The sequence below is a fragment of the Alosa pseudoharengus genome, unplaced genomic scaffold, assembly GCF_046254945.1.
Source record: "Alosa pseudoharengus isolate Yale_2024_CS ecotype anadromous, Long Island Sound unplaced genomic scaffold, YU_APseudo_1.1 YU_APseudo_1.1_scf_3, whole genome shotgun sequence".
Classification (NCBI taxonomy): Eukaryota; Metazoa; Chordata; class Actinopteri; order Clupeiformes; family Clupeidae; genus Alosa; species Alosa pseudoharengus.
The window spans coordinates 18,218,516-18,362,694 of NW_027468718.1; the positions used below are offsets into that span (position 1 = coordinate 18,218,516).

The 144,179-nt window shown below is 40.0% G+C and overlaps 5 protein-coding genes, 1 long non-coding RNA gene and 1 pseudogene across 18 annotated transcripts; 1 reads left to right on the forward strand and 6 right to left on the reverse strand.

Annotated features, from left to right (window-relative positions):
• Positions 1–12,414: 12,414 nt before the first annotated feature.
• On the reverse strand, positions 12,415–17,893 carry LOC143099652 (SLAM family member 5-like). The gene is made up of 6 exons (XM_076262563.1): positions 17,814–17,893; positions 17,028–17,119; positions 16,290–16,562; positions 14,598–14,834; positions 14,315–14,393; positions 12,415–12,875 (listed from the first exon to the last, which is right to left on the reverse strand). Exons 2-6 carry the CDS (start codon positions 17,074–17,076, stop codon positions 12,776–12,778), a joined length of 738 nt encoding a protein of 245 aa, XP_076118678.1. The 5' UTR covers positions 17,077–17,119; positions 17,814–17,893; the 3' UTR covers positions 12,415–12,775.
• A 4,760-nt stretch (positions 17,894–22,653) lies between these two features.
• Positions 22,654–26,470, reverse strand: LOC143100345 (lymphocyte function-associated antigen 3-like). Of its 2 annotated transcripts, none has more exons than XM_076263422.1 (6): positions 26,239–26,470; positions 25,465–25,531; positions 24,558–24,842; positions 23,973–24,215; positions 23,687–23,788; positions 22,654–23,491 (listed from the first exon to the last, which is right to left on the reverse strand). In XM_076263422.1, the coding sequence occupies exons 2-6, from the start codon at positions 25,517–25,519 to the stop codon at positions 23,346–23,348; spliced, it is 831 nt and encodes a 276-aa protein (XP_076119537.1). In that variant the 5' UTR covers positions 25,520–25,531; positions 26,239–26,470; the 3' UTR covers positions 22,654–23,345. The 2 variants fall into 2 exon arrangements, with proteins under 2 accessions (XP_076119537.1, XP_076119535.1); XM_076263420.1 differs by having other exon boundaries at positions 22,654–23,494.
• Positions 26,471–34,882: 8,412 nt separating this feature from the next.
• On the reverse strand, positions 34,883–41,089 carry LOC143100346 (uncharacterized). Its single transcript, XM_076263423.1, has 10 exons — positions 41,071–41,089; positions 40,357–40,422; positions 39,965–40,031; positions 39,226–39,510; positions 38,650–38,892; positions 38,357–38,473; positions 37,961–38,182; positions 37,248–37,346; positions 36,666–36,753; positions 34,883–35,893 (listed from the first exon to the last, which is right to left on the reverse strand). The coding sequence occupies exons 3-9, from the start codon at positions 40,017–40,019 to the stop codon at positions 36,701–36,703; spliced, it is 1,074 nt and encodes a 357-aa protein (XP_076119538.1). The 5' UTR covers positions 40,020–40,031; positions 40,357–40,422; positions 41,071–41,089; the 3' UTR covers positions 34,883–35,893; positions 36,666–36,700.
• A 3,420-nt stretch (positions 41,090–44,509) lies between these two features.
• On the forward strand, positions 44,510–44,619 carry LOC143101016 (U2 spliceosomal RNA; annotated as a pseudogene).
• Positions 44,620–44,702: 83 nt separating this feature from the next.
• LOC143099653 (uncharacterized) lies at positions 44,703–47,152 on the reverse strand. 2 transcript variants are annotated; one of them, XR_012981710.1, is made up of 4 exons: positions 46,752–47,152; positions 46,573–46,615; positions 46,074–46,160; positions 44,703–45,781 (listed from the first exon to the last, which is right to left on the reverse strand). It is a non-coding gene; the product is annotated as an uncharacterized LOC143099653 (long non-coding RNA). The 2 variants fall into 2 exon arrangements; XR_012981709.1 differs by having other exon boundaries at positions 46,573–47,152.
• Positions 47,153–50,162: 3,010 nt separating this feature from the next.
• Positions 50,163–110,598, reverse strand: LOC143100347 (uncharacterized). Of its 9 annotated transcripts, none has more exons than XM_076263428.1 (17): positions 110,504–110,598; positions 107,331–107,410; positions 106,082–106,178; positions 101,203–101,508; positions 99,167–99,415; positions 98,489–98,569; positions 98,047–98,109; positions 80,122–80,208; positions 79,837–79,923; positions 79,206–79,313; positions 78,496–78,582; positions 77,850–77,957; positions 77,140–77,226; positions 76,534–76,623; positions 58,018–58,104; positions 52,403–52,469; positions 50,163–52,224 (listed from the first exon to the last, which is right to left on the reverse strand). In XM_076263428.1, the coding sequence occupies exons 3-17, from the start codon at positions 106,140–106,142 to the stop codon at positions 52,221–52,223; spliced, it is 1,572 nt and encodes a 523-aa protein (XP_076119543.1). In that variant the 5' UTR covers positions 106,143–106,178; positions 107,331–107,410; positions 110,504–110,598; the 3' UTR covers positions 50,163–52,220. The 9 variants fall into 9 exon arrangements, with proteins under 9 accessions (XP_076119543.1, XP_076119542.1, XP_076119544.1 ...); XM_076263427.1 differs by having other exon boundaries at positions 80,104–80,208; XM_076263429.1 differs by having other exon boundaries at positions 79,233–79,313; positions 80,095–80,208.
• Positions 110,599–118,092: 7,494 nt separating this feature from the next.
• LOC143100348 (CD48 antigen-like) lies at positions 118,093–126,569 on the reverse strand. 3 transcript variants are annotated; one of them, XM_076263434.1, is made up of 10 exons: positions 126,461–126,569; positions 125,533–125,829; positions 124,169–124,405; positions 123,744–123,839; positions 123,072–123,116; positions 122,867–122,914; positions 122,659–122,742; positions 121,707–121,787; positions 121,549–121,607; positions 118,093–120,806 (listed from the first exon to the last, which is right to left on the reverse strand). In XM_076263434.1, exons 1-9 carry the CDS (start codon positions 126,522–126,524, stop codon positions 121,564–121,566), a joined length of 996 nt encoding a protein of 331 aa, XP_076119549.1. In that variant the 5' UTR covers positions 126,525–126,569; the 3' UTR covers positions 118,093–120,806; positions 121,549–121,563. The 3 variants fall into 3 exon arrangements, with proteins under 3 accessions (XP_076119549.1, XP_076119551.1, XP_076119550.1); XM_076263436.1 differs by having other exon boundaries at positions 126,501–126,542; XM_076263435.1 differs by lacking the exons at positions 121,549–121,607; positions 121,707–121,787.
• Between the last annotated feature and the right edge of the window lie 17,610 nt (positions 126,570–144,179).

Below are 144,179 nucleotides of genomic sequence, written 5' to 3' on the forward strand. Positions count from 1 at the left end.
TTCGCAGTCTACCTGCCGAAGTTGCAGCATCGGTGTTACTCCGCTCGCAGTGACTACCGGTTTGCTCGCCTGTCTCAAGCAGAACTTGCTGCCCACTATCTGTTACAGACTTTCATGGTCTAGGTTGCGTGGGAAACTACTGCAGGGAGGTAGTTCTTATCCTGTTGCTTTGTATTAGAGCTGTTTGTAAAGCCCACTCATTCCTGCTGAATGTTGAGATACATGTCACAAACATGTAGGCTATAGCCTACTAGATGAAGGCACTTGTTTAGCTATTTGCCTTACTTGTTTTTAGCTAACAACTTTCGGTCACATTGGCCGTGTTAATAGTTACAGGCTCACGGAGTTCTTGTCTAGAGGCATAGGGTGAACTGAAGTCAGTGTAGGCTAAATATCCCGTGAATCACTTGAACACTTGAACATTGCAAGCGGCCATGTTACATAGACGTGACATTTCTGATAAATCAGGCTTCCAGTCCTTCGTGGTTCTTTGGTAAAGTTTGCTTGGAATTGCGTTAACCAACGTGTTGTCTATCCTAAGTTGTTTGTCACTCAAGTTTGCTTCAGTAGCCAATGTGCCTGTATTCCGTGATTTGCATGGGTCCCAGCTTGTAACTTCTAACACGTTACATCTCTTGCCACTTTGTTTGTTTTAGCAAGCAACTAGCTTCCCTCATTGCAGATGGCTAATGGTTAGCCTACACATGAAGTTGGTACTAGGCTACAAACTGCTGCCGTTTGCCAAGGGTAATTGTATAACGTTAGCTAAAATTACCTAGCCTACTGTTTTGATTTTAGTAGGCTACTGACTAACCTACCCCTGCTAGTCAGTGTGTGTCACCGTGGGCTATGCAGTGGGTTCTAGCTTAGTTTGTAGGCTAATTCTTGCTACATTATTTCAATAATAACTTTAAAGTCTCACTTGCTGTGACGAGTTTCTATCTCATTAAAGATCAGTAGTAGACCTACATAACAAACTCAGCTGCGTTCTACAGCTAACACATCTACATGTTGCTGACGGCTACCACTTTGCCTGTTTAAAGAGTCTTATCTCGGCATTTGATTTGTGATAAGAAAAAGAACAGTTTAATATGCATTAGTATTGAACGCATTGTGCTGCGGTGTTCATGATGCTAACCTTTAATGAACACCAAGCTGAACTGTCATTCGGCCAGATTCTGTGCCGCAACAATCTAGTATCATTCTGATCCAGACATGCACAAATATGGAGTCCCAGTGCGTGTGAGATGCGGAGTTGAGGTCAGTTTTGCCGCTTTTACCCCCACCTCAATGCCGGCTTTGGCCATAAGGCAGCTGATACACAGGAGCTGTTGCTCTGTCGCTCATTGCTAAGAGGGCAAGGAAGGAATTTTTTCTCCTTTAAAGTGTTTGGGAGTTTTTCGCCTTCCTCTGTGTTGAGAGTCCCAGCATATTAAAGCCTTCCCTAGCTTACCATGGGAGCACAGGTACACCAGCGTGTAGCTTTGCTCTGTTACACTCCTAGCTGACCATGGAAGCACCTACACCAGCGTGTAGCTCTGCTGTTCCTTGGAATCCTCTCTAATAATGTGCTGCTCACCACTTTTCTTGCTGTTAGCTACAGTATTTTAATTACATCCTGGTTTCCATAGCACCTCATATTGCTAAATTGGCGCTATTGCTATCCCTGGATTACTCAAACTCAATTATCACAATTCTATGTAATTATATGCACTATCCTGGGGTGTTAGGCCTGTATCATCAAAGCATGTTGTAAGCAACAGCCTACAACTACTAGACTACTATCGTCTCCGTTGTACTTTGTGGCTTAATGTAATTTGCTCATTTTGAATTGCTTGATAGGTGTTGGCTAAAATGAAACATACATTCTTAAACAATTTCAATCAAGGCCAACACTTTCCCGATTTTCTCCTGAAACTTGTCCTCAGTCAGAGTGTTGAGCTCAATCCTTTTTTCTTTCCCTCCTGCTAGCCAATCAGCCAAGCACCTGCGCCGTAGTGTGGAGCTCCGTTCCTCCGGCATCTCTCCCTTTGTCCATGCAACATGCTTTGTCAACCCAGCAAGTTATGGGTGCCCGCATGCAGCCCTCTACCTTGCCTTCCACTACTGCGTTCTCTTTTCTCTATTCCAGCTAATCAAGCCTCTTCTCTTTGCAGACCCAGGGTGCTGTGCAACCTCCTCCCCCTCCCCTGTAGCGACCGCGTCGCTACCTTTTCCCTTTCCCCATCATCTCCCACCGGCGTGAACCGCGTTCGTGCCCGTGTCTCTTCCCCAGCCAGGGACCGCGTCCCTGGTTCTCCCTCACCCCTCTTTCCCTGGATTGGTGCCACCACCCATGGGGTCACCCAGTGTTTCCCATACATTGACTTATTTGTAGCGGCCTACCACAATATCAACATTGACCACCAAACAATGATTTTCCAGGTTGTAATAAATTGTGCTTAAATCTGGTTAGCATCATAACCACACTGTGCTAATTTGATAAACTGTTCCATTCAAGTTAATTCTGCAAACCAACCACCACAATTGGAATTCAATTCTGTGGGAAACACTGGTCACCGCATCCTTCTAACAATGTTTTCCAGATCACACCCAGGTCAATCTTCTCTTTCCGCTCTTCATGTTTGCTCTTTACAAACCCTTTTGCTTCATTTTTTAAGGTGCCTTAGTTGCCCTCATCTTTGGGCTGTATACACGGATCCTGCTGACTCCTGCCTGCACAGTGACTCCTGCACGATCCCCCCAGAGCAATTTGGCTGAGCCATAGACTCTGCCAAGCATGGGTTTCTTAACATCCATTAATCAGTTTTCGCTTCAAGATGGCTCTTCAGGCTCTTCACTTGTACTAATCTACGTGTCAATGCCTAACCTACTCCAGCCTAGCCGCTTGCTCTCATTCTCTAAATTTCTTCTCATGCTCTTGAATGCAAACTGCCTCTATTAAGTGTTTGCTACAGGTTCATATTTACTCTCTAGATTGGCTACCATATTGCTAGGTAGCTCAGTGTTCTCTACAAACTTAATACAGCAAAGTAGAAACCTGTAACACCCATTTATCACCTTTCAGTAACTATCCTTATATTCAGACCATGTGTATGCTATGTAATGTCTAAGATCCCCTTATAGCATATATTTGACATTTTTTGCACATGTAACCCTCATTGGTTGTAAGGGCAACTCGGATATCTACCAACGCATATTGGTATTGGCACAGACCGTTTAGGTTTCATTCAGGCAAATAACGGTCTGCAACTGCAAGCTGTACTCCCCTGGACTGACCCCGAGCTCTGCAACTGCAAGCTGTACTCCCCTGCACTGACCCCGAGCTCTGCAACTGCAAGCTGTACTCCCCTGCACTGACCCCGAGCTCTGCAACTGCTAGCTCATTGCCCTGCATGTCATGTTAAGTGCATGTTACAGTATGTGTGCAAGTGCATGCCTGTTAAGTTAGCTCTCAAGCTTCCCATTACTTCAGGATTGGTACAGCCACCACCGCGGTTGGTGGTCTGACCAATCCGCTAAGCACTCCTTCACCCTGGTTAGGGATCTTGCCAAACAAGTTTGCTGTTTTGCATGTCAACTCATAGATTGGCATTTGCATCATCTTAGACCTCCATCTGCCATAGACGACAGGCGCCCCTGGCTGTCTTAATTCAAGTCGTTCCTCTATCGCATCCCCATTAGATCCCCCATTTGATACAGATGACGGACGCTCCGTCACTTGCTTCTGTTTTCAAATGCAGCTCAAAGCTGTTCTAACGCAAGTCGGAATCCCAGCAGACCGTTACTCAACTTATTCTTTAGGATTGGTGCAGCCACCACTGCGGCAAATCACGGTCTGTCCGATCAAGCCCTCAAAACTCTCGGCCGGTGGTCCTCCGACGCCTATCACTCATGTATCAGATCAAATCTCTGATCTGAGGAAGCGCACCTCGCGCACTCCCATTGAATTTGCTCAGCGTGGTTCTTGCCATAGGGTCCTTCATCTTCAAATGCAATTTTTGGGGTGTATGGTGGAATCCTGCCCGACTCCTGCCTGCGCAGTCGACTCCGGCACGATTCCGCGAAGCCCTTCAGGACCATGGCCAGAGACCTCGCCAAACATGCTTTTCTATTATGCTTTTATGTATTATGCTTTTATGTCTTTATGCAAATTCAGGAATGTGAACTAGTGAAATGGCGTTTTACAAACGGAAGTTCGGGAGGAGCGTGACGGAATTTGCCACGCCTCCTTCAATCAGTCAGGTTATTTATTTCGCAGTCTACCTGCCGAAGTTGCAGCATCGGTGTTACTCCGCTCGCAACCCACCACCTCCCCTTACGCCTCCCGTCTTCCATATTTAAAGAATAAGGGGGTGTATGGCGGAATCCTGCCCGACTCCTGCCTGCGCAGTCGACTCCGGCACGATTCCGCGAAGCCCTTCAGGACCATGGCCAGAGACCTCGCCAAACATGCTTTTCTATTATGCTTTTATGTATTATGCTTTTATGTCTTTATGCAAATTCAGGAATGTGAACTAGTGAATGTTAATTTGTTGTGGGGGATTTCGAGACTGTCCTGATCAAGCCGTCTCGATGTTCAGTCTTTTCACATGTAACAGAGTCTATTATTTAACAATGTATTTTCAGAAGTCTTCTAGTGGCATATGTAATATATTTGCTTGTGGCTCAGGGTCTGTCTTGTCTATTGTGTGTTAATTGATTGTTTAGTGTTTACCTGTCTATGTTAAATGATGCTGGCCGCCAGGTATATGTTCCCCTCTGTCTAGTCTGATGTCAGTCTTGTTTGGTCTATGTAACGTGAGTACTACAGTACGGCCCTTTTTCTCTGCATTTTTCAGTGGACCCTTCTGCTTGGTCGTTCGATCCAAGCCAAACAATAAATTACTGTCCATCCTCGACTACTGCCTCTGCTTCCTTGGCCACACTCACTTTGGTTAATGGTAACTTCCGCTCGGTTCCATTACACTGTGCTGTATCACATTTAATTCTGTCCCTCCTTGATTCTACAGGTGCTGGATACTAGAAATACTAAGTAAAACAAAAGAAAAGATATCCGCACACTGTGTCACCCACCATTAAACTGGGAGCTTTAGACACAGTGTGCGGATATCTTTTCTTTTGTTTTACAGACAAACATCCTTTCATATGTTATATGAAAGGATATATATATATAATTATTTTTGGAATCTGATCCCTTATCATACCTGTTCATTCTTACTCGTCGCTCTACTTATCGTGACTAAATTCAAGATGGCTGCAAACGCTAAACTTCGTGAAGATACTGTCTGTATAAATCGTCTTGTAAGTAAACTACCAGTGCTCTCATTTTTGCTTTTTCATTTTTAACTAGGTGGCGCTATACAGTAGCCTACCCTCCAGAATTATTGGCACCTCTGCTAGTTGACTAAAAACCGGTATAAAAAACAATCTGTTGGTGATTTATTGTAATCTCACAATGACAGAAAATAGGAAAGATCCAACCTTGAAGGGAAGCAAATTTATTTTGAGAAAAAAGAAAATCTAATAAAGAAATAAATATTTTTAACTAAAACACGTTGCTCACAATTATTGGCTAGAAGTATAATGTAATAGTGTTATTTGATGTGATTTTCCGTGATATTTTAGAGAAGGCTGAGCTTCCTCTGTAGTCTTAGAGCAATCGCCTCTGTTGCATTATCGTTTCATTGTCATCCCATTATTTTTGCCATAGAATACATATAATCATGAAATCATTTAAGAATCACTTTCCCTACTAAGAGTTCACAAGAGGTCAAAATAAGATACTGGGCCAGGGCTCGAATTATCTTTTTGTCTTTAAGGGGGTCTCTCTATCTCATAAAAAGTTGGCACACCCCGCGCATAGCCTAACAAGGCGATACAATGAAATAGCCTAGGCACAAGTGGCGCTTTTGCGCAGTAGGTTACAGTATGCGCACGGTAGGCCTAGGCTTTACCTTGACACACGCACACAACAGACATAGATTTTTCATTGAAATTGATTACTTTTAATTAATTTCAACATATTATTGATTGTAATAGTCCATATCTCATTTCAATTTCACAATACAAAGAAATAGACTAAACTATTTAGTCATTCTAAAATTTCACAACGTAACTCATTTAAACCAGACCACCGTCTCAGATAGGCTATCCTCAGTGTCAAACACAATAATGCATGTAGTGTAACTTATACACAGGGGAAAAAGCACTAACTGGCAGAAATGAATAAAGCCAGCCAAACTATGTTCTAGTATTTAGGCTAATGTGTTGAACCGTGGAAAATTAATAGACGAACAATTTTGGAGTTTGCACTGAGATATTGTCGGGTAGCCATTGAATATTCCGACATCAGAGATTGCTTTCCGGAGCTCTGAATGTCAGAGGATAGCTAGATCATCAGACAACACAATCATTGTAGGCTGCATTATGGGCCATAATTTATGGCTTTGTCAATCAACATAGAATAGGTGAAGCGCAAGTTCAACAGCAAACAAGACTTTTCAGCACGTATCAAACCATGTAGGCTAGCCCAATGAACGCCTATGCAAATAGACAAAACACTCACATCAAAGCAGGGTGACTTCTTCAGATTTGTATGCATAGATTTGCGAGTGCTGTCAAACTCGGTTTGCTCATATAGTCTAGTGGTGTGGTGGTGAAATGCTGCGTTCAAGAGCGTAGTGTAGGTCTACGTCTACAAGTCTAGCTATTTTAGAAAAGTGTATAGTGTGTGTATTTCATGAGAAGGTCCATCTTCCATGCATCCACAGCTAGTGTGACAATAAATCCAGTTTTGACAGAAATAGCACCTTTGGTATTGTTCAACAAAGCAGGACAAATCACAAAAATTTGGAAACTCGCCCTGGAATACCAGTTATCGATACCCTTACCAAACCTATCTCCAAATATATTGATTACTTTCTCAAACCATTCTACCTTCACTTCCCGCATACATACAGGACGTAGAGTGGATGTAGAGTCACTTTACACCTCACCTCTGTTTACACTATGGATGTAGTCACTTTACACCTCAATTGTACATGAAGAAGGGTTAGAAGCACTAAAGTATTTTTTGAGGTTGAGACCACAAACAGAACCCCCCCCCCCCGTACATTTTCTCCTATTTAACAAGGTGGACTCTAAATCATAACATCTTCATCTTTCAAGATCGCCTAGTCAGACAAGCAAAAGGGTGTGCAATGGGAGCTTGCTATAGTCCCTCTTATGCAGGGTTATGGGTAAATGGGAACGAGACTTTGTATTTAACACCACCAAACATTGCTTCTGCAATAAGATAATCTATTGTGGCAGGTACATAGATGATGTAATTTTACTGTCGGCCGGATCTGAATCTGAACTTTTGTCTTTCCATGAATATTTTAATAGCACACATGAAAACATCAAATTGTCTCTGAAATTTGACAAACAAAGGATCTGTTTTCTGGATCTGGAAATATCTAAAGATGGGGAGGGTTTTTTTACATTCCCCTAGAAAGCCTACCTACCGTAACACCATTTTACATGCCAAAAGTTTTCATCCTAGATGCCTTAACATACCCTATGGCCAATTCCAGAGGCTTAGAAGAATTTGTGATGAAATTAATGATTTTGATACAAAGGCTACAGAGATGGAAAAAAAATGTTCAGAGAGGTTACAAGATGACAGTCCTCCAAAGTGATAAGAATAAAGCAAGGAATCTAGAACGACAGTCCCTTTTAGAAAGTGGGAGTTCTAGACAAGGCTCTGAAAGGGTTTTTTCCACTAAATTTAGTACAAAAGCACACCACATTAAGAACATTATCGGGAAAAACTGGAGTCTATTAGCCTAGAAATCTAGACGCACCCTAGCGGCAGCCAGAGCTAGTCTAGCAACTCTCCGTTGGCTTGTGAGCTCGAAAAATTAAACTTCTATCAGGCCAATCAAATCGTGTATAGAGTCGTTAGGCAGGCTTAACATAATGATTGATGGCAGAGTTGCAAGGTTTGGCTTGAATTCCCTGCTACTTGAAAACAAATGAGATGGATGTTGCTGTTGGAGAACAGTGTGACACTAGTTAAGCTTTTATTAAGTTGGCAAAAGTTTGAACTAGCCAACTAGCTCCACTGGTGGGAAACGCATGGGACTCATAGCGCTGTCCTATTGCGTGCAGAGGGAATTTGAAAGACAACTGATTATCCCGCCCCTCGGACTGAGCACTGCGAACGGTGAGTGCCCAGACCCTACATTTTAATGTGGGTCTGGCTCGTCAGGCTAGGAGTCTATTACAATGCAATGTTGTTTTGAGAAATGTTTTTTTGGAACCCCCAATATTTAGCTTTAAACATTCACCTATTTTGAGTGATAAACTTGTTCAGAGCTACTGTACTTGCCAGCACCTTCAAAAGAAATACTTGACTGTCTGTTAGACCCTGTGGAAGTTTCAAATATGGTCAATGTACTGTAATCACTGCCATAATGTGGTCAATTGCAAAAAATTTCAGCATACACATGGAGACAAAACATATTAAATAAATCATTTTATGAACTGTAAAACGTATTTTGTTATTTACAAGTTAGAATGTCCTTTATGCAATGTGTTTTACGTTGGAAGGACTAAACGCTGACTACAGGATAGAGTCTCAGAACATAAGTATGCCATAAAAACCAAAAATGACAATTACCCAATGGCTCGTCATTTTAAGGACAAACATAATAGTGTCCCTTCAATCCTAAGGGCAATTGGCATTGATCACATACAATCTATACACAAACTATATGGGGAGGCAATAGATTAAAACAACTGAATCAACGAGAGAGTTTTTGGATTTTCATGTCATCCTCATTGTGTGACAGACAGTGAAGCTCACCTAGCAGGAGTGATGCACTAGGCATGCTTACCAATCAGAAGTGGCCCAACGTTTATTCCATGACATGAATATCAAAATAATAGATGTGACGAGATTAACCATTTGGACAGAGTTGCAAGCTGCACAATAAAAATTGTAACCTTTACGATTAGTTAACTGCATTAGTTCAAATTGTGATTTTGATTTAAAAATCAAGTACAGGGTATCTGCACATTTTCCAAGTGCAAATTTAAAGACTTTTAAGACCTTTTCAAGACATCTAAATGGAAAAATTAAGACTATACCACGGCAAAAAGATACATACAACAACTTAAAACTGTTTTATGCAATAGTTTTTTTTTTCCTACTAATTTTAACCCCCACCCCATTTTGGATGTCTACAGAAGTTACCACATATATTTTGGCGAAAGAAAAATAATTGTGTGTGAATTACCTTCAAAGCTATAAATGCCCAATTTTAGGGTCTGGGCTGCTTGCTTTTGAAGCTGGCTGTACATATCTGGTTGTGCTTACTGGCTGAGGCTGACTGTTCTTCACCTGTGTCTGTAGTAGCCTAGGCTACTTGCCAAAGACATGTGCACTGGACTGGATTCCCTTCAATATTTTTTTCAAAGTTAGACTAAGCTATTTAAATATTTTAATAGGCCTACTTTATATCATGTACTATGTGCATCAATTGTCCCATATGCAGCACAGCAAATTAAAGTTAATCCACGACTTTACATTTTGCATACCTATGCATACCTATATCTAAACCAACCAAAGCTTGACTGAAACATTGTAAAACCATTGACTTGTTTTAAATTAATTAAGAGACAGGTCCTCCTCAGATCCTGCTGGTTTCATCTCAAGCACGCACGTATTATGAACGCACGTTTTTTTTTTTTTTTTTTATGTAGCCAGTCGCCGACATAAAAAAAAATGCAGCTATATTTCACAACTTTTGCGAAGTAGGCCTACTGGGAAAGGCTGGCAAGCAAGCTGTTGACAGATATTACAGGTATTATAACTTAGACAGATATTTTCTTCCCTAGGCTAGGCCAGCCACACACGCTGGAAAGATGCAAACAGATCAACTTAACATATTTCCTCCTGATTGCGAAAACGTTTGTTTTCTTTTTCTGTCAGTCCGTGGTTCCTTCTTTCGCAGCAAATTATCAGACGAGTGACAGAATCACTGCGCATAATTTGACCAGCAGTCTTCACGTCCATAGTTTGTGAAACCATGATGCCCAGCGCAACTCCAAAAAGGATAAATATGCGTCCGGCTTATGGCTGCGCCGGACAGGGCTTTTAAAATCCATAGGCTATGTCCTGCCTAAATTCCAACGTATGGCCCTATCGCTAACTGGCTTACCAACTCTTTCTCCCGCTCATTCTACCTCACGTAGGCTACCTGCATATCTCTCAGGCCACGGCTACACCACGAAAACGTCAGGCATACAGGGTTGCCAACTCTCACGCATCTGGCGTGACACTCACGCTTTCAGCACCAATCTCACGCTCTCACGCACGCTCAAGAAATGTCACGCCAAATCCATAATTTTTTTTTGCAATCCGTTCATTTTTTGTTGATGACTAGACTAGACCACAGCATTGTTTCTAAATGACAGGATACGAGTTTAAGGCATAGATATGTCTAGACCAACAGCAGGTAGGTCTAATATCCGCCTACAACGTTCTCAGCGCAGTTTTCTCTGATTGTTGATTCGCTGACCAGGCTATTTTAATCCGGTCCGCGGCACCTTCACGGAACATGCTGCTTTAGACATGAGGCAGACCAACATAAATTGTGGCCGCCCATTCTTATAGGAACTACTCGCGAAGTAGCCTCACAGACATCACATGAAATAACTTTTTCTCATCTTTTATAAGGTGCTATAGCCGCTATTTGCTGCGATAAACGGTTCGCGAGAAAAATAAATTAACTTTCAAGAAATAATCATATTAGGCTACTATAGCTCTGCGCTCATTTCAATTCCTATAGGAGGAATATCTCACAAACTTTTCGTTCCACACATGACAAACCGTAAACATAAACAGCAGACCTTACCGAACACAAAGGTGTAATGCAATCCCCTGTACAATAAGCCGTTCCAGAGTAATCCGGTTTTGAAATGGTAGCAAATTTCTATATGGTCTCCAATTTTGGGCTTTAAGTGTCTTAAAACTGAGCTGTGCTTAAATACCTACATATGTGTAAATATTAAAATCAGAGGATATATAGCTCATGGCTAAGAGTTTGTGGATGTAGTAGCCATAATGATTTGTTTTCACAAAATGCTAAGCATGCATGTATTTAAGTGTCTTAAAAAGTGTGCTTATATTGGTCAATGCATAATTTCATAACAGGCCAAATAGAAAATAAATGTTAAATGTTAAATATACTGTAGCCTAAACATAATATTAAAATCAGATGATGTAGGATAGTATAGAGTTAGATAAAGTTGGATGGCTCCAGAACTCACACCAGTGGATTGGGTCTTAAAGGAGCCACACGACTTTTATGACACTATAGCTGTTCTGTTGACCTTTAGATTTTTTGCTACTGGGCATGAAGGGCAGGCCAATTATGAGTTCTGTCCAACATTGATGGTAGGTTTAGAAGAAAAGTCACCACATTTTAATCATATTGCAATACCAATAACCGTGATCATTTTGGTCATGATTTTTCATCAAATGTTCATACTGTATCTCTAGTGGCTGGTAGACTTTGGAATCCACCAGCCACAATGGTAGGTGGAAAAAAATATTTTAGGCTATTTGCATCCCTGATACATACGTACACTCATACACACATTCATAAGTCTCAATCTGTCAATTTCTTTCCACAAAACTCGCCAGAAGTCATAATTTAAGGGGTTATTTTTCATTTTTTTTCTACTAAGCTACTACCTTTTTCAGGTGGGCAGGGGGGCCCTTTTCATGTCTGTGCCCAGGGGCCCAGTGGCTCATAATCCTTCCATGCCACAGGGTTAAAACACTGGTCTTGTTTTCAAGTGCAATCAATAATTGTACATTTTGAAGAAACTTAAATCATGGATTATACTGTACATAGCAAAAAAGTCTGGGGACAGACATTTTTAAAATTAGGTTTAGGGAAAAATTTAACGCACACGCACTATGACTTCACAAAATCTCACTCCAGCCAAACACCCAAAGTTGGCAACCCTGGGCATATTTGTACATATTATTACCGTTTTCACACCTTTAACCACACCCGTGAAAACATCTTCACTCTGTAACCACTACACTTCCTCCCGTTGCCTTATAGTCACTTATACAATTGCGTTTTAAATACACGAAAAACCGGATAGAGACATTTCACTCGCTCTTGCACTTGCTGGCGGTCCCATACGCAAATTTAATACCTCCCTTTCAAAAATTCAAGACATCCCATACAATTTAAGACTTTTTTAGGCCTTAAAAACCGAAAGTTGTATTTAAGACTTTTTAAGACTTTTTAAGGATCCGCGGGAACCCTGCAGGTAATCGTGCAGCCCTAGTTGCTCCCAAGGCCCCTCTTAAGGAGGCCAGGAAAACAGTCGGACAGTGTCCTGAACCATTCACTCACTTAGCCCCTGAGGCTCATTGATATGAGCCCACGACACAGTGGAGAGCACCGTCCTGTCAGGAGCCACAGTCTCTAAATCATCAGGGCTGGACACAATAGCAGGGTAGGGGACTCCTGATGGCACTGAGGACCCTCAGTGTTGAGTCTCCAAGCTGTTAACAGAGAGTCCCTGATGTCAGCTGAAGATGCTAAAGATCCCCAACGTGTGAGCACGGCCTTGTTGGCCAGCGGCTTCACTCCTCCAACACACCCGGGCTCTCAGGCCACTGCTGTTGGGGAGCTGCAATGGTGACCTTTCTGGCCGATGACCACCCAGGCAGAGACGCTCTTGGCTGGTGTAGCCGTCCCAGTTAGACAGGAACGGTGGAGACCTGTTTGGTCACAGGAAAGAAGTGTAGACCCATCCAGCTGTGGCCAACTCCATCAATCGGTTTCCGCCTGACACAGCACCTTTAGCATACAAAACATATGACATCACTACGTCTTGCCCAAAATACTCTATTCCTATTTTCCAGAATGATATAAAAGAGTTTGCAATGCTACTGTAATACATTTACAGGTTGGGTAGTAACGGATTACATGTAATCTGGATTACGTAATCAGATTACAAAAATCAAGTAACTATAATCAGCCCAGATTACAATAAAAAATGATTACAGTTACATTGTTGGGGATTAACTGATTAAATTTATCATGCAAACAATGCAACTTTTTTATTATAGCCTAGCTATCTTTTAATTTGACAAGCTTTGGGCTTGCCGATTTGACCAGTAGAAAAAATGTGGGCGGGGGAAGTGGTTGAGCACTGCTCTCCCATGCCCACATCCACGGCTGAAGTGCCGTTGGTGTGTGCTTCACCTCACTGTGTGCTCATTGTGTGCTTCACTAATTCACGGATTGGGAGACCAAATTTCCCTCACGGGATCAAAAGAGTATCTATACTTACGTACTAACTTATTTACTATTGGGACAGGTCTCTTGGCACATTGCCTGATCTTTTCCTCCTAATCTTAATGTAGCCTCTTGTTTTAGTGTTACCGTTTACTTTGAGAAAGTCACCAGGTCCCCCTGGTTGAAAAACATCCCAAAGGAATAATTTTCTCACCCCCACAATTGAAATGGACATGGTGTCATTCAATCTCAGGCCATGTCCCTGGGTCAAAAAAATCCAGCGAAAGCTAAATGCATTGTCCAGGTGTGCCCTTAAAGGTTAAGCTGAGTTGTGCATGTTTGGAGAATAGTGATCCATGATCACATCCATGATGACTAAGTGATCAATTTTGGGATGGGGTGAAAATTTCAACCACCAAAACACCACCCCCAAAGTGGAGAATAGCTATAGAAATGTATAAGTTTTGGGTGTTTTTCAGACAATGGGACCTGGTGACCTCAAAGTAAATGGTAACACTAAAACAAGGGGCTACATTAAGATTTTTGGAGGAAAAGATCAGTTAATTCACACAGGAATGCTTTACTCAGAGCAAAGAGATTTCTTAGATGTAATGAAATAATAAAGAGAAAAATAGAATGAGAATTCTTTCATCAATTCAGTGGTGGTGTCTTTTTCTTAAGGGACATATTTATTGAAGCAATCTAAAAGTAATCCTAAAGTAATCAGATTACGTTACATGTTTTTGGTAATCACACTGTTTACGTTACTGATTACAAAAATTGCCATGTAATTTGTAGTCAGTAATGGATTACATTTTAAAGTAATCTGACCCAACCCTGTACATTTATAAACATATTTGAATTTACCTGATGAAGGTGTAAGACCGAAACGTTGTATTTGCTAAATAAATAATTGCTTGCAAAATGGCCAGTGTGCGGGATTCTTTCTAAGCTCCTAAACATATCTGTTGCAATGAGCAAAACAGTAGTAAACATACCTCCAAATTAGTAGTGAGCTCACTAGTGTGAGGAGGGCCAATGTTACCCAAACCATAAAATGTTTTCTGCCAATGGATTCTGAAAATAAATAATATCATTAAGTAAACACCTCTGTCTTTTACATATTGTGATGACATGTGCTGCTCTGTCAGGGTTATTTTAGAATATGTTGACACCACCATTTCAGTACTGGAGTGTGGCAGGCTTTAGATTTCCCCCATGATATTCTAGAACATCATACAAGGGCATTCTCGAAAACTCAGACATAGTCTCTTCACTAACCTAACATCTCTCTCACGGAGATGCTGTTGGTCTTCCAGCTCACTGGATTACTGGAGTTGCAGGTGTAGATCACATTCAGATGTTCACTCCTCTCCACAACCCAAACTGGACCAGACTCCTTTCCACCTTTGTTATCTGTCCAGCTGACCTCAGTGTTTTCATTATCCGCCCCTGTACAGTTTAGGGTGCAGCTAGTGGAGTTGCAGTGTGGAATAATAATGGGCTTCTGGACAAGATCTGCAAAAATGTAAAACTCATGTAATGTTTGCCTAGACTCACTTACAGTGAACTTCTAATATTAAAGCAACACAATACAAGAGTTGCTACTTATTCATTGTCATCCATTTTCAACATCTTTAGGCTATTGTCATTTTTCAGTGTTGGAACACAGCTCTAAAGGTATAGCCAGTCCGTCAAAGTGGCCACTAGGTGGCATTACTTGCACAGTATAAGTTAGATCAGGGGTGGGCAACTAATTTCCCCAAGGGGCCACATGACAAACTGGGACTGTTGAGGAGGGCCGGACCCAAAATACCGAACTCAAGTCTGAACTCAATTCTGTTCAATTCTATTCTGTTCTTGTATAACATTAAGTAAATCATATGGTTTTGTTTAGGCTACTAGTCGTAAGAACAGATGAAAATGTGAGGGAGACAAAGGAAAAACAGCAATATTTAATCTATGTCCAGTATTTAATCCTCATTCTCGAAAATGATTTTTTGACATTGACATTTTTTCCAGTTTTCAAAGACTGATATAAAAAAAGTACTACAATAATTAGGCTAGGTCATGAAAATGTGAAGAAGTCAGTACAACCGATAGGCCTGTGCCACCATTTCATCAACACTCAGCAATATCATTAAATCATTACCATCATTAAATTAACTCTATGCAGAATTAGACTACGAAAATAGTAGGTTATTAGTTAATCAACATGCACAAAGAAAACTATTTTAAAAATGTAGGCTATGTTTTTGCTTTAACTTTATGCACATAACTGTGATTGGTCAACTCGCTCTGTGTGTTGAGCCGGCTGCTTCAAGCAACCTGTGGGTAGTAGCATCATACTAGTTCGCTAACATAAGCTTTGCAAATAAACTCAGACATATTTTGGTTACAATTATGGGGTTATCCGATTGTAAAGTGTCTATCTGCCAGTAACTTTTTGAAATGAACACTTCGTATCGCCAACGAGCAGCGACATAGAGACACAAAACTTTGAAAGGTTTACGCCGACGTAAAGGCAACTGCATTGTGTCGACGCAGAAGCATAAATTCTATTCACCAGCACATCAGTGAGGGTGTTTACGTCGTAGGCTATGCATCCACGCACAAATGTATGGGCGTACAAATAGCAGTCGCTTTCAAAATAAAAACAACGATATTGATTTGCATGCATTATCTCTATGCTAGGCTCTTGACTTGTTCTTTCACGGACCTTGCGCGGGCCGGTCAGGGAAAGCCCACGGGCCGGATGTGGCCCGCGGGCCGTATGTTGCCCATGTATGAGTTAGATAGTGCAATACTAGGTATACTAGGTATTCCAGGCACACAGTAACAATGACAGACATCATTGTCACCACTACTAAGTCAGTGGAACATCAACATGAGTTTGAAGTCATCTCTAGGTTAAAGAAATTGTGTTGCTTTAAAAACAAACAAACAAACAAACAACTCACAAATCTTACTCACCAAAAACAACAACCTGGTAGACAAGTGCTGTGTCAAGGCCGTCTGCATTAAACTTGTATGAGCCCGTAGCATTCAGCTGAAGGTCTGATATGGTTAGAGAAAATGTTTTATCGTCCAGCACCATGTTGTCATGAAGGCACGCTGGTGGCTCCCCTTGATACAAATGAGCAATGACTGTGTTGTTGTGTATCCACTGAACATTGTCTAAATGTACGTTTGGTTTGTCTACAGGCAGAGTGATGGATTGTCCTCTCCCTCCATGCACATCAGCATCTGTAGAACAGGATTAGAGTAAAGTTAACTGCAGGTCTAACAACCACATGGACTGCTCTGTGTCTCAATAACACAGGAGATCACAATGGAAATCAACTTAACATGAGATAAACATGTTGATGTTCATGTTGATCAATTCTAGGACCAATATGCAAACAAAAGTAATAGTAAAACACCACATCAAAGATAACAACCCGAAGTAGCCAAGAGCCACAGTCCAGATATGAGTAACTGGGTGATAAGAGATGTTGTAAGAAATGCTGTATCTCCTTCCACACTCTAGTGTTACACTGACATGTTTTCTACCTTGTGCTCATCTTTCCAATAACATGCCAACACACACACACATTACACACACACACATACACACACAGGCGATAAAAGGGGTAAGGGAGTGGGGGATGAAAATGTGAAAGGAAGATGGAGAAAGGGAGGGAGGGATGACTGAGGAGGAGTGGGTCTTACTTCCAGTGCTGATGAGTCTAGTCAAGACCAACAGGAACAGGATGGTCATCTTGGGTGTGTCTCTGCTCGATCTATCACAGCTGGGACAGCACCTGCATGACCACACAGACAGGAGAAGTTGGCAACTGTAAACATCACTAATTTCTCCGCTCTCTCGCTCTCTCTCTCTCTCTCTCTCACCATAATCTCATGTAACACTTCAGAATAAATGCTAAAAAAAAATTGACAGAGTTGGGACACACACACACACAGAGCTATACAAACAATGGACTGATATGAACTCTCTCACACTGATGTGAGCTACACTTTCAGATAGGCTACTGTAATCACCCACATCCTCCTTTCCCCGCAAGACCTCTTCCCTCACCAGTGTGATTGCAAAATGACGCAGCTGTTCTGCGTGATGAGAGAGAGAGAGAGAGAGAGAGAATCCTTCAACAGCAATGCCATCTTCACCACACATTCATCTTTTGCACAGTTATACAGAATTTTCACCGGGGCAAGAACACACAAATACGTACACATAGACTTGAAATGGTTGTATGTGCAAATAAAATCACACACATAAATGGAAAAAAAGTTTACCCCCCTACACACACACACACACACACACACACACACAAACACAATAAAAACAATGGACTGATATGACCTCTATTCACACAGATGTGAGTTGCACTATCAGATAATCAAAGGAAAGCCCTACCAGAAGGAAGTCATTGAATTTAAACAAGAACTTTTCACACAGACATTGTCAACCAGTAACTCTACATCTCAGACACTTACAGATTTGATGTAGACCTACTGCGGAATGAGGAATGGAAGGTGTGATGCTGTCACCGGCCTGTGTGATCTTCCGTGCATGTGTTACTGTCTCTGTGGTCGGCTCAGCCAAGAGTGTGCTGATTGTGCTGTGTGTGTCCCTCCTCATGCATCAGGCCTCAAAGACACTCCACCCCCTCCTCTCTCCTTCTCATTCAAACACCCATTCAACATGAATCCTGTCTGAACCAGCTTTTTGGTCTTGTTTCCTGTCCACCCCCCCCCCCCCCCCTCATGTCTGTGAGGTTATCACTAAATTGTATCTTTCTGAGCTTGTCATGTACAATGCTTTATGTGCATGTCACAACCCCCCCAACCACACACACACACACCCACATGATCTTGTATCTTACAGTACTAGCACAGGAAGCGTTGTGTGCGAGATCTATATGAACAATTGCTAGACCTTTAAGCTTCTTTTAGGCTACATTCAAGCTACATTTTCTAAGTAGCTAAGTAGCAGCTGACCGCACCCCCAGGATCTCGTGTCTTACCAGCACAGGAAGCGATTTGGAACCACAAGGGTAATAACCTTCCTGGCCGTTCTGAATTCAGATGAACATGGTACATGGGACGTGATACAGGTCTTTGCAATAGATTTAGAGTTTTGAGAATGTTCCCGTGTTCCCATAGATCTTTTCCTGCCTTGTTCAGATGTAGCCATCTTTGTTCACCCCCTCATGCTCCTCTCCCTCCACCTCCCACTCTCCCTCTCTCTCCCTCCACCTCCCGCTCTCCCTCCACCTCCCACTCTCCCTCTCTCTCTCCTTCCACCTCACTCTCCCTCTCTCTCTCCCTCCACCTCCCACTCTCCCACCCTCCACCTCCCTCTCTCCCTCCACCTCCCACCCTCCCTCTCTCTCCCTCCACCTCCCTCCTCCTTTCTCTCCCTCCACCTTCCTCTCTCCCTCTCTCTCTCCCTCCACCTCCCACTCCCTCCACCTCCCACTCTCCCTCCACCTCCCTCTCTCTCTCCCTCCACCTTCCTCCTTTCTCTTCCTCTCACTCTGTCCCACAACTTACAAATCTCAACTCTCAGAGGAACACAACTCAACTCACGACAGGTGGACCACAAAGCAAAGACAAACCTCCATTCCATCCATTACATGAGCTCCCTCCAACCAGACTACACTGCACTGGTAGGCAAATGAGAGGCAGTGCTACCCTATCATACCCCCTGCCAGGACCAAGCGCCTCCAGCAGTCCTTCCTACACACTGCAGTCATACTCTACATTGATAGAGAAGCCATAACAGTCTGACCTTCACCATCTCTATAAGCTTGAAATGTGAATTATAATGAATTTATAAACCTTGGTTAATAGATAAATTAAAACATTCTATCAAAATCCCAGAGGTGCTTAAACAGCAGTCGAGGGCCAGCGTAGCCATGAGTAGGCTACACCAGCTCACACCTCTGATACCATTTCCTTTTGATATAGCCTACTCCAAATGTAAAGACCTACACACTAAGAATAAACCACATACATGGAATGGATTTAGAGAAAAGGAATCTCAGAAGCAAGTACCAAACATTTGGCTTAACACGGTCGGTTAAAAACCACAGACATACGTGCTGAGCTAAAAGAGGAAGTTTGGTCTGGTAAACCACCCTCACCATAGGCCTACTCGTATACTCGTACAACGGTTTGTAAATTACAGCCATTTCAGTTCAGAATGCTACAGTCATTGAACGGTATACAGTCATTAAAGCTGAGTAAGTCACACTGTGTACTCTTCACATGAATGTAATAACACCATGATTTACCATGCAACAGGGCAGAATATGCAGAGTTGAGAAAATCACATGGATGTTCCACTTGATTTCTCACAAAAGGCACTTGTCCAGGTGTCCATCATAGCCAGTCAAGGCATACCTAGTTGGACTAAACCAATGGGTTACTCGGGGGGGGGGGGGGGGGGGGGGGGGGAGTCGCATTTGATTAGGGACCGTTCGTTATTTATAAACGGGGTCACCGGAGGGATTTTGAGTGCTTCAATCAAAAGTTGCATGACCCTCCCCTGCTTGTAAGAAAATTTTCAACAACCCTCCATCAGTTTTTCCAAAAATGACATGACCCTCCCCGAGCAATCGTCGATACTAGCGCTATGGAGCGCTATGAAAACACATCGACTTATGCAATTCTTCTAAACTCACCCTCTGCTTTCTGATCTTACACATCACACTTCACCAAGATGGTGGCCATTTCTGTAGATTTACTCACTAACATTGTTGTGGAAACACAATAAGCATGGGAACTAAATGCACACTTCCTGCAACTGCATTAGCCTACTTGAAATAATTTACTCCTCTAGTAAGTATTCACATGAAATAAAACAATAAAACATTGAGACCATTCAACAAAGCACACTGGGTAATAACAAATTCAACACATGAACTTGTTGCTATGGACTCGTCTCTAGGCTTCCTCAGTCATTGTAAAGCTGCCGAAGCTGAACATTATCCAAAACTCAATTTCTCAGACGAGCGTCAATTTGGGAGCTTGCTACACTCCTTCCTTCTCAAATGACTTGAAAAGACCGTTTGCACAATTTCACAAATAATCACAGGGACCGAAAAATACCTAACAAGCCAACTTTTTCCGGGTTTAGGCCTATCATTTTAACTTTTCCCCGCTGTCTTGCCGTTTTAATATTTTCCCGTAGAATATCCCATATTACTGTAATACTCTCATAACATTAGTCCTGCATTCTGGCCTGTCTCTGTGTTGTCCTGTTGTTACCCCTTGCCCTTCCAGAGAAACAGATGTATTCAAATCATCGTTTTGCTTGCTTGAATGCGAACTCAGAGTGATGTTAACCTACAGTAGGCCTATTTAAGTTAACGACGTGGTTGTTGTGAGAGCACGATTCATTGGCGCTTGCAGTGTTCGGCCGTAGGCTATGTCTACGTGCGCACCTGCCAGGCTAAGAGCCAAAGAAATCCCCCTGTATTAGTGGTGGGCGATACTGCAAAATTTGGTATCGATTCGATACCAAATACATATAGGGTCCGTATTGCCGATACCGATACCAATACGATACTTTTTTCACTACTTTTTTCACTAAATACTTTTGTGTAGGGGAGAGCAGGATGTCATTATTTCTGAGGTGAATGAATGATCAATTCTTTAGGCAATATGTTTTTATTAATGTATTGAAGTGCACAGAATTATTAGTTATTAAGCACTGTAGAATAAATGCAAACCAAATTGTACAGCCTTTTTAACAAATAAATAAATAACGAATAACAAAAATCTCTCCCTTTTTTCTGGTTTTAATTTAGCCTAAATATAGCAGGTCACATGAACAAAAAATACTATGTTTAGATAACACGTTTCAATGGGCTGCATATATTATTTGAACGTCTGATCTATACTAGGCCTACAACAAAATGTGTGTGATTGCTCAACAACATTCATGTTTATTTTCTAGTTTATCAATATATGCGGTAATGATGGACATGCTTGACTAGATGGAAGCAATCAGGAGTGCATGATAGCCTATATGCAAGCATATGGACGAGCCAGTTGTTATCTTAGACAACAGCTCAAAGGTTTTTGCCATGCTAGACAATGGACATTATATTAGCACACCGTTAGGCTGTAGTAGGCCTCTACTACATCTATCTAATGTTAGAGGGGGCGCGCAGGATAAGTGAATACAGCCCAGGTCTAAATGTAAGAATTAAAGTTCGTCAGGTTGCTCTTAGCTTCGCGATGTCTTATTCTTGAGCAATCACACTAACTGAAGACAGGATATGACATGCTAACATAATATTAGCCTACTCTTACAAGCTACCTGGGTATTCTCTGCCTCTCTGAAATGACTCTCCCAACGAACTCTGTCTCTGTGCCGGGGGTCTGGAAGTGGATGGATTTTCCTCCTCATTTCTTCGTTTTTGTAGCTCAGCATTTTCCTTGACATGTGTTTTTAAGTGTTTGTATAGGTTGTAGTGTTGCCACAGTATCGAATGCTCTTTTTACACGTATCTCAAGTTGCAAAATAGCTCCACACAAAACGTATTTTCCTCTCGGCCATCCTGATCTCTCATTCAGCCTCACTGCTCCTCTGCGCGTTGTGTCAGTGAGTCACGTGACGACACAACAACGAATCACAGCAGAGCAGCAGGAGGGGGAGGAGGAGCAAAGTGGGCAAGATGTGAAAGCAGCGTTCGCTCATTTTCCGTATTTTGCGTGAGAAACCCGGGAAATCTCCCTTATTTTCATTGTTCAATATTGACAGAGCTATGGAACGAAAGAGAACGTTATATGGCGACAGAAATCAACAATCAAACAAGCCACTTTGATTTTTTCCTGTTTTCATTAATACAAAAGATGGGTGACCCCCCCCCCTCCTGGACAAAAAAAGTTAGGTGACCCTCGCCTCAACAAAGAATAAAAAGACATGACCCTCCCCTATTTTCCTCCGGTGACCCCGTTTATAAATAACGAACGGTCCCTTATGTTTATGTTTATAGCAGATGCTATTGTCCAAAATAACATACATTATATTTTAACCAAGGGCCAAAATATACAATTTGGCTTGGTTATCCAATGGCTGCTATGGCAAGGCTACAACCAACAGAGAGCTGCGGCATGAGAGGGCACAGCATTCAGCACACGTTGTGGTGGTCTGTGTCCAGCCAATGTGGATTGCTGTGGAGTACTGCCTCATGTCATTAATTAGGCTTGGCTATCCATCGGCTGCAGTGGGAAGGTTACAACCACTGCTCACCACTGGTAAATACTGCATAAGGTTTATAATCTTCAAACACTTTGTAAGTAATAAATCCACTGACCAATGTTAGAATTAGATATCGATGGATAGATTTAATCTTTCAATCAAATACTGGAAGGATAAAAGAAAACCATGTCAAAATAAAAGAATATACAATAAAATGATACTGGATAACTTACAAGTGTGCACATTTAAACAATCTTACATTTTAAATATGTATATAAACTAGCACTCTTTAAGAAATACCACCTCATGTGTCACACAAACATATATTCTAAATCATTCTTCATTAATGTGATGACAGCAGCATTTGCAGCATGTAACTACTGACCCTTCGTCACAAAGAGTTTGGGCATCGTTGCATTATCGTTTCATTGTCATCCCATTATATTTGCCCTAGAATACACACAATCATGAAATCATTTAATAATCACTCTCCCTATTAAGAGTTTACAAGAGGTAAAAGGCACAAATCTAGCTATTTTTAAAAGTGTATAATGTGTGTATTTCATGAGAAGGTCTTTCATGCATCCACAGCTAGTGTGACAATAAATTCAGTTCTGACAGAAATAGCACCTTTGGTATTGTTCAACAACAAGGACAGCAGGACAAATCACAGGATACCATCTCTTTGTGGCTGCTCGGATGTCACACCACTGTTTGGAATACAGTACTTCAAAAACGTGGGTCAAGACCTTGATACTTAACAGTACCGGTACTTAAATACTGGATAATGACCCTCAATGGATCTGGCTCTTTTATAGCATTGCATTCAATTGAATTCCTTGTTGTTGCAGTGCCTGTTGTTGTAATGGCCTGTTTTCATCCTCTCCATTCGCTTCATCTGCTGATCCTGGCTCTTCTACACCAGGCACTTGTCCACCCAGCTCTTCTCCATCCGGCACTTCTGGATTTAAAACTCCATGTTATTTCAGGTTTGCATGAAACAGTTAACAACTTAACTGAATGCATCGTTCAAATTTGTTGGAATTCTCACTGATAACTACTGTCACATAATTGACAGAGGAAAGTTTACTCATTTATTAACTTCTTTCTACCATCAGTGTTTGAACGGACACGGACACCATATCATGCATACTTCTCTTTTTGATGTACACTGCAATTCCAATAGCTGCAGCTATGAGGACAGCCCCACCCACAATAGGTCCCAGGATAATGTACAGGTTAGCATCTGTACTTTCTGCAAAGTAAACGATCAACATGTTCTCAATATTATCAACATTTAACACATGTTACTCCCTTGACACCCCTCCCTTGAAGATGTAACATTGAGTTTATCTTTTCAAGAGCAGGGAATCATTGTTCTAGAGATTTTACTTTTGAAAACATAAAAATACATGACGCTTGTTGTTGAGTGATCTGACCTGGAGGGAACAGCTCTCTCTCTTTGATGCTGCTTGTTTTCCAGCTCACTGGATTGCTGAAGTTGCAGGTGTAGACCCTGTCGAGTCCCTCAGTCTTCTCCACCTTCAGCACAGATCCTCTCTCGTTTCTCCCTTGGTTATCAGTCCAGCTGTACTCAGTGTGATCAATACCTGCTCCTTGACAGGTCAAGTTGCAGCTCCTCAGGTCACAGTTTGGGCTGATGTTTGGCCCAGAAACAGATTCTGAGGAGGCATACGAACGACACTTCATGTAAAGGCTATTCATCTGGTTTGAGTTTCTATTCACACCAGTCACAATTACACAGATTTATTTTCACAGATAACATTTTACTTTACATACTGATGACAATACATACTGTATAACACCTGTTTAACTATTCAAATTCATTATCATTATCTATTTACATCATATGCTTATACAGTTTGCCTATCAATACCCAAGCATTTTAAAGTGTGACAACTGAGTTATTGTAAGTCGAAAAATACAGGATCCTTGCGATGGATGAAATGTTCAGATTCACACAGACATTTCAATAAACCAAAAAAAGAAATAAAAACTCTTACCTAGTACAATCAGTTGAAAAGACTTGGCTGTTTCTATACCATTGATCTGAAGTGCATATTGACCATTACATGTAGGCTGCAGGTCAGAGAGGGTCAGAGCCCATGTGTCCATGTTGAGTTCAGTCTTATCTAATGTAGGATAATATGTTGGCGTCATGTCTCCCTTATCCCAATCTGCAACTTTGTCTTTGTTGCGTGTCCACACGACTGACTCAACAAGCACATTTGGGACCTGTCCAATGAGTTCAACAGAACCACTCCTTAAAGTGTATTTTTGGATGACATCTAAAAGGATGAATATTAAAACAGCATCAGGGTTTAGAGCAATAGTGAGCTGCTAAGAGGGTGAGGGAGAGGGAGGTGACTGTAGACCCTTTCGATTTGTTCCTAGAGGTTCCAGTTGAAGCATCCAAAACCGATGCAGATACTTTGAAACTAAAATGAATCAGACTTCATTGTAATGCTCTACAAAATTTTGACTTTTTGTTTTAATTTTTTAGCTAAGTTACCATTAGCTCAATGTTGTTTTCTGTGCCAGCGGAAATGCCTTAAGAGTGCATGTTTGTGCGCTATGCAGTTGAAAGGGTCTATATTTCACATGGACTACAGTTTAATAAGTAGGGAAGAGTTAACATGTTTTAAAACCTGTCACAATTTGTCACAAAACACTGGCCACATCTCTTCCCCTATTCATGTCCTTATCCCTGTCCCTGCTGATCTGCCTGCCATACCAATAAGAAAATCCACACAATCTATTCTTATTTTGCATTTGGGGTGGGATCTCTTCTAAAACCACTGAGGTATGCAAAAGCTTTGCCACTTTGAACTGCATTTGGGGTGGGCAAATCATTTCATGTGGTCAGTTGTCAGTAATATGTTTCTAAACAGTAAAACACTAAGAACTCACCTGAGTGGGTGACGGACAGTAACTGAAGCAGCAGTACGGACAGAATAAAACTCATTTCCCGATATACCTGCCAGGTCACACAAGGTTAGTTATGTAATGATTCCTAATTGTATCTTTTTCCCTCTCATTAAAGGGACACCAGGCAACATTTTCGTGTTAATTAATCATCTTCGTAAGTCGATATATGGTTAAATGACACATTACACAAGAATATCCCGCTTGCAAGTTCAGTGTATTGTACCCGCCGACCTTCTCAGACATCGTGAGAAGCAGGATCATTTTACATCCTGCATCCCCAGCACAGAGGCAGGCTAACAAAATGCGAGTGACGTGTGTATAATGACTGAGCCGGCGAAGAAGCAGCGAAAACCCTTGATAAGGTGCAAAGAAAAGGAAAAGAGCTTCAGACCGAGGGAGGGCTCGCACACGTATCGACATGTACAGACGCTAGGGGGAGTTTCGTTAAAAGCATCAGGCTTGCCTGGTGTCCCTTTAAATTTAGTTCCTGCTTATGTATTTCGAAACAATCTGAGAATGCATTACTGAAAATGACAGAAATCATATGTACTGTTGTTAATGCGTATGTAAGGGATAATAGACAACACAGAATTCGGATAGCAAAAGTTAATAAACGTTGGAGGAGGTAGCCTAATGCGGCCACGGCGCAAAGCTGAGTGGCCTTTACGCCTCAAAGTGCATTAACTTAACGACCCGAATGTCGTGAAGTCTGTTATCGCGCACATTGAAAATTACAAACTATACTCATTCACCTACCTGAGAAGGATAACACTGATGGAAATGAGAGGCTGTGTGCAAAGGCTTTCATTTGATTAGGAATCTCCTGAGTTGTCGGTAGAGAGTAGACATGTCAGTGCCAACATACAATCCATTGATTATTCTACAGGAATATAGAATATAGAAATTGTGATGTTTCTTAAAAGTCCATATGTCGTGTCGTAGCAAATGGGAAAGTAAAAGAGTATGGAGTTGGTTTGAATAAAAAATGTAGTCTAACCAGTCTGTGAGGAATGCTAAGAGGGAGTGTCTGTTATTAGTGTAAACTATATTTGTGTAAACCACACTCTTTAACTGTGTAATCTGGTATTGTTGAAGAAAACTATATCTATGGTTTGTGTGTCTATTATGTTTTTTATGAGTATGTTTTATTATATTTTTTGTGTGTTTTTAAAACAATAACTAGTTACAGACAGTTAAGTGTTTCAGAGAGCTTCATCTTGCAATGGTATCGAACTCCCTGCTTACCAAGTTTCTGTACATTTCCTGTAGGAACAATATCAAAGTGGCACTATAAGAATAGAATGAAGCTACAGAATGAAAATAGTGGAACAAATGTGCACTAATAAATGATAGCTTCAGCGAAAGTTCTACTAGGAAGACTCGTAGTGTAGCTTTACTCCTCCCATGCTTGGAGCCAATCATAGCTTTGCCTACTTTTCGGGAAAGCCCTGCAATCTGATCATTCACTCATTCAATCAGCGCTAGCCTAAAGGAATTCAGTGGGCTCTTTAAATATGTTCCACCTAACACAGCTTTTGCTTCTCAGTACGCCGACTTTGACGTCCCCTCCACCTCCCCTCCAGCCACCTCTGCCAGCAGTCCACGTCCATCGGGCACGGTCCCACATCATCTTCCTTCAGCCACCGCCACCAGTTGGTCCCCGTCTCGTCGTGGGGGGGTAAGCTCCCCGCCCCTGCCTTCATCCATCGGCAGGAGACGAGATCCGCTCATCACTGGACGGATCCGAGACGGGGCCTACGCCAAAGACTGTTACCTATTCAGGACTCTATCATGCTTGTATCCAAGCCGTTCCTTTACTAATTAAATTGTCAACTGATTCTATTCTGTCTACTGAGTCTTTCTGGTAGAAGTATGTATCTCCTGACATAAACAGAAAGAACTGGGTGGGTGATGATTGGATGGGGAGTGTATAGGGGTGGACACAGATGAAATGCGGAGTGGAAAAAGGAATACCCAGGATTATTTTCATATTGAGAGTGTCGACCAGTGTAGGCAGTTCTTCCTGTTTATAGCAGTGTTGGGAGAGCTTTGGTCTCCAATCTTGGCGAAAATGAAATGAATGAAGAATTCACAGAAAGATATTGAGATGGAGATTAAATGCCATTTGATGTGAAGAAGAAACCACACAAATCTACTAACGGTTAACAAGATTTGAACCAAAGATGCTCCGCTCTAGAATCTTTGGTCTGTAAGCCTGAACACCAATTAGGAGAAAGGTATGTCGTAACAGAGGCGGTTCCATGTTGGTGTAGCCGAGGAAAACCAACTGCACAAACTGACTTTGGCTCAGACTCCCGCGGGATTTTAAAGTCATGTGATATGGTGACACGGTGGTAAGTTCCTCTCCGGCTGTCAGAAGTCAGACAGGATTTCTAACCAGTATGCACTGCGTCCATCCCAGTATGCATTGTGTTCAACCCAGCATGCATCACATCAAGTCAGATGTGCAGATCTGCATCAAGTAGAACAAGCCTGTTAGCTCTGGCGAAACTACCGTCGGTAGCACAGTGCATCATGCATCAAGTATTCGTGACAGGATGTTGACCAACATTCCAGGCTAGACCAAGAGTGGGACAGCCCAATAAACACACAGCAGAACTGAATGCTCACAGTGAGTCTAGCAGCACTCCATTAGAGATCTCTTATCAGCTATGTTATCACTCTCTCTCTGTCTCTCTCTCTCCTTCTCTCTCTCCCTTCAAACCTCCATCTGATGATGATACTGGTTTTAATCTGATGGTTAAAAGCAAAACTGTCCAAAAGTTGTGTGTGAAGTTCATATAGATAAAAGGGAAGAGGTAAAACAAAGGTGAAGACAACACAAAGTAGGCCTAGCCTGTGATTCCATCAGAAACTGTATTTGGAAAGGAGTTCAGCAGATCACAGGGCGTTGGACTGGGGGAAAAGTGGGACTGATTACTAGGGCCCCAATGGAGGAGAGGGCCCTTTAAAAGGAATATATTTTTATTTTACCTGAATATTTTCATTTCCAAATGAAATGTCAAAATGAATGTCAGCCTAAATATAAAGTTTGACTGACTGAATTTTGTATACAGAAAATAGCTAAGACTGTCTAAGCAGGGGTGTCAAACATAAGGCCCAGGGGCCAGATCAGGCCCACCAGCAGGTTTCCTACGGCCCCCCAGATGTTTTTTGGTAAGAAGGGAAAACGAGAAAAAAAGATATTCACATAAGCAATAAGCAATATCTTTATGAATTGAATTGAATTGAATTGATTAAACCTAGCACTACAAACCATCCTCAGGAAGGAAGAACCGGAAAAACTAACATGGAAGTATTGCATTTCAAGAGAGAAAGAGCAGTAGCGTATATGACAGTAGTACATTATTTGTACTTGATTGCATAGTTCGAATTACAGGGGGTACTGGGGGGTACCCAAAGAGACAGAAATATCAGTTTGGGGGGGTCAGATAATTTTTCTGATATTGTGAAAAAATATCATTACAGTTACAATACAAGTCAACTCCTATTTTCACTGTAGGAACATTTTAATGTAAAGCGATTTCAGAAACCCCTATTGTGGACCGTCCCATTTTTAACCACCGTGGCGCTATAAGCAACTGAGCAAGTGTCAACATTGAATGACAAAACGCTAGGTAAATTCCTCCAGTAGGCTAAATTCGGTTTGCTGCTGACGTGCATGGGTAAATGTAAGTTGCTAACTGACGTCTAGCTTGTTGAAAATGTGTTATTATACAACCTTCATTTATAAACGTGTTTGTTCTTTCATAGCTCATGCCACCTCTTCATACATTGAATTACTGGCTACTTACCTGCTACTTACTTACCCACTGAGGCTAGTAAAGTGGACCTTGGTTAGTTACCTTGGTTAGGACCTTGGCAAGGTAATTCTCTATTGAAATAAACCGTTACATTGTGGTGAGGTAAAATTGTCATTTCCAAGGAGATGAACTCCATAGCCTAGGTGTCCATTCTCATTATATCTTGAATAAATTATTGTGCCCTTTTGAAATTAGTTTGGCACAGATCCTGTGTTTTTATATTACCGGTATGCTCAAGAGGGTCTGATGTAGCTAAGCCTACATAATATCAGTGAGGACCTGTGGAAACATAAAATACCCCAAGTAGCCTAGGCTAAATGTATTTGAATTTGTTTTTAATTGGTTGGTATTGTTTTTACATTCTATTATTTATTTCATGTTTTTAGTTCAATAAATGTAGTTTCATCTGAGAACCCTGATACTATCTTAATGAAACTATTTTATTTTATTCAAAGAGACACTAAGAGGAAAAGGAAAGGGCACACAGACATCAGGGACTTCTTTGGTGCTAAAAGAGTAAGCAGGAAATATTAACACTAAGATCTACAAACAATTACATTAAAAGTGTAGGTGCAGTTAGGTTTTATATACTGTTCATATGTGTTAAGGAAAGGGGTACCCAGCAGACAGTAGAGGCACAGGATAAAAGCCGTGAGCAGGCCGCAGGGAGACGACACGGTGAGGGCAGAGTTGATCAAAACAGTTCTTTTTTGGATACACAGTATAAGAACGATGAGATATGCTGTAGCCTACTGATTATCAGTTTGTCACATGCCCTTGTATGTGTGTTGCACAACACATGTTGCACTTGGCGATCACGGTGGGGATTGATATGGTAATGGACCATGATGGTCAGAAGAAGTGAAGGAGCAGTACCCCCCAATTATGGTGGGGTAATTCACACTCTGCTTGATTGCTCATAAGTGATATCATCAAATAACACTCTGATACCCATGCAGAAAAATGATAAGGACCATGACAATGACGGCCCCCCATGAGGTCTCATTGCAACAAATCTAGCCCACTCCCTAATATGAGTTTGACACCCCTGGTCTAAGGTCACTCTCACTCTCCCTTGCTAAAACCCAAAATGGTTTAGTCTGCCTGCACAACGATTCATAAGGAATCTTATTTTGTGTGAATGTACTTGAGCATCGCTAGTAGTGGGCTGCTAATTGTTGTGCTGCTGGTGCAATGTCTTCTCTGCAAATTCTCCCAGAAAATCAAGTTGGGTTACAAAAAAACAAAGGCAAAAACAGGAAAATGAAAGAGATCAAAATGATAGAAAACAACTGCTAATAAACTTCTTTCTAAAAGTGAGCACAAACGTTAAAAAAGGAAATCCCATGGTGTTAAACTGCTTGAATATCTCCGCAATCATTAGTGCTAAAAACAAACTGAGACAACCCATTGAAAGAGCGGAAAATACACTTTCCTAGGTTACACATGTAGTCTAATCTGAGGTAGCCTATCTTTCAGAAAGACTTGGCGCCAGCTTGATTCATGTCCTATTAGTCGGGGAGCCAAAGTCTCAAAAATGGGTTGAACCTGACATGGTCTGCCATACTTATTATTTATGCTTTTTCTATTAACTTTGACCCTACGAACCAATAATTGGAGGGTCTGATCTGCCGGAAATATAAGAAATATAATACAGCAATAAATAATACAAGAAATATACTGCAAAACGACTTACTGTATTTTCCGGACTATAAATTACACTTTTTTTCATAGTTTGGCTGGTCCTGAGACTCAGGTGCAACATGTATATATTTATATATATGTTTTTTTCCTCTTCATGACACATTTTTTGACTGGTGCGACTTATACTCCGGTGCGACTTATAGTCCGGAAAATACGGTACATTATTTTATTGCCTATTACAACTTACTTACGTGTCCCTGTCTTCAAGCACAAGTTCAACCCTTGAATATCTGTTGGGGTCCCCAGTGTAGAGACGTGCAAGGCCACACTTCACATTGGCTCTTGCACAGGAGCATCCTCGGGCACACATGCATTTTTTTGCAGCGGCAGTATTTGCTATGTTTAAGTTCAGAAGGTTTTGCCTCTTTCAGCATCATGGTTGCCACCAATTTGCCATTGACAAGATTTCTCCCAAAATCAGTGGCAGCTGGGTAGGTTGGCTGAACCATGTGTGCCCACTTACACACAGCCAACTGATGCAGGGCTTGGCGAAGGTGTAATAGGAAGGCATCTTCAGTTGGTGGAAGGCAACGCATGTCTCCTTTGATGCTCACAAAGAGATGGGGAACCATAATGTACCATAATACAATGGATACTGGGCCAAATTATATGTCAGAACATCATGATATTAGACAGTATCTCCCAAGCTGGTAAGATGATCTTCATCAAACTTATTATACTTACTCATTATAAGAGGTTGATGAACTGATCAAAGGTCAAGGTCACATGAGGTCATACTCGAAATATAGTGTTGGCATGATATCTCCCAACCAGATTGAAGGATCTTCATGAAACCTAATGCATTTAATAAAGCCTACATGTACAGAGTGGGTACTAAAGACCATGGAGCAAAGGTAAAGGTCAAATTCGTACAAAGTTATATGAGGCTATAGCAGGCAGAGTCAAATCAATTGACGCATTACGTTGTTCGTGGCATTAGTGTTTACACAACGTTTGCAAAGTTTTCTCAAGACAAGAGAATTATTAAAGAAAACTTTATTTTCTGTATAGCAAGATTATTATCAATCTCAATAGGTTTAGCCTTTTACTCCAAGGCCCTCTTTTAAACCAGGGGAAATGAAAACAATTCCATGTCTATGAGCCAGAGGCCCATTTTGGTCCAATTGCTGCCAACTGAGGGCTCCAAACTTTATTATTATTTTCTGATGACGATATGTGTCTATAACACAAAAATGCTTAATGGATATCAGTGGGACTGACAGCTGAAGCTTAAGAGGGCACTAGGTAGATACATACACTAGGTAGATCGCCATACATCCAATTGACCTATACCCAATGTACTACGCATGGACAGCAAAGTCATGAGGAGGGCGGGAAATGTCAAAACCCATGTTAGTTCACATTTGAGGGTATATGCTTTCAGACAATATATGGTTTAGGTGGTTGAATCAGTTCTCCCTAAATGGCACAGCCCAAAACATACTGTACATCCAATTTACCTATACCCAATGTATTATACATGAGGAGAATTGGACATGTCATGGTAGATCACATCCTGCGGGTATAAGCTTTCAGAAAATATATGGTTTATATGGTTGAATCTGTTTTACCTTCATGGTACAGACCTAAAATATATTAGGTGTACACTTTTTCACCTAAATCCATAAAATCCCATTAATTTCGGTGGGGAATTTATGTAAGATGCAATAGAAATCTTCAGCTGTCATCTTCAGACTACATGGTTTTGAATTAAAATGAGAACTTCTGGGTAAGTCCCAGGTTTAAAAGTAATAGTTTTTTATTTTAAAGGACATTTGTAGGAGTTATTAAGTGTCACAATTACAAGCTGCATCTGTTACATAAATAAAAAACTTAAAACAGCAACAGTGTACTTCAGTAACATAAGTTTATTCTCTAATGAGTACTCTCTAAATGGACTTGTTGATTGTCAGCCATAACCTTTTATGACAGGAAACGAATTAGACCATAACCTTTGACCTTGAGTACCTATCAGTTCATTTAGACTTTATAATGAATAACTGTGTTAAGTTTAATGAAGATCCATCGATTGGCTTTGGAGATACCAAACACTGTACATTTGTGTGACCCCATGCGACCTTGATCTTTCACCCAAAGACCTTGTGTACCCAATCAGTTCATTGATCCCTTATAGTGAGTAAGTATACAGGTTTGATGTGGATCTTTCCACCGGCATTGGAGATATTGGGTGATATCCAGATGTGCTAGCATAAGATTTTGGACAGTAATCATCGGTCCATAAAATGATGATTCAAATGATACCAAATACTTTCACTCTTTTTACTGCAACCACTACAGCCCATTTGTGCTGCAGAAATTGTACTGAGTATGCAATGTGAGAAAACATTCTGGTATCTGCCTCCTCATGTTTCTCACAGTAAAGTTGGTTGGTTGTTCCAAACTCATTCAAATTACTTAGATCGTGTGTGTGTGTGTGTGTGTGTGTGTATGTATGTGTGTAAGTGTGCCATGATGCTAAATATCCAGCGTGTTTTTCAGAATTTTGAGAGTAGTCTAAAATTCTACTGAAGTTCTGAGCCTCTTTTAATTTTTCTGTGGAACGAGTATACTGTTTGGTGAAAAGAATGGTATGCTGACTGATGTAATAGCTTGGGGGAATAGTTGATTGCCAATGAAGTAAAGATGAAAATATTGGAAAAAAGTGAACGCCTTATTTTTTTTTGCATTAAATTGAGCCAAAATCATGTAGAAATGTACCCTGGAAATCTAGAGTTCTCGCGAGAGCACAATGGAACTGATGAAGACAGCGCTGCAACGTTGGAGGACAGTACACATTTTTCGTAGTGTTATCCGATTGCGTCGAAGTCCGAAATCATTCAGAGTAAACATGGTCTAGTGTTATCCAATTGCGTGCAGTGAGATTTTTAAATGCATGCTTGTTGCCGCCCCTCGAGTTGGGCTATTACATTGTTCTTTTCCAGACCCTTAATCTTTCTAGATTATCAGGGTCTGGATTTTCCAGGCTAGTAGAAATGTGTTTTAACAGTTATTTTGTCATTGGATGTTGTCGCCACATGTGTTCTGTGCATCTGGAATGCATTTATTGACAGCTTACCCAACCCACTGAGGACTTGAGAAAATTTCATTTTCCAAAATGTTCTATCAAAAAATGAATGGTATATACACTAAAATGGCCACAATGTTTTACCGCAATGTTTCCGGCAGAGCAGACCCTCCAATTATTGGTCCTTAGGGTCAAAGTTAGCAGAAAAAACAAAAATAACAGAGAGTGGCAGAGCATATTTCTGCTACACAGGCAAATGGGGTGAAACATTGGATGTTGGGTAGCCTACAGCACATGTTCTGTCTCTAGCCACTGTACACTGCTGTGGAATACTGCCTCATGTTATTAAAGGTGCAGTTAGCGATGGCGCAGGAAGTCGCATTTGTTGATGTTTAAATTCATTAGGAGATGCTTTTGTCAACAACATACAATACATTATATTTTAATCAAGGACCCAACAAAACACAGTAGAGATGTGCCTCACCCCTCATTTCCATATTCCCAGAGAAATTCCACATAGGGGTTTGTTTTTGTTTCAGGGGACAGGCTGTCCCCACTTTCTTTGTATCCAGTTTTCGGAGCCTGGGATGGCTACAGAGACCTTTTTTTTAACGATGTATTCACGGATTGGGCAGCTAGCGGATCATGAAGAGATAATTGCTGTCTGTGTCCAGCCAATGTGCATTGCTGTGGAGTACTGCCTCTGCCTCATGTTAGGCTTGGTTATCCATCAGCTGTGGTGGGAAGGCTACAACCACTGCTCACCACTGGTAAATACTGTATAAGGTTTAAGGTTTATAATCTTCAAACACTTTGCAAGTAATAAATCCAATGACCAATGTTGGAATTAGATATAGATGGATAGATTTAATCTTTCAATCAAATACTGGAAGGATAAAAGAAAACCATGTCAAAATAAAAGAATATACAATAATAATAATAACTTACAAGTGTACACATTTAAAAAATCTTACATTTTAAATATATGAACTAGCACACTTTAAGAAATAAAGCCCCCAGGTGTCACACAAATGTATATTCTAAATCATTCTTCATTAATGTGATGACAGCAGCATTTGCAGCATGTAACTGACCCTTCATACAATACTGATACTGTTAAGGCCCTGCTGGTCATTCCTAGTATCACACTTTTTCTAATGCCTGTTGGGGCTCTGCCCCTTTTGTCTGTGCTGCCTTGTTATCAATCTGCAGATCATGGTGTGCCCATTGGTGCTGGGAGTAATGGGTGGTCCTATAAGAAGACCTCATGGGTAATGGACGCCCTCTGACCCTCTTGCGCTCTTGCCTGGTTTCTGGTCACTCCGTGGCTGCTCCGCTGGGGAGAGCCTCAGCCCATTGCTCCTCACACGTGACGTCACACTGACGTTGCGTTTTACACTTTTGTTTGCATTTGCAGCATGTAATACTGACCCTTCCTCACAAAGACTTTGTGCATTTGTTGCATTGTTGTTTCATTGCACATAATCTTGAAATCATTTAAGAGTCACTCTCCCTAGTAAGAGTTTACAAGAGGTCATACTGGGCACAAATCTAGCTATTTTAGAAAAGTGTATAGTGTGTGAATTTCATGAGAAGGTCCATCTTTCATGCATCCACAGCTAGCGTGACAATAAATCCAGTTCTGGACAGAAATAGCACCTTTGGTATTGTTACAAAGCAGGACAAATCACAGGACAACATCCCTTTGCTTGTATGTCACACCACTGTTTGAAATACAGTACTTTGAAAACGTGGGTCAAGTCTTTGATACTTAACAGTACCGGTACTTAAATATTGGGTAATGACCCTCGATGGATCTGGCTCTTTTATAGCATTGCATTCACCTCACATACAGCATCTGAAAAGGTAGATGAAGAAGGCTTGTCATGAAGAACTACATGCAAACTACAACAAAGTCATGAGATATTGTTCACCATTGAATATGGATCAGATTGCATATAATACTGTAATTATTCAACTGAAATACTATTGGTAATGCTGTGCTAGTAAGTGGGGCAAGTAGTGCTTAAGAAAGGAGCTTTTTTGAATGCATGTATGTCCGATATATTCTTTATTAATAATAGAGGTCTAAAATGCATTTCACTGTTTGCTTCATCTAAGTCTCTGACTGTTATTTTGCACCTTTGCTATATTAGTGACAATTTTATCATTACACAGATTTAACTTTTTTGTCTGTACTCACCGAGGATATACTATGTGGGCTTACTGCATATTTCAGTCAATGTATTCTCTTTAGGATAACAGTCAACACTTAAGGTGGCATTCTCACTGACACAAAAATGTGAGTATTCCAAAGTACTGTGTTAAAAACATACAACGTGGAAACTGATGTTTTATAATACATTATATTTAGTTATACAGCTAGCTCCCTGACATAGCTAAGGCAAGCAGCTACAACCTATTATTATATAAAATATATAAAACATAGAAAATGTAACTATTTTTAACTTTGAGCGGCTTGTGTTTTTAGAAGCTCACCCCAAGATATTCCAGCTGGGAAACAATTGAAATTGAGGGCCAAAGTAACCAGACATGCAAGGGTGAATTATATTGAAACAATATACTCCCTTAATACATTTAAAAAAAAAAAAGAATATTATGATGTTCACCTCCATCATTTCCCTGTGGTGGTAGCACTACATTTTCATATACAGTCCTCTTCATCTGCTGATCCTGGCTCTGGTCCACCCTGAGCATCTGACAAGATACATTACACGTAAATACACTACTGCATGTTATAATGTTAATATGTAGATGTGAGAAAAAAAAAGAAAAATAAACAACAACATGGAATGATTACAATTAATCAAAGAAAGACTGCACGTAATCGAGCCTAGAAATCTAGACGCACCCTAGCGGCAGCAAATGTAATATGCAGCAAGGGTAGTAGTGAAACTTCTATCAGGCAGCAGTCTTTGAATCGCGACTCGAGTTAAGCTTTTTTTAAATTGGCAAAAGTTTGATCAACTAGCCAATTAGCTTCGCTGGTGAGAAAATGCATGGGACTCATGAGTTGTAGCGCTATCCTATTACGTGCAGAGAAAATTTGAAAGACAACCGTTTATCCCGCCCCTCGGATTGAGCACTGCCAATGGTAAATTCCCAGACCCTACATCTTTACGTGCAGCTCGTCAGGCTGCACGTAATCCTGATATTGAATCAATAGACTGGCATGATGAGCAAGTAATGACCTTCTCCATTAGGTCTATTTCCCTCAGGTGCTGACAGGAGCTTCTGGGTTTCATGTTGTTTGTCTTCTCCATCTCCTTCTCTATCCTGCTGAGGGTGATCTGACAAAGATGTATCAAACAAGAATTATTAAGCATGGCCAATGCTACTAGATAGATAATACATTATTGCATTAACATGAATAACAAAACAGCAATATCCATAACATTAATGCATTATGTTGCATACATCAGGGGTTTTAAACCTTTTCTGCTTTAAGGCCCACTTATTCATACTTTTAACAGGCCGGGAGCCATTAAAAAAGATCCTGAATTTGGGCTAAATTTTGTGTAGCTAAAGTCTGCAGATGCCGCTTCAGTTTTTTAAGGCTTATGTTAAACCATATGTAAATCGGATTTTTTTTTTGCAGAACTAGTAGTTTGTGGTAAAACATTAGGCCTATCACTAGCATTGACATTTTTTCACTTCAGGACTTTTCCATTTTTCACTATCTAGCCTAAGACCATTAGCTCATCAAGCTGAGCACCTCAAATTGATAATGTTGTTTAAAATTGGATTGAATAAAGCCTACTACTTTGATAACTGTTGCTTATAAGTTGAACATGGTTACTCTAAAAACATCTAATTTCCATTATAAATTACATTCATATTGTACTGTACTAAAGAAATAGATTCTTTGTATTTCACAAAACGTTATATCATTTATTTTGTTTACTTTTAATTGGTGACATTTGAATTGCTTGTTGTAGTGGCTGTTGTTGTAATGGCTGTTGTTGTAATGGCTGTTGTTGTAGTGGCTGTTGTTGTAATGGCTGTTGTTGTAGTGGCTGTTGTTGTAATGGCTGTTGTTGTAATGGCTGTTGTTGTAGTGGCTGTTGTTGTAATGGCTGTTGTGACAGCTGGGCCCTCCTAGTTTCTTCCTCTCCATTCGCTTCATCTGCATCAAACAGTTAAGAACTTAACTGAATGCATCGTTCAAATGAAATAATTTGTTGGAATTGTCACTGATAAATACTGTCACATAACTGACAGAGGCAACTTTACTCATTTATTCACTTCTTTAACATTCTTTCTAACATCAGTGTTTGAAGGGACACCATATCATGCATACTTCTCTTTTTGTACACTGCAATTCCAGTTGCTGCAGCTATGATTATCAGGACTGCCCCGCCCAAGATAGATCCCACGATAGATCCCAGGATAATGTGCAGGTTAGCATCTGTATTTTCTGCAAAGTAAACGATTACGAAACGATAACAAACCAGGATTATCGACATTTAACACAACCCCTCCCTTGAAGATGTAACATTGAGTTTATCTTTTCAAGAGCAGGGAATCATTGTTCTAGAGATTTTACTTTTGAAAACATAAAAATACATGACGCTTGTTGTTGAGTGATCTGACCTGAAGGGAAGAGCTCTCTCTCTTTGACGCTGCTTGTTTTCCAGCTCACTGGATTGCTGAAGTTGCAGGTGTAGACCCTGTCGAGTCCCTCAGTCTTCTCCACCTTCAGCACAGATCCTCTCTCGTTTCTCCCTCGGTTATCAGTCCAGCTGTACTCAGTGTGATCAATACCTGCTCCTTGACAGGTCAAAGTGCAGCCTTTCAGGTCACAGTCTTGGCCAATATTTGGCCCAGAAACAGATTCTGAGGAGGCATACGAACGACACTTCATTTAAAGGCTATTCATCTGGTTTGAGTTTCTATTCGTGCCAGAGTCACATGGCAACGATACATATAACACCTGTTTAACATTCAAATTCATTATCATAGCAATAGACTATTATTTATCTATTTACTTTATATGCTTATACAGTTTACTTATCAATACCCAAGCATTTTAAATTGTGACAACTGAGTTATTGTAATTCAACAATCCTTGTGTTGTATGAAATGTTCAGTATTTTAAATAGGCATTACAGGTGAATTTTGATTCACACAGAATTTTCAATAAACCAAAAAGGGTATAAAAACTCTTACCTAGTACAATCAGTTGAAAAGACTTGGCTGTTTCTATACCATTGATCTGAAGTGCAAATTGACCATTACATGTAGGCTGCAGGTCAGAGAGGGTCAGAGCCCATGTGTCCATGTTGAGTTCAGTCTTATCTAATGTAGGATAATATGTTGGCGTCATGTCTCCCTTATCCCAATCTGCAACTTTGTCTTTGTTGCGTGTCCACACGACTGACTCAACAAGCACATTTGGGACCTGTCCAATGAGTTCAATAGAACCACTCCTCAAAGTATATTTTTGGATGATATCTAAAAGGATGAATGTTAAAACAGCATCAGGTTTAAAGCAGTAGTGAGCTGCTGAGAATGAGAGGGAGAGGGAGCTGATTGTAGACCCTTTCAATCTGTTCCTATACACTGTAGAGTTTCCAGTTGAAGCGTCCAAAACCGATGCAGATACTTTGAAATTAAAATGAATCAGATTTTTATTAATGTTGACTTTTTATTTTCTATTATTGTTTGTCCACAAGTCACCATTAGCTCAATGTTGTTTTCTGTGCCAGCGGAAATTAGGAGTGCACGTTTGGGTCTATATTTTACATGGACTATGGTTTTAATAAGTATAAGTTTTAAAACCCGGTTGTGTCACAATTTGTCTGGCCCCTCCTATCTCTCCCTATTTATGCCAATCATAAATTCAATTCATTTCATGAGGTCAGTTGTCAGTAATATGTTTTTAAAAAGGAAAACACTAAGAACTCACCTGAGTGGCTCACAGACAGTAACTGAAGCAGCAGTACGGACAGAGTAAAACTCATTTCCCGATATACCTGCCCAGGTCACACAAGGTTAATTACTGTATGTAATCATTCCTATATCTATTTTCCTCTGAGTTCCTGCTTATGTATTCAAAAACAATCTAAGAATGCATTACTGAAATTGACAAAAATAACATGTACTGTTTTTTAATGACTACAGGATAATGGACAACACAAAATTCGGATAGCACAACATTGGAGGAAGTAGGCTAATGTGGCCACACAACATAAAGCTGAGTGGCCTTTATTCCTCAAAGTGCATTAACTTAACCATCCGAACGCTGTGAAGTCTATTATCCCGCATATTGAAAATTACAAACTATACTTATTCACCTACCTGAGAAGGATAACACTGATGGATATGAGAACAGCGTGAAAAGGCTTTCAATTGATTAGGAATCTCCTGAGTTGTCGGTAGAGAGTCAGTGCCAACATAAAATCCATTGATTATTCCACAGGAATATAGAATATAGAAATTATAATGTTTTTTAAAAGTCCATATGTCATTTCGTGTTGTAGCAAATACGACAAGAAAAGAGTAGGCAGTTGGTTTGAATAAAAAAATGTAGTCTAACCGGTCTGTGAGGTATTAGATAAAAGAATGCCAAGAGGGAGTGTTTGTTATTAGTGTAAACCATATTGGTGTAAACCACACTCTTTAACTGTGTGGTATTGTTGAAGAATATGTATATCTGTGGTTTGTGTGTTTATTGTGTTTTTTTGTTAGTATGTTTTATTATATGTTTTTGTGTTTTTAAAACAATAGTTAGTTACAGACTGTTAAGTGTTTCAGTGAGCTGCATGATGCAATGGTAACTCCCTGCTTACCAAGTCTCTGTAAATCTCCTGTAGGCACAATATCAAAGTGGCACTATACGAATAGAATGAAGCTACAGAATGAAAATAGTGGAACAAATGTCCACTAATAAGTATGTATCTCCTGACATAAACATAAATAACTGGGTGGGTGATGATTGCATGAAGAGTGTATAGGGGTGGACACAGATGAAATGCGGAGTGGAAAAATGAATAACCAGAATTGTTTTCATACTGAGAGTGTTGACCAGTGTAGCCAGTTCTTCCTGTTTATAGCAGTGTTGGTTGCCAAAGTGAGAGAGGGAGAAAGAGAGAGAGAGAGAGAGGGAGAAGTCAGCATGGCATTTTTTCCCCTCAAAGTATTTGATCTATCTGCAGTAATACTATTTATTCACAATGAACACATTGTTTTGGGTTGGAGATTGCTGGGGCTTATTGCCACACATTCATAACAAAAGTGCTCTAACCTTAACCTGACGAGCCAGACCCACATCAAGATGTAGGGTCTGGGGACTCACCATTCGCAGTGGTCAGTTCGAGGGGCGGGATAAACGGTTGTCTTTCAAATTCCCTCTGCATGCAATAGGATAGCGCTACAACTCATGAGTCCCATGCGTTTTTCCACCAGCAGAGCTAGTTGGCTAGTTCAAACTTTTGCCAACTTAAAAAAGCTTAACTCGTGTCACGCTGTTCGTCAACAGCAACATCCATCTTTTTTGTTTTTAAGTAGGGAATTCACGCCGAACCGTCGCAACTCTGCCATCATTATGTTGCCCGCCTGTATGCCCGCCTACGGACTCTATAGGCCTACACGATGTGATTGGCCTGATCGAAGTTTCATTTTTCCAGCTCGCAAGCCAACGGAGAGTTGCTAGACTACCCTGGCAGCAAATTACATTTACTGCCGCTAGGGTGCATCTAGATTTCTAGGCTACTCTAAACTGCCAATCAAGAGTAAAACTGCATAATGTGTGCTCAACTAAGAATGTTTTGGGGGAGGTTCCAAAGTCCTGGATGAGGTCAGTTGATACTCAGTTGATACTAAAGGAACATGCTCAGTCCACATTGACTCACACTGCGTCTGCGCGGTCACTGGATCTGTTTTGTCTGTCCCTCTTTTGACCAGCAGGTGGAGCACTGCTGCCACAATTGATCTTGTATTCGAAGGCACGTTCTAGGAATTCCCCCACAAGCTTGTCAGTGTAACGCCCACAGCAGCCTGGTTGCTCATGTGGATTCCCAGGCCGTAGCATCATCACTGCTTACAGTTATTCTGATGGAATCAGACTTTGTGTTGTCCTCACCTTTGTCTTTCCTCCACCCTTTTACCTTTTATTTTTTGCAGTAATACAGTCTGTTTTAACTCACAATCAGTATGGAAGTGTTTTGTGTACTCTTGTCAGACTTTCATGCTAACCAACTTTGATATCACATGGTGGCACTAGACCACAGTGACACACTGCATATTCATTACTGTGAGTCTTTTAGACTGTTACTGGAGTTTCCCCCACTGTGAATCAACTTCTCAGGGCGACGCCCACAGCAGTGTGAGCTCACTCGGGTGTATCGCTGGGCTTGGGCACCATTACAGAGGCTCACATAACTTCAACATCCTAGCATGGTGGTTATACAAGCTTTAACCTTACGTCTGTGAGGTTTGTTATACGTGAGGTTTGTTATACTTCACATTCATTTCTGTTCTGAGACGTTTGCTCCATTCCTCTGGAAAGTAGGTGGAGTGCAGGCATAACCACAGGCCTTTCATCTGACGACACGATTCAGACACAATCAGAAGCCCTTTTGTCAACATCCCCTTTTGTTCCTTATCCACTGTGCTATTTCAGGGCTGCGTTTCCTGTTGCAGACATTTCACATGTGAAGTTCTAATACTGTGAATCAAGCAAACGCGGCCTACATACGCCCACATCATGAGTGTTGTCTCATGTGTTTCAGATGCATACGCCCACATCAGAGTGCTGTCTCATGTGTTCGAGATGGCGCCGTTCATGTGTCTCTTCCACCATAAACAAGAGTGCCTGATGCTTCACCAGTAATCTGAAACCAGCAACACCCAGCAGTCATACCACCCATACCAAATGTACTTGCTGTGTGAGTGGACTAGCGATGCAGCCATGTATGCTGGGAAGGCAGGAAAATGTGGCACCCAGCAACCTGACTGCAGATTGAGCAAATGCAAACGACTCACTTCCTCTTTTTTCTTTTTTTATATTTCTTGGTATTTTTGCCTTTATAGGACAGTGACAGGAGTCAGAAGTGGGAGAGAGAGACACAGGACGGGGGAAGGGGGTTGGTGAAATAACCACTGGTTAGATTCAAACTCCCCACAGGCATGTGGACCCATAATATGTGTCATGTGTCCATTTGCACTACAGCCTGTCACTCTTCCCCGTATTCTGAAGACACTACGTGTCATACGGGTAGTCATGGTACAGGAGGAATAGACACAGCAGAGACAAAGCAAATCAGGTTGTAAAAACGATGGATTTTATTTAAACCACAATTCCCAAACAATCCTGGTGCAAAACAGTGTACAAAAACAGGTAATAATAACAAAATACAGTCAAACTAGAAAGAAAATAAAGAAGACACACAAACAGAACACAAACAAAGCAAAACCCGGTGGTGGAGTAACACACACTCCAGTGATGGACATGAACGCACATGACGTGCACGAAAGAAAATATGACCCCTATACAATAGGCAGTCACCTAATAGCCAATCAGCATTTAGCAATCAGGCTGACCATATCATCAAGGCTGATAGAACTAGGGGTTAAGGGTTCAAATTAGCTTTAGCCAGTTAGCATCCCAGGTGGCTACTATCATCTTAAAAAATGGCGTCTGGCGCCACATTTTCACAAACAAGGCAATGAGATATGGAAACAAAAGTATGTTGTTAGTGTTGGGTCAGATTACTTTGAAATGTAATCCATTACAGAGTACAGACTACACACCAATTTTTGTAATCAGTAACGTAATCCATTGGATTACAAAATAATGTAACGTAATTTTAATACTTTTGGATTACTTCAAAATAAAAAACTAAAAAATTAAATACATTGATTAAAAAAGACACTCAATCAAGATCATTTTGATACTACAATGTATGGAGAATAGCATGTCTGAAAATGCCAATGCTCGCCAAGAATGCCTTCTATTGCATTATGTAATGTTATTCTCTCGGGTAGGAGCATAACCCTTTTTGTTCAGACGAATTGATAGAGAAAAAAAGTATATTGAAAATGCCCTTGACTCTGTGTGTGTTTGCAAGTGTGTATTGGTGGTGCAAATTGGCCTATCTAATAGGTAAAATACTGGCATTGTGTCTTCTACATTCTGTGTCCTTATCCTGCATCTTATGAGACGAAAAGGGTGTGTGTGTGTTGGGGGGTGGGGTGGGGTGGTGTGCTGGTTTTGTCTTGGTATGAGGTAGGTATGAACTACACCAGTCTGTCAGAAACTCTGCCTGTTGGCCTCCAGCCAATCCAGCTCCCCAGCCCATCGCTCTAGGGTGTATGCCTCATGCAGACCTGTTCATACAAGGCAGATTACACAGACATTCCAAATAGTTCCCTTCTCCTCTGAGAATTCTAATGAATATGGATACACAGTATGCATAAAAGCAGAAAGTCCTGGTTAGCCACTATAGGATACTTTGCTTCTTGGCCTTTTGGCTAAGATCTATTCTTATCAGTTTAATATCTGATACGTCCTCTACCCGAGGACCATATATTAAAGGAAAATTCTGGTTTTTAGCACTTTAAGGTCCTTTTCTGGTTTGTTTTGGATGAACGAGTGGTGGACACCGAAATTTTGACGATTGGTCCGAGTGGTTAGTGGTGTTCGTTGATGTTCCAAAACAAGTAGTGTAGCGAAATACAGTTTCTGTCATTGGCATTTTGTAAAATCCCATTGATTTCTGTTGGAAGACTCATTGCACGTTGATAGCTGTGCCACCGTCTATGCGTCAGGTTCAAATATTGACCGGTTGTGAATAGTTCCACAATAGCAAATAAGACGGCTGGAAATCATACATTGCGCCGATATATTTGTTTTTAATAATCAACGAACACCACTAACCACTCGGTGAGTTGCACAGTTTTGAAAACGAACGTTAAGGGTTGTTTTAGGACATGTTTGAGTAGCCTACTACAGTATGCCCATTGCCAGCCACCCTGAGAAGTCAAAGGCGATTCAAAACGAGTCAGAAAAGTCGAGACAGGACCAATCGTCAAAATTTCGGTGTCCACCACTCTAGTTCATCCAAAACAAACCAGAAAAGGGCCTTAAAGTGCTAAAAAACGGAATTTTCCTTTAATCTGGAGACGGAAGATGGGCTTGCTCCGTCCACTCCACACATCGACCCGGTATTGCAGTGACTCCAGGAACGGTGCACATCCCTAGGGGCAGCCGTGGCCTACAGGTTAGCGCTTCGGCAACCGGAGGGTTGCCGGTTCGAACCCCGACTAGGAAGCGGCTGAAGTGTCCTTGAGCAAGGCACCTAACCCCTCACTGCTCCCTGAGTGCCCCTCTAGCAGGCAGCTCACTGCGCCGGGATTAGTGTGTGCTTCACCTCACTGTGTGTTCACTGTGTGCTGAGTGTGTTTCACTAATTCACGGATTGGGATAAATGCAGAGACCGAATTTTCCTCACAGGATCAAAAGAGTATATTACTTACATATACTTATTTGAAACTTGTGAACTAGGCAGAAATTCCCTTTGTAAGTCACATGCTTGAGAGAAGAACAGACATATATTGTGGAAAACAACTCACTTGCACTTTGGGGGTGAAACTTGATGAAAAGGACAGATAAACATGCCTTTGTTGTCAAATTAATTACAGGGTAACTGATTTGAAACATTTTACATAAATGTTTCCATCTCTTTTGTTTATCCTTGTTGCTCCACAGTATGGACAGAAAAACCTGTTGTGAAACAGACAAACAAAGAAATGATACCTTAGAGTTGTGCTTCTTGGTAGTGAAAATATTTCAAGTATTCAGTTCCTGAGCTGATTATATGCTACACATGCCACGTGATATGATGATATAATGCTGCCAATAACATATGCATAACAAAACTGAATAAAAATGATAGTATGTGGATGACTGTTTATGTGATTATAAAAATAGAGCACAATGGCCGATATTCATATTTCTTCACATATCATGAATTGCACAATGTCCGACCTTAGCAAAAGGTTGTGTTTCTACTCACCATTCACATCAACCAGTGGACAGAGTGTTTCAGAGTGCTTCAATGTTCTGTTTTTTTCTCCTGGTCTTCCACTCATCTGACCTTGAACTACAACATTAGAAGCACACACAGTCCCTCACACAGCAATCTAGCTAGATTAGTTACATACCACACCAGCTACACCGATACTGGATGTTTGCATGGAAACTAGGCATATATCAAATCTCTCAGTGCTGAGACTAATACAATGACACATTTTCTTTGAGATTTTATCAAATGTATTGTGCTTATTTATTTACAAAACATATCATGTATTATGTCCTTGTATAATTACTAAAAAATAATGTCCTGAACTTTTAACATATGATTTTATGGTCAACTGAAGATGGTCTGAAATAATGTGTTTACAGCTTGCTCTCAACTGCACTTATTGCACATGAGTTCCCCACTCTCTCCATGTTCCAGTACTAAACTACACACACCATCTTTCTCTCCTCAAAAGCAATAGCAAGTCACTGACCTTGTGAGGGGTTTCCTGGGGAAACTGTAGGATCAGTTGGGAACTACAGAGGCAAATTAAATCATGATTGGTGTGGGGGATTTTGTAAGAGTTTTGTGAAATACATCATGACAACATTATACATTCCAAGCAAGGGGTAAAATGTGTGAAAACTAGAGTTTCAGTTAATGCATACTTACCAGTACTCATAGGGCACACACACACACACACACACACACACACACGCGCCTGCTAAAGGGAACAGCTCTGATTCCCTGATGCTCCTAGTATACTGTAGCAGCTGACTGGGTTGCTGAAGTTGCAGGTGTAGATCTCATCCAGCATTTTACTCATCTCCACCATCAGCACAGGCCCCGAGTGTCTGGTCCCCTTGCTATCTGTCCAGCTGTAATCCATGTACTCAACAGGGTCCATGCCTTTACATGTGTACAGGATGTTTTTCCCTCCTGTGCAGGTCAGCGTGCAGTTTGTGGGCCCACAGTCTTTAGTGATCACTGGCCTAGAGACAGATTCTAAACAAAAGTGTATAATAGTATGATGGGTTATATAAAGTTAAAATAGCTCATTACTACTTAATCTACTGAAGCCAGGATAAAAAAAAACAAACAAAGAAAATATTAAATCTAAAATAAAATTATTATTTGCAAATTATTTAGTACATGCAAACCATGGATTTTAAGGAAATATCTCTGCTAATGAAAGCAAAGGCCAGTTTATTTTTTTGGGTGGGTGGGGTCAAAGTCCTGGATAACATGCATCATTGCTTGACCAAATGAATTCTCACTGTAATCATTACTTAGTCCTATAAGCTCTCTTTATTGACCAGAAGGTGGAGCACTGCTGCTATGGGCCTTTTGTCTATTGGCACGCTCTAGGAGTTCCCTTACACTGTGCTAAGTTTATCAGAGCTTGGCCTGGGGCGATGAGCACAGAGCTCAGAGAACAGTACAGTATTGCTGGGGTGGGGCGCCAACACATGGCTCACACAGCTCTCCAACATCCACAACATGTGTGGGGGTGAGCTGCAACCTTCACATCTGTGAGGTGGGGACATTATGACATCCTAGTTCTTAATACTGAGACATTTGGTGGGTCCAGTTTCATGCAGTGCCGTATAGCATTGGTCAAAAGCAATGTATTTCATTGAGTGGATTTTGGCATTACTGTGTGTCAGCGCTGTTAGGGGCAACATGAAGACAAAAGCTGCTATTTGTTCCGTCACTCTGGCCTTTTATATGATCACAAACAGACAACTAAGATGGCCTCTACATTCACTGTCTCCTCATCAGGAAGACTTAGCCCCCCCCCCCCCCCCCCCACCATCCACAACTCTCTCATGTTTTCATTGTCTGTTGTGTTCAAAGGTGTTTTCATGCTAATAAGGCAGGCCTACGCCCACGGCTGTGTGCTGGCTCTTGTTTCGGAGGATGCCGCTGATGTAGGTCATGACTGTTGCACCCCTAAACATGAATGCAATGGAACCTTGGCAGTCATTTGAAACCAGCTCCCCCTACCAGGCTTAGCTCACCACACAGCATACCATCCCAAATGACTTACCCCCACCCCTTCTCCAGTGACTTGGCTAAGCAGTATTTGTGCACTTGCCATCTCTAGAAATGCAGATGGCGCGTCATTTTTAACTGCGAATGAAATCAAGAATTTCAAAACATTATTCTTATCACTGTTTATACTTAAGATTGTTACAACCCTGAAGGTTGAAATATCACAGTTCATCATTTTACACTCCTGTGGAGTTTGCTTGTCTTGCAAAAGTTGGAATTAAACCAGTCTGACAGGAACTCTGCAGTCCCAAAACAATGTTGGTTGGTACCTATTTTAGTTCAGATCTGACAGTCCTTTCCTTAAGCTGAAACACACATGTTCATTTACAGCCATAATATAACACATTCATATTATGGCAAGAAGTAAATGGAATAGAACACATTTTGTTTTGCAGTCTCCTGCATGCTTTCAAATAGCTCGATGGTGTTTTATGCCCCCAGCGCTGCCTTGAAGACAATGTTGGGGGCATAAAACACCAAGAAACTTCAAATTCGGCATGTATAGCACTCCTTCAGAGTAATGTTGTGCAATGTGTCTGCTCACACTTCACTAACAAATGCTGCAATGGCCTGACTTGGGATTTTGGGAGGAGAGATGTCAAGGTCCTGGATGAGACAATGACTAATACAAATAACTGTCACACAATAAACAGCAAAAAACAAACCAAAAAGACTGTCCATCAGCATAATTACAGAAACCATATCGCACATTAAACATAATAAACAAACAGCTACTCAGCCAGGCTGATCCAGACTCAAATGTATCATGATTTGCATTGATCAGATCTACTGACATGAACAGCCTACTATCCACCAGCTTATTACGCATGCTTACTTAAAAATGCAGTTTCATTTGGTATGTGAATATAGGCCTCTCAGGTTACTGTGTGACCTGACTGTCTGTAATCCAAGGGAGAGGGTCAGGAGCTAACCTATCCATGGCCTGTCTCTAGTTCAAGAGAGAGGGTCAGGAGCTAACCTATACATGGCCTGTCTATAGTTCAAGAGAGAGGGTCAGGAGATAACCTATCCATTGCCTGTCTGTAGTTCAAGAAAGAGGGTCAGGAGCTAACCTATCCATGGCCTGTCTGTATTTCAAGAGAGAGGGTCAGGGACTAACCTATCTGTGGCCTGTCTGTAGTCCAATAGAGAGGGTCAGGAGCTAACCTATCCATGGCCTGTCTGTAGTTCAAGAGAGAGGGTCAGGGACCTTTTTTCATAAACTTAGAGAAAACCAAATTGTATAGACATTGAAGACAATGATAAAATGACCATACTTCTTGGTGAAAGGCCCTCTGCTGCCCTGGCAGCACAATATGTCTTAAAATGTCACAACCTGAAGGACATGACTTAAGTAAACCTACAGTCAAACAGACACATGTGCGCACGCACACACACACACACACTCACCCCTACCTTTCATTCTAGTATTATTTCTACTACAGTACTGTCTATTTTGTGCTCACATGTTTATACATTGTATGCTGTATCTCTGTCTTCTTTTCCTTGTGGCACTACTTTGTTATTTGTAACACTAGCTTTGGCAACACTGTACCAAACAGTAATGCTGCATAAAGTAATGCAAATAAAATGCCTTTAAATTTGACTAACCTATCTGTGGCCTGTCTGTAGTCCAAGAGAGAGGGTCAGGAGCTAACCTATCTGTGGCCTGTCTGTAGTTCAAGAGACTGGCCGGCTCAGGACATCTACTGTAGCAGAATTAGACCCCAACATGCAGTTGTAGTTAGGACAAGAAGTTATGAAACTATGATTGTAGTTACTATTTTAAACACTTACATGTAATTTACAAATAATTTGGAAAACATTCCTGCAAATAGTGAATTCTTCTTGTCAGAGAGCAAAAGGGCAGGTGCTACAGCAGCAGCGGAGGTCTGTCTGTGCACGTCCCTGTGTGTGTGTGTGTGTGTGTGTGTATTAGTTTTGTTTGATTCTGTGATGCTAGGGGAAATTTGTATAATTCAGTAGTCTGTTGCAAACACACAACAACAAAAAAACATGCAATACATATAGTGAAAAAAAAAACTTTTATTACATACAGATAGTCTTTACTATGAAACATCTCTCTGCCCCATGAAAAGTAAAATAAAACAATCTAAACATCAAATTGGCAGTAATAGGAAAGGAGGACTTAAACAGAGGATGGGGAGACCAGGGGTATAAGTATAAGTATATATACTCTTTTGATCCCGTGAGGGAAATTTGGTCTCTGCATTTATCCCAATCCGTGAATTAGTGAAACACACACAGCACACAGTGTACACACAGTGAGGTAAGGCACACACTAATCCCGGCACAGTGAGCTGCCTGCATCAACAGCGGCGCTCGGGGAGCAGTGAGGGGTTAGGTGCCTTGCTCAAGGGCACTTCAGCCATGCCTACTGGTCGGGGTTCAAACCTGCAACCCTCCGGTTACAGGTCCGAAGCGCTAACCAGTAGGCCACGGCTGCCCACAGTGTGTGCCCACTTCTCTTCTTCTCTCCACAGGGTGAGGGATGAGAGAATTGCAAGCAGACAAAAAAATGCATGGTTTTTTCCAGTTTAAAAACACAATCTGATTGTACAAAACAGACCGCTAAGCAGCAGGTTATAACCAATTGAAATGCTCTCCTGTGACTCAGGCAAGACCTTCTGTCCTTCTGGGAAAATGTGTCTGACAGAAATAAGTTAAGTGGTGAGGGTGTGAAGAGGTAAAAGAGGTCTTGACACCATCACAAACGTGGCCTCATGAGGCTCGGTTCTGACCGCTAAAATATCACGATTGCTGTCACTACATCACAATACTAACTGGTGTGTCAGGCCAATCAGCACTCAGTATTAACAACACTTCTTATTGCATCAACAAACCACTGTTTCCATCTTTCTGACTATCACAACTAAAACTATCAAGATTGAGATTTTAAAGAACACCATATGGCACACAAGCCTTGTGATTGACTGGGTGAGGCCACTGTCTCTTCTTTACCAAATAAATGTAATGGTCCATGGATCCCTTCTATCCTCCTCTTTCTCTGACTCTCCCTTATTGCTGCCTTGCACTCTCCTCTCCCTGCAATCACTGGGATCTGTAGTACAGATGTAATAAACCCTTTAAATCAGTGTCATTTCAGGGTTGTTCATGTTAAACCGCTATAACCTGTCGCCAAATTAAATTGTGTGTTCCTCATCTTCATGTATATGAGTCACTAAAGTCCACCTGCATCTGGATACACTGTAAGATTACCCCCCCCCCCCCCCACACACACACACACACACTCACAACAATGTACAAATAAAAATGTACAAATACTACTGGCATAAATAATGACATTGAAAGAACATTTCGTCAACATACAGTCGTCTCATTCATACACCACACATACAATATTAAAACCTACACAAATACAATGATTCATGAAAAAGTGAAATAAGAACACTAAGCTTTTTGGTGATTTGGTGAAGATATATACATATTTTGAATCAAAATATTAGTAAAATTACACAATATTACAGCATGTCAAAGCATTCATATATAACATCATAACATAACGATATCGCTCATTCTTCTGAACTCCGTGTGTGTGTGTGTGTGTGTGTGTGTATGTGTATCATTAGAAGCAGCCAGAGCAAAGCAAAGAGATGATATTGTTTCTCGAGCTGACTATTGGATGATATTGTTTCCTGAGCTCGAGGAACATAGTTCATAGTCTTCATTGGCTAGCATTTCCCTATCACTGAGTAGACTGTCTCAATAACATTAGTAAAAGCATTTATGATTCAAAAATCATCAAACAAATAAGGGACAAACGTATATATTCTTTGGTGATTTAGATTTATACAGATTTGTCAGAAAAATATTAGTTCTGGGAGTATGCCAAAGTCATTTCAGTATCTTTACCACATTCATATCTCAGTTCATAATGTGTAAAGAGTACTTTGGTCCAGTAAAACTTTGGTCCAGTCATCACTGGGTTGAGTAGCCAAATAAGTATCAAAGTAGAATTTAAAATCCAGAGATTAATCCACAGGGACATGCTTTGGTCCGCTTCCTCCTCCTCAGCTCTCTTTCTGTTCAGAACTCCCAGAAGGCTCAGCTGCAAGACAAGACATAATAAGCTCCAAAAAACAAAATTTTCTCCATATTCCTCACATCCTATTTAGAATATACCAGAGCTTATAGGTTCAACAATAGCTTAATCTGCATACAGTAGGTTGGAAAACACGACACTTAAAATATGACTACCACTCTCTGTCTGGAGAATGACAGCATACCTGGTCGGCTGGTCCTCAGATGGCTCGTGCTCAGCAGTCTTGTCTTGTTGCTCTCCTTCACTTTTTGCTGGATCGTAAAAAAACATACCAGATACCAAATTCAAGTCCATTAACGTGAGAACATGAAACAGAGAGGTCCTACGTAACACTGTCATATAAGAAAACTCATCATCTGTCACAGTCACCATGCAACCTGTATTAAAAGCTACTTACTTTTGAACGATTCATGCTCGATTCTTGACATTTTAAGGGACTATTCTACACTGTTAATTGACTTCTGAAATAATTACCCCACAGTTGAATATTTCTCAAGCTATGACTTGCTGAATATTGCATTTATGAAAAATGTAAGCATGTTTTGACCACAATATCTTCACAATGAATCCCATCCGAAGAGTTGAATTTATTTATATAATCCTACTGGTTAAGTACTTCCTTAACAACTAGATTGCATGTCTTAAATAAATGAGAATATCTAATTTATAGAGCTTCAAACATGAAAAATAACTTCATACTTAATTTTCATGTGTATGACTATATTTATGACCATGTATGACTATATCATAGTTTTGATACTACGATAGCAGTTATGTGATATATTTGTCAAACTAGGCTTTCAGCTCAGATCTGTGCACATTCTCGGTGTTGGGATGACGTTGGCCAATCGTAAAACATGGAGATGCACAAGACCGCCTCTATTACTTCCGCATTCATGAGCGATAGCTTAATCTAAACTGCGGTCATTTTTTGTGTCTAACCTATAACATCAAATAAATCAATTGTCATCAGTTGTTGTATGGTATGCACCTGTATGATATATGACAGAATCCTACACGTGAGATAACTTAGTTTTTAAGACAATTGATTGGTCAGTGGGCGGTAGATTACACGATTTGAGCTATAACTTAGCACATAACCTCCTCCCGACCAGGTTTGGTTGACAGCATAAGACACCATGGTGATATAGCGACACTAAAACAGATCCACTTTTGTGTCACAGCATACCCTGGCTTTGAGCGGAACATACCTCGCTAACCCACAGATCGAGATTTGTAGTCTACCCCACATGTCTATATGTTTCAAAGCACCTACTTTGCTATGTTGATATCATATCTTGATAACGTTTTCTGAGGCTTAAATGTGTACTAAAATATAAAATGGCTCTTCACACTAACCAATATTTCTTACATGTGTTGAAAAACCAAACATATTATGGTGTGCCTTGTCTGGCCTTAAATCTAAATCTGGATTGGAGAAACATGTTGGCCACAACATGTCAGAAACTGTCTCTTAATGAACATAACAAGAAACAGGTGAGGCAGTGACAAGGCTAACTAGATGTACCGCAGAGCGGTACAAAATATGACCGCCGACCAGTCCAGCACATATTTTCCACAAAAATAAGTCACGCTGAAAGGCATATATGGTTCTAACTGTCTCACTGAATTACATTATGCACACTCAATTCTCACTGGTATCTGCTAGACAACAAGTACCAAAAGATGATTAGTTCATAGATTTCACATGTAAAATACATTTTATACAACCCCACCCCCATCTTGCCTGTTCATAATTCTGAGAAATCCTTGAATTGTGTGCGTGTACATGTTTATGTTTATGTGTGTGTGGGTGTGTGTGTGTGTGTGCGTGCATGTGCTTGTGTGTGTGCCTGTGTATCAGGGTTTCCATTGTCCGGTAATTACCGGACATTGGCCGGAAAAAAAATGAAATGTCCGACAAAATTAAATCTCTCCGGTCAAATTGTCCGATTGAAATTGGCTAATAATCCCGTCCCCTAACGCAATCTGAATTTGAGAATAAGCCTTAATATGTAGGCCTAAACCTATATTATACGTCCTCTGGCTATGTTTTTAAATGAACAGGCTCTACCGTTTGAACGTTATTAAACAACACGCATAACCTATGCTGCATTTTAAATAGGAAGCGCACGCTTAAAACGTCCATGTTAAACAACAAACAAATGAGAGGCGGTTCAAACATGGCCAGGCCCAGGCAGACTAGCCTTAAACGTTTTTTCAGAGGCCAGACGCGATGGATGATGATAAATTGGTAACGTCTGAAGCCTCAGATGTCCGGTCAACTCCACCACCACCAGATAAAAAGCAGAAGTGTCGGGCGTATCTGTCGGAATCAGTGACATTGGAAGTGGAGTTGCGGGGGGTGCGGCCGCTCCAAGACACTGTCATTCTCCGTGTACATTGGACATGCAAAGTGTTCTTTACCCAAAGCATACAGTAGGTTTATGCGTTCTCTGTCTATGATCTGCAGGGTTAGGGCCTCCTTGATGAGGCGATCCGCGGATAATTTCTGGCACAATTATCATTGAACCGCTGCCGAAAGAAAAAGAAACTAAACATTTCCCAGAATAGGAAACATTTCTTAATTTATTGTTATAAAATAAAGAGGCATAGCATTGGGGGGTAGTGGTGTGAGCGCTCATTCTTGTGCACATCTGTGCAAGTTAAACAGTCACCACTGAGATAACGTGGGTAGCAGCAACAAACAATGTAGCCTTTTTAAAACAACGAACGAAGCGGACTCTTGCTGTCCATGAAAAGATACTGGCTAGATCTTGTTAGGCATGTTTAGGTTAGTCTAATGAACATGTTGCATTCTATACAGATTATGTAATTCTTTAAGCTACATAGCCTGTCTCCAGTTTTCCTCAGTTTGACTAATTAAGAAGGGATAATAGGATATTTGACCGGCATATCATCAAAATGTCCGGAAAACGAAACCTCTGCCACTTTGACCGGCACCATTTTTTTCTAGCGGAAACTCTGCTGTGTATGTGCCTGTGTGTGTGCATGTGCATGCATGCGTACATATGTCTACTGTGTGAGTATGTCATATGTATGATTACTGTGAATGTATGTGTGTGCGTGTGTATCTGTTTATGCACGTGTGTATGCACATGTGCGCATATGGAATGGGTTAACATGACCCCTAGAGGCAAACATACGCAAAAAATGGGTCATCCTAGGCCCTACGGTTCTCAAGATATTCACAGAAAACTCTGTTGGTGTACGGTCACAAAATGTACAGATAAATTAATTTATTGTATGGCCCCCCATGAACGAAAGTCCACGAAACTTGGCATGCATTTGGAGGGTGTCATAATAATCCTACACTTTCAATTTCGTGCAGTTTTGACCATGTCAGCCAGAGATATTGTGATTAAAACACCTAATTTTTTGCTTTTTAATTTTTAACTAGGTGGCGCTATACATGAAATAAGTGGTAATGGGATGGGTTGACATGGCCCCTTAAAGCAACACCAAAGAACTTTTCCTCTGTCACACGCACCATTTGTTTATCCAGCACCGGCTTTGCAAATAACAATGTCCACAGACAAGGTAGAACATGTTGCATGATTTTATGAAAGTATAATGTATTGCGACATCAGATGCAAGTCAAACTTTAGTTTCTTATGTCTCATTCCATCGAACTACAGATCCGCTACCCAATCCGGCAAACTTACATAGTGCGGTCATAGCCGATAGAGGGCTACGAAGCGAATTCAGAAAGTGCCGTTCACCTTGTTATGAGTTGATGAACCACTGAAACGATTTTGGAAACATTATTTTAAGGTACAAAAATCGTTTTGGTGTTGCTTTAAGACCAACATACAAAAAAAGGTGGTCCTCCTAGGCCCTACGGTTCTCGAGATATTCACAAAAAACTGTGTCCGGCCACCTACAGGCCAGTTGGTCTGTATGGCCCCCCATGAACGGATTTCCACGAAACTTGGCCTGCTTTCAGACGGTGTCATAATGATCCTACACTTCCAATTTCGTGCAGTTTTGACCATGTTAGGTCACAGATACCTGCTATTACAACACCTCATTTTTACTTTTTAGTTTTTAACTAGGTGGCGCTATACATGAAATGAGTGGTTATGGAATGGGTTGACATGTTCCCTTAAGATCAACATACAAAAAAAAGGTGGTCCTCCTAAAACCTACGGTTCTCGAGATATTCACAGAAAACGCCCTACCCTCCTTTCGGGGGGTCCAGTCCAGCGGGGGGGCTTCAGATCAAAACGAAAAACAATGGTTCCATGCTATCCTTGTGGGGCTACATGCCCACCCAGTTTCGTGCACCCCGGTCTTTCAGTGTCTCGGTAATCCTTGACGGAAAATTGGCCATGCGAAAAAGAAAAAAAAAAAAAATCTGACTAAACCTATATGACCGCCGCTTCGCTGCGCGGCAGTCATAATAATTTCCATATTCAATTTTACGCACATATTTAATTTGCGGGAGTGCAGCAAATCATCGGTTTGTCCCGCACACGCGAACGCACCTCTCCCTCTAAGAGCTGTCAAAAGTTGTCCTGCGCCGCACTCTTTTGCGTCGGGACCCGCGGGTCTACCTCAGGAGTGCAGACCTCTACTGCGTGGCGGTCATAATTAGTGAGGGGTGGGGACAGAGACACTATTAACTGAAACACATGGCTATATAAACAAAACATCACATGGTACAAGTTAACATGTCCAACCTTGGAAAAAGACACACACCCATAGGCATGTAAACCATTTTTTATGCCTTCATTAATATAGTTTGAGTAAAGCTGCCAACTCAATAATAACAGTCTTTTCAATTATATGATTGTCTGTAAGGAAGACGTTGTCATACATGTGAGAAATACACATAAAACTTAAATGTGAAATTATTTTTTTATCATGTTTAATGTGTCATAAATCATAGATTGTGAATACTTCCGGACATACAGTATTTCTAGCTAAACAATAAATAAAAACGCACTACAATATGTGTTTCATATATAGAAATGTAAAAGATCTGATGTGGTTCGGCTTGAAGATATAGTGGTCAAAAGTTTCTATTTTTTTCAATTTAATGCCATATTCAACATGCCATAACTTGGCAAATATTATTCTCTGGGCCAAATAACGTTGCATTTGAAAACATCTACAGTCGTGCAATATTCCCTCAAGCATCTAGCATGAATTGTTCAAACGTAATGACCCAAGGAACTTAGCGATTTTAAAAAACAGCATTTTATCAGACTAATGACTGTTTTTTAAGCCTCCATATCTCAGAAAATAAAGTAGATACAAGCCTAAACTTTTGCACAGTAGTTTTTGGGTATTATAGCATTATTGACATAAAGTATGAAGCAAATCCAAGATGGTCAGATGGGAGGCATCTGTTGATTTGGCATGGAATGACCCCATTAACAGTAAACGCGAACCGTAGATATGCTCTGTGTATTAGCAGTTCTGTCTGATTTGGGTGACATTAAATTTGTCGTAGAAACAATTTGTCTAACCTCTATCAGTCGCTATATTGCTGTGATGTTTGTTTGTGTAAAGCTTCATTACAAACTGACATATTTCAGTATATCTTATAGCAATAGCTAAAAACAATCAATTGTTAAACGGTAGCACGACTTGTTGACGACTGTAACGCAAACAGCTTGGGTTTTTAACACAGACATGACGTCACCCACCAGCTCTAAGTCACTTAGGAAACAAATGGAATGTGCCATAATTAGCACATATAGAGTAATTAAATCACATGGGAACTATGACATTTGAATTATGACTACCACTCTCTGGGGAATGACTGCATACCTTGTCCGTTAGTTGTCAGGCCCTCAGATGACCCAGCTTCATCCATATTCACAACAGACTGGTCTCCTCCACTCTGGGCTGTTGGTTCTGAAAACATACACAATGCAATTCTCAGCCATCACGAGCACAAGTGAAAATGTGAATAGTTTATCATTCTAAAAATCACTCTGAATGTGATCCCTGATGATATCCTTACATCCTTTTCCCAATTTACAATATTTACATGTGACTATCACTGCATGTTGAGTTCAAATGTTAAAATTAACTAGAAAAGCATTTCCTGAAGGAAATACAGTGCATGAAAATGCAAAAATATGATGCGTTCATATGGTTAAATTATTTGCTTGGTAGATAAGGTTTAATATAGTTGGAATGACTGAACAGTTAAATAAGTTGATAATTGAAATGGTTAACTTATTTAGGCAGATAGTTGACGATAACTAACAGTTGGAATGGCTCCAATGTTTGCTAGCAGTTATGCTAACTATGTTAACAAAGATAATAATGTTAACCAAGTTGCTATGCTAACTAGCATGCTAACAATGTTAAAATGTTAACTATGCTAACCATATGACTTAGCTAACCTAGCTAATAATTTTTATTAGTTATGATAACTATGCTAATTAGCATGATAATATGCTAATTATGTTAACCATGTGACTTAGCTAACTTCGCTAATTATTTTTAGCAGTTATGCTAACTATGCTAACTAGCATGCTAACATGTTAGCATGCTAACTATGCTAACCATGTGACTTAGCTAACTTAGCTAATCATTTTTAGCAGTTTTGCTAAAAATGCTAACTAGCATGCTAACATGCTAGCATGCTAACTATGCTAACCACGTTACTTAGCTAACTTAGCTAATCATTTTTAGCAGTTTTGTTAAAAATGCTAACTAGCATGCTAACATGCTAGCATGCTAATTATGTTAACCATGCTAACTAGCTACAGTGGGTAGGAGTCATAGTTGATGACAAGTAACAGTTACAATGGCTGAACAGTTAAAAAGTTCAGTAGTTTAAAGGGTTAAATTGTTTAACAGTGAAATATTGTGGTGAGGACTTTTATTTTGAAACAGTTTTTGGCAGAGGAAGCAGTTGAACAGGATGTGTAGTCTTAATAGGGCCAGTTTGTATGCTTAAAGCCTGAGAATGGCAGTTGAAACAGGTGGCCCGAACACCTGCCACAGGATTCTAATTGCTGTGATGTCATAAAGGGCAATGTTAAGTCAATGGGGAAATTTTGATAGTTTTTAATTAATAGTTTAAAAAGTATAAAAGTTACAAAGATGAAAAATACATAGCACTCTTGTCCTAAGTAAGACCTACGTAACAAAGTTTGAATGAAGTTTCTACGTTAAACGGTTGAAGCTGCATTAAACGCGTTAGAAGAAGAAGAATAAGAAGAACTAGAAAAGCATTTCCTGAAGGAAATACAGTGCATGAAAATGCAAAAAATATGATGTAAAATATCATACAGAGTAAAAACAAACTATATTGGTTGCTAGGTAGATGAGGTTTAATATAGTTGGAATGACTGAACAGTTAAATAGGTGGATAGTTTATATAGTTAAATGATTTGCTTGGTAGATAAGGTTTAATATAGTTGGAATGATTGAACGGTTAAATAGGTGGATAATTTAAATGGTTAAATTATTTAGGTAGATAATTGACGATAACTGACATTTGGAATGGCTCTAATGTTTGCTAGAAGTTATGCTAACTATGTTATCAAAGATAATAATGTTAACTAAGTTACTTAACTTAGTTAACTTAGCTAATGTTTTTATTTTTAGTAGTTATGCTAACTATTCTAACTAGCATGCTAACATGCTAACTATGCTAACCATGTTACTTAGCTAACTTAACTAATCATTTTTAGCAGTTTTGCTAAAAATGCTAACTAGCATGCTAACATGCTAGCATGTTAACTATGATAACTATGTTACTTAGCTAACTTAGCTAATTATTTTTAGCAGTTTTGCTAAAAATTCTAATTAGCATGCTAACATGCTAGTATGCTAACTATGCTAGCATACTAACTATGTTACTTAGCTAACTTAGCTAATCATTTTTAGCAGTTTTGCTAAAAATGCTAACTAGCATGTTAGCATGGTAACTATGCTAACCATGTTACTTAGCTAACTTAGCTAATCATTTTTAGCAGTTTTGCTAAAAATGCTAACTAGCATGTTAGCATGCTAAATATGCTAACCATGTGACTTAGCTAACTTAGCTAATCATTTTTAGCAGTTTTGCAAAAAATGCTAACTAGCATGTTAGCATGCTAACTATGCTAACCATGTGGCTTAGTTAACTTAGCTAATCATTTTTAACAGTTTTGTTAAAAATGCTAACTAACATGTTAACATGCTAACTATGCTAACCATGTGACTTAGCTAACTTAGCTTAGCTAACTTAGCTAATCATTTTTAACAGTTTTGCTAAAAATGCTAACTAGCATGCTAACATACTAGCATGCTAACTATGCTAACCAAGTTACTTAGCTAACTTAGCTAACTAGCTACAGTGGGTAGGAGTCATAGTTGATGACAAGTAACAGTTACAATGGCTGAACAGTTAAAAAGTTCAGTAGTTTAAAGGGTTAAATTGTTTAACAGTGAAATATTGTAGTGAGGACTTTTATTTTGAAACAGTTTTTGGCAGAGGAAGCAGTTGAACAGGATGTGTAGTCTTAATAGGGCCAGTTTGTATGCTTATAGCCTGAGACTGGCAGTTGATGCAGGTGGCCCGAACACCTGCCATAGGATTCTAATTGCTTAACGGCCGTATTGTGATGTTATAATCATAATGTTAAGTCAATGGGGAAATTTTCATTTGTTTTTAATTAATAGTTTAAAAAGTATAAAAGTTACAAAGCTGAAAAATACATAGCACCCATGTCCTAAGTAAGACCTACGTAACATAGTTTGAATGAAGTTTCTACGTTAAACGGTTGAAGCTGCATTAAGTGCGTTAGAAGAAGAATAAGAATAAGAAGAATAAGAAGCCTAGGAAGAACAGTACAGTGCATTTTCATGCACTGTAATAAACATGACATTTATGGTACAAAAACTCCTTGGGCTGTATTTTGCACACCAGCGCATGGCATAAAGTACTACATACTGTCTCGCAAGCAGCCTCCTTCAAATGCGCCGTTGAATGGCAAAATACCGATGCATTTATTTCACATATCGCGCGTTGCGCCGATAAAGGGAAGGACAGATGTCATTCTCATTGGTTTAAAATGATGTTACGCCCCAAACACACCCATATGACTGATTAAAAAACCTAGGAACACCTTGTTGCGCCATGCGCTCCACGTTTGATAACGAAACCCCTCTCAATGTGAACTGTGTAAAGGTAGCCAAAATCACCTTCTTACATGGTTGTTTGTATGAAAATGTTGATTGAATACAAACAAATTGAATGAAAAAGAGTTACCTGTGTGAAGCCGGCTGTGTGGAGTAACGCGCGTTAGAGGCCTTGCATGCTGAACTTACCGTGATTCTTCACACAGCCGGCTTCACACAGGTAACTCTCGGGGCGAGCGCTCTTCTCGCGCCTCCATTTAAACAAAGTGCAATAAAAGTCACTCCTACCCAAAACGCAGCTATCCACCAGCTCCGCGCCGGCCCCTTTAGAACAGAATTGATGGTGCCAATAAGCTCAATGTCAGACAGTGGTCGAAGCGTAAAGAAATTCTCACACTGGTCTATGAACTCAGTGACATCTTTTGAGCTTCTTAACTCCCCAAACTGGGGAAACTCCATTTTGATGGGCGGTTTGGCCTTGGCTGTGTGCACATGTATAATAGTGTCACCCTCTGCTGGAGTAAGAGTGGTGGGCACAAAGGTTGCAGGGGTGGAGAAGGCAGAAGGCAGTGACACCCTGTGCCAAGAGCTCTTCCAGTTAGGGCTGGGATAAACGATTATTTTTTAAACGATTAATCTAGCGATTATTTTTTCGATGCATCGATTAATCTAACGATTCATTTTTTCAGTCCGATTCGATTTCGATTTGATTATCGATTATCTCCCAATTAATTCACTAATAGCAACTTATACATGTTTATTTACATATATGAATGAAAAAACATGAATTCTTTAACATTGTAATATATGTTTATTGCTCTTAAGATTCCAAAATAAAAGACTATACAAGTGCAAAGTAATGCATTCTTAGTCAGAGGTAGCATTCAATAAAGTTCAGTCATTTTAAGACGTTCGTGTGGGAATCCTTGCAATTAACATTAACACAGTTAAAAGGCTGCTGATGTGTGGATGCAATTCATAACGTAGTTAGTTCAAATAACGGTTCGTACTTCTCCTTTGGACAAGCACTTTTGAGTCTTGGAAAACACTTTTCCATTTACATCGGGATTTTGCAAACATTCAATAAAATGAGCCTGAGTAACGAATACAAGCAGCTGCAAGTAAGCATGCTAAACTTGACATCCAAACAGTCTTCTAACGTTAGCTTTGAAATACTGCTTGATTGCATACTGAAACTTAACTTAGTTTAGTCTCCTCAATGTACTACGTTGTGATAAGACCTTAGCAGAGTTTACCTTAACTTTAATGCTGTAGTTTTGAACAAATTTGCGCAGCATGGTCACGACGATGCTAAGCGGATTTAATAGCAATTTACCCCACTGTGTTCTATGCAGTGCTTCTATGTGGCAACAACAATCCTTCAACAATCGTGAATAATTTGTTAAATCACATGCAGAGGAGGAGCAGCGGGCTGGTTACGAGAGAGAGCGGGCGGGGCGAGGAAAGGCTGTGTGAGTAAAAAGTGCAGCTCAATGAAATTATCTTATCTTTAATTTAAATAGTAGGACTACAACATAGAACATCAATGTGTGGTGGCCGGTTTTGATTTCGTGGTGCCCAGCCACAGTAACACTGAAGGTGTAAAATTCAAAATATTTAGCAGCACATGTTATGCTTGACGAATCGACGCTCATATTTTGCGTCGACGTATTTTTTGCGTCGACGTCATCGATTACGTCGACGCGTTGTCCCAGCCCTACTTCCAGTCCATCTCGGAGCCTACACCTGGCCGAATTCACTATCAGCTCCAGCAAGGTGTGCTCTACCACGGCGTACCCTCCAAGTATGGTGGTTTTAACTACCAGACCAGTTCGTGCTGTGATGATTAGTGAATTTCTGGCATACTTCCATGACAGCCCATTCGGTGGACATTTGGGGATGATGAAGACGCTCCTTAAGATCCTAGAGGTGGCATGGTGGCCAGACATTAGGAGAGACGTGTGGAGCCATGTCCGTGCTTGCCAGAAGTGCCAACAGTACAAGGCTTCGATTGTCAAGCCAGCTGGTCTGCTCCAGTCAACAGAGTTCAAGGCACCGGGTGAGATGATCGGCGTGGACTTCATGGGACCCCTTCCATTCAGCAAAGCCCGTAATTCAACTCTTATGGTCGTTGTTGACTACTTTAGCAAGTGGGTGGAACTTTTTGCTCTGAAGGATGCCAAGACCCCAAAGGTGTGTCAGATCCTGAAGAATGATATCTTCACCCGCTGGGGGGGTGCTAGCCTTTCTGGTTTCTGACCGCGGTCCGCAATTAACAAGCCAGCTGTTGACCAGCCTTTGTGGATCCTGGGGCATGACTCAGAAGCTCACCACTGCTAAACTCTGAGGCTCATGATTGCGTCCTATGTTGAAGACCACCATCAAGACTGGGACCGATGGCTGCCTGAGTTCCGCCTGGCCATCAACACCGCAGTCCACGAGGGCACTGGCGTGACCCCTGCTGTGTTAGCTCTTGGGCGAAACATCAAAGGTCCCCTAGAGCAGCGGTCCCCAACCACCGGGCCGCGGACCGGTACCGGGCCGCGGGACATTCCTAACCGGGCCGTAGCCTACGACATGAGTTTTAAAAAAAAATGCATGCAAAATAAATTAAATTTAATTCGCAATAATGTCACGTTTTTACATGGCATAGGCCTACATGCAGTTGTTTGATTGCACGCATGTTTGCATTTTGCAAGGTCTATTTTCTTACGTCTGTCTGTCCTGCCTTCAGCACCTTCACCCCCTAAGCGCTGCGTAGCCTCAAGTCAGCTCACTTCACCTTCTTAGCGAACAGTAGTGTCACACGAAGTTAGCTAAACTACTAGAATGAGCAACAAAAAACAAGCATCTTTAGCAGGTCACTGGCCAGAGTGTTTGAGTTGCGAGAGTCGCAGCAGAGATTTCTTACAGAAAAAAACTCACCGTTAGCTGCACATTTTTGTGATGAGGACTGGGTGTCAAAACTCGCTTACCTGTAAGACATATTCGGGTTGCTTAATGACCTCAACCTGTCACTCCAGGGCAGAATGACGACTGTCTTTAAACTGGCAGATAAAGTCGCTGCATTTAAAGCCAAGCTTGATTTGTGGGGACGACGAGTGGACCAGGGTGTATTTGATATGTTCCAAACAGTAGTGGGAGTTTTGGGAGAGACTGAGGCAGGGCCCTTTCTCTCGCAGCTGGTGCGCGATCACCTTGTTGCGCTTTCAGATGAGTTTGAGCGTTACTTCCCATCCTCCAAAGATCCACGGCAAACCAATGGTGATTTGTGAATATCTCGAATAGTCCTAACTTGTCAGCGTGGCAGTTGATCGAAATTGCAAATGACGGTGGTCTTAAGAGTGTGTATAAGGAAACCTCTCTGGCGGGTTTTTGGATCAAAACCAAAGCAGAATATCCCGAGATCGACTGGACATTTCAAACACACTGAGGGTGTCACTGTCTTCCATCACCCCCAGATGGAACCTTCTTGTTGCAGGGAAACAAGCACAGGGCTCCCACTGATTATATTCGTAATGCACGTTTAGTTCCCATGTTTTGTTCCCATATTTTGTTAAGCATGTTCACACTTATAGATGTAGTTTCAAGTTGTTCAATATTCATAGTTCTTATTGTTCAATTTTCACTTCTTCAAGTTCACGTTTTTCACATGTTTAAGAGATCGTTACCTTCACTGTTCATACATAACTGGAGCTAGTTCTTTTCAAGTAATTCATGCACAACACATATGGAACATGGAACCCCCGACCCCCCCACCCCCCCCGGTCCGTGAAAAAAAAATAGGAAACAAACCGGTCCATGGTACATAAAAGGTTGGGGACCCCTGCCCTAGAGCGTCTCATACACAAATCTCTTGTTTCTGACACACCTGCATACCATACACTACACACACACACTCAGCTCATGAAAGAGGTTGAAAGACACGTCAGTGTAGCCAAGGCTAGACAAGCAAGGTACTATAATGCACGGTGCAAATATGTACACTTTGCAGTCGGAGACCTAGTCTGGATTAGGACACACCCACTGTCTAAAGCCTCCACAAAGTTCTCTGCCAAGCTTGCACCCAGATGGTCAGGGCCTGTTAAGGTAGAGAAAAAGTTGGGTCCCATAAATTACCGTGTTCGTTGGTTGACTGACAAAGTAAAGGTGGATAGTGTAAATGTGGTAGACATGAAGCCCTACTATGGTCCCGATAAGCCGCTGGCTGGGGGGGGGGAATGTAAAGGTTGCCAAAATCACCTTTTTACATGGTTGTTTGTATGAAAATGTATTAGTATTTTCTCTCTGTTTAATATGCCATGTATGTAAATTTGATGTCAGCTGACTGTTGGACGCGCGTTTTGGGTAGGAGTGACTTTTATTGCACTTTGTTTAAATGGAGGCGCGAGAAGAGCGCTCGCCCCGAGAGTTACCTGTGTGAAGCCGGCTGTGTGGAGTAACGCGCGTTAGAGGCCTTGCATGCTGAACTTACCGTGATTCTTCCTCTGTATCCACGAGTGCTGTGGATTATCATTCTTTTCCGAAGTCATTGGATTACAGCAAGCAAAGGATCCTTTTCCTAACGCGCGTGTTTTGGTGAGATTGCGTTTCGCAACTGTATAAGGAACGACTTCTCAACAGACTGTAAGCGCAAGAACTTTTTCCTATTCCGGGGATCACGTTTGTGTTTTGGACTGTTTGAGTCATCTGATTGATGTCAGGACTATTGGGCACTGAACTCTGGGGGGTATTTGTTGGGGCATTGTGAAACTTTGTTGTTAATTATGTGTCCGGCCTTCAGTTGTGCGCCGAGTGGCCGCGAGTTCGTGCATTACAATACAGAGTGAATCAATCTCATATGTTGGGTTTCTTTCTGTAATATACACTCTTATCACTCTTATTATTTTGCCAGTTTAAGTTAAGTTAAACGGCCTTCATCTGCATTGAACCAGCATGATTTCCTGCTTATTGGATCCGCCCGTAACCTTATTTATGCGTAGTGGCAATCAGTCTTTTTAAATAAGGGCGATTTGTTACAGTACAACTGGACATCCTACTAAATTTGAATAGACTTTTGACGAGTGACGATGCACTTTAGAATGTCATGATAGGGCCCCTTATGATTTACCAGGATTTGACAGTGGATGGGATTCATTAGAAATATCAACATTCTCTCCAGGTTGTTGGTTTGTTCCTGAAAATATGAAGCATATATTGGGTCCTATTATGACAGTCTAAAGCGCATGGTCACTAGTCAAAAGCTTATTCAAATTTAGTAGGATGTCCAGTCCACATTGGGAGTGTTTTCATTATCAAACGTCGGGCAGATGGTGCAACAAGGCGTTCCTAGGTTTCCTGAATCAGTCATGGGTGTGTTTGGGGAGAAACATCATTTAAACCAATTAAAATAGCATCTGTCATTCCCTTTAACAGCGCAACGTCAAAGAATGCATCGGTATTTTGACAGTCAGCGGCGCATTTGAAGAGGCGGTTTGCGAGACCATATGGAACTGTCATTCCACTAAACCATGCTTTACTAAAACCTAGCATAGAATAGCCTTAATGCATTTGCACTCGTCTATTATTTGAACTCATTGGCAAAGTGAAACTAACTTCACTGTTGTGTCAGTCAAAGACAAAACAGTTACCCACTGTTATGTCCCCTGCTAGGGGTCAGGGAACTATAACAAAACTAAATAAAGCAAGGGCAAAACACGGCAGACAACGGTGGATAAATTTGAAAATAATCAATAATTTATTATAATTAAACTAGGCAAAAATTAACATTCAAAACAATATCAAGCCACGGCCAGAAGGCCGCAAAAACGAAGCCAGAAGGCCAAAAACGAAGCCGCCCAATTTCCAGGCCTCTCTCCCAGACTCTCACTCTGAGAGGGACTGGAGACCTGGACGTAGTGTGGGCAAGAGCGGAAGCCCACACTACGTCTTTGCTTTAAGCAAATTGTGTTCTATAAGCCCTTGCTGATAAAAATTTGAAGCATATCTCCATGATGCAATTTATTTATTTACTTATTTATTTCTATACTGTCAATAGGGCTCTTTTTTGCATTGTTCATATGGGAGTTTAAGAAGTAAATGATGTAAATACAACATTCAGTATATATTGGCAGATAGTCTTTCCTTTTTTTATTTCCTATTTTCAATGTCCTGGCCCAGCTTGTTTGTGTGTGCCTAGAGAAACGAGTGTGGATGTGTGTGTGTGTGTGTGTGTGTGTGTGTGTGTGTGTCTGTGTGTGTTGCTCTTCCATCCCATCTCATGTCCTTCTCTCTTATCCACTTCTGAATGACCATGGGTAAAGGCTTATTTGTTATTCACTTAAATATTAGGAGTCTACCTCATAAAATTGATCTTCTTAGAGCATGGCTCTCTTATAACAAACCTGCTGTTATTACTCTATCTAAAACCTGGCTAAATAGTAATGTATGTGATGCTGAAATAAGTCTTGATGGCTATAATTTATATAGAGCAGATAGAGGCAGTCGTGGTGGAGGAGTTGCTACTTATGTATCCTCAAGTCTATCTTCTGAGCTTATTATTTCAAGAGAAAGCCCCATGCATTTTGAATGCATTTTTGTTAGAATGTTTTCATCAAAACAAACGGTTGATTATAGGAAACATTTATAGACCCCCTAACTCTCCATCCGAATCAACAAATAATATTCTTAGTACTATTAATTCCTTAAATTGTTCTGACGAAATTATAGTATTGGGAGATTTCAACCGAAATTGGCTTGATAGGTCCTCTTTGAAAGAGAGCAATCAGTTTAAAAGCCTAAATCTTACTCAATTAATACGGGAGCCCACTAGAGTGGTGGGGAACTCTAGGTCTCTCTTAGATTGGATCCTGGTCACGCATCCCAACAGAATTGCTGATTAAGGTGTTCTATCTGATTGCTTCAGTGACCACTCAGTTATCTTCTGTGTTTGGAAAATAAAGCTACCTCGTCTGCCACCTAAATAATCAAGGTAAGACAATTCAAAAATATGAATAATGATGCATTTATTCAAGATTTGTTATGTATTAACTGGAACAGGTTGGAATTAATTCCTTATGTTGATGATGCCTGGAATTTCTTTTATACTGAAAGGTTATTTTATACTAAAGGTTATAGATAAACATGCACCATGGGCATCAGTCAAAGTGAAAGGGTAGGCATTTACGATGGATTACTGGTGACTTAATACATCTCTTTAAGCAAAGGGACAAAGCCTGGAAAAGACACCACTTAACATGTTAAGAAATGAGTGTACTGTTAAAACAAGAAAGGCCAAATCTGACTATTATAAAAATTCACTCTCAAATGATTTTACAAATCCAAAACATTTCTGGAAAAAACTGAATTGCATGCTGAGTAAACCTAATAAGAATTCCTTTACAAAACTAAGAATAAATAATAATATTATAAATGATCCCACCTCTATAGCTGACGCCTTTAATCAGCATTTTTCTTCAGTTTGTAAATTACGCCCACCTGATTTCTGTTACTTCAACCACGTAAATAGTGATGTTGCAAACAGTTCTTTCTCAGACCCCGTTTACACAAGCATGTGTATTTTTATAAACGAAGACATTTCCCTACGTTTGAGCCTTTCATTTAGACGCAAACGGAGAATTCGCCCCGTAAAACGGTTATCCAAAAAAACTCCGGCCAAAGTGTTTTTTTTTGAAAACTCCGTTTATGCGTTTGGTTCTAAACTGTGGTAAACGGAGTTTTGGGCAGCCAACGTCACAGTATGCAACAGAAGTACACCAAATGTGCGACCAATGTTTACATTTACATGTTCTCACGTGCGACTTTTCAGAGTTCTGATTGGTTAATGTGAGCTTGAGGCTATCGTTAGACTGCCACTGTGGTTTGGCGTGCTCATGATGTATGTACACGGGTTTGTGTAAACACATTTTTAAAAAAAACTGTCTTGTGTACATGCAGTTTTATTTGCAAACGTAGATGGCCAGATATTCGTTTAGGAAAATACCCTGCTTCGTGTAAACGTAGTCTCATTTACCACAATACTTCCCATTGAGGTACAGCAGGCAATCTCCAAAATTAAATCTGGAAGTGGTGCTGGTATAGATGGTCTGGAGATGAAGTTTATCAAGATTGCTTCTCATGTTCTAGCATACCCATTATGTGATCTATTTAATTTATCCATATCTACTTGCAAAGTTCCAGTCATGTGGAAGTGTGCTAGAGTAACACCTTTGTACAAAAGTGATGATCCACTTGATCCTAATAATTACAGACCAATCTCAATTATTAGTAATGTAGTAAAAGTATTTGAAAAAATTATATTCAAGAGACTGTTTAAATATATTAACGAGTTTTCTATTCTTTCTCTAAACCAATCAGAATTTAGGCCCAATTATTCCACCACTACTGCTCTCACTAAATTTGTTAATGATGTTACATCTTCTTTGGACAATAATATGTCCACTGGAGCAATATTTATATATCTTACCAAAGCGTTTGATCTAGTTGATCACTATATTCTCCTTGATAAATGACATAACATTGGTCTTTCTGAACAGTCCATTTTATGGTTTAATTCATATCTTCACTACAGATGTCAGTGTGTACTTTTCAATGGTGCTCTCTCCCAGTTCACGATAATGGAAAAGGGTGTTCCACAAGGTTCTTGTTTAGGCCCTCTTTTGTTTTCTATTTTCATTAATGACCTCCCACAAATGTGTTTGGACAGTCAAACTCTCCTGTATGCTGATGATACAGTTATTTATTCATCAAAACATGAAATTAATTTGATTCCATCCTCACTGCAACTTGATTTTAATACTATTCAAAAGTGGTTCTCAGATAATGGACCCATTCTGAATAAAACAAAGTCATACAGCATGTTATTTGCCACTAGGTCTGCCCGACATATCCAAGGTAATAGTATAACAATTAAATTCTCAGATGGTACTTTTATGGAGAATGTTGAGGAATTTAAATATTTGGGCCTCTGGATCGACTCTAGTCTTTCCTTCAGGCCTCATATTGACTCTATAGTGAAAAAAGTAAACTATAACTTAAGATCGTTATACCGTTCAATTAATTGCTTCACACAACAGATTAAGAAGAACAGCTTGCCTTGTTCCTTAAGGTCTATCTCTTCCTTTCCACTCTTTAAGGCATCCCTCTTATCTTACTTGCAATCCAGTGACCAATGTAAATGTTTACTTGGTGTATGACTTGCACTTTTTTAATTAATGCACCTTCTCTCATTAATGCCCTTATTAGGAGATTATGTATGTATGTTTGCACTAGTGGATATGTGCCTTTATGTGTACATGTGTATGTGTACAGTATGTATGTATATGTATGTACGTGTGCATGTATGTATGTATGTATGTATGTATGTATGTATGTATGTACAGTATGTATGTATGCATGGATGCATGTTTGCATGCATATGTGTGTGTGTGTGTGTATATGTATTTTTCTATATAAGTTAGATATTTGTTTGTTTTGGTGGCTTTTCTAAATATGGTTCTCTCTAGGGCTGCACGATATATCTAAAATCTATCGTTATCGCGATATCAACGCTTGCGATGGACATACCGCAAAGATTACTTAATTTTCGATAAATTTCGATACATTTTCTGTGCCTTGCGCATTCCATAAAGTTTATGGTGTATTCACATTCTGAATGTCAACATATTTTACCAAACCGATGCTGTCATGCTGCCCAAGAAGCCCGTCCCCTACCAGTTTAGGTGTGTGGTGTTTTAGGTGTTGAAGCGGGAGCTAAGTCGTGATGGCTGAAGATAGTGAGTCGAGCGAGGTAGGTTACACTTTCGTGAAGAGGAATTAGTGACTAAAAGGAATGCGTCTGTTATATGGAAATATTTTGGTTTTATGAAGGATGCCGTGTTACAAACACAGCGCAAATGCGTCCTTCTCCACCGCGTTAAAATAAACAATTTATTTCGTTATCGTTATATCAGAAGATATCTGTCTTTCACTGTCTGTAAGGCTTGTATTTCATGATTTGCATTTAGCAAAAGCCCCAAACAGCAGCACAGAGGTAATCAGGATTCGTTATTTGTAAAAGTTGTTTAACCTACTTCTTATCCTGGACTGTGCGATTGAAGCCCAATTACTTTCACTTTCCGCTGCCCTCGTAGTCGGCATGCCGGTAGCCTAATAAAGTGGGATGCACAGCGTATGAGGTTACAGACTGAGATGACTACCGCAATATAGCTTAAGTAGCTTCTTTGCTAGGCCCATCGAAGGCTGGCAATGTGGAATATTCTGCTGGTTGGTGCACAAGTGTTCAGATTGGCTGTCCATCCGTCTTTTATGAGGATTAGGAGCAGATCTTCCACACAACGTCGATAGCCTAGTCAGTAGGTCTCTTAGCTGTCCACTTTCATCAGGCCATATATAGCCTAGGCTACATGATATTTTATATTGTTTATGTAGAAAATGATACATTTATTTCTGTAATTATACATTTACCCCCCCCCAACCCTACAGTGTATGCTTGCAGCAAGCAGAATGAAAAAAAAAACATTAAATATACTGCTCAAAAAAATTAAGGGAACACTTCAATCATACACTGGATCAGTACTCTGACACTGTTTGGTTCTGAGCACAAGTAAAACTTTTGAGGCGAGTGTTTTATTTTGGAAGAACTGTCAGACATTCTGTGAATGTAGTTTGAGAATGGAGAAAAGGGAAGAAGGTTTCAAAAAATGTGTGGAAAAACTTTTTTGAGCAGTATATTTAAATATCGCAAATTATATCGTTATCGCAGTACTCAATAATGTTATCGCATATCGCATGTTTTCCTAATATCGTGCAGCCCTAGTTCTCTCCTGTAATATCTTAATATCTTACCATATTGATCATGTGAATATGTTTTGGACAGTGGTGGGACAGGCTGGGGTGGTTGGTTGTGAGGAAGAGCTTTAGTATGTGTGAGTGTGTTTTGTGTTACTCTGAGGACCCCCTCGAAAATGAGATGTTCATCTCAAGGGGTTATCCTCTAATAAATAAATGAATTTGAAATGAATTTGACTGAGCAAAACAACATTTATCCTGCAGAGGAGTTGCTTATATCTCGTGACAGTGTGTCTTCCACTGTACTCCATATGTGTCTCTCGCCTCTCCCCTAATCACTTTTAACCGTCATTACCAATTTGCAAATGATGGTGAATAACTAGTCATCGTGAGATGTATTTCGTAATATCTTTATTCTAATTATGTTTCCTATTGTAATCGTGTAATTTGTAATGTTTTGCATGGACTTGCGTTAATGGATGATAGAAGGATGGTGCGTTGTGCACCCGCCAATATGACTGTTGAAAATGCACTCTTAAAATAACATATAAACAACTCGCCATAGACTTCTGTCCAGGTTTCTCTTGGTCAGTGGCGTAATGCGTTTTAGGTAGTGTAAGATATCGATTTTTAGACAATGCCCTAGGTCACTCCCTGGGCTGTTAATTACCACAACCCTGGGCACATTGTTTAGAAAATAGACGTGCAAAGTAAGAAAATAAACTTTGCGCTGGGTGGAAAATTAGTTTTACGCCATGCGCCAGGGTGCAAAATAGGGGCCATTAAGTCATTTCTCTACACCCTTTGACTTGTTGCTGGCAGACACCAACGGTACTGATGCACTTTACTAATGCACCCAGCCTTAACAGACCCAAAAACAAAACCAGACCGGTGGTCATATTCCACAGCAGTGTTATAGCGCACCTTATTCCACTGCTTGGTTGAATTTCCCATTGACCTGCGTAATTTAGAATGTGCATTAACCAAATTTTATTTGCACACCTATGAAGTAGATCCAATTTGCTAACCGTATCACACTTCTCGTTAAGTTTAAATGAACTGTCACGTTGCATCCAAGCTGTAAAATGCAGATGTTCAGAACATAGCAACATTGTAGCATATGACGGAGGTGGATTTTAGCTAGTTGGATGACATGTAGGCTAAGTAAAATAGCAATGTTTCAAAGCTAAGGTTCATCAGAATTCTGAGATATGCCTGCTTGACAACGGGAGAGATGGAACTAATGACTGGCCTTTGGCCATAGCAACCATCCATTTAGAACTAGTAACAGCAGTTTGTCCTGGAAGTGGAGAAATTAGTTGATATGTGGCGGAAAGAAGTAGTTCTACAAACGAGACAATTTTAGAGATTAAAAAAGTTTACATTATAACAGAATATGAGCACAACGCAAGTGGCAACAGTGGAATAAGCGGGATAATGGACTGTACGGCGTTCGACTATAAAAAGTTAATACACTTTCCTCTGCTTCGCGTCGTTCTACCATCTAGAATATGTATTAACTTTGTATAGTCGAACAGCGTGTTTTGTTTATTATCCCTTACATAGCTTAATTAAACTCCCAGTCATAGATAGGGTTGGGTATCGTTTGAATTTGAACGATTCCGATTCCAATTGCGATTTCTTCTTTTGATTCCGGTTCCTAACGATTCTCGATTCTGATTTTTTTTAAGAGGCAGGGTCAAAAAAAGTTTAGGATATTTTAAATGAGCTAGCTAATCAACGGTCTTTCTCAGGGTATCTGCACATTTTCCAAGTGCAAATTTAAAGACTTTTAAGACCTTTTCAAGACATCTAAATGAAACTTAAGACCAACAACGTCAAAAAGATATATATATGACTGTTTATGCAATAGTTTTTTTTTTCCTACTAATTTTAACCCCCACCCCATTTTGGATGTCTACAGAAGTTACCAAATATATTTTGGCGAAAGAAAAATAATTGTGTGTGAATTACCTTCAAAGCTATAAATGGCCAATTTTAGGGTCTGGGCTGCTTGCTTTTGAAGCTGGCTGTACATATTTGGTTTTGCTTACTGCTGTGTCTGTTGTAGCCTAGGCTACTTGCCAAAGACATGTGCACTGGACTGGATTCCCTTCAATATTTTTTTCACAGTTAGACTAAGTTATTTACATATTTTAATAAGCCTACTTTATATAATTTACTATGTGCATCTATTGTCCAATATGCAGCACAGCAAATTAAAGTTAATCCACTACTTTACATTTTGCATACCAGTTGTATCTAAACCAACCAAAGCTTGACTGAAACATTGTAAAACCATTGACTTGTTTCGCATGATCCTGCTGAAAACTGCTGGTTTCATCTCAAGCACGCTCGTATTATGAACGCACATTTTTTTTTTTTTATGTAGCCAGTCGCCGACATTCAAAAAATATGCGGTTAGTTCACAACTTTTGCGAAGTAGGCCTAGCCTACTGGGAAACGCTGGCAAGCAAGCTGCTGGCAGATATTACAGGTAGGCTATTATAACTTAGACAGATAGACAGTTAGACAGACTTGGAAAGATGCAAACAGATCAACTTAACATATACAGTATTTCCTGATTGCGAAGCACTGCACATAATTTGACCAGCAGTCTTCGCGTCCATAGTTTGTGAAATGATGCTGCGTCCGAGCAACGATTTTAGATGCCAAGCGCAACTCCAAAAAGGAAAACAAATGAGCGTCCGGCTTGAGGCTGTGCCGGACGCGGACAGGGCTTTTAAAATCCATATGTCCGGCCTAAATCCGAACGTATGGCCAATCTATCGTTCTTTCTCCCGCTCATTCTACCGTAGGCTTTCTCATTCCACGTAGGCTACCTGTATATCTCTCTGGCCTCAGCTACACCACGAAAACGTCAGGCATATTATTTTGTACATAGGCCTACTGTATTATTAGCGTTTTCACAACTTTAACCACACCCGTGAAAAACATCTTCACTCTGCAACCACTACACTTCCTCCAGTAGCCTAATTGCCTAGTCACTTATACAATTGCGTTTTAAATACACGAAACTGGATTGAGACATCACTCGCTCTCTTGCACTCGCTGGCGGTCCCATACGCACATTTAATACCTCTCTTTCGAAAATTCAGTTGTATTTAAGACTATTTAAGGATCCGCGGGAACCCTGCTTTGGAGTCTGACCTTCTCCATGAATTTTAATTCTATGAACTATGCGCATTTTCGTTGGTGTTCAGCCGTTTCTTCTTCCGGTTGGCGGACTGGGAATCGAAACTAGTAATCGAAATTTAAACTTTTGAACGATTCCGGGAAAATCGCAAATATAGTCCCGGTTCCAACCAATACTCGATATTCGATACCCAAGCCTAGTAATAGACCTCTGAAGTTCGCCTACAAAAAGGAACCAAAGCTGCCATCTTTGCCGATATAAGCAGATCCAGGTGTTAATTGAAGCTATCTACCTATGGCAAGTTGCATTGCAAGTTAGCTCTGGGGTAGCAAAAATCTAAGTTTGCTGTCTTAACGTACCGAAGATCACAGGAGCCACTTGAAGGCAGAGGACAAAAGTATGCTGACTAAAACGTCTGCATTTCACACTTCTTCGTCAACGCAAGACTTTAACAGGTGCAATAATTCAAAACCCCTATGTTATTTTCCCATAGGAAAAATCTCAAGATACCGGATCTTGAAGATGGCAGCTTTTTTGTAGGTGAACTTCAGAGGTCTATACAGCAATGCATACTTGTTGGCCTAGAGAAGGATTCATCTACAAAACAAAACTAACTTTAGAACACAACTATGTTTTCTTCACAATCGTTACATCCTATTTATAATTTCCCATAGATTCATTAGCACATTACAGAAGCCCTATGCAACAATTTGTAGGAAAAATGACCTTAATTATGCAGGTTGAGAGTCGTTCTGATGGTTCTACAACACTTTTTGGATCGTTTGGTGGGTGCTTCATCTCTCCGGATGTAACTCAGCGGAAGTATCCAATTGCGTCTCAAAAATGTAGTCAGATTGTAGTTTCTAAGAAGACTGCAAAACGGACTCTGACTTGTTGCTGTTGAAATTGTAAGTAGCCTACCTTTGGGTGAACTGCGTTTTTGTAATGTGATTTGATAGTCTCTTGAACAATGTGTTTGCTCGACCGTATTATTGTGAGCCCTGTATGTGTTTAGCTTGGTTTCTTGATGGGTACAGTAGCTCGCTAGCTAGTGGGGGTTTAGCATAGCAGTCACTTGCTACCGAAGCTGCAGGGGGAGCTATGTCGTGAAAAATGCAAGCCCAAATCAGGCGAAAATCCAGAAATGGCGAAGGAATAACCAGACCTGCATAGGGCTTCTTTAAGTAAGATGAATCACATGGGAATTATGACATTTAATGTATGACTACCATTCTCACTGGGGAATGACTGCATACCTGGTCCATTGGTTGTCGGGCCCTCAGTCAGCCCAGCTCCATTATCTAGCTTCCCAGCAGTCTCGTCTTCTACATTCTGTTCTTTTGGTTCTGCAAACATGCACAATACAATTTTCCACAAATGCCCCTTTTTCCAGTTTGTGATTTGCTTGATGTTTCTTTGGTTAGTTGAGAGGCTTTCCTTCACACAACCACCTGTGTATTGCTCTTGTAAACTTAGGCCTTTGGTTTTGAAATTTGCCTCCAGACAGTGACTTTGAGGTCAAACGTTACAGTTAATGGACATGCCAGTGCATTCATTGTAAAACACTCATCATGATTCACCAGGATTTGACAATTGATGGTCTACATTACCAATGCATTCTCTTCAGGTTGTTGTTATTAAGTCGTGAAATGCAAAAATGAAATGAGTACTTTCTGGGCCAGGGATGGACTCAACTACACAATATTCATGATCAAGATTCAAGAAGAAAATCTTATGTGCTTTCTGGGCCGTTTTGAATGATGCTGTGGGCTGTGTTGAACTTGTGTACGGCCAATTTCCATCCCTGTGATCTCTACAGAACCTCCCTTCCCACACACACACACACACTTCAGGATTCATACCTTGTCCGTTAGTTGTCAGGCCCTCAGATGACCCAGCTTCATCCATATTCACAACAGACTGGTATCCTCCACTCTGGGCTGTTGGTTCTGAAAACATACACAATACAATTCTCAGCCATCACGAGCACAAGTGAAGATGTGAATAGTTTATCATTCTAAAAATCACTCTGAATGTGATCCTTGATGATATCCTTACATCCTTTTCCCAATTTACAATATTTACAACTGACTATCACGGCATGTTGAGTTCAAATGTTACAATTAATAAACATGACATTTTTGGTACAAAAACTCCTTATGATTTACTAGGATTTGACAGTGGATGGGATTCATTAGAAATGGCAATGTTCTCTCCACGTTGTTGGATTGTTCCTAAAAATATGAAGCATATATCCAGTCATTTCTCTACACCTTTTGACTTGATTCTGGCAGACACCAACGGTACTGATGCACTTTACTAATGCACCCAGCCTTAACAGACCCAAAAACAAAACCAGACTGGTGGTCATTTTCTTAATTAAACTCCCTGCAACACAGTGATGAGTACTTGCTGGCCTAGAGAAAGGTTCATATACAAAGCAAAGCTAACTTTAGAACATGACTATGTTTTCTTCACAAGCATTACATCCTATGTATAATATCCCATAGATTCATTAGCACATTAAGTAAGATGAATCACATGGGAATTATGACATTTAATTTATGACTACCATTCTCACTGGGGAATGACTGCATACCTGGTCCTTTGGTTGTCGAGCCCTCAGTCAGCCCAGCTCCATTATCTAGCTTCCCAGCAGACTTGTCTTCATTCTGTTCTTCTGCAAACATGCACAATACAATTTTCAGCAAATGCCTCTTTTTCCAATTTGTGATTTACTTGATAATTCATTGGTTAGATGAGAGGCTTTCTTTCACACGACCACCTGTGTACTTGGTCTTCTAGACTTAGGCCTTTGGTTTTGAAATTTGCCTCCAGACAGTGACTTTGAGGTAAAACGTTACAATTAATGGACATGCCAGTGCATTCATTGTAAAACATATTACATCATGATTCACCAGGATTTGACAATTGATAGTCTACATTACCAACGCCTCCACATTCTCTTCAGGTTGTTGTTATTAAGTCGTGAAATGCAAAAATGAAATGAGTACTTTCTGGGCCAGGGATGGACTCAGCTACATAATATTCATGATAAAGATTCAAGATGTAAATCTTATGTGACTTCTGGGCCGTTCTGAATGATGCTGTGGGCTGTGTTGAATGAGGTTGTGTACGGCCAATTTCCATCCCTGTGATCTCTACAGAACCCCCCCTCCCACCCACACACACACACACACACAGTTCAGGATGCATACCTTGTCCGTTAGTTGTCAGGCCCTCAGATGACCCAGCTTCATCCATATTCACAACAGACTGGTATCCTCCACTCTGGGCTGTTGGTTCTGAAAACATACACAATACAATTCTCAGCCATCACGAGCACAAGTGAAAATGTGAATAGTTTATCATTCTAAAAATCACTCTGAATGTGATCCCTGATGATATCCTTACATCCTTTTCCCAATTTACAATATTTACAACTGACTATCACGGCATGTTGAGTTCAAATGTTACAATTAATAAACATGACATTTTTGGTACAAAAACTCCTTATGATTTACTAGGATTTGACAGTGGATGGGATTCATTAGAAATGGCAATGTTCTCTCCACGTTGTTGGATTGTTCCTAAAAATATGAAGCATATATCCAGTCATTTCTCTACACCTTTTGACTTGATTCTGGCAGACACCAACGGTACTGATGCACTTTACTAATGCACCCAGCCTTAACAGACCCAAAAACAAAACCAGACTGGTGGTCATTTTCTTAATTAAACTCCCTGCAACACAGTGATGAGTACTTGCTGGCCTAGAGAAAGGTTCATATACAAAGCAAAGCTAACTTTAGAACATGACTATGTTTTCTTCACAAGCATTACATCCTATGTATAATATCCCATAGATTCATTAGCACATTAAGTAAGATGAATCACATGGGAATTATGACATTTAATTTATGACTACCATTCTCACTGGGGAATGACTGCATACCTGGTCCTTTGGTTGTCGAGCCCTCAGTCAGCCCAGCTCCATTATCTAGCTTCCCAGCAGACTTGTCTTCATTCTGTTCTTCTGCAAACATGCACAATACAATTTTCAGCAAATGCCCCTTTTTCCAATTTGTGATTTACTTGATAATTCATTGGTTAGATGAGAGGCTTTCTTTCACACGACCACATGTGTACTTGGTCTTCTAGACTTAGGCCTTTGGTTTTGAAATTTGCCTCCAGACAGTGACTTTGAGGTCAAACGTTACAATTAATGGACATGCCAGTGCATTCATTGTAAAACACTCATCATGATTCACCAGGATTTGACAATTGATAGTCTACATTACCAACGCCTCCACATTCTCTTCAGGTTGTTGTTATTAAGTCGTAAAATGCAAAAATGAAATGAGTACTTTCTGGGCCAGGGATGGACTCAGCTACATAATATTCATGATAAAGATTCAAGATGTAAATCTTATGTGCCTTCTGGGCCGTTCTGAATGATGCTGTGGGCTGTGTTGAATGAGGTTGTGTACGGCCAATTTCCATCCCTGTGATCTCTACAGAACCTCCCTTCCCACCCACCCACAGTTCAGGATGCATACCTTGTCCGTTAGTTGTCAGGCCCTCAGATGACCCAGCTTCATCCATATTCACAACAGACTGGTCTCCTCCACTCTGGGCTGTTGGTTCTGAAAACATACACAATACAATTCTCAGCCATCACAAGCACAAGTGAAAATGTGAATAGTTTATCATTCTCAAAATCACTCTGAATGTGATCCCTGATGATATCCTTACATCCTTTTCCCAATTTACAATATTTACAACTGACTATCACAGCATGTTTAATTTATGACTACCATTCTCACTGGGGAATGACTGCATACCTGGTCCGTTGGTTGTCGAGCCCTCAGTCAGCCCAGCTCCATAATCTAGCTTCCCAGCAGACTTTTCTTCATTCTGTTCTTTTGGTTCTGCAAACATGCACAATACAATTTTCAGCAAATGCCCCTTTTTCCAATTTGTGATTTACTTGATAATTCATTGGTTAGATGAGAGGCTTTCTTTCACACGACCACCTGTGTACTTGGTCTTCTAGACCAGTGTTTCCCAAACTTTTTTTCTGGCGACCCACTTTTTAAAAATGACAGACCATCGCGACCCATTTCACTTCAAATCTACCCTGCAACCACCAACATTGTTTTAGGCCACAGGTTCTCCAACTTTTCTATGCCTCCCCCAACCATACATTGCTATAGGATCGATCTAAATAGATAGATCCTGCTTTGAACACGGTAGTGTTGCATTTTTAGCACCATCAGCGTAAAAAGTTGGAAATGACTACTGAAAAGATGCGTTTTAATGACAGTTTGGGGAAATTCTCGCATGTTGCGCATTCGTCAGCATAGTAAAGCTGTTTCTGTATTTCTAAAAAAAATGTTGTAGGCTACGTTGCGTTGCAGACAAATGGGTCCATAACACTGTGGACGTCAATTCCGATGTAAACAGCAAATAACTCAAGTCGTTATATTGTATTGTTGTAGGCCTATTATATTATATAGTCGCTATATCAGAACAAGAGGCTTTTGGGCAATAGCCGAAAGAATGCGCCTTTACTTTGGAGTTCGCGAGGTAGAAAACGAGAGAAATAGTGTTTAAAATGTCTATTTAAATTTTAGCCTAATATATTGCACTGTTGTGCATTTTAAATCAGAAATAAGAATGTGAGGAGGTTGCTAATAACTTTAAAGATTGCATCTACAATCGAAACTATCTACATGCAAATTGAATATCCTAATCCGGTCTATGGTTGTCTGCTTTAGTTGACAGCACGGTCACTAGATTTTAATCGGTAAAGTTGAGGAACTGGTATCTGTTAATGTTCGTGCAAATAGGCGGATTCATGTCCCTTGCAGTTTGCAACTGCGAGGTACAGGTCATGGCAGGCGAACCACAGAACGGTTTCATTTTGAGAGGTAGATATCCATGCTCTGGCTCCCCCTCTGCGATGCGTTCGTCCCCCAGTTTCATGCGCCAGTTTCATGAGCTTTTATGACAAAACCATAACTGTGGTAGTTAACAAACTACATCCTAATAGAAAACTGTTAACTTTCCTGGTAAATGACAAATGGTATCAGTTAGACCAGTGTTTCTCAAAGTGTGGTCCGGGGACCACTGGTGGTCCGCAAGCTATCCCAAGTGGTCCGCAAGCAGACATGGTAAAATATAATATAGATGAGTTGTTTGCAATATTGAACAAATTTGTATGTAAATCCAAACAGTTCTGCAACACTGCCTATGTAAGCTACGCCAGTTTAAATCATATGAATCCTATGATCCAACAATAAGCAAGGTTGTTCAGTGAGGGCTATTGTGTAATATACTGTTGAAGTGGGTCTACTGTTTTTTTTTTTTAATTAAGTGCATGTTCTCTCAAACATTTTCAGACCAAGGACCACTTAACCAGTAAAAAATAACCTCACAGACTGAGGTTATTTTTTACTGGTTAACCAGTACACTACGGGTGACCCGTATTCGGGAAAATACAGTGCCCCCCACCTCCCCCCATGCATTTTTTTGCACCTTATCATGAACTACCATAGTCATGCTATATACCATTTTAAAGCTGAGAAACTCAAGAATCGATATATGTAAAGCTTTCCATGAATTAACATATATTTCGTGTGTAAAATATAAGTTTATCCCGATATATAACATATCAGAATACCCCCCTCCACCACCCCCCAAAGTTGCTGCGTTCATACTTTGTCACTTGTCTGTATGGCCGTACCAATAAGTTAGCCCAGCATGCTTGGTCTTGAAATTTTCGTAAGAATCCATAGATGTAAAATATCTACATTGTTTTATTGCCAATATATTGAGTAGTTGTACACGCCAGTACAAACAAAACAGATACATACGAAAAGAAGCGAAGTAAAATCTTAGTTTTCGCGGAAATCCAGATATTTCGGTTCTACTTCCATTATTGTCGCTGGATTCACGGTACTCCGCGTGTTCACGAGGCTCTTCTGATTCCATCGATACCCATTACATGTCTGTAGGACCAATGAGAGTCGAGATAGATGCCATCAAAGCCAATGAGTCACGTAAGCGATGAATCTGACAACCAGTCTTTGAATGGCCATAGCGCTGTGTCTGAGTGAGCCAATGAGATGGGACCTAGATGTCCGTGTAGCCAATGAGGAGAGCTTTCTTTAGACATGTGACACATCGTCACATTCTACTTCCCTGTCGGCTAAACTCAAGGCGCATAGCCCATGCGTAACCAGATTCCGAAGCAGTGGTTTGGAAGTTTGTTACTAAACAAGCAAGAGACATGTTTTTGAAGGTTTTTGTTCGTAAAACATGCCAAAGAGACAAAAAAAGACGAAACATGTCAAAGAACCCGAGGACATTGAAGATCTGGAGGACATCGATGAAGGAGAAGAAAGCAATTTCTCGGAATGCGACTCCGAGGAGGAGCAGAACTTTTTAGCTGGGAAGGACCCTGATTTTGAGCTGTGAGTAGACTACTTATATCCATATACAGTTACAGATACAGTTTAGTTTGTTTTTGTAATGTTTAGTGCATAGTTTTTCATTTAGCTTTGTTTCATAGTGTGAACAGTGTTCTGGTACCTGGGGGGGAGGGGAGTTAGGGGAGAGAATGCAGTGTGTGTTTGTGTGTGTGTGTGTGTGTAAAAGAGAGAGCAGGGGGAGGTGTGACCTGAGTACACACATTTATATCATTTGTATAAGTTGTTGGGAAGGGTTTTCATATACTTTAGTGGGTCTGAGCCTAACTTCCACCTGTACAATTGTTTCAGTGACAGTGATGAAGACTGGGCCCCGCCAAGCAAAAAAACAAGAGCTGAGGATCCTGTGTCTGAGGAAGAGGAGCCGGTGGCCGAGACTATTTCAGTTGTTCATAACACGTTCCATTTTGTTGACCGTGGTTGCCAACATAAATACATTTCTATTGCATTGAATGTGAATCATTTGATGTTTCGTTTGCCAGGGTATTGTTATTTTTTACCTTTGTTTCATTTTATAATACAAATGTTCACTGCATTACCTTGTTTGTCCTTTTTTCATGGAAATCTCAAAGGCGTAGGAGCAAAAGTAAGAGTTTCAGGTCAGATAATGCTTCTCTGGACTCATGGCACAGCCACTGCAAAGCACTCATGGTACAAGCAACATGACACAGAGAGTGTAACCTTTCATTTGACACCAAGATCATGGTTCTACATAAAGGGGTTCTTGTATAGGAAGAGTTTTAGTTTTGGGTAACCAAAGGTCCTTTTGGAGTCTCCAAATGGACACTTAGCAAAACGCATGTGTATGCCCACACAAATATGGGTCCCACACAGTCATACTTCATCCTATAAGGATCTACTTTGACATACAGATTCACAAGACCTGGTAGTGGGCCTCAGTGGTGTTTTCAAGAGAAAATAAGTGACCAAGAGGGCAGAATGTGGTCATTTCTAGAGATGTACATAACCGCCTATAAAAAAAACTATCATTCTACCCTTTGCCACTCTCTGATAGTTCATCACACAGTCAATCTATTGGTACCAAAAAATTCTACAAGGCCTTAGCTTTCCAAAGAGGTCAGGCACTTGATTGTAAGTCAAAGTATGTGGCAACAGGGCCATTTTAAGTAGGCGGTGTGCAATTTCGAGGAAAAACTCAAAATAGGGGTGTAAATGCTATGGGTTAAGTGGTCCTTGGTCTGAGAATGTTTGAGAAACACTGAGTTAGACCTATAACACAACATAAATTGTGCTGGGCTGGCGACCCAAATAAATTCTCCTGCGACCCACCCGTGGGTCGCGACCCAGACTTTGGGAAACACTGTTCTAGACTTAGACCTTTGGTTTTGAAATTTGCCTTCAGACAGTGACTTTGAGTTCAAAAGTTACAATTAATGAACATGCCAGTGCATTTATTGTACAGGATTTGACAAATGGTCTGCATTACCATCGCCTCCATTCTCTTAAGGTTGTTGCTATTAAAGCAACACCAAAGAACTTTCCCTCTGTCACACGCACGCTATTTGTTTATCCAGCACCGGCTTTGCAAATAACGATGTCCACAGACAAGGTAGAATATGTTGCACGATTTATGAAAGTACAATGTATTGCGACATCAGATGCAAGTCAAATTTGTAGTTTCTTATGTCTCATTCCATCGAACTACAGACCGATACCCGATCTGGCAAACTTAGTGCGGTTATAGCCGATAGAGGGCCGCAAAGCGAATGCAGAAGTGCCGTTCACCCTGTTACAAGTTGATGAACCACTGAAACGATTTTGGAAACATTATTTTAAGGTACAAAAAACTCTTTGGTGTTGCTTTAAGTCGTGAAATGCAGAAATGCAATGAGCACTTGCTGGGCCAGAGATGGACTCAGCTACACGATCTTCACGATCGTTACATCTTATGTGCCTTATGGGCCGTGTTGAATGAGGCTGTGGGCCGTCTTGAATGAGGTTGTGTATGGCCAGTTGCCCATCCCTGAGATCTGTATGGACCAATCTATACAGTTTGGGATGCAGATGAATCCCGGATTGGTGCAGTTTAATCATAACTGCACCAATCCGGGATTAAAGTTTAATCATAACGGCAGCAAATAAGTTTTCACTGCCGCTGCTACTATTTAATAATCAATTATGTAGTTCTCAATGCAGTTTTAGTGAAATGTATCCATTCATCCATTTGAATACAGTGTCAAGATTTAATAAGAAACATGGTAAGATAAATTACAAAAATGATGCTACAATTATAATAATAAATATAACCGCAAGCGGTGATTTACGGGGTCCGAGCAAAACGAACATGATGGCATAGCTTTTTAGTTTTACATATGCTTTGATTGTTTGGGCACAATTGTTCAAAAGAAACGTGATCGGATTTCGGTTATCGGATTTCAGTTACCGGATTTCATCTGTCGGATTGGATCAAATCTTGAAAATGGGTTGTTCAAAGGGAAACAAGGATCCTGAAATTGGATTAGATCACATAATCTATTCTTGGTTTTGATCTGGATAAAACCTTCACTTTGTGTCGTTCAAAACTTTTGAGTTGGATTGGAATAAATTTGATGCATAAAATTAGGATTACCCTGTGCTGTAACATTATAGTGTGCTAACCTTCACAACCCAACAGTATTCTAACAATACTTGATTCTACAGGACTATTTATTTGTTGTGGATAAGATGAAGGGTTTGATAATGGAAGGCAGTGTTTCCCACAGAATTGAATTGTATTTGTGGTGGTGGGTTCTGTGTCGGAGTCAATAAGATAAACAGCGTATAATTATACAGTTATACTTGCCTTGCACTACAAGTCCATATTGACAAGTAGCTGTAATGCTGTAATGTTATAGTGTGCTAACCTCCACAACCCAACAGCATTCTATTCTAGTATGCTAACCTCCACAACCCAACAGTATTTTAACACTAATGCTTCAGGTGGGATTTGAACACTCAACATAAGGATGACCAGCACTAGACATTATCCCACTAAGCCACTGTCAATCCTACATCTTTGCCAGTCACATTCACATGGTGAAAATGTGTGTTGGTAAACACACAAGAAAAACTCCAAGTATACATTTGACAATAAAATGAAGGGCTTTCCTGAAAGAGTACACCTGAAAACTTTTGGATATTCTGGGGCAATTAGACATTTATAGAGAAGAACAGTAATGGATGAAATATAAATATGATAGACTTAATGATGAAGGAAAAATAGTAAACAAAGAAGTTCCCCTATATGTCATAGAGTGTGTCGGCATTCTGATTCTTGGCAACTAATGAGTGTGAATGTTAATTGTCTGATGTCATTCAGGTGCTGTTCAATAGTGTGAATCTTCAATAACCAATAGCATGTGCATCTTGAGCCTAAAGCTCTAGCAGGATTCGAACTCTCAACCTAACAAACACCAGCACTAGGCATTATCCCACTCAGCCACTGACAATCATATACATTGAGCAGTCACATTCAAATGGTGAAAATGTGTGTTGGCAAACACACAACATCAAGAAAATTCCTAGCATACATTTGACAATAGAATTAAGGGCTTTATAAAAAAGAGTACATATCTGAAAATGTGCACTGTTAATGGTATCCACCTAATGATGGTTGTATGGTTGTTATCCAAGAAAAAAAATTTACTCATATAGGAATATAGGTGATATAGGAGAAATGGGCTGAGTGGTCGAACTTTATTGGCCTATATCTCTGAAATGGAACAACGTATCCAAATTCTTTTGATAACTTTTGTGAGGCTTTGTCTAAACATTGTCTGTGAGAATTTTGGTGAAGATTTGATAATTTTTGAAGCCTGTGAAACTTTTTATGATGTTTGGCTTTTCTCTGAAATTGTGGCAAAAGTAAACATTTTTAGAGCATAAGACCAGGGTGAAAAAGATGCATCTGAATGTAGAGATTAATATGATGAAAGAATTTTGAGTCTAGGTGAATCTGGTAAGGAGAAATAAGCGTTTTTGACAAGAGCGCCACCTTTGGGTGCAGTACCCCAAATTTGGGTTATGGGTAGTGGGGGGTACTGGTAACAATACTTGAAAATGTCAAGTTTCTAGGACTTACGGTTTATAGGAATATAGGTGATCTAGGAAAAAAGGCCTAAGTGGTCTAACTTTATTGGCCTATATCTCTGAAATGGAACAAAATATCAAAATTCTGAGCGATAACTTTTGTGAGGCTTGGTCTAAACATTGTCTGTGAGAATTTTGGTGAACATTCGATTATTTTTGAAGAGTGTGAAACTTTTTATAATGTTTGGCTTTTCCATGAAATTGTGGAAAAAGTAAACATTTGTAGACCATAAGACCAGGGCCAAAAAGATGCATCTGAGTTTAGAGATTAATATTCTGAAAGAATTTTGAATCTAGGTGAATCTGGTAAGGAGAAATAAGCATAATTAACTTTTTTTTTCAATAGCGCCACCTTTGGGTGCAGTACCCCAAATTTTGGGTTATGGGTAGAGGGGGGTACTGGTAACCATACCTGAAAATTTCAAGAGTTTTGGAGTTACGGTTTAGGCTGCAGTATGACTTTTACAGAATTTTGGCCAAAAAATGAACGGTACAGAAACAATAGGGTTCCTGCAGCTACGCTGCTCGGACCCCTAAATATAACCGCAAGCGGTGATTTACGGGGTCCGAGCAAAACGAACATGAGGTAGCATAGCTTTTTAGTTTTACATATGCTTTGATTGTTTGGGCACAATTGTTCAAAAGAAATGTGATCGGATTTCGGTTATCGGATTTCAGTTACCGGATTTTGGCTATCGGATTGGATCAAATCTTGAAAATGGGTTGTTCAAAAGGAAACAAGGATCCTGAAATTGGATTAGATCACATAATCTATTCTTGGTTTTGATCTGGATAAAACCTTTGTGTTGTTCAAAACTTTTGAGTTAGATTGGAATAAATTTGATCCATAAAATTAGGATTACCCTGTGCTGTAACGTTGTAGTGTGCTAACCTCCACAACCCAACAGTATTCTAACAATACTTGATTCTACAGGACTATTTATTTGTTGTGGATAAGATGAAGGGTTTGATAATGGAAGGCAGTGTTTCCCACAGAATTGAATTGCATTTGTGGTGGTGGGTTCTGTATTGGAGTCAATAAGATAAACAGCCTATAATTATACAGTTATACTTGCCTTGCACTACAAGTCCATATTGACAAGTAGCTGTAATGCTGTAATGTTATAGTGTGCTAACCTCCACAACATTCTATTCTAGTATGCGAACCTCCACAACCCAACAGTATTTGAACACTAATGCTTCAGGTGGGATTTGAACTCTCAACCTAAGGATGACCAGTACAAGGCATTATCCCACTAAGCCACCGTCAATCCTACATCTTTGCCAGTCACATGGTGAAAATGTGTATTGGTAAACACACAAGAAAAACTCCAAGTATACATTTGACAATAAAATGAAGGGCTTTCCTGAAAGAGAACACCTGAAAACGTTTGGAAATTCTGGGGCAATTAGACATTTGTAGAGAAGAAGAGTAATGGATGAAATATAAATACGATAGACTTAATGATGAAGGAAAAATAGTAAACAAAGAAGTTCCCCTATATGTCATAGAGTGTGTCGGCATTCTGATTCTTGGCAACTAATGAGTGTGAATGTTAATTGCCTGATGTCATTCAGGTGCTGTTCAATGGTGTCAATCTTCAATAACCAATAGCATGTGCATCTTGAGCCTCAAGCTCTAGCAGGATTCGAACTCTCAACCTAACAAACACCAGCACTAGGCATTATCCCACTCAGCCACTGACAATCATACACATTGAGCAGTCACATTCAAATGGTGAAAATGTGTGTTGGTAAACACACAAGAAAAACTCCAAGTATACATTTGACAATAAAATTAAGGGCTTTCCTGAAAGAGTACACCTGAAAACTTTTGGAAATTCTGGGGCAATTAGACATTTGTAGAGAAGAACAGTAATGGATGAAATATAAATATGATAGACTTAATGATGAAGGAAAAATAGTAAACAAAGAAGTTCCCCTATATGTCATAGAGTGTGTCGGCATTCTGATTCTTGGCAACTAATGAGTGTGAATGTTGATTGCCTGATGTCATTCAGGTGCTGTTCAATGGTGTCAATCTTCAATAACCAATAGCATGTGCATCTTGAGCCTCAACCTCTAGCAGGATTCGAACTCTCAACCTAACAAACACCAGCACTAGGCATTATCCCACTCAGCCACTGACAATCATACACATTGAGCAGTCACATTCAAATGGTGAAAATGTGTGCTGGTAAACACACAAGAAAAACTCAAAGTATACATTTGACAATAAAATGAAGGGCTTTCCTGAAAGAGTACACCTGAAATCTTTTTGAAATTCTGGGGCAATTAGACATTTGTAGAGAAGAACACTAATGGATGAAATATAAATATGATAGACTTAATGATGAAGGAAAAATAGTAAACAAAGAAGTTCCCCTAAATGTCAGAGTGTCTCGGCATTCTGATTCTTGGCAACTAATGACTGTGTATGTTGATTGCCTGATGTCATTCAGGTGCTGTTCAATGGTGTGAATCTTCAATAACCAATAGTATTCGAGCTAGAGCCTAAAGCATTACCGGGGATTCGAACTCTCAACCTAACAAACACCAGCACTAGGCATTACACCACTGAGCCACTGACAATCCTAAATAATAAGCAGTCACATTCACATGGTGAAAATGTGTGTTGGTAAACACACAAGAAAAACTTCAAGCATACATTTGACAATAAAATGAAGGGCTTTCTTGAAAGTACACCTGAAAACTTTTTGAAATTACATTTGTAAAGAAGAACACTAATGGATGAAATATAAATATGATAGACTTAATGATGAAGGAAAAATCGCAAACAAAGAAGTTCCCCTCAATGTCAGAGTGTCTTAGCATTCTGATTCTTGGCAACTAATGACTGTGTATGTTGATTGCCTGATGTCATTCAGGTGCTGTTCAATGGTGTGACTCTTCAATAACCAATAGTTTTCGAGCTAGAGCCTAAAGCACTACCAGGGATTCGAACTCTCAACCTAACAAACATCAGCACTAGGCATTATCCCACTGAGCCACTGCCAATCATAAATAATGGGTAGTCACATTCACATGGTGAAAATGTGTGTTGGCAAACACACATCATCAAGTAAATTCCTAGCATACATTTGACAATAGAATTAAGGGCTTTATAAAAAAGAGTAAAGATCTGAAAATGTGCACTGTTAATGGTATCCACCTAATGATGGTTGTATGTTTGTTATCCAAGAAAAAAAAATACTCATATAGGAATATAGGTGATATAGGAAAAATGGGCTGAGTGCTCGAACTTTATTGGCCTATATCTCTGAAATGGAACAACATATCAAAATTCTTTTGATAACTTGTGTGAGGCTTGGTCTAAACATTGTCTGTGAGAATTTTGGTGAAGATTTGATAATTTTTGAAGACTGTGAAACTTTTTATGATGTTTGGCTTTTCTCTGAAATTGTGGCAAAACTAAACATTTTTAGAGCATAAGACCAGGGTGAAAAAGATGCATCTGAATGTAGAGATTAATATGATGAAAGAATTTTGAGTCTAGGTGAATCTGGTAAGGAGAAATAAGCGTTTTTGACAAGAGCGCCACCTTTGGGTGCAGTACCCCAAATTTGGGTTATGGGTAGTTGGGGGTACTGGTAACAATACTTGAAAATGTCAAGTTTCTAGGACTTACGGTTTATAGGAATATAGGTGATCTAGGAAAAAAGGCCTAAGTGGTCCAACTTTATTGGCCTATATCTCTGAAATGGAACAAAATATCAAAATTCTGAGCGATAACTTTTGTGAGGCTTGGTCTAAACATTGTCTGTGAGAATTTTGGTGAAGATTTGATTATTTTTGAAGAGTGTGAAACTTTTTATAATGTTTGGCTTTTCCATGAAATTGTGGAAAAAGTAAACATTTGTAGACCATAAGACCAGGGCCAAAAATATGCATCTGAGTTTAGAGATTAATATTCTGAAAGAATTTTGAGTCTAGGTGAATCTGGTAAGGAGAAATAAGCATAATTAACTTTTTTTTTCAATAGCGCCACCTTTGGGTGCAGTACCCCAAATGTTGGGTTATGGGTAGAGGGGGGTACTGGTAACCATACCTGAAAATTTCAAGAGTTTTGGAGTTACGGTTTAGGCTGCAGTATGACTTTTACAGAATTTTGGCAAAAAAATGAACGGTACAGAAACAATAGGGTTCCTGCAGCTACGCTGCTCGGACCCCTAATAAAAAAAACACAGTGACACTGATTTAACCCTTAGAGTCCTAGACTTTTTTTAAGGGCATTTTCATTACCTTTGGTTAGAATCATTTATCCTGGTCATTTTAAGTGCCATACACACATTATTGTTTTTTTTTTCCAGCAGAGTCTAGGCTACCCAGATCTACCACAATTTCATGTATTAATACTTGCATTTATTTAATTTTTATTTTTATTATTTTTTGTATTTTTATTTAAATAATAAAAATACAAAAAGCGTATTATAGAAATTTGTATATTTTGACATGTATCTCACCACTGCAAGTTGGCAGCTCTTTCATGTGTGTGTAGGGCAGACTGTCCTGAATCTGGCAATATCATTGACATGGTGGAGGGATTCTCTGGCGCTGAGCAAATATGAAAAATATGTGGTGTGTGCCTTATAGAAATAAATGCCATTTTTTATTTATGCCTATGAGCCCTACTCTATTTTTGGCCATTCTCACTACCTTTAGTTATAATCATTTATCCTGGTCATTGTAAGTACCATTTACACATGCTATATGTTTTTCAGCACAGTCTAGGCTACCCAGATCTGCCACCATTTCATATAATACTTGCATTGATTTTAAATAATACTTAGTGATGAAAAATGACCTTTCTACGCTCCATATCTGTGACACAAACTGATCTGACCTGACCCGAGTTTGCGTGTTAGCCTGTTTGTGCACTCATGATGATTCTCTACAACAACTTTTTACTGCATTGCCATGAACAAAGTAAAGGCAAAAAAGTTGTTTCTTTGTCGAACAAATTGGGATGCAATGTGAGGATGCCATTCAGGAATTTGCTAGCATCTCAAAAATGGATTATGAACATGCTTCGCCATAGAGAAACACATGATAGTGTTGGATTATGAACATGCTTTGCCACAAAAACACACAAAAACGTGGGGTAAGTCAAGCTATATGAAGTTATTATTTTGATGTCACTTTGTCTGTTTTATAACCCAGAAGGACTGGAATGTACTTTGTATCAAATGATAGCCCTGTGTCTCCTCTTTCATCTGACATGCTTGCCATATATACAGTATGCAATCATGGGTTCACAAGTAATTCAAATGAGAGTAATGGGTGCTCAGGTACTTCTCTGCACTCCTCCTCACTCTCTGGTTTCTGGATGGGTGCCTTTATGGTTGTGGAACCCAGGTATCCTTGGTCTCTGATTGTTGTTGTTGTTGTATATATTCAATGATTGCTGACCTGATTTGTGATTCTGGAAGCTTCTATAAATCTCTGATCTGATTGCTAATTGGGATACACATTGGCTGCGGGCCGTGTTGAATGAGTTGCCCATCCCTGTGATCTGTACGGACCACCCCGCATGTTTCGAGATGCAAAATAAATCTTGGATTGGTACAAAGTTTAATCATAGCAGCAGCAAATATTGTTTCATTGCCGCTGCCGAATAGCCTAGAAATCTAGACGCACCCTAGCGGCAGCAAATTACATTTGCTGCCAGGGCTAGTCTAGCAACTCTCCGTTGGCTTGTGAGCTTGAAAAATTAAACTTCTATCAGGCCAATCAAATCGTGTATAGAGTCGTTAGGCGGGCTTAACATAATGATTGATGTCAGAGTTGCAACGGGTTGGCTCGAATTCCCTGCTACTTGAAAACAAAGAAGATGGATGTTGCTGCTGGCGAACAGTGTGACACGAGTTAAGCTTTTTTTAAGTTGGCAAAAGTTTGAACTAGCCAACTAGCTCCGCTGGTGGGAAAACGCATGGGACTCATAGCACTGTCCTATTACTTGAATTTCCCCTGGGGATCAATAAAGTATCTATCTATCTATCTATCTATCTTACGTGCAGAGGGAATTTGAAAGAACCGATTATCCCTCCCCTCGGACTGAGCACTGCGAACGGTAAGTGCCCAGACCCTACATTTTAATGTGGGTCTGGCTTGTCAGGCTAGCTGCCGAATGCACTTTAGTGACAGCAGCGTGAATGTAGTCCACCATTAAAACGTTTTCTAGCTTGGTGCTATTAGACCAAAAGTTCTCGTTGATTTAACGGACATGTCAATGACATACACTCGGACTGATTTCCAGCCCACATGAGCGTGCTTCTCACAAAAGTAGCAGCACATCTCTGAAGCTGCCAGGTAGCACTAGCTATATTTGAAGATGTAATCACCAGTAGACTACACATACTGTATTATGCTATGAAAAAAACATCTTACTACATCTTACATCTTATTTTTTGTTTACTTTCTTTATTTCTTTACTCTGGATTACACACTGTAAGGAGTGTTCTTTATTCTATCCTATGGATATGGATCAGTTATCACAATGTTCTGGCGGTAGCAAACTTGTTTATACAAGGAATCAGCTGCTTGCACTACGAAGGCATGCCGGTGGTGTTCACGTTAACATCCCATGAATTGTGGTGCTTTCGGGGCTGTTAGCGGGACTTAAAGTGAGGACGAGGCGACGGGAGAAGAAGTGGAGATACAAGCCCTCAATTCCATCGGTAGTGATGGGGAACGTGAACTCACTCAAAACTGACAAACTGGCAAATTAGAAGCTTTACAGGGAATGTAGCCTGATTTGCCTCACAGAGAAGTGGCTAACTAGCTGCATCCCCACGTTACAATAAACTAACAGAGACAATAAACTTTCAGCCAAAAAGAAGGGAGGTGGACTGGTGATATACATACAACAGATGGTGCAATCCCGGTCATGTTACAGTTAAAGGAACACGCCACCCAATGTCAGTAGTAATATATGTTCTTACCTTAACTATCACGAGTTGAGTCATACCTCTCCCATGTCGGTATGTGCACTCAAACGCTCTGGTGCGCGGCGCGAATGTGTTAACATGTTTCTATGCTAACGGACTCAGACGTAGCCAGACATAGAAGTAATCAAAAACATCTACATTTTCCCGACTTAAATACAGTTACACGAGTAGTTGATTAAAATGTCTACAGTCAAACAACATGAAACGTGGCGATTTTCCAAGCGAATAAACAAGAGAACTACAATGTTTGGCACAATAGCACTTGGAAGTACTTCGACCTAGCGTAGTAATATTAATTAACACCTAATTGTAGATCCTATCCACCACAGAGAATAGAATCCATGCTTGATCGACCCCTCAGCCTCCCCCTCCCCTCTGAGTGAGAGAGGCACACACACACACTAGAGATGTGCTGATGGGCTATTATTTCAACCATAACTGCATAGCAAAACTTATCATCCATCCGCCATCCATCAGCACCGAAGTTTTTTCATTGGGTGGCGTGTTCCTTTAAAGAGACTGTATGCTGTAAGGATGTGGAGTTACTTGCGATTAGTCTCCGACCATATTAAATGTGGAGGGAATTCTCGCACGCCATTGTTGTCTGTGTTTACGTTCTGCCACGAGCCCTCCCGGACACAGCGTGTGACGTCATTCATTCTACAATTTCAGCACACAGATGCCATATGCTTTTTTTGCGATCTTTGGCAACTTCAACTACATAACACTGGATTCCACCCTCACTAATTTCTACCAGTTTGTTGATTGCCCAACTAGTGACTAGCAGCAGAGCGGGCTTAGACCTCTGGAAATCCAGCACCATCCCCTTGGTCTTCGCAGTGTTGAGTTGTAGTTGGTTAAGTTTGCACCATTGCACAAAGCTTATTCTCAAGTGTGAACATGCTTAACAAAATATGGGAAACATGGTCACTAAACGTGCATTACGAATAATCAGTGGGAGCCCTGTGTTTGTTTCCCTACCACAAGAAGGTTCCATCTGGGGGTGATGGAAGACAGTGACACCCTCAGTGTGTTTGAAATGTCCAGTCGATTGCGCAATTTGGTCTTAGTTGCAGTTATTGCCGAAAACCCGGCCTCGCATAGATACGTGGTGGGAAATGGTAGCAACGTTTTCAGCGCTTTTACGGCTATCTTGGGATATTCTGCTTTGGTTTTGATTCAAAAACCCGCCAGAGAGGTTTCCTCAAACACACTCTTTTTAGACCACCGTCATTTGCAATTTCGATCAACTGCTCTTCCTCCTGCGCTGACAAGTTAGGACTATTCGGGATATTGACCAATGGGTTGCGGACCCACTCATTGGTTTGCCGTGGATCTTTGGAGGATGGGAAGTAATGCTCAAACTCATTTGAAAGCGCAACAAGGTGATCGTGCACCAGCTGCGAGAGAAAGGGCCTCAGTCTCTCCCAAAACCCCCACTACTGTTTGAAACATATCAAATACACCCCGGTCCACTCGTCGTCCCCACAAATCAAGCTTGGCTTTAAATGCAGCAACTTTATCTGCCAGTTTAAAGACTGTCGTCATTCTCCCCTGGAGTGACAGGTTGAGGTCATCAAGCAACCCGAATATGTCACACAGGTAAGCGAGTTTTGACACCCAGTCCTCATCACTAAAATGTGCAGCTAACGGTGACTTTTTTTCTGTAAGAAATCTCTGCAGCGGCTCTCACAACTCAAACACTCTGGCCAGTGACCTGTCCCTTGACAGCCATCTGACCTCTGTGTGCAAGAGAAGGCGTTTGTGCTCTGCATCCATTTCTTCACAGAGCTGCTCAAATAAGCGAGAGTTGAGTGCGTGTGCTTTAATGTGGTTGATTATTTTAACTACATTTAATACCCCATTCAACTCGGGCGGCAGTTTTCGACTAGCCAGCATTTCCCTATGAATGACACAGTGTGTGGGCTTGCAGTCAGGTGCAACGTCTCTAAACCTTGCAGTGAAACCGGACAGCCGTCCGGTCATGGCTGCAGCCCCATCAGTGCATACGCCAATACAAAAAGACCAGTCTAATTTTCCAGACACATAACCATCCAAAGCCCGGAATAGTTCTGCAGCTGTGGTGTTTGTTGGAAGTGACAGCACACACAACAAATCCTCCTGAACATCCTCCTCAAATATGTACCGGACAAACACCAGCAGCATTGCCTTATTTTCAACATCAGTTGACTCATCGACTTGAATTCTTAGATTTAGCAATCCGACTAGCCACTAAGTATGAGGCTTTTAGCGCAGCCACGTACACCGATGTGGTTGCTTTAAGCACTAGTTTTTGTCCTTCTTGCTCGCGTTTCTTACACTCAAAGAACTCAAGGTGTTTGTCTTTAAGTGTAGGATGCTTGGACTCTAGATGTCGAATTTGCTTTGATAGTTTCATTGCTTCGTTTGACAACTTATTGCCATATACCACACATAAAGGACTTGGTGCATGCGAATCACCGGTCTCTGCGAAACCATATTTTAAATATGACTCGTCATATTTCCTATTGAATGACCCCTTCTTTTTCTTTGAGGTATCTGGCTCACTACCATAGTCAGTGGGTCTTTTTCCCCCCTACCCCTTCCAAAGAAATGCTCTAAAGATGCTTGTTTTTTGTTGCTCATTCTAGCAGTTTAGCTAACTTCGTGTTACACTACCGTTCGCCAAGAACTGATCAAGTGAAGTGAGCTGACCTGACGCTGCGCAGCGCTGAAGGCAATATGTAAAGTGTTGAAGGCGGGGCAGACAGACGTAAGAAAATAGACCTTGCAAAATGCAAACATGCGTGGAATCAAACAACTGCATATAGGCCTATGCCATGTAAAAACGTGACATTATTGCAAATTAAATTGAGTTGAGTTTTTTAAACTCATGTCATAGGCTACGGCCCGGTTAGTAATGTCCCGCGGCCCGGCCCGGTGGTTGGGGACCGCTGCTCTACAACAAGGGCAGAGCAGGCTGTACTTCCTGAGGAGGCTGCAGTCCTTCAACGTCTGTAGCAAGCTCCTCTGGATGTTTTACCAGTCTGTTGTTGCCAGCGTCCTCTTCTATGCTGTGGTATGCTGGGGAGGAAGCACTAAGTAGAGGGATGCTAGGCGACTAGACAGGCTGGTAATGAAAGCTGGCTCTGTCGTGGGAGCTGAAGTGGAGTGCATCACTTCAATATCAGACAAAAGGACCCTGAACAAACTTATCAACATCTTGGACAATGACTGTCATCCACTCCACAGCACTATCATAAAGCAGAAGAGCTTGACCAGTTGAAGACTACGCTCACTACCATGCACAACTGACAGACTGAGGAAGTAATTTGTCCCCAGGGCCATACAACTCTTTAATGCTTCACTTAAAGGAAGAGGAGAGTTAGAATTCTCTGCATAGTCTATCTGCCTCCACACCTCCCTCTACACTTACACTTCCATGACCTCTGACTGTACTGACTGTCCACTAGCCCACTGTGTTACTGCTTACACTGTTTACTGGCTATATTAGCCCATATGTACATCCCTTCCTCCATCTCCCAGTCTGGACTGTGGTCTAACATCACATCATACTTGACCAATGGCTGATACCCTATGACTGCAAAGCTATCCTGGCACTGCTGCTATGTTTACATTTTCCTCCATTTTGTCTATATAATTATACTATAACTGTTATATTACTATGCTTAAATTTTGTATTATATTGTCCATATTTAATACTGGTCTCTTATATTGTCCATATTTATTGCTGGTCGCTAGACTTTAAGCCTGCACTGTTGCACTTATTTGCACTACCACCATGACAAACACCTTACTGAGCACCTTACCACGGCATATTGAATCACAGGGTCAGTCCTTGCCCTGTCACTGCAAGTGCCTCATGCTTATACATTACATTATGATCATGTGGATCATTTATGCTTATACAGCACAGTACATTTATGTGGATCCTTGTTTTAGTATCTTTAGTGTCTTTTACTGTTCATTTTAGTCATGTGGATTTGTTTTTTCATCATCCTGTTTATGTTGTTGTGTGTGGTGTCATAAGCTACTGGGACCTTGAATTTCCCCTTGGGGATCAATAAAGTATCTATCTATCTATCTATCTATCTATCTATCTTACTTGTATATTGAGAAGGACAAAAAAATCCTATAAGAAGATGATAAGAAGATGATGGAAAATGATATACGCAACGCATATATAGTAATGCAGCTAATTATTTGAAAATTCCCTTACCATCATGATTAGCTTGTTTGTAGTTTATTCTGTATCCTCTTTGTAGGCCCCAACATGGACGTACTGTAATCATGCATGCATGACAACATCCACAGTAAAACACCATTATTAACGATTGAACAATGACATCTGTACAATTTCTCTGCAAAATATTGCTTCCCATTAACGCCTGGTCAGTAGGTATTACTGTTCGGATTTATATTTTTGAACATGTAATTACAAAAGCAACTTTAAAGTTCAAGAGGAAGTAAACTTTAGTTTGTCAAGCATCACATATTGAGGAACTGTATTTACATATTGTACTTATTACTGTAAAATACAATTAACAATAAAAGGGCGTAATTTACTGTATGTTGACCCTGGAATTTCTTGTCATGCAATCCTTCAAATAAAACATATTAGATACATATCAATATGAATCAAATGTTTTATGGATACATACCAATGTTCTTTTTGCACAAAAACACCACAGCCAAGACCAACAAGAACAAAAAAAATAAAATAACAGCAGCGATTATGCCACCTACAAGGCAAGAAAATGGACTGATTAACAAGACTGCAGCCATTGGCACATGTAAACCCTTAAGAAACAGTCTTGTCACTTTCTGAATTCTGACCGGATCTCATGAAACCCTTTTAGGAGCAAAATAATGTCAATTCCGTATTTTAAGATGTTAAACTTTTCAGGTGTTGCCTGAATGAGAACATACTTTCAAGTTTGTATATGCTAAGAAAATCGCTGTCTCATTATACATTGGTATTTTTACATGTTGTAACTATACAATTGACAACATGTAAATAGGAAAATGTTGGAGCTCTTTTGGAGAGCTATAGGCTAGTTAGTTCCAATCATCTCAATGAACTACTCTAAGCTAGGCTAACGGTGGGTGCGTCAGAGTGAGTTACTACACGCACAGAGATTAGAAGGGTATAATCTTATTCCAACTCTGGGGGAGGCGAGGCAATAAGCAATTTCCCAAAATGTTGATGTGTTCCTTAAAAATGAAATCAAATCATACTACTCGAACTGGGCTGAGAAAATAAGCTATTTCTTAGGGGTTGAAATTAAGAAATCTTATTGATGTTCAATTGAGATTATTTGTCTAGAAGAAACTCTGACCTGTTGTTGATGCAGAAGTTGTAATTGTCCTTGGCACAGAGACACTGTTGGTCTCCCAACTCACTGGATTACTGAAGTTACAGGTGTAGAGGACGTCTTGGTCCTCACTCTTCACAGTCAAAACAGGCCCATAGTTATTATCATTCCAGGAGTACAGAGTGGGGCCATCACCCGTTCCTTTACAGGTTAGGGTGCAGTTGGTAGATTCAGGGATGCACTCTTTTGTGACTTCAGGCTTTGAAACAGCCTCTGTTCAAGGGAGGATAAAACCATAAACATTAAGGCTGCAACTAACAATATTTTTTCATATTTTCTCAATTAATGGATTTGTTGTTTGACCAATAAAAAGGGCGTTGGAATAAGGGCGTTGAAATAAAAGATTGTTTGGTTTGTTGGAATAAAAAAATGTTTTAGGGAGTGGTTTATGAAATTGGGAAATATGGCCTCATATGAATACCTCAGACTGACTGATGGGGAGATTAATATGGTCAAAGTGTCCAGATTTGTCCAGCAGGGGCTATGCTGAAAGCGACATCTCCACAGCCTATGTACGAGCCAGATCGACACAACGAGCACACCTCCTGGTTAAAACCAAACGCGCCTCGAAGCAAAGACTGTTTCTCCACAGAATTGTTGCATATTGGTGGAGAAATAAAGCATGTCATTAAAGCAACACCAAAGAACTTTCCCTCTGTCACACGCAGGCTATTTGTTTATCCAGCACCGGCTTTGCAAATAACGATGTCCACAGACAAGGTAGAATATGTTGCACGATTTATGTAAGTACAATGTATTGCGACATCAGATGCAAGTCAAATTTGTAGTTTCTTATGTCTCATTCCATCGAACTACAGACCGCTGCCCGATCTGGCAAACTTACATAGTGCGGTTATAGCCGATAGAGGGCCGCAAAGCGAATGCAGAAGTGCCGTTCACCCTGTTACAAGTTGATGAACCCCTGAAACGATTTTGGAAACATTATTTTAAGGTACAAAAAACTCTTTGGTGTTGCTTTAAGAAACACTGGCACTTCTTGCAGAGCGATCCAGCTCCTAAAGACATATGCGCAGAACCACCACATATTACTTTTAAACGTCCTCGCTCACTTAGAGACAGGTTGGTTCACACGACCATGAGCCCTCCACCAAAACCTACGTGGTTGCCGGCTCCTCCTCTGGGTTTTTACAGATGTGGACATTGTACTCATTGTTTGAACTCTTATGACACGAAGCAATTTTCCCATCCCCAGTCAGGCAAGAAATACAACATCAACTAATTTATTAATTGCAACACCACCCATGTGATTTACCCTCCCAACGAGGAGGGGACATAGTGAGGTCCCTACTACAAAGAGGATTCTGGATTTTCACTCTGAACACAATAGAACCTAATGGTCTTAATGAGGAACTTGGCCTCTCTTGTTTTTTATAATCCACACTTTGAGGTACCTGTATAAATGTTGAGTCTATTTATTTTCTATACTTCTACATGTACTTCTTCTTTGAAGGTGTTGAATGTTATATGTATATATATATATATATATATATATATATATATATATATATATATTCCTTTTTTGTTTCCTTTTGGTGGTTTGTTTTTTCCCTTTTCTGTCTACATCTGAGTGCTTACACAGGACTGGTTAATTGATGTACCACACCCACCTAGGCCAGTAACCAATGCCTTGAAAGATGTTAGTATCTGAACTGTACATCATTGCCACTGACTGTTTGACTCTGAAGACGCATGGCCATGGGCGTCGAAACGTTAGTCAATTTGCAAATAAAAACACGTTAAGCATTGAGTGCTCCGGTCCTGCTCCTTGGCTCCTGTTAGACATTGAATCTCCCTTTTTGTCCAGATTTATATTTGTATGGTACATTATACTTATTTCACAAAAGGGCCTCCCTGTGTTTTATGTGTGTTCTCTGTATTATTCACAGTAGTGAGTGTGTTGTTACAGCATAATAAGTTTCAATAAACTTAAAGATATAAACAAGAAAACCATTCAAAAAAACATGTTTCGTAGGTCTCACCAATTACAGTAAGGGTCACACTTTGAGTTGGGTCCTTGTTGTTCACCTCAGCCGAATACACACCACTGAATATTGACTGCAGGTCTGAGATGATCAGGGACCATTCATCTTGGTCCAATGACGTAGATGGTGTTTTGAAAATGCCAAATTTAATAGGAGGCTCCTGATCTTCCTCAAACCATTCTGCAGCTTTATCCTTTCCATGCTTCCAGATAATGGACCTGATTTTTGCTCCCCCGGGCTGCTTCTCCACTTTCAATTCGATGGACTTACCTTTTGCGCCGTACACATTTGTGTTTGAAATGTCTGCGGAAGAGGGGGAGGGACAACAAAAATTTTTGACACATGCAACAGTCTTCCACCAAGAACTAGAAACACTCAGCTGGGCAAAATGCCAAATGTTCTTGTGCACACATCAAAATAGTTAGATTTGACAGAAGTGACATTTAACAGAGTTCTGTAAAGCACAGATGCTGCACATTGTGGCCACAATCTTACATGCTTTGTTACATTTACTGTATTCAATGACACTAACTCACACATAAAGAGACTTTAGCTTAAACCTCAATACGACAGTCACTAAGTCTATCCTTGAAAAATAGGTGGCACATTATTCCATTTATTGAAAGCCAGTATAGCTTCTTTCCCCACACGATCACCCTCAGAATTAGCCTGAAAGACCTACATAATCTGTTATGCCACATACTTGTGCCAATTGCACTCCTTGTGTCTTGTAAGCTCGTGATCAACCCAATTCCACTTTGTGATAAAAATGTACAGTATGCAATGTCAATTTCTGTGATCAGCCTTTAATGCGATCTACTGTGATGTGTACGGACCACCCCGACTGTTTCGGTATGCAGGTGAACCACGGATTGGTTGCACAGTTTAAATAAAATAGATCAAATACACTAGCTGGGTTTCCATTCACCTTTTTAATACGCATTTTAACTATTTGAATAAGAAATCATGATGGGAACACTTTAAATGTGCATTAAATCTTCAAATGCACTCTCTACAGAGGGGTGAATTAACACTCCATTTGCATAAGGCTTAACACGATTAAAGTTGATCAATTTATCAATTTAGTTGAAACAATTTATTTATATTCCTATTAGTTGCATTTCTACCTACTTGTTTCTATAAACGTTACCCTGACGACCAGTGGTGGAATGTAACGAAGTACAAATACTTCGTTACTGTACTTAAGTAAATTTTCCACGTATTTGTACTTTACTTAAGTAGAATTTATAGTGCATACTTTTGACTTTTACTTCGTTACATTTAACAGCAATTATCTGTACTTTTACTCCGCTACATTTCTACAACACCATCGTTCCTTTTTACGATACATTTTATGATATTTTTTTTTTCTCTCTGACAAACACGTTTGTTTTACCAGGGGGCGGGGTTGCTACCAAAGATTCTGGAGCGCTACGTGCCCCGCTTCTAAATCTTTGAAACATAAGCTTCTAGTCTAGACCGGGCAACGCGTGAGCTTCTAGCCATCTGCATTCGCTAGGCTATATTCACCAGACCCATGGCTACACTGGACATGCAACTGTGTCTGTGCCTTTCTCTGTCTGTTATCTGCAGTGTTAGGGCCTCCTCTCCGATGAGATTGCTATCCGCGGATCAGCGAAGTTTGGCTATGCCCATGCTTCTGTCACACGTCTGATCATTTGCGGCACAAATGAATAGTAGATTATTATAGGACCGCTGGCCGAAAAAAACGTAGCATTTTCCAGATTAGGAAATATTTCTTAATTGTGAGTGATCAAATAAAGACGCATAGCCTACAATTGGGGGGTAGAAATGTGAGCGCTCATTCAATGTCTATGTGCGTCTGCGCAAGTGAAACTGAACCTAATCATAAAGACACCTTTCTCAGCAACTTTTCTGTTTAATCAGCAGAATTGGCATTACGATCCACCTGACGTTTCCCTTGTCTACCCCGTTAAACTTCAGGCTCTCGTGTTTTGCTGAATGATATTTTACTCAGCAGATCACCCTAGTAGATAACCAGAATTACAGTCTCTAGAATTGTAGGTCAGAATGTAAACTGGACCACAGATGGTATAAGCACAATTGCATTAGCTTAAAACTATCTAGTCGAGTATAACCTAAAACTAGCTTAATCAAAATGCCACAGTCCATACCAATTTTTCTTTTAGAATATAGATATTAAGAGAATAAATTATTATGCAAATACTTTTACTTTTAATACTTAAAGTACATTTAAAAGCAGGTACTTTTTACTTTTACTTAAGTAGGGTTGTCATTGTGGTACTTTTACTTTTACTAAAGTAAATATTTCTCTGTGTATTTGTACTTTTACTTAAGTACTGAGATTCAGTACTTCCTCCACCACTGCTGACGACCATACGTTTTGAACCCACAGCTGATCAAAACTCTTCACTAGAATGTCCATTTTTACCTAACATTCCATAGTGTTGAAAATGTGGCCCCCCAAAACATGTCCGTGGTAGGCTATAAAGCATCCGGCCCGCACGGGAGTACGACATCGTCAAAATATAACCTCCGCAATTTCCCCCATTCATTCTCTATGGCGAGTCTTAACAGTACACATGTAATACTCTTTTTGTCCACTGGTGGTTGTTTTGGCGCTGTTTCGTGCTTGCCATCGAAAACGGAATGAAATGTAGGCCTACTGCAAACAATGTAAGAGGGCTATGCTGACTGCATCAGTGCTCAAAGTATTCTAAAAGTTTATCAATGAATTGTTAATAACTAACTAACTTCTATTAAAGTCATATTTCTGGGACTTTCTGGGATAATTATTTCTATTTTTTATTCACTCATTCAAATGTTCATACAAAGAGTTCACAAAGTTCTCATCAGGTGAGTGAAAGTTAGAATGGTGGTCATTTCAGACCACTTCAGCACTTCATAAAATTATCATAGTTTGAGAACTTTAAATTATTTGTAGGATATTACAACTTGAGAGCTGTGTATGCAAAGACACAGAGTTCAGAGTTCACATATTTTTAATAAAATATACTTTTGGGACTCCCTGCTAATACTTTTGGGAATACAAAAGTCTTTTTATTAGTATTATTTAATTTGAGCTACATTTTACACTAATATGGCATGATGGCGATATAAACACAGCTAAAATACCACCAGCCTATGATTAAATGGAATATTCAACTAAGGTAGACTGCTGTTGTTCACAGCACTAAGCTATTTATGGTTACTGATATACTCCGAGTCTCTGGCCCTCTCTTAGAGCCAGGCATAGTGAGCTGGCCCTCGGAAGAAAAAGTTTGGGGACCACTGCTCTAGAATTCTGAACAAAGTCTCTCAGAAGCACAAACTGTGTGTCACCAAAACAGTTTCTGCACCATGCAAATATACAACAAACATAACTAGTCTAAAGTCTAAATAGTTTTCTCTGCCCCACCGTAACCGGTTTACTTCTCCATATTGAAATAGCCTGTGTTAATTAATGTTGCTGGTAACCTTTATGGTGGCCTTAAAAACAATGGTACACCACATCTTATTATGTGAGCGGACACACACACAGACAGGCTTCCAGAATAACTTTTTACTTTGGTAGCACTGACATGTCTAACTTTTTTCATTTAAGTGCATCAGCACATTTAGGTTTACCCATATTTTTATACAGCGTGGCAATAATACGGTCAGGGGTCATGTTCAGAGCCGTCCTATGGTGTGTTTATGTGTGTGTGTGTTTGTGTGTGTGTATGTGTGTGTGTATGGATGTGTGTGTGTGTGTGTGCGCAATATAAGTATATTGTAAGAATATATTTTGGAATAATTATTAGGCTTTTCTCTGGAGACATATATTAGGGTGTACACAATGTTTCCTCTATGTTTATTTCAGCATGGCGGCCCCCCACGGTTTAATTAATACCACCATATAAGAATCAGGGCAGACGCACATTTGCTTTTTAAATAATCCTGCAACGTATCCTCCCCTGCTGGCTGCCGCTCACAATGCAATTTAACAATAAGTAGCCTAAACTAGTCAGAGGTTATTATGGCCCGTCCAGTTTCAGTTCACATATTATATATTGTATTGATGTAGCCTATTTAAAACATTAACATTCTTCTCAGTGTTTCCTCTTCATGCCACTGCTTAAGAATTAGGGGAGACGCAAAATATTGTCCGGAAGCATAGTAGGCTAAATGCCCTCCACTGGCTGCTGAAAATTGCAGTTTAAGAATAAACAGCAATGCTAATCCGAGGTACCTGTCTAGTTCTATTCCATAAATATATTGTTTTTATAGACGTTAGTGGCATGCACTATCAAGAGCTTCCATGTGCTACGCATGTTTGTCAACATCGCAAAAACTAAAATTTTCACACAACTTGGTGGAAAGGTGTAGCACAGGCCAAGGAAAACCCATTCATTTCTGAAACTGATCGTATAAAGTATTTCCCATATCGTAGTCTATAGGCCTAAGCTCGCTTGCAACAACAGCAAAAATTAAACTGGAGAGAGGATGTCTCCGCGAAGACACCGCTGTTACATTAGATGCGCACTCAATCGCGAATCGACGCAGTAAAATAGCAACGACTGCTGGTAGTAACGAAGGTAAATTGCAAAACATTTTGTATGCACTCGCGGTGATGGCCCAGTACCACCACTGCCACCACTGTTAAAAAAAAATCTAGCGGAAACACTGGTACATATTGAGACGCCTTAAGAAACTAAAGCAAATCTTAAAGTAACCTTGAACAACAGGGTCTTATGTTGAAAACGGCTGGAGTTCTCCTTTAGGAGTAAAGAGCATAGCTGTTTTGTGGTCAGCATACTGAACTAGGTTGGAGAGCATACTATATAGCATTGCATCCAAGGATTCAAGAAACAACATTAAGATATTTAATTACCTGTAGATGATGGGTTGATCAAGATCAGTAACAAATTAATCGCTAACACTAGACACAGCATGATTCTGCCAAAATCCCTGCATGCCCAGCAGTGATACTGTGAAAAGATAAAAGAAACACATGCAAAGAGATTGATCACAGCCTCACTCCCTGCAGCCACTTCTTTGGGGCTGGAGAAGTGTAGTGTAGTTTCTTATGGTTTTAAAAACACATCTGTGTCTACCATCCACTATATAATTCAACACATCTCAGATCCACAACGTCATTGCTAAAAATATAATATTCTTTAGAGAGAAAACCCATTTTCTACTGATCACTCTCACTTTTATTGTATTGTATTGTGTTCACCAATCACATTTTTTTGCGCCGACGGCAGCTATTTTCTATACAAATCCTATAAAGGATTGTTGGACTACTGTTGGACTACTTTTTGCACCTTCACCATTACACTCACTCTCTTGAGCACCTTACCATGCACACAGAACTACAGGACTACTGTTGGACTACTTTTTGCACCTTCACCATGACACTCACTCTCTTGAGCACCCTACCATGCACACAGAACTACAGGCCAGTCCCGGCCCTGTCACTGCAAGTGTCTCATGCTTGATCACCCTCAAGCACACTGTGGATTTTTTAATTTAATTTATATAGTATATTTAGTATTAAGTTTTGTTAGTTTTTCTTCTACTTATCTTCTACTGTCTCAGTATTGTATTGTATTGTACAGTGGAGTTTTGTTATATGTTTATACTTATATTTATAATTTCTGCTGTAAGTGCATGTTGTGTGTGATGTCTGTATGCTACTGAGACCTTGAATTTCCCTTTGGGGATCAATAAAGTATCTATCTATCTATCTATCTATCTACCTATCTATCTAAAGTTCAGCGTTCACACTGCGCAGCGCACTCAGTGGAAAAAAGCCCTCGGCGCTAACAGTGTTTTTCCCACAGTGCTCAGGAAGCTGAAAGTTGAAATCTGTTCAACTTTTAGAACAGCGCTGGGCTCTTCAATGTCACTTCTCTCTTGATAAACCAATCAAAACTTTTTGACCTAGCAACAATAAACACTTAACTGAAGCGCACTGAAAATGAGGTCAAGGGCGCTGTCAGCGCAAAAAACTTGGTTGCTGGACACAAAATGCAGTCTCTACCCATAGTGGTGTATGTAACACTGCAATCATTAATAACAGTGATGGCTACATTCTGTGTGTTATGCAAAACAGATGAAGCAGGTACTGTAGGTACCGTGACAGATGCTGTAGGTCAGACTGGATATCTGACAGTTGTGGCACTGTCCTTAGCCAACCTCCTTCTTGAGTCTTGTGCTGATGGGAAAACAAGGTATAGGGTCTCAGCTGTGCAGGTAAAAATAACAAGAGGGCTTACAAGAATATGAAAGAGAGATTAGGTAGTGCTGGGCGGTATACCGGTTCACACCGTATACCGGTGTATATTTTCGTTATGATATGAATTTTTAATATACCGCCATACCGCTGTATTTGATTACACAACGTTTGGAACGCTACGCCGCGCGGCAGTGTTTCAGACGGGACTTTTTTGACACGCACGCATGGTGCGACTGCGAGGCGTAGTGAGGGTAAGCACAAAACACCTTAAGTTTTTCCCCTGAAGTATGACCCTTAAGGCTTAATTTCTCCTTAGGTAAGGGGTTTATTTAAGGGTGTTGCACAGAATACCTTAAATTGTTTCTTTAGTTAAGGAAAAACGTTACTGGGATACTGCATTAAAAGGGATTTACCATCACGAAAATTCTGTGGGATTGTTCAACAGCTGTAACTAGCTGGCTAGTAGGCAATGTCGTTAGTTACCAACCCACTGAACACATTGAAGTTTATGTGTTTATCATTCATCTTACCTTAAGAATATTCGCTAAAATTATTCAGGTAGCAAGTAAAGCATGTTATAGACATGAACTGAACAATACTAGCTGGCTAGTTAGAAATTATCCTGACTGTCATCAGTGCACCAAAACGAACTTTTTTGTAATGTTTTACCTAGCGAACCGAACCGAAGCTCATGGCAGACTAACAAGACATCTACATAAAGTTAACGTTAGCCTACCACTAACATCATGTAAACCACACAATAACAATAATGCATGTTTCTGATAGGCCTATTTGACAGAGTAAGCATATTAGCAGAGAGGTTTTATTTTCAATTGTATAATTTTCAAAAAAGTATAATTATTGGAAGTTGCACTACTTTTTGTATTGGTTTTATACAAGATGTTTGTGAAATCTGCACAGTAAAAGTTCTGTATTTTGACTGCAATTGTCTGCATTTTGATTCCTCACTTCATTAGAATCATGAGTGGGTCTTTGTAAACAGCATCATTTTCTGGAGCCATGCAAACCTGCATTACCACTAGTGTGGAGTTATTCTACATCATGACAGTAAAATAGACCATCCTTAGTCAATCTACTGCAGCAATTCCTCTCTCAACCTGTAGAAAATGCTGTGAACATCTGATTATGCATGGAAAAAAAATACCGTCATATACAGTACCGTGAAACCGTTAGAATTTTGAAAAATACCGTGATATACATTTTTGGTCATACCGCCCAGCACTAAGATTAGGCTAGGCTAAAGCTTCCTGTAGACACATGCTGAATACCTAATCTTAAGATTGTTCATCTTATTTTCAAAGGTCTGGGGAGGGAAATATCCTTAGCCGATCTGTTCAGCTCATGGACTTCTATGCTTACTAACAATCACAGTGTATTCTTGCTTGATTTACCGGTGTGAAGATGTAAAGATTTGATAACTGCCAGAAGTTGGTTAGAAGTTGGTTAGACGCTATCAAATCTTTGAATCTTCACACCTTTGTACACAGCATGTGTGGTGTAAATGAAGTGTGATTGATTACACTGCAATTCTGAGTAAGAGTACTGCCGTACTGCTCCTCTGATTTGTTGCTTGTTAATTAGCCTACCATTGAGTTGCAATGCCGTTTAGGCTACCTGTCTTTCCCTGCAGAAAAAAAACTTATTGACACTAATAAGATGTCAAAGTAAGCACTTTTGTCCATGTGCCGAGTGGATTGGGCAGCTAGCATGTATTGGGCTGATACAGTATGGTCACAGACATGAAACCATAATTCAGTGATGCTGAAGGTAACCTAACAATTTTCAAACTGATGGCAAATCACCCCCCCCCCCCCCCCCCCACACACACACACACACACACACAATATACCTTGCCTGCTTCTATTTTCCCGCTCTATTATTGCTCCCCACTTCCATTTACCACTAAGCGGTTTGATTGACAGCATGATAACAAGTGGGGAGAGGGAGTTTTTATCCAATCCTTTTTTTTTCTCCAACTGATAGTACTCGGTAACCACAAACAACAGGGCCCTAACTTGAAAACGGAGATCTGCTTCAAAAGATGGTAAATCTCATCCTATGGGCAGCAAACAGCAAAAAAAACTTTGATAGTGCAACCATATTCACATTGCTTGTTGCGATAGGCGTAATAGTCCGTGTGCAACGTTTGTAACCTATAGGCTACTTCTACCACCTCCGGGGATAGTGGGGGATCCCAAATCACTGTTATGGGGGTTGCGGTCTGAAAAGTTTGTGAACGTACCCCTGGCTGACCTAGGCAATAAAGACATGCGCGTCTCTCCAATGACCGGGCTGTGCCCCAGATAGGCTGTTGCTGTCAAACGTTCAAGGCTATAGCTATGTAACACATCTTTCCATTAAATGATTCAAAGCCAGAACACCTCAACTTTGTTTGACTTTCATGCCATGTTCAAATAATGTACGCCACTGTGTACGTGACTAGTCAAACGTTGAGGCGTAGCCCCACTAAGACTAAGCTATTCAATTACTAATATGTAATGAAAATAAGTCACATATAGGTTATTAAGTTTAAATACTTCATAAATTCTTGTCTGGCAAAATAATGTTGTTCAGGTGATTTAGCTATAACAGACCATTGCCCAGAACGTCTTGGGCTCAAACTACTGTAGGCTACATGAATTAGCCATAGCCTAGGCCTAGAAGCTATCCTGTAAATTAGAGCCCAACAACATTAAGGGCTAACGTTAGCGTTATCATTTTGTCGTTCATTGTTCCCCCCTTTTAAACAACCCTGTAGCTCAAATAGCCTTAAATAGACTATAGTTTTCTACTTTCAATCCCTTTTGAAAAGGGTATAGATAGACCTAACTTACAATTATTAGAACAAAAGTGGCAGCAAAAAAGAAAGAAATATCACAGGCGAAACGGGGTTTGGTAGCCTAGCTCGATAGCAAGGCCGAGGTGGGGCTAGCTGCCCAAACATTTTGTGAAGAGAAGCCTCTGAAACACGTCACGTTTGACAAAAGTTCTAATTCTGATGGTTCCAAAAGGTTCTATTATGAGAAGGTCAAGGACTAGGCTACAACGTACCTTGTAAAAATGACACTGAGAATCCGAGAAAAGATGCAAAATCTACGAAGAAGCTAAGCCGCACATACGACGACGGGGCAACCGAAACCGAAAGTTATAACAACTTTGCAGTCCTGCAGTATCTGCAAGCTGCAGACAGAGCGGGCTTCTCTTATTCAAAGCACACATACCGGTAGGTTTAGCACGCCATCTACAGGAGTTTCTCTGTAATGAAATAGGGCAGATGCTGAAGTTGTGATGAAACGTCAAAAGCAAAATTAATATTAGCCTAGATAATGTTATGTAGACTACGATATATCAATCCAAGTCGACAATGCTACGGTAGATTAGTTGCTAGTAGCCTCACAGGCATAATGTTAATGGCAATTTATTTAGGCCTAGTATTCTGATTGATATTGATGATCCTTTTGATATTCTGTTGCACATTTGATTTACTTGATTGATTTTTGAGTAGGCCTATCTGTAGGCCCTACTTTATAGTAGCCTATTTATATTTATGGAAACTTGTGACTTTTACTTAGGGCCGACCAGAGCCATATAAAGGTACCTTTATATGGCTCTGGGGCCGACCACCTATAGGCCACCAAGGCGCCCGCCCGCACTTCAGAAATGTAAGTAGTAGAAGTAGTTAGTGGGCTATAAATGCATATGGTCTAACTATTTTTACAATGTTCTAATGTGGTAGTTACAGAAATCTGAGACCATTCTATTGCCTGTAGTTCATGTATCAAATATAAATGTACAGTAAAATAGGCTACATACAACATAGTGTACTGTCATGACTACCTGGCTCACAGTAGCAATGACATAGGGGAGACCACACCGTTTGTTAAGTTAAATCCAAAATAATTTATTAAAACATTAACTTATACCATGAAAACATAATTTACATAAATACGTGTATCAAGTCAGACAGAAAACGCACTGCGCAGAGCAGAGCCAAGCAGAGCTGTGCATGGCAGAGTGCATGGCAGAGAGCGAACTACTGGCAGGTGCTGTCCCGCCAACAGTCCCGCCAATCAGCTGCTGTCTAGACCAGATGGACTGAACACCGACAGCTCCCCCTTCAGATTGGGGGGAGAGAGACCGCCAAACATATTCTGTCAAAGGTGGAGTGAGCACACCCAGCACGGCAAAGCCGGGCGTGACAGTACCTACATGTATAATGTATATTAGAATGATTAAATTGAATGTATGTGGTTGTGGATGTGGCAAATCTCAGCATTGGGCAGCCAATGGGCAAGAGCCGGCCCTGGTTTTGACTCCACTACATTTGAAAGACAAATACTCTACTTTTGACTCCACTACATTTGAAATATGAGCATGAAGTAGGCTACATGTTACTTTTAACCATATTTGCTTCTTTACATGCAATAATGCGATACACCTTCTTGAAGTTCATTTTTACAATAGTTCAATTTGAACTTGGCTGAATTGGCTGTGGGAATGATGGTGACAACAGGTTCTTCATCAGAACATCCTCCATGTAGCCTAGGAGAACCCAGACGAACCTATTAGCAATTGAGATTTGAGAAATGGTCTGGTCTTAACCAGGCTATCCTCTGATCATTGCTAAATTGGAATGAAATTAAACAATCACCTGACATTCACCATACATCTTTAGCCTACATTATTAAACAATAAATAATGTAGGCTACTTATAATTGAGTTATCTGGTTTTGTATTTGGCAGTGAGAATGTTTTAGATTTGTGAACAGAGAATGAGTAATTATTTTAAATTATATTATTGCATCCATTTGAACAGTTGCAAAGTTTTTTGGTTGTAAGGAACTGACCTCTTCAAGCCTCATGACCAAACGGATGGATACCCTATTAATGACCAAATAAACATTAGATTTCAATACATTAAAAAGGAAAAATACTTAAGTATTTTTTTAAAAGAAAGTACTTCTGTACTTAACTAAGTAAAAATCTGACTTAGCAACTTTCACTTGTATTGGAGTAATATTTGACATGGTGCATCTACAGTACCCTCCAGAATTATTGGCACCTCTGCTAAAGTTGACTAAAAACCGGTATAAAAAACAATCTGTTGGTGATTTATTGTAATCTCACAATGAAAAAAATTTGGAAAAATCCAACCTTGAAGGGAAGCAAATTTATTTAGAGAAAAAGGAACATCTCATAAAGAAATAAGTGTTTTAAACTAAAACACGTTGCTCACAATTATTGGCACCCCTGAAAAATCTTAACAGAAGCATTTTTCCAGAAGCAATTTCAATTTATTTAAGTTAATCAGAGTGTCTGTGAACTTTCATGACTTTCTTTCTCACTATGGTATGAAAATAAAGTTGCACAGAGGCTAAATCCTCTAGTCATTTTTCAACATCAGAAAGACAAGAGAATGCACTACATTTAAAAAAAAAGAAAGTGTGTTGACATTTGTAAGTCAGAGAATGTCTATGACAACTAGGTACTTTGTAAAAAATGCCTATATTCACAGTTAAAACAATGATTAAAAGGTTGTAATTATCTGAAAATGGGGCAAACATGCTTGGACAAGGACCCATTTTTTATCTTGCCCCCACGTACAGTATGTAGGATGGTAAGATAGGCAAAAAATTCCATAAGAACCACTGTAGTTACAGACCAAGGTATCATCTTGGGGTCACCAAGTCCCCCCAAAAAATCTTTAAAAGTGACCTCACTGCAAATGACCTCACTGTCATTTAATTACCAATGTAAACAGCAGGAGTTACTGAATGGTACAGTGACTTTGTCTAGAAGTATGGTGTGGTCAAAAATCTCCAGGCACACTCAGGTGTGAGAATATGCTGCAGGTTTATTCATGATACCGGAAGCAAAGTCACTGGCAACAGCACGCTCCAGTAACACTACTCAAAGTTCTCTAGGGCAAGGCCCTATCTTATACACGTTAGTTACATTGTTGTAATACAAATCACATGAGTACAATGTTCTTTTCCAAAACTCCTCATACATGCAGAAATACAATGCATGTACACTTCATAGCATGTGATCCATACGCCATACGCAAGTCATGTGGCTTCTCCAAGTACTGTAAGTAAGACAATTGGTCAATACAATACATATACATCCTTCAGCATTTTCTTGCCATATAGTCCATTTCCTGTCGGATACTCCCAATATTACTGCCTCAGGCAGAATACCCTTAACTCGTGACAAAAGTTATTAGAAGGTCATGACATGGAGAGAGCAAATGACAGACAAAGCAAAGTTGATGCACAGTATTGAATGTATAGAAAAGCATACACATAATATATGAAAATGTATTATTAATCACCTCTATGTAATCAGATTTGTTTAGTAATCCAACATTTCTCCCGCAATGGTCTATTGTCAGATGAAATGAAAATTGCACTCTTTGGCTAGAAACACTTTAGGTGTGTTTGGCGTACATAGAAGAATGGCTATAATGAAAAGAACCCCATGCCTAATGAGAATTATGGTGGAGGGGCTGTGCTATTGTGGGGCTGTTTTTATTCCCAAAGGCATTGGGAACCTAATTAAGGTACATGGTATCATGAACACCAAGATAAACCTGAACATTTTCAATGGAAATCTGTCAATCTCTGTCAAGCTACTAAAAGTTGGTCATGATTGGATCATTCATCAAGTCAATGAACCAAAACAAATGTCCAGATCAAAATAAATATTGTTTGCTGAACACAAAAGCAAGCTTTGAACATTTCCATCTCAGTCCCCTGATCTAAACTCCATAGGAAAACAGTGGGGTGAGTCAAAGAGGAGAATGCACAAGTAATACGGTGTCTTGTGTAATCCCGCCGGATTTTCTTGTAAAAATAGTTTTTTTGCATATTTTGCTAGTATAGAGTCTAAGGAACAAGATTTTTTTTGTCTTCAAATTTTCACGATCCATTTTCACACTTAGATGACATCATCATTTATATAATGCATAATGAAGACTGGGACTACTATCACTTGGGGGTCAAATGTGAGAAAACACTGGTAAAGAGGGTATTTTGCCTAATGTTTGGGTGCTGATTCTGAATATCATATTTACTTAGCTGATTTTTTAGTTTTAAACCTGCTAATTAGCATTTGCGGCCTAAAACTGGCCTCCATAGGCAACATAGAACGGGTGAATAGGGTAAAAAAATGTAACTCCTTGATATTCTTATGAAACTTTACTAGTTGATTATTTATGTAGAGACAATATTTTTTTTGCATTACAAGTTTTCTGAAAATATATGTTTATGGATGTAATTTAACAATATCTAATTAATTATACACTAATTTGCATATTTCAATTACAGACATCTCAATATTGGATAGTTAACATTGAATGTAGTCACGTTCAGGTTTGCCTTCAGAACTTTTTCTAGATTCAGAGCATTAAAAGAATGGCTTGTTCAAGCGCCAGTCCTAGGTTATGCTGATTTCAGTCGTCCCTTTATCCTAGAGACGGATGCAAGCCATGCAGGATTGGGGGCAGTTCTGTCACAGGAGAAGGATGGGTTACGGCGACCAATAGCCTTTGCTAGCGGCCAAGTGAGAGGAACATGTCAAATTATAGTGCCATGAAACTCAAACTCCTTGCAGTCAAGGGGGCAATCACGGAAAAAAATGTGAGTATCTCCTGGGCAACAAGTTCACCCTGTACACTGGCAACAATCCCCTCCAATACCTGCAGTCAGCGAAACTGGGCGCTCTGGAACAGTCAGAGCCGGACAGTAACGGAGTACATTTACTTGAGTACAGTACTTGAGTACAATTTTGAGGGATCTGTACTTTACTCGAGTATCATTTTTGGGGAGTACTCATGACTTTACTCAAGTACATTTGAGAGGCAAATATTGTACTCTTTACTCCACTACATTTCTATCCATAACCGTGAGTACCCGTTACTTCTTCTAAAAAAAAGGAAAAAAGAAAAATCTCGGAAACCCTTAATTTGTTGTTTCCCTCTCAAACGTGATTGGATTGTGCAGGCGCCACTGATTGGGACAGCCAATCAGCAATCACCTTCAGCTTTCCGCCAAAGTCAACTCCATGGTCAGATTTAGATAAGAGACGAAACCATGGACGAAACAATGGATGAAGACGCAGCAGGTCCATCCCGGGAATGTGCCAACCTGTGGCCCCACCTCGCCAGACTATTTCAATTTTCTGAACAAGTTAATGATAGTTTTCGCTTCAAGTGTTTCAATTACAAAATAGTATTTTGTATTTGAAATACATATTTTAAATACATGTATTAGAAATACTGCCCATCCCTGGCAACATGGTAAAAATATGAAAATTACTTGATTTTACTTCCAATTCATTTTACATTCTCCAAGGTGTTAACATTAACATTTTTCATAACTCCATGTAGGACGTTTCTGTACATAAATGTAAGCACTGTGGCAGTAGTAATGCAATATTTAGAAAATGTAGGTTACTCTTGTACTCTTGATACTCAAGTACTTTTAAAAACAAGTACTTCAGTACTTTTACTTATGTAGACATCTGACTGTTGTACTTTTACTTGTACTTGAGTAAAATTTAGCAAAGGGTATCTGTACTTTTACTCAAGTAATGAAGCTGTGTACTCTGTCCGCCTCTGGGAACAGTGCTAGGTTTCTCAGCTTGCCCTCTTCATTACAACATCAAATATTGTCCTGGGACAGCTAATCGCAATGCCGATACCCTTTCTAGGCTTCCCACCCAGGTGAAAAAAAAGCTATTAAAAATATACTTTTTAAAAGTGTACTAAGTACAGTTCGTACTTTTTTCGTCAAATCCAAGTGTAGTTAAGTGTATTCAATTATGTATTAAGTTCAACTTAAAATCTATTTGACTACACTTCAAGTGTAAATTGTATGCTAAAATGGAACAACTTTTTTCAAACTAAGTGTTCTTAAATACATTATACAAAAAGAGATTCATGAGCATTCAGAACACAGTCACAGTACACTTTTGTAACATCCCAAGTGTACTGGAAATGTACTTAAAAGGCATTACAGTATAACTAAAAGTGTAGTAGTGTATTTTGAATACACTCTTATTATTCTCATTTCTATTCATTTGGCATGCTTCTGTAATATTTTAAATTAACTTCAAAAGTACTTCCTGACTACAATAAGTGCCTTGAAAGTTTGCAGTTATGTTAATAAAAGTTTAGTCTTAAGATACTTTAAGCATTAAAAAGGCATGCAATTTAAGTATAATATTAGTGTGGTTTAAAATTGTCCTATTAGTACTCTCCTACCTATTCTGTTACATGATAAATTACACTTAATGAGAAAAACATTTTATTGACATGAATGAAAATTACAGATTTCTCTCAAAACAAAACATAATATTCATCCATAACAAACATAATATTCATCCATAACAAAAGTAAAAAAAAATTCTGAAAGTTATGGATCTCTTGAGCATATCTTTTCAAGTTGGATGTGGTAACTTTGTCATTGTAGGCCTACCACGGAGACACAATAGAGCCACAAAGCACTCAGGCGATAAAACCTGCATTTGGGCGCATTATATTGTTTCAAACGCATAGATATTAAATGCGAGCGCGCAAATTCTCTGTGCGCGCGCGGACTCAGAGGAAACTGCTACCTGAGCGAGGAAAAAATGATGTGAGTGAGGAGGAATCTGACCAGTGAACCTGGTTCCCGCCCCCAAGTAGAGACCCACGAGAGCAGAAATTCACTTCCCATGAGCAGAAATCAACTTTGAGAGAGCCGAGTGATTTTTCGAGTGGCTGTTTGGAGCGCTGGTCAGATTCCTCCTCGCTCGCAGCATTTTCTTCCTTGCTCGGGGAGCAGTTTCCTCTGAGTGCGCACGCGCAGAGAGAATTTGCGCGCTCGCATTTAATATCTACGTGTGTGAAATAATATATAATATAATACACCCGAATGCCTGTTTTATCGCGCAAGTGCTTTTTGCCCATATTGTGTCGCAATACTCTACAGCCTCATTGGTAGACCATCAATTCAAAATGCAGATTTCATGAAAAACAAAAGTTGTTTACCCTCCTAGGTGAGAGAATTTGCCCTCTAAGCTTGAAATTGTTTACTGGACACCCAGCCTACAAGCCAACAGCTTAAAAATCTCTCAAGTGATCATCCATACATGCTCAATGAAGAGATCTGCTTCCTTAAGTTGCTTTAGCTTCAGTTCCAACATAGAACCATTAGATGGCACAAATGACACCTACCAGTGACAATGGGAAGGTCGTTTGTGATGTGTCTGTCTTCTTTTTTACAGTGGGTTGATATACAAAAAAGCATAAACAGTATATTAGCAAAAACTCCAAGGTTATAAACACTGAGGTTAGATTTCAAAGATCATGTGTCAAATTAACTTAAAAAAGCACCAACCAATGGTCACAAACACAAGACAAATGGCCCATCTAACAGCAGTATACAGTAGCAGCAATTGTCTGTACAATTAATAAGAATGTCCCATGCACTACTGTTTAATGCAAAGCCTTTTTATTATTTTTGTTATTCATTCAAACATCAGAATATAATAGAATAGAATAGAATAGAATAGAATAAAAAAAAATTGGCTCACCAGACATACAAGATAGATGGACATGCAGATAACATCTCAGACACAGATATCATTAGAAGAAGTAGAGTAAAAAACTTTATTATTTTCATGGACAAGTGCATCCCAGTGGATAAAGTGACGTAGGCCATTTAGTCATCTCAGTCTCTTTTTGCACAAAAGCCTTATAATAGTAAAAAAACTAACTCTTTCTTAACCCAATGGAAAGAAAATAAATAATAATCAGGAGATGAAAACACAACAACCACCATCCCATAAACAACGATAAGAGACGGTTCAGAGCTTCGCATTCTTTGGTGTCGACAGTTGCCCCACTAAATCCATCACGTAGCCATCACTCCATGGCTCTGAAAAGAGCAAGGCTATACAGCATCATCAAAACGGCATGGGGTGGATCGGATCACCGGGTGGGTCACAGCTTCCGACAGAACCTGTTACACCCTCCAAGGCTGTGAACACTGGACCCACCCTGACCCACACACTCAACCACAGTGTTGCCACAGTTCATGAGTTCACCCACAGTAACAGCCCAGCCTCCCCCGCTGCCACCCCCATTAAAGTGCAAACACCTGTTCAAAGCATTACATTTACATATTACTGACCTAACTTGCCCCACAGTCTAGACTTCTAAGTCTAGGTATTTGATATATCAATGCTCTACTATAGGGGTTCCCAAAGTGGGGGTCGCGGGACGGCGAGGGGTGGGTCGCGAAATTATTTCCATAAATCAAATAAATTTGGAAAAAATAAAATTCTGAAAAATTATGACTGGATAAGATCACCATTCACTGTAACCACCGCAAGTCATCTGTCAGCCGGCATGGAGGACGCACTGGTTGAGCTGTCATGTGACCGCACTTTAAAGACAGATTTTAATTCCAAGACGCTTGCTGAGTTCTGGATTTCAGTCCAGAGGGAATATCCACAGCTATCCAAGGCCGCGATGGACGTACTGACGCCGTTCTTTGCACTGACATATATTAAAAACAAATACAGATCGCGTCTAAATGTGGAGGATGATCTCCGTGTGGCCGTCTCCACAATTAAACCAAGAATGGACTGTGTTCCGCACATAGCGCGCATCCATCTCATTAGATGAGATTAACGCTGAAACGTAGTTGCCAAAATGTAAATTTGCGCAGCAACAATGTAGCCTACATATGTTTACAACAGTTTGTGGATATTACCCTGACTGAGAAATTCTTCTGTTAAAGCAACACCAAATAATTTTTTGTACATTAAAATATTGTTTCCAAAATCATCAACTCGTAACAGGGTGAACGGCACTTCTGCATTCTCTTCGCGACCCTCTATCGGCTATAACCGCACTATGCAAGTTTGCCAGATCGGGTAGCGGATCTGTAGTTCGATGGAATGAGACATAAGAAACTACAAATTTGACATGCTTCTGATGTCGCAATACATTACTTTCATAAAATCATGCAACATACTCTACCTTGTCTGTAGACATCGTTATTTCCAAAGCCAGTGCTGGATAAACAAGCGTGCGTGCGACAGGAAAAGTGCTTTGGTGTTGCTTTAAAATGGAAATTAAAGTAATGTTTCAAAGTTAAGTTTGCACATGACAGCAATAATGTGCACTCATGGATATTATTTTTTGACTAAGGTATTCTGCTTATCATATAGTAAAGTTCTATTATGTAAAATCATAACAGGCTGCTCTGTTCTTTTGTGTTGTCGTTAAGCCCGTGTTTGGATAAGCCTAGTGCGTATGGCCGGTGCGCACATTTTATTTTATTTTTTGAGTCACATCCAGGGATAGTGGGGGTCGCCAGTCTCTGGCACGGTTATTTTGGGGGTCGCGGGTTGAAAAGTTTGGGAACCCCTGCTCTACTATACCCAGCTCTATGGACTGATCATTTGTCTTACGTCATAATGTCTTAGTCAAAAAAATACTTTGATTGTAACCATCTTGCCTTCACCCCACCCACCTTATGTTTTTAAAATCAGTAAAAAGTTTATCAAAAACTAGAAATGGGACCTCAAACGCAGCTCTGTAAAGTCAGGGTCATGAACGTGAAATGTCATGTACTGTATTTGAGATTAATGTGGGTCTATTTTCTATGACAAACAACAGTCTGTAACTACCGTACTGTCTCAACTGTGAGGAGATGGTTCAACAGCAACAACACAACAACAATGTCTGTATCAAATGGACAATGTCTCTAACAAATAAACAGCAGAGACTGTTTTTGGACAGTGAGGTAAAGTGGATGAAAGTCTTTTCCAGTAGTCACAAATGAACACTCCATGTGTCTCTTGTCAGGTCTTCACAAGCTGACAGCCATTTGATCATAGTTAGATTAGATTAGATGTTAGATTAAGCATGAAGAGCAGCTGTAGATAGTCTCTAAACAGTCTTCAGTTGGTACTAGTTAAGGGAAATTGCATCTATTATGATGTTGTGACTGACAGTTAACACAAAAAATAACTTGAACTCTCTGGATGATGGCATCTGCAAAAATACTGATTTTCCACTGCTGCGATACAGTCAACTGTACACTTTCATATTAGGTAGCATAAAGACAATTCTAACAAGCTGCCATCTCAGGTCAATAAATACAATCCTTTAAGATTTTCAAGTTGCTCATGCTGAATGTTGGAGGAGTGTTGAATACAGCAACATGGACTTTGGAAAGTACCCAGAAGACCTTGTGATAGAGTTCTCTTCGAAGACATCTTTAGTCATAGATGGGGGGTTGCCCAATCTCTACTTCCTTCCTCTTTGAGGTGTCAAGCTTTGGCTCTTTGATAATTGCTGGAGAAAACACACACACACACACACACACACACACACACACACACACACACACACACACACACACACACACACACACACACACACACAATGGCATTGGTTTAGCTAGGTTATGATTCAATATTGTACTGCTCATCTTTGTAACAATGCAAGGGGATCATTGTGATCGTGAGGTATCACTAATGATTATCAGACTAGATAATCCACTTCATGTCACCAGCTCTATCTTTTGAACGCTACCTCTGAAAAACAGCCCATTAAAGGAACACAACATTAACAGTTTGGACAGCTACATACTTCACACATTGTTAGCTCATTCTGTGTTGTGGTGATGAATCATATGTGGTAAGTACTTGCGCTCAAGAGTAGGTAATTATAATATGCAGTTCTGATTAGGCTGAGTCATTTTCTTGTGAAATACAAAGGGGAACAAGATACGGTCACACGTGAACTCACAAGTACAGTAGGCCCACACATGTGCATACTCGCATACTACACAAAATACACATACACGCACCCACAGACACCCATATAATGCATCCACACACACACACACACACACACACACACACACACACACACACACACACACACACACACACACACACACACACATACAGACATACTGTAAGTATACATACAAATACTCACATTCGCACATACTGTAGACACACAAACTTTATAACAATAGTCACCTAAAAGCCTATGATGAGTATGATGCATGATGTGGTGTGTGTCTTACTTTCTTGCTGAGAAGTTACGTCTGTGGACACTCCAGCGTTACGTCAGGGGACACACCACCTTAACAAAAGGCAGTAGATATGTCTTGTCAGCAGTAAGTACCAGCAGTTACACTAAGCAAGATTGCAAGAGGGGTTTCTCACACGGCAGAGGTCATACCATCCAGTTTGATTGATACTTCATGAGGTGCATTGCCATTCTCTGCATTGGAAACATGCTCAAGGACACCATCTGATCCACCTGAATTAAAAAATAAATAAATTCTGATGTGATCTTTCTGATACAAACTTCTGGTTTATCATGCAGATAGATACACATTTACACGCAGGGTCATGCAGATAGATACAAATTTACACATTTATTTATACTGAGAGTTGAATTCAGCAAAATGTTTTAAAAGATAACATTCTTTGTTTCGGTTTAGTAGCCTTATTAGTTCACGAGTGTAAGAAATAAAAGCAAAGATATACACACAGTTTATATTATTGAAAGATAAATTGTAGTTGGAATGGGACATTTTATTTAACACACATCGTTCTAACACGGGTTAGATAACCTACTGCCCGTCCTAATGGTTGGTTCATTAGGAGTGTAATTTACTTCAGAATACACATCCTTTTTTGGCCCTGATACATACAAATAATGATAAAAAACAACTGTTTAGCTGCACACAGACACACACACAGACACACACACACAGGCACCATTCATGTCAATAAACACTCATCTGCTGTTAAACCAGCAGTTAAAACAGTAAATAAGCCACTTATTGAATCAAGGACGATGGTAACCATAGTGCTTGATTGTGGTTGGACTATTACTATCTTACTTACCGTCTCTCCAAGAACATTGTTTGGTTCAATTTTAGACCATTATTTCATGATCATTATGAGTTAACTGTTTATTTGCATTTTAGCATTCTAAAAGATGCCTATGGGATGTCCTGAGATATTGCTGCTTATTGTGACTCATGGAATGTCTCTTTATCCAAACAGAATTTCATGAATATGCCCAGACCTAACTGTTGACTATGTCTGAGTCACATGTTGACATAATCAAAAAATCCATCACCACAATTTACACAGCGTCATTGTGACAATGCAGATCTTACCCTCAGTCAGGTTAGGTGTTTCCTGTGGCGCACTACCATTCTGTACATTCACAACGACATCCCCATTCATGATGCTTGATGAGTCTGACAAAGAATACAGAGATACACATAGATCTGTTTGCTTTAATCCTGATATTACACAGACAAATGGACTTGTCCAGTATAAATGTGCATGCTTAATGAAATAATCAGATGTCATATGTCTTACTTTCTGGCTGGGGGGGTTTCTCATTTTCAGTCCTGTTACATGACAGACCTAAAAAAGAGTATGCAACTATCTGTTTGCTGGGAAACATCCAAAAAAAAGTTCTATGGCAGTATGGTTGTTATGTCTTTTTTTGTCATATTCTATGAACACCCTATGAGTAATGAGAAACTAACAGACTGCTACAAAATGTTTGCAAAATGCTCACCTGCAACTTCCCCTGATAGCTCTGCAGTTCCTGGAGTGTACATTCCTGGTGTCACAGAAGAAAAATAAGTCCTGGGGCTTCCTTGCATAATTTATCTAAATTATAAAATGTGGATGTACATGGCATGCATATGTGCATGAGTGTGTGTGTGTGTGTTTGTGTGCATGTGTGTGTGTGTGTGTGTGTGTATGTGTGTGTTTATGTGTGTGTGTATGTGTATGTGTGTGTGTGTGTGTGTGTGTGTGTGTGTGTGTGTGTGTGTGTGTTTATGTGTGTAAGTGCTGTATGTGTGTGCATGTGTGTATATGTGTGTGTGTGTGTGTGTGTGTGTGTGTGTGTGTGTGTGTGTGTGTGTGTGTGTGTGTGTGTGTGTGTAAAGAGGGTGCGGATGCGGCTTGGGTGTTGAATTGAACGGTTGTGCAATAGAAACAATTTCCTTTAACCTCATTCTTCTTTTACCACTTTCTTCTTTGAGTACACTTTTACTAAGCTTCTGAACTATCAGCCTCTGACAGTCTTGTTGTGTTTGTGAAGTAGGATTGGTACCTTAAGGTCTCCTTTGCGATGTAGCTTGGATGTTAATCCTCATTTTGTTAAGTCCCTTTTGTTAAAAGTGTCCACTAAATAAATTAATAAATAAACTGTAAATGTAAATGTAAAAGTATAGCTTACCAGTTCTATTTTTCCTACAGCGATGGATTTTTCTCACAATTAAGATAACAACAGCAATTCCACCAACAATGGCAAGTACAATTCCAGCAATTATTCCTGCAAAGGAAAGCCCACAAAGTGTAGTTTAATACATTTTCTAAAGTATATTATTGTGCATAAATATTAAGCTGCAGACATATGATTTATATACTGATATACTAAGATAGTTATATACTGTTTATACTGTAGAGACACACAAACAGAGGTGTACAAAGAAAGATGCACAGAGATGGGCATGTGTGTGTGTGTGTGTGTGTGTGTGTATTCACACTCAAGACGACTTCCTCGGGAAACTACTTGGTTTTCAATAAAAAAAAGAAACAAACAAAAAAAGGAAAACAAAAGCCATATCCTGCTTGACAAACCAGATAACCCAGCACACTCACCTAAAGGGAGGTCATCTGTCAGAGAGAAGCTTCTGATCGCCCAGCTCACTGGATTACTGAAGTTACAGATGTAGACCTCAGACCTCTTCTCCACAGTCCACATGTTTCCACTATTCCTGTTCCCCTTCCTATCTGTCCAGGAGAACTGTGTGTGCTCACTGTTGTCCTCTCCCTCACAGGTCAGGGTGCAGCTGGTAGAGTTGCAGTATGTAGTGATGTCAGGCTCCTTAACCGGATCTGTTCAAGGACAAGAATTTCACAATATCATCTGATTAAGATGACACCCAATGCATGTATTGTGCTAGTAGCAACTCATCATTTGAGAAAAAAAGTACCTTATATGAAATAAATGTGCTATATTTTTGGAAAATTGGCTTATTTGCTGGCTAACTCCGAGTTAGGCTATGTGTGCTATAACCCAGTCTGACATTGTTAGCTTAGCATAATTCATTAGAAGAGGGTTATTCCAGTTAGCCTATAGCTAACCTATAGCTAAAAAGGTGCTATAAACCCTTTCAATCTGTTCCTAGAGCAGATTTAAAGCTTCAAAATTAATGCAGATAAATTATAATGAAAATGTACAAAACTTTAGTGTAGTGCTCTAAAAAATTTAAACTTTTAAAACTTTTTCTCGTTTTTGTTTACCCCCGAGTTACCATTAGCTCAATGTTGTTTTCTGTGCCATAGGAAATGGCTAAGGAATGCACGTGTGTTTGTGGTTGAAAGGATAACTGGAACAATCCACATTCATTGAATTATGCTAAGCTAAGATAGCGGTATCAAACTGGGTTGTTGCATGCAGAGAGAATGGAGGGGTATGTGTCCTCTTATCTAACTCTGGTGTAGATGTCAAATGAGTTAATCTCCCAAAAAGTGTTTCTTTAAAGCATGCAGTTCAATTTGATGCTTTTGCAAGAGGTGCACCATGTAAATAATCAATATTTTGGGAAATGGTACATGAGTACATCATTATGTTGTACTTTGACAACATACTGATGGTGTCAAATGTGTCAGGCTGTGAAAACAATTGACCACAAAATGCACTGAAGGAGGAACAAAAAGAAGAACTAGTATTTGACACAAATATGTTCAAAACTTGACACTACTTCCTTATGTATTTCATGATTGGGGATAATGGTGCCACAATGATATCAACTTGTGACATTTTTTAAATTCTAAAAGACATCTTGCAAAATATACACAGACAATTACATTAAATAGGCCTACATAAATATTTAACACACAAAACACACAAAAACAAACATGTCACTTTATAATCTTACACTATGGGCCTATAGTCTTCTACTATCTGACCGTCTTGTATTACACGCACATTTTGAGACAAAGGGAGACATTTTACTTACCAAGAACAGTAAGTTGCATTCTCAAGTCGTTCTCCTTGTTGTTTATCTCCACTGAGTAAGTCCCATTGAAATGTGGCTGCAGGTTTGAAATGGTCAACACCCAGGTTTGGTTGTCCACTGTAGCCGAGCAGTTGAAGATGCTAAAAACTGTTATACCTTCATCTCCTTTCAACCATTCAGCAACTTTATCCTTGTTGTGTTTCCAGATAATGGACATTACTGTTTTGTCTTTTGTTACTTGCTCTGGTGAAAGGCTAATAGACCCACCTCTGAGGCCAAATATGTCACCTGCAGAGACTTGAGAAAAAGGTTGGATTAGACAGAGAATGTCACAAAGCACAGTTCACATACACAACCCAGGTTATGATGAGTTTAGGATTCCCTGTCAATATCTATCTGAGTTCAAAGCAAACGCATGTGTTGATTCTTATAAATGCCTCCCTAAGTCCCCCCAGAAAGTATTCTGTTGTTTCAATTCCTTAACCAACCTACATTACCATGAGGTTTATTATTCTAAGGTTGACAAATTAAACAAGGATCTGAAAGGTGCCTTGCTGGTTTTAACCACTCCAGCACTCGTTGCTCATGTCAGGGTCATGTCAGGTCAGGCTGTTTGCACTGCAGGCTAACAGAACTCAATGACAAAAGATGGCTAATTTCCCCATTGATAATGTTGTACTGCAAGTGAATGATTCTGAGGGAAAACACCTTTAAGGATATAGTACTAGGTTGGAACTTGACAAAACTTCATGGATAACAGGATTTCGTCAAGCAATTCAATAGCAAGACTGTTAAATATGTTATGACAACTCCCTCAAAACCACAGGACCACAATGGCGCGGAAGCCATTAAAAAGAAAAGAAATCTGCTGAAATTTTGTCCCATGACTCAAGAAAGGACAAAAAAGAAACATAATTGATAAACTTACCTGATAAACTTGCCACTGAGGTGAAAATCAAAAGACTAACCATTATACATTCTGAAGTAGCCATTTTCAGTGTTCTCCCGAAGACAGACTCTTCTGTTCTGTGTCTATACTTTCACATTGCCATGCTCTCATAGCAGTGGAGGAGGGGCAAATATCAACTTCCTATTATACCATTATAGTCTGTCAACTTTCCACTAAGTATTGTTTTTTTTTCTTTAAGAAGACCATACTGAACAGACAAGATATCTGTTTAGTAGAGTCTTTTTAAAGAAAATGAAACTACAACAACAACAACAAAACAACGAAAAAACACCAACAGGCAGAATAGCTTTTCAGTTGAGGAATCAGAGAATGGCCTTATGAGAAAACTCAACATAGTGTTAACAGAACAAAACACAGGATCATGCAGATGTTGACACAACTGTAAACTCCCCCAACTCCCCCCTCAACATTATTTGTTGCTGAAGCTTTTGGTATTGTTTTGAATGTTTCATTGTGTCGATGCCAATGTCCTTCAAATTTCAGTAACTTCATCACTATCAAGAGCATGTGACCCTGCAAGGCCTGCCCCTCAGCCATTACAATCCTTAGGGGATCTCTTAGTAGTTATTATTATTAGTTATTATTATTATTATTATTATTAATAATAATAATAATAATAATAATAATAATAATAATAATAATAATAATTTTGGGGTTTGAAAATATGTGGATTCAAAATAAACCAGAATTGAACAGACCTATGGATTGTGTTTTCAATGACAGAATACTCAGAGCCGTTTATAGATCTATATATACGGCTCTGAAAATACTTGTGGCTCAGCTCCCTCTTGTGGTGTAAGAGCTGCATTCATTTATATTAAAACCTAAAGATGACTGCTCTCTCCGGGGTCAGCCCTATGTTCCCACATTTCTAAGGTCAGGGATAGGGTTTAGGGTGGTTAGGGTTAGTGTTAGGCCTGATGTGTGGGTGGGTGGGTTAGGGTTAGAGAACATAGGGCTGTGTGAACATAGGGCTGTGGGAACATAGGCATGCTCTCCTCTCTCCATAGTGGATTCCCAGCCCATTGACATTATTCCTTGCTGACTATAGGCTTGTTGTTGTTGTCTATAAGTTGAGGAACACTTCTAACACGAGTTTGGGGAATTCTAAGCCTAGTTAGCTACCCTGGCTGCAAAAAAAGTGTGAATCTAGATTTCTAGGCTACTAGTTAGCCTATGTGCTTGAAGAAATGTCTCAGGGCATACTAAAACTTTTGTCAATGACAGACTGGTGGTTTTGGGCCGGGGCCTGCCCTTGTGATTTAGTGATTTATCCCGCTGGTCTAATGGGATTCAGATGAGTCTGAGGAGAGGAGCAGAGCAGAGCTACCATAAAACAAGCGTCCTAGGAGGGAGGGAGGGAGGCTCGGGCAGGAACTACCCTGGCTCATCTCACTGCCTCTACAACATGAAGGACATGTGCTGCTCTCCTGCCCCACTGCAGAGGCGCCTCTCTTGTTAGTGTCATCTTCACATACCCAGTTGTTACTCAGTCACAATATCATGGTGTGCTGATGGTACTTGTCGGAAGGTAAGCTAGTTATGCATTTCTAATGGTCTGTAGAAATGTAAACTTTTTATCAAGACTTTACTGAGATTTCAGTGAGCAGCATCTAACTATCTAAATATGTTATACCAACTGATAACTCACTACTATTATACCAACTGATACCTCACTACTGATATACCAACAGATACCTCACTACTGATATACCAACTGATGCTTCCTTACTGTTATACCAACTGATACCTCACTACTGTTATACCTTACCAACTTTTAGCCCACTCTTTACATACCCACTTGCTACCTTGTCATATTATGATAATGGTACTTGTCTGAAAGAAAGTATACATGTTTAGTTCACTGTAGTAAGGTTAACTTTTACCAAGATTTTATGGAGCACCATCTCACTGCTTTTGTGGACTGAAGGACAACGCTATCAGGGCAGATGCACCTCACTTTTCCTTTTTCTTCGATATTACAAGTGTTAGTGTGCTTATGGGTGAGTAACAGGTCTTGGGTCACTTTAAACTTGCAAGGAAGAACCGGAGCACATGAATCCTTTTAACAAGTTTTAATGGTGCTAGTGACTAACGTGGATCGTGAGCACCGGCGGGCTAGAGCAGTAGAGAAGTGTTACCCATTGCATTGGATATGTGGGTGATTGGGCTTTTTCAGTAGTCTGTTTAAAGGTAGACATTTATCAAGATGTCTTTTAATTTAGGCTTTTCCAAGCAGATTTGATTGTTGAGATATTGTTTTGGAGTTGTCTAATTTTGTTCTGGATTCATGTGAACATTAAAATCGCATGATGAGGTGATTAGTTATGTACAACATGTTGATCCTGATAAGCCTAAAATTCATGCCTACTGGTCCAAAAGGAAAAAATCATCGTATGTCTACTGTCTAGAGCCCTGGATATGTACAAAGAAACTCTCCATTTATGAAATGAGAACATCGAAGGACGTTCTGGGGACTTCGGTGACATTGAATAAATATGGCAGAGAAGCAAGACATTCTCTATGAACATATGCATATTAGTGACATTCCAGGTCATGATTGTGTCACTATGGAGCACAGTAATTGCTTTGAGATTAAAGAGAACAAGATTTATTTTTTACCAACTAGAAACCTAATTTAGTAACATGAATTAATAATGTTTGGCTAGACCCAGAGGTGATTGCAAAATGCTCACGATAATGACAAGATATCAAACACAGATCATTATAATACAAGTTACTGCTCTGGGAAAGTCACCTCAGATGTTGAATACTATTACTTGAATGTGTGAACAGTTTTTTTTTGGCTCCTCCTGACCTTGTGGAAGTGTCCTTGATGTTGATGCTTTGCATAGCAATCTCTGTCATCGGTGTATGAGTGTGTATGAATGGGTGAATGTGAAGCATGAAAAGCGCAAAATAAATGCCATCCGCTTACTGTGTTTCGTATGTTTCCCATGTTAGCTTTCCTCAGCGTTTTGGTGGAATGCAGAATTATGGACTCTCTTTTTTGACTTTTTTAGAGGTGACTCCTTTCAACCAGCTTGTTTTACTGAACACAGCTTATTGATCAGGCCGTTCAAGATGTTAAGTAATTATTCAGACTTATGATCAATGTTTATTCTGTGTCATCGGCCAACATATTTATGTTGCATGTAAGATCACTTGCTCATTTATGAATATTTTAAAGGCGATCTAAGCGATGTTAGGCGGTTTCTAAGCTAAAATATTTTTTTGACACATAAAGCAAACATCACCTCACCATCCGCTAGCTGCCTGTCCCCTGAATACACTGTAAAAAATGTGGTCTCTTTGGACAGCCCAGGCTCCAAAAACGGCAACAAATGCATCCTGGCCCAGCGTGGAACATGAAACATAACAAACATTTGCGCATTCAGGAGAGTTTCAGTTGCATGGGAGGGAGGGAGAGAGAAGGATGAGCTAGCTCTCTGTTTTGTTTGAACGTAAACAGAAGTGATGTTACCCAACATCCCTTTACACTGTAAAAATTATAAGATCCTGGAGGAACTTTTAGGGGTTCTTCAATTTGAAACTGTGGGGGAACCTCAAAAGGTTCTTCGAAGAACCTTTAAAGAAAGGTTCTTTGAAGAACTTTTTCAAAGGTTGCTTGAGGAACCTTTTGAAGTTCATTACAGAACCTTCATTATTATTAACCTTTATTATTATTATTATTATTATTAGAATGTATTAACCTTTATTGTTATTATTATTTTTATTATTATAATGTGGGATAAATGTACATGAAACAACAGATGTATTTAAGCAAGAATTTAATCAAAAGTGTCAAAGCATGTCAATGGCAAAATATTAGGAATACTGTACATGAAAGGATGGACAGATAGATACATAAATAAATATATAAATAAACAAATAATACACAGGCTACATAGATGAAGGCATGAATGAAAACATCTATTAAACAATGCTATTAACAAGAACACAATTTAACTTCCTAATCTAAATGAAATAGTCAATAAATGATTGATTGAACTACAGTATTTAATTTAGAGTATGAAATTTGACATCCGAAATACGGCAATGGGGATTTTTTCTTTTGTCTTAATATCACACATAGACTGTAAAAACAACAATGTCTTGTTCACGGCCTTCGGGTATTCCATATTGAAAATTAAATAAACTGCTAGCAATGCTCCAATGCCCATCAACACATCTTCTGGTGTTACGACATCTTGTCCGTCCATGCAAAGTGTAATGGTGGTGTCTTCCTCAAAGGGGTTGCCTCTCATGCACAGGGTAGGTGTGGGTGTCTTGGATATCTGAAAAGTACAGAATAACAGTATTTAGAATGGTGATTGGTGATATTCAAGCCCATTGGCAGGGGAAGTTTCTAACAGTGTTAAATGACTGGTACTCTTACCTTATCCACAACGTATGAGCCTGTCAGGATTGTCCCCAAACATATGGCCGCTCTGCTGCAAAGAGTCCTAAATTTGAACAATACACTGGATAAGTCTTATTGCAGTAATAACATACTTGTAATTCCATACAGTTTTATAGCAGTAATGACATGAAGTGTAAATCAAACTTCTTAATACCTTTGTATTTGTAGGTTGTCTCCTCACAGGCCTGATTTAGTGCAGATTGGTACTTAGGTCAATGTTATGCATGTGCTGAATTTCAGAGAAAACCTTTAAAAAGATAAGAACAAATTACATGTTTGCTTGGCAGAAGAACATCTGAAAAATAATTTGCAGTGAACTAAATGCCAAATGTTAACTCACAGTTCAAATGTGGTGTAAAGCTGGGTATTCAGTAAGGATTTCCTGTGTGGAGTGGCGTTGAATAAATGCCACTCTGTCACTGATTGTTCTCCTTATTCTGTTTTCAATCGTATTTAGATCAGGGTTTACTTTTCAACACTCCTCCTTCATTTTTGTCTCATTGTCCTGTAAATGTTACATTCAATTTAAAGTAAAGGTCAATTTGGTTAAAGAAATGTAATAAGTAGTAATATATGGTGTTTAATCATCATCTGAAAACTTACATTGGATTTGGATATGCTTTCATCACCGAGAACATCTACAACCTGTCAGTGTAAAAAGATCATCAGTGAACATATGCACACGCACGCACACACACGCACACACACACACACCATACCTGAACTACAGTGTTTGCATCCTGGGTAGCAGGTATCTGTGTGAATAGAAAAAAAAAAATAAGTGTGGTTTCCCTCACATTGGATTGAGTTTTGTCCTGGAATCAAAGTAAACCTCAACAAGGATCACAGTGAAGTGTAATTCTGAAAGCTTCTGCTTGAGATACAGATGCATTTTGCTTTGTGATGAAAAGGTGACTTGCCTGTGATGAATTTTGCCTTTTCCCATGCTTTGCTCGATGGTATCCAATTTCAGGAAGGCTCAGTGGGATTCTCTCCTTCTTGAATTTGTTTTTAGCATTCCCAACCAACTATAATATGAAAGGTTATATAAACCAATTAGCCTAAAGTAAAATTCAAATGCAATGGCCTGGTTTATACAGGTGTTAAGCAACATACCAACAGAATTGAAGAGTGTCATAGTAGGCATACATGATTCAATTGCATCTGTAAGTGAGCAGACTACAACAACCTGAATACCCCTGACAGGAATATCCCATCCCATTATCCCTACTTGTTAGGTGCACTAAAAAAGGACCCTCACTACAGCCAGTAGGCCTAACTGTATGTTTATTACTTTAATAATCTACTTACATGCATATCCTGGTCCTGTGCGATCCCGGAGGAAAGGGTGCTTAGATACAGCAGCAGCACAAATGTCATGATACTGGATACCTTTGAAATTAAACATAGAGATGGAGTAGCCTATATTTTAAATGACTGGTTGTTGTTTTGCATGAATGCAAATGAAGAACACTAAGTAAAGCTGTACCTCATGCTATACACTTACCACATAGAAATTGAATCAAATAGGACCTGTATAATCTGTGTGCAGCAGTATGAACGTCAGGACTTCCTCCATTAATGTTAGCTTTCATTTCAGGAGAGTTGGAAACACGGGAAGTTGAAAAGTCTGTGCTGAAGGAGTAAAATAGACAGAATATTTGGCTAACATTCAGTTTAAGCATAGCATACAAGCCAAGGCATAATGCTAACGGTATCTTATAACTTAACAAACTAACGGTAGGCTAAATAAGGCTAAGCTCTAACGTTATGTTAAACAAAAAGTTAGCTCTAAGGTTAACGTTCACGAACGATGACACGTTGACCTTACCTTTAGTTGTATGCTGGTTAAAACGTCTCGTTTCCATTTAATATGTAGAATATGTATCATTTAAGGTATAGTTTCTGACAAACGTCAACATTAAAAAAGCTTGAGATAGGGCTGTCAAAATGTTGCACTCACCTCCTGTAGTAACGTTGACTCAACTGTCAAATTCTGTTGCCATTTTTAAAGAAGATTCCACACGCGCGTCATCGCCTCGAGCAACACCTGTGCGCCCATCGAGTTATCCGACCGTGTTCTGCTGCTATTTTGGCATAGGCAGTAGGCCTAGCCTATGCTCGTCTAGTTTTTCAAAATAGTTAATTACACACAATTAACAAAACACCACACAAGTAGCTGAATGCTTCAGATCTTTTGCGCAATGAAACACTAGTCAAACTATAGGCGATTACTATTCAAAACTGTTATTTTGTTGTCATAGCCTATCACAGGCCTAGCCATCATATTATCTGATTAGGTTATGTTTTGAATCAGTTAGGCCTAGGCTACACAGCAATATAGGCCTGTAAAAGATAAATTCAAGAAAATTATTTTTTCTCAGCTGGAGATCCTCCAGGAACCTTGATTAAATTTGGTTCTTTGAGGAACCTCCTTTCATACTGAAAAATTGTTAAGGTTCTTGCAGAGACCTCTAAGAGCATCAAGGCACGTTTGAGCTCTCAGAAGAGCCCCTGGGTTCTTGGAGTAACATTGAGGTTCTTCAAGGAACTATCCAATTTTTACAGTGTAGAGCACCTTTAAAAACTGGCTAGTGATTTCACGGAATAAAAATGAGATAGAGAGAGAGAGAGCGAGAGAGAGACCCCCCAGTTTTGGACTTGGCTTTCCTTGCCTGTGTTTGTGACTTGGTTGGTGTCCCCAGTCTCTTTTGCTGACTGATTTGTGCACTTTACTGTAACTCAGGGGTCGGCAATCCGCGGCCCTTTAGCCACTCTCTGTTGGCTCCCTGGCTTTGTTTAAATATTTAAGTTAATAAAATATTTTTTACAATTTCTTAAAAACGAACGTTATAGATAAAAATATTTTTTATCAGTTTTAAGGTTTAATACATTCTTACATCATAAACTTGTGAAATATTTAGCCTGTAGCCTACGCCATGTAAAATGTGTAAAAAACATATGTTTATTTGAACGCGTCATAGGCTATGTCACATCCTTGGGTCCCTTTAACTCTAACTTTTAACTTTGGCTTGAGTGGACAAGCAAGCGATGGTGTCAAACTCCCTAAAAAAGTTGTGGAGTAAAACAGATCAATTAAATAATCAATTAAATGCTTGGACGAATGTTTGCCTTTGCCTTTCAATGCCAGATTTAGTTTCGATTTCTAGAGCTCACAAGTCAACGGAGAGTTGCTAGACTAGCCCTGGCAGAAAATGTAATTTGCTGCCGCTAGGGCGCGTCTAGATTTCTAGGCTAGGAAAATAGCCTACCATGCCATGCAACATTGTGGAAATTAAAGTTGCCAGGGCCGGGCAGCCCGGCGATTCGAGTAGTTTTGTGTGATCCTCAGGGAAAAAATGAAATCGCTGTGGAACATTGTATTTGGACACTAAGCAAAAATGCCTACATAGCCAGCAGCAATATCCTTATAATATGCCTAATTGTATTGTATTATGATAATTATTACGATTGATACTATTTTATAATGTGGAGCAACAGGGAAAATGGGATAAGAACAGTTTAGAATCAACTTAAAGACGCAGCAGTCTATTTTGAACCACTCAACTGTTTGATTAGTTATTTTTAAACGTATTTGCCAACCCTTGATTCAGGTGATGTTGATAAGCTAATTCAGACCAATAGGATGAAGACTGCGTGTATTTGAAGGGCTTAAATGTTGTTGCGGCCCCCAGAAAGTAATTTTTACAATTTTTGCTGCTACCTGCGTGCTGTGTGAAAGCGCTGCGTTATTGGGGCATCGCCGGGGAGCGGGCAGGGCACTTAAGCGGCACAGTGTGATGAGAGCTGGATCGATGCCAGTCTGCAGACACAACCGTGCCCTGGCGCTCGGTGCCCCCCTCTCCCCAGTGTCGGCGATAGCGCTGCGCTGGCATTTCCCGGGAGCTGGGAACGGCAGCTCAGGCAGAGGCCAGATGTTTTACCTGCACCTAGGGATGGAAAAGGCCAACATCACAACTAAGCATTTGGGGACATGATATATTGCACTTCTTAAGCTTTTGCTCAGATCAAAGTGTGATTTTCACTGAAAGCATAATTATGTGAAAGGATACAGTATATTTCTACCTTCAATAGGGCAACACAGCATATATCCAAATGCTTGTTCTTCTTCTGAATAGAAAATGACAGACCCCCTAATGCATTCCCTTCCCCCCTTCCTCTCTCCCCAATCTCTGTTCATCTCTCTCTCTCTCACACACACACATGCACGCACACACACACGCACACACACACACACGCACAACTACACTTTCCATTTTGTACATTAACTGCACTGCCTTCAGCTGGGCAACCCCCTGCATAACAGATGGCTTTTGCACGTTGGCGCTGCAGCTATCATGCTGGCTTCAGACACGGCTTTGAGCAGCATGGCCTCTAACCCTGCCCCCGGGCTACCTGTTCATGGAAGATCAGCCCCTCTGTCTACCAGTGGGAGACAAGGTCAGGGTGGATAAGGGGAAACACTGATATGAACAAATGCCAACCCAACTACACGGTTTAGTTTAGTTTAAGCCACTAGATGGCGCCCTAAGCCCTTTAAAAACAGACAGGTAGTTATTTAATTCAGTATGCAGGGTGGTTGTTTCTGGAGGTGCTCTACTCTACTGCAGCACAATGTACCTCTGTCTGCTCTCTAATGTCTGTCAGTAGTTGTTTTAATAGAAACAATAAGGAATTGTTGGGTTTATTAAGGTCATCTCTTTGCCATTCCTAATAGTTGGATATGCAGTGGTGAGATTAAAGGTATACTATGCAACCGGGGTTGATTTTCCAGTGAGGCTCCCCCCAGAGGCCGAAAATAAAAGTGCACTGTCGTAAAGATGCTCAGCTGTTCTCCTGGTTTCTCCGTCAAGCCAGGCGCGGTTGTTTTGAGCTTAGCAGACAGGCGAACGCAACGAATCACCATGTCTACTGCGGTTTTGTTCCAATTTTCAAGTTTGAAAATGTAGCATGTTTTCATACAATATTTGTTATGCATGTGTCTAAATAACAAAGATTGTAGTTAGCCAAGTTGGAGTTTCCCATACATTTATCCGACTGTCGTTGGGGGAAGGGGGGTTCTGATTTCTGTGGTTTTGCACCTCGAGCACTGAATTAGTACATTTCAAAGAATTGAAAATGGTCTAAACAACCTTATGCATGCATCAGAAATATTTGAAATAGTATGGTAGATAATCAGACTATTCTAGTCTGCCATAGTATGACTAGACACGAAATCGTTTGAGGCTCAGGACTTATGAGCTATTATGCTATGTAGGCTAAACTATTTTGTTCCAATTTTCAACACGTTTGTAACTGCAGTGTGTTTTCATACATTATTCGTTATGTATGTGTCTAAATAACAAAGATAGTAGTTAGCCAAGTTAGAAATAGAAGAGCTGAGTTAGCCAAGTTGAAGTTTCCCATACAAAAATCCGACCGTCGTTGGGGGGAGGGGTTTTGATGTCTGTAGCTTGCACCTCGAGCACTGAAATGGTACATTTCAAATAATTGAAATTGGTCTAAACAACATTATGCATGCATCAGAAATATTTGAAATAGCATGGTAGATAATCAGACTATTCTGGTTTGCCATAGTATGACTAGACACGAAATCATTTGAGGCTCAGGACTTATGAGCTATTATATGTAGGCTAAACTTGTTATTGACAACAGCTCTGTGATAATATTGCAGGAATCAGCTTCAACATCAGCTTCGTCTGAGTTCTCTGTTCAAGCTATAGGTGGAAGGGGTAGGGGTGCAAAGCCCAAAACCAGGCAGAGAACATCAAAGTGGAGGGGTGCAAGACGGGACTCAACTGAACAGAAGAGGTTACAGGACCTCCAAGACAGGCGCAAGGCTGAAATAAAGGTGTGTAATAACACTGATACTAATTAGATTTTAGATATTCTTAGTGTAAAAAGGAAAAAATGCACGCACATCCCGATCTAATCCTGGGTGCTGGACAAAACACTTACGATGAGAGAGGGGAAAAAAGTCCGCAACACCAGTATATGCTCCCAAGTTAAAGTTTATTTACCGTGACGTTTCGGGCCAACTCAAGCCCTTCATCAGACGTGAGTCAACAATCCAAAGACACCCATATATGTACAATTAAGTGATCACATGATCACACAGTGGTGTTACACAGGCAAGTAATTATCCAATCACAGCAATAGCCAATACATGTTCAGTAATGCAGTGCATACATACATCCATACACATATCTACATTTTCCAGAAACACCTACATACACTATATACAAAACATTTTACAAAAAATTACAGGAATCCAACAACTACAAAAAACATGACCTCATTCTCTGTCCCCCGGATACACAACGGTCAGATGTCAAAACAGACTGTGCAAAATTGTGCAAACTTGTGCAAAATAGTGCAAAATGTGCAAATTGGCATCCATTGTCAAAATGTGCAAATTAGCATGTCGGCATTAAACTCATGTTCACTTATAGTAGCTGTCCATAGAATAAGCAAGTATACACAAACCACATATCACAAATCACCAGCTAGATGTCATACAGACAGTCTGTGCAAAATTGTGCAAGTGATTGGATAATTACTTGCCTGTGTAACACCACTGTGTGATCATGTGATCACTTAATTGTACATATATGGGTGTCTTTGGATTGTTGACTCACGTCTGATGAAGGGCTTGAGTTGGCCCGAAACGTCACGGTAAATAAACTTTAACTTGGGAGCATATACAGATATTCTTAGTGTCACATAATAAAACTAATTGTTGCGTTGTAGGACAAATGGTAGTCTGAGCGCGATCCTGGATCCAGATCCGGCCGCCTTGTTTTCTCGATCGATTCGCTCGACGTGCACACACACAAATCTTTTTGCTCCTATTATATCACCTAGCCAGGAGCAAAAGTCACTCGTCACTCGTAGAACCAGATTCGAGCACTTGTATCAATTGACTTGTAGTCGTGCAAGAAAATCAAAGCGATCTGTAGAATTTTATTAATGAGAAATTATTTCACAGATGCACAACTTCGGATGCATTAGTTCACATTTGGGTTTACAAATGCACGAATGTTGTGCATGTTCTCAGATTATGAAACACGGATGTGCAAATGTGTTTCGCACCAACTGCGCTGCAACGTTTGGAGCAAAAGTGTCGAGTGCATGACTCTTGAAAGTTGTGACTCACAGGATAGGATTTGTGTACCTGTAAAAAAAGGATTTGTGAACCCGTAGCCCCTATTTTGTGTTAACAAGATATAAAAAAAATATGTACAACTTCAACTTTACTGTTACACATTTACGACTTTAGTGTGCACATGCAAAATCTGCAGTTAAATGTGCTCGCCACTTTTGCACCCAATATACCTTCATATTGTTGGACTAGAAGACGGATAGACCTGAAAGACTACCCATGAGTAGCAATGCCAAACCTCACCGTGATGACCATGGGGAGTGAAATTTGTAATATTCTAGGTCATGCGATTACACATGCGTTTGTCAAGTAGTAGCAGGAGAGACAGAGACAGAGGAGGAAGAAGAGGATGTGTGCATTATTCATACTACTGCTGTCACTTTAACATATTACAGACGGACACAAATGACATTAGAAGTAAACGGCGCAGAGTGAAGTTGTGGAGTGCTCTTTTTCTCTTCCCCGTGTTTGCAAATCACTCCCCCGCACTACTGGACAGTCCATCATCACCTCCAAGACAGACAGCCAGCATTATTGATCTGGCAGGGAGTCTGTGGTGGACAGCCAGGGCAGGGCCATGCATTTAGTTTAAAAGAAAAGAAAAAAAAGAATGGAATGGAATGGAAGAGGGAATGAAGAGAGTCAAAGAGAGAAAGAAAGAAGATGGAGAAAATGGCTTCACGTTCACCTGCAGAGCAGCGGTTGCCTGGCCAAGGCAGAGGTGAGGAAAAGTAAGAGCAACGGCATGAAAGGGAGTGAATGAGCACATTGAAAGATTCGTGTCAATACCTCAAAGCCCTGCTGCGTATGTCGCTCAGTGAAAGGCCTGCCCTTGTGAAGGACTAGTTAAAATCCATATCTGTACAGGCTATACGCACAGCGAGCATGCAAAGCAAATGTCTTGGTTCTTTTTCTGGTAATCGCAGTGAACTTTTCGTGCATCAAGCTTTTGAAAGCAATGTTATATGCAATCTTCATCAAACAGACTGATTTACAGATCCGGGTATGTTAAGGCCTAGGGACCTCATAGGCTGGACAGCCTTTGGGACATTTCACAGCGATCTCACTTCATTGTTTTGCCACTTCAGCATCTAGTTTATGCCAGTAACAGAACCAATCAGAACCCATTGCTGAGTTGATCAAGGCATGTTGAGTGGGGAAGCCCTCGTGAAAACCTAGAGAGCTGGACAGAGTGATGTGTCACAGGTCACACAGTGACCCTGCCAGAAATGCACATTTGTCCACATCTTTGAGCTTTGAGAGGGCGATACCAGTTTTCGTTTTTTTTAAGCTTACAACATCCAAAAATATTATATAGATAATGTAATCATTCCATATTGTCTGTGTTGTCCTGATATCCCCTGAAGTTAGCATGCAACCAAGCTAGTGGTGAAAAGGCTCTCTTGTAATACCACGTTCCACCACTTGTGGCCGCTGTATTAAAGGACCAGTATGTAGGAAATAATGGAAAATAAATGGTAAATCACCATATGTTGTCAGAGAGTAAGGAAACACGATGAATTGAAGTAATGGCTTATTTGACAACATTACTATAACCTGTAAAACCCTGTAAAACCCATGAAAAAAATGAGTTATGGGGTGGAATCTCTTGGAATTTTTGTTTATGTTTTGAGCGATTAATTCTAGAATAGCATATTAATAATGGGCTGGCGTGTCCTCCTATTTGTGTTGCCAAATTAGTAAAGGCCTGTCTGTCAACTGTCAACTGTCAACTTGCTGTCAGTTGTAGTCATGAACGCCTATGAGAGGCAGGCAAATTTCCAAAATTAAAACAAGAAACAAATTAAGTGGACATCGGAGGAGCTTCCTGATATGGCGACGTCTTCGTCAAACGAAGAATATCAAGTCTGACGCAGAGCTGGCCATATTTCTCCACGACAGGTAGCCTAGGCTAAACTTCATCTGCATTGCTAACTTCAGCTAGATGCTAAATATGTTACGTTGGTTAGAGAGATATTTTTTGTTTTCACTGTTTCCGTAATGTGTAGCTGGGTCATGGTTGGAGAAACGTTAAAGCAGCTGCAGATCAACTAACGTTAGCTAAGTCTTAATTACATCTGGCAACCCAGAAGAGGCTCGCGTCTGGTAGTCTTGAGAACGTTCACCAGTGTTTTGATTTTGGCCTACAGAACGTTCGGTAACAATCCTACAAATTGCCCCTTTAAACACAACACAAGTCAATGGAAGAGTGCTGTGTGGCTGCGATAGCATACAGAATACCACACGGCTCCTTTAAATGCTTGTAGTCACATTCCGCTGCAATCAAATGGATCTTATAAATCAGCCTCATCACCAGTGTCGGGCAAGTTACTTCAAAATCATAATGTATTATGTATTACTTATTACTGTCTTTTAAAAGTAATTTGTTACATTATAATATTACTGTCTCTGAATTGTAAGGCATTACACTACTATTGCATTACTTTTAAGTTACTTTCACCAAAATATCTAGAAATATGAATTTGCCATTCTAAATGCAGTTTATTACGCTCAATGCAGCTTGCTCTTCCAATGGAGGGAGATGTGGTTTAGCATAATGAGTGAGCTAGGCTTAAGGCTAACAACAGTAGAATGCAATAGGCGCAGTGCTCATGATGCAATACAAGGAACAATCATAGTCAGAATTTTGTTAAAAACCGACAAAAGGTCAAAGTCTGCTAAATTGTGATAGAAATACTGTAACTTTAAGGCCTAGGCCTACTCATTAAAATCAATAGAGAGCCTACTATATTGTAAATCAAAGCTTAAAGGAACCGTATGTAAGATTGTGGCCAAAACTGGTACTACAATCACTTTCAAATTACTGTAGAGCGGTGTATCCCCTTCCCCTCCCCTCTGACTGGCAGAGTTGGCAACCGGATGACGAAACACTACTGACTTTGTGATTAGTAGATAGGTGGAGGGTGGCGCATTAGGCCAAAACACAACATGACAACATCAACATCAGTTGAGGGCTGCAACTTCACTTTTTAAATGACAATATCCTGGCCAGACTACTGTTGTCAGTGATATAAGTATTTGAAATGAACATGATATCTTAATGTCTAGTGACATATCAGGGCAATTTTATGATTAACTGAAATAAATTTTTTACATACGGTTCCTTTAATAAAGACATGTCAAGATGGTGGCCTGCTGGCCATTTCGTTGCCCTAAGTGAGTGGCTTTGAGTGAGTGACATTTAAATGATAACTCAAACACTCAAACACCTGTGTGTTTTTAAACATTAATTTCTGAAGAAATTATGTTTTACCTATAAATGGTGCACTGTCACTTTAAGAGCATTGATCGATCTTTACATTGTCATAATGCCCTTTTGCCAGCTCTTGTTTACAAGCCTTATTTGTTTGAGTTACATTGATAGCACAATATTAACAATAATATGCACAATGTTAAGTTGTTTGAAGCAACCTTCATTGCTTTGGAAATGGAAGTATGCAATGACATGTTGCTTCACATTTCGTTTTGCGAATACAAGTGAATTATGAGCCTGGTATCCACCTAGCTATCTGAATGGAATGCGTTTCAGTCGACTCAGCATATCATGTGCTTCATGTAGCCTAAATGCTTGGAAAACGAATGATTGAAGACCCACCAATTCTAGTACTACGTGGTGATTGAGAGAACCCAAAAGGTATCAAACTTGCATGTAACATCGTGTTAGTGCATTTTGACATTGTAAACGTTATTGATGAAGAGTGAAACGCAGTTTGCAATAAAGCTACTATTCATTGGTTACATTTGGGTGCCCCCTCTGTCCTTTGGTGCCCAACGCAAAGTGCGTGATGCGCGTGGTGGGAGCGGTGGCACTGCCAGGCTACACAATCTTTTTCTGCATTTCTATCCCGTTATTCTCTTCAATTCAAGTTCACAGCACAAAGCTGACATGCACAACAGCATAGTTTGTGTTTTATCAAGAATCAAAAAGATTAGCGTGGCACTACTTTAGATGTTTCATTAATTTACTTGTGCTATTTCGCGAGGCATAGAGAGATCTTTCGGTTTCGCACACAAAGTGCACTAACTATTATGTTCTTCATAGCCTTGTATCTGACAAGCTGAAAATAATGAGCGTAGGCTTATGTCCATCCCGCAAATAGAGTCCGCCTGCGAGTCTGCTGCAGCAGTCATATTCAACCAGTATCAGGAGATAACGTTCTACTATTTTGCACTGATTTTTTCTCCTCTGTTGTTCTCGCGTGGTGTTTGCGAATATGTATCAAAACAAAACACCACTTAATTTCGGGTTAAATGCATTGTAACGCGCGTTACTGAAGTTTGTACCGAGTAAAATATTACTCAAATTTTTTTTGTAATGCCTTACATTACCACGTTACCGCAAACAGCAATATATTACAGTAATTACATTACTTTTGTAACGCGTTACACCCAACACTGCTCATCACCCTGTCCTTATGACTCCTCAGAGACAATTTTAGGGAGAGCGAACGTGTTCGGAGCACAAAGTCTGCAAGAGTTTTGTGGCTTATGAGCTACTGATATTCAGCTGACTTTAGACACTTTAGATGTTGCATTATGCTTATGTGTGTGTGTGTGTGTGTGTGTGTGTGTGTATGTCCGTGTGTGATTGTATACATGTGACCCTTTGTTGAGCGCTGCCTGTGTGGATTTACTACCAATGAGTCCCATCCCCCGTCCGTCCCTCCTCAAGGCTTTCCAATACGGATAAAAATGAAAAAGGAAATGTCAATACCATGTGTGTCATTAAAACCCAACTCCGAGGTGAGGCGAGTTTCTTCTATAGCTTATAACCCTGAGACTATGCGTGACGACAATAAGAAAGCGGCTGGCTCGCCACGGCTAATGGTAAAGCTGTTCTTTTTAGCATTCGCTTGTACGTTCTTGTATCAGCAAGCCGAAGGAGAGGTGGACGTCCGTCTGAGTTAATTAGTGGGGTCGAAGTCTCTCGCTGCCAGTGAGAGGGTGATGGGGCCTTGTCAGACGGTGACCGACGGGTTTCGGCACCTCTTTGTAAACAGCCACTGAGACGGAGGATTAGCAAGGCTTATGTCAAGTTACGCTCCTCACCGGCCAAGGTTAAATGAGCATCCCGCAACCTCACACACACACACACCACACACACACACATAGACACACACACAAAGACACACAGACACACACCATCTTTCCTTCCCCAAATCCCCCTATGTTTGATGTATGCATTTTTCATGTAGCACAGATGAAGCCAAAGGAGGTGTCGATGAGGAGACACTGACTCCCGGGCGAGCTGAGGTGGATTTATCCAGAAGAGCTCTCAAGAGAGTGTGAGCAAGTCTCATTCCTTACATATGATTCAGTGGTGCATGTGTGTGTGTGTGTGTGTGTGTGTGTGTGTGTGTGTGTGTGTGTGTGTGTGTGTGTATAGAAGTGGCTTCTATCTGCTCTGAAATGTGTTATTGCAGTGAATACTGTTGTGACAAAAGCTTAGGACTGCAGGATAAGTCCGACTTGATACCTGTGGCTGTTGTGTAGTTTAAACGTATTTTAATGCTGTAGCTCTAACTCTGTAGTTTAAAAGTTTGAATCTTGAATTACTTAAATGTTATTATATACTTAAATGTCACCTCTGAATCAGGCACTGTGCAATTTCAGGCAAAAACGTTGGTATCTTGGAAATTGGTATTGAGGACAAAGCGGTTAAAAAGTTAAATTTGAACGATTTGGTGAGACATTCCATTGTAATGCTAATTACATTGTTACATTCATCAAGCTCACGTCCAGTCCCACTCTATGTTAATCGAGAACTTCCTCCACAGACTGTTTACGATTGTTCGCAAACATTTGCCGAAAACTCAAGGCAAATAGAAAACTGTTCACCAACGTTCACAAACGTTCGCCTATGTTTGCGAATTTGAACGCACCTCAGTTCTGATCATTTAGATTGTAAGTAAGTAAGGAAGTCAGCAAGTCTTTTATTTATGTACCACATTTTTCAGTCACAGAATGCAGCAAAAATTGTATAGGAGACCCTGAGTGAGAACGCCTGGGAGACATTTCAGCTCTTGGCCATATCTGGCTAGCACACATAC

What these genes read in the sequence shown, in the direction of transcription:
- LOC143099652 (XM_076262563.1), bottom strand. Translation starts at nt 17,076, where the DNA reads ATGACCATCCTGTTCCTGTTGGTCTTGACTAGACTCATCAGCACTGGA. An exon ending in CTCCGTGAGAGAGATGTTAG is followed by an intron (nt 14,394 to 14,597) that starts GTTAGTGAAGAG and finishes ATTTATTTTCAG; the next exon opens with AATCCATTGGCAGAAAACAT. An exon ending in AGCTCACTACTAATTTGGAG is followed by an intron (nt 12,876 to 14,314) that starts GTATGTTTACTA and finishes TGTATGCTAAAG; the next exon opens with GTGCTGTGTCAGGCGGAAAC.
- LOC143100345 (XM_076263420.1), bottom strand. Translation starts at nt 25,519, where the DNA reads ATGAGTTTTATTCTGTCCGTACTGCTGCTTCAGTTACTGTCCGTCACC. An exon ending in GAGAGAGCTGTTCCCTCCAG is followed by an intron (nt 23,789 to 23,972) that starts GTCAGATCACTC and finishes TTTACTTTGCAG; the next exon opens with AAAGTACAGATGCTAACCTG. An exon ending in AGTGTACATCAAAAAGAGAA is followed by an intron (nt 23,495 to 23,686) that starts GTATGCATGATA and finishes TTTTAAATCCAG; the next exon opens with AAGTGCCGGATGGAGAAGAG.
- LOC143100346 (XM_076263423.1), bottom strand. Translation starts at nt 40,019, where the DNA reads ATGAGTTTTACTCTGTCCGTACTGCTGCTTCAGTTACTGTCTGTGAGC. An exon ending in ACTGTCTGTGAGCCACTCAG is followed by an intron (nt 39,511 to 39,964) that starts GTGAGTTCTTAG and finishes TCATCCTTTTAG; the next exon opens with ATATCATCCAAAAATATACT. An exon ending in TTTTCAACTGATTGTACTAG is followed by an intron (nt 38,893 to 39,225) that starts GTAAGAGTTTTT and finishes ATGCCTCCTCAG; the next exon opens with AATCTGTTTCTGGGCCAAAT.
- LOC143100347 (XM_076263424.1), bottom strand. Translation starts at nt 106,142, where the DNA reads ATGCTGTGTCTAGTGTTAGCGATTAATTTGTTACTGATCTTGATCAAC. An exon ending in TTTGTGCAAAAAGAACATTG is followed by an intron (nt 98,110 to 98,488) that starts GTATGTATCCAT and finishes GCATGATTACAG; the next exon opens with TACGTCCATGTTGGGGCCTA. An exon ending in CCTGACAACTAACGGACAAG is followed by an intron (nt 76,624 to 77,139) that starts GTATGAATCCTG and finishes GCATGTTTGCAG; the next exon opens with AACCAAAAGAACAGAATGTA.
- LOC143100348 (XM_076263434.1), bottom strand. Translation starts at nt 126,524, where the DNA reads ATGGCTACTTCAGAATGTATAATGGTTAGTCTTTTGATTTTCACCTCA. An exon ending in AATGCAACTTACTGTTCTTG is followed by an intron (nt 124,406 to 125,532) that starts GTAAGTAAAATG and finishes GTCCTTGAACAG; the next exon opens with ATCCGGTTAAGGAGCCTGAC. An exon ending in GCTATCAGGGGAAGTTGCAG is followed by an intron (nt 122,915 to 123,071) that starts GTGAGCATTTTG and finishes ACTCTTTTTTAG; the next exon opens with GTCTGTCATGTAACAGGACT.